The sequence below is a fragment of the Hyperoodon ampullatus genome (genome assembly GCF_949752795.1).
Source record: "Hyperoodon ampullatus genome assembly, chromosome: 2".
Classification (NCBI taxonomy): Eukaryota; Metazoa; Chordata; class Mammalia; order Artiodactyla; family Ziphiidae; genus Hyperoodon; species Hyperoodon ampullatus.
This window is the reverse complement of record NC_136915.1, coordinates 73,533,778-73,677,956: the sequence shown is the minus strand read 5'-3', so window position 1 is coordinate 73,677,956 and position 144,179 is coordinate 73,533,778. Positions and strand designations below refer to the sequence as shown.

The 144,179-nt window shown below is 36.2% G+C and overlaps 1 pseudogene across 1 annotated transcript; it reads right to left on the bottom strand.

The window, feature by feature from the left end:
- Positions 1-57,438: 57,438 nt before the first annotated feature.
- On the bottom strand, positions 57,439-57,795 carry LOC307069912 (elongin-B-like; annotated as a pseudogene). Its single transcript has one exon. The product of its transcript is annotated as an elongin-B-like (transcript).
- Positions 57,796-144,179: the final 86,384 nt, after the last annotated feature.

Here is a 144,179-nt window from a genome sequence, read left to right as displayed (position 1 = left end):
TCTCCAGCAATATGGTAGGACAAACTGATCTGAACAGACCCCCTCACCCAAAAAAGGTATAAATGCTTGACATTTAATAAAAGGTGATTTTAACTATATTACCAATTTCAAAAGGAAGCAAAAGAAATTTCCATAAATCAGAATGAAAGAGAAAAAGGAAAGCTAGGGTGGTTAAGTCTTACACTGCAGGGATCCATCAGGGTTTCAGACTAGATGTTGACCATCTGGGTGGGAGCTAATGTTCTAAAGCTCATGTAGAGACAAGACACATGTCCGTGGGCTGCATGAGGTGTGAGATAGGACCACACTCTCTGCAGAAGGCCCAGGGGCTCAATGTTTTCTCATCCTCAAAGATCCGATATATACCCACTCACTGATCTATAGAAATATCTATCAAACTTTCCACTTGAGTCAGGCTCCATGTGGAAAAATAAAAACTGCAGACCTGCTCCAGGTCAAGATGTGAGATAACTGTGAACACTACCTAAGCGATGTGGAAATATTAAGCAGAGAAAGGAAAACAAGAAGTTCTTCAGTGGACAATAGACAACCCTGAGGCTTCCAACAGAAGAATAGTCCATCATGTTGTGTAAGAAAATATTAACAATCTAGGGTGTATGAATACCTCAAATTTTAAAAAAAATTTAAAATTACACTGAAGATGAATTCCAAGTTAAAAATGAAAAGTCGTATCATAAAATAAACCACCATGGGGGAAAGTCAGAAGAAGCAGTTTTTCCATGAAGTGAAAGAAACTTAAGTTTCAAAGCTCCTTAGTTGCATAAACCTCTTCAAAGTTTGTGGAAGAAGTCTTGGTAATATGTTCTCATGGCTATATTTGTCTTCATAAAATTTTATAGTAAGACTTCTTGGGAACTCCCTGGTGGTCCAGTGGTTGGGACTCCACACTTCCACTGCAGGGGGCACAGGTTTGATCCCTGGTTGGGGAACTAAGATCCTGCAAGCAGTGTGGCCAAAAAAATAAAATAAAAATAAAGTATTATTTCTTAAGGGCAATCAGTTTATACTATTGTCTATTTTCCCTTCAACTTCCCTGTCATCATGGTTCCTCTTGTGTTGAATGGTGGTAGAGTGACCTTGAATACTTTTCATATTCACCTAAGAGAAGCTTACTTTTACTGGGATATCATCATGTGGTTCCCAGTCACATTCTTGTCTAGGTGAGTTATTACTAACTGACTCAATGTAAGAATGGCTTCCAGACATACTCCTATGGCCCACTGGACCAACTCACTTCTTGTTGTGACTTTAAGGTGCTGGAACAGAGCTTGTATTGCAGGGTTTGTCTTTCTGTGCAAGCAGGCACTACAAGTATGTGGGTAGCAGAAGAGAAAAGGGGGTTGTGGGGCAAAGTGTTAACAATTGACAAGACTGAGTTCATTGTACTATTCTTGCAACATATTCTAGGAAATAAAAATACAAACTTAGGAAAAGATACAAACTTGGGAAATACAGAATGAAAAAGAAAAAATTTATAATTTGTTGTTTATCATTTTTAAAAAATATTCACTTTGATATCTAAATTTGTATTAGTAATTTTGTATTTTTAACTTATAGAAGGCCTTAAAAATTGTACAAATGTCAAGCCCCACCAAACCTAGATCAACCACTGGTCAGAACAAATAAAAAGATTTTAAAGCCAAAGAAATAGAAATAACCCCTTACATACCCAAGAAAAAAAGAATAATTTGAAGGATATAAAATAGGCATGTTTAACATGATTAAAGATACTTTTAAGAAAATTAAATTTTAAAGAGAAAATATACTATATGAAAAGCTATAAGATATGTTGTGAAAAAAGCAAGCAGACATTCTGAAAATAAAATATACTCATGGACATTAAAAAGCAAATGGTCAGGTATACAGACACCTTTGAATATAAAATTAATTAACAAAAAAAGTAAATATTAGAATATAACTCAGAAACTAACACAGAGAAATGAAGAGGTAAAAAGTTTGGACAGAATATCAAGATACGTATATCATTGAATGAAAGGTCAAAATATGTATTTAATAAAGTTCCAGAAGAGGATAATAAAGAAAATGAAGAGACAGGCTATTCAAAGAAGGAATAGTTAAGGATTTTTTAGAATTGAAAATGAGTCTTCAAATTGAAGATGCACACTGAATCAATGAAAAGCCAGATATATCATGCTAAAATAGCAGAAGCTCATGAACACAGAGACTATAATAAAAATTACTAGAGAGATGGGCTTACCTGGTGGCTCAGTGGTTGAGAATCTGCCTGCTAATGCAGGGGACATGGGTTCGAGCCCTGGTCTGGGAGGATCCCACATGCCACGGAGCAACTAGGCCCGTGAGCCACAAGTACTGAGCCTGCGAGTCTGGAGCCTGTGCTCTCCAACAAGAGAGGTGACGATAGTGAGAGGCCCGCATACTGCGATGAAGAGTAGCCCCCGCTTGCCACAACTAGAGAAAGCCCTTGCACAGAAATGAAGACCCAACACAGCAAAAATAAATTAATTAATTAATAAAAAAATTAAAAAAAATTACTATAGAGAAAAATGGTTTATCTCCAAAATAATAAGAATTAGACTGATGGCAGACTTCCCATCAGCAATAATACATGCCACATGACAGACAGAGTAAATGAACCAAGACCATAGAATTCTATAAAGAAATCTTTAAATTGAGAGCAAATGAAGATTTTGGCAAGAAAAAAATACTAATTTTCTTTTACTCTTCACAGGCCCTTAATGAAAAACTACTCTAGAAGAAATATGTTGCATACAAGAAATAATGATGAGCATTAAAAAGCGTATACATATTAGTGAATCTAAATAAACACTGTATAAATACATAATCATAATTAACATTTTGGGAAAGGTATAACAGAAGGTGGAAATAAATTGTTAATATATGAAGAAGAGCTCTTTTACTATTTATAAGGATAGAGAGATTCATTTAGTTTTCATTAACCTAGGTAAAATGCTAATTTTAAAAGTAAAAATTAAATAATGAATTTAAAACCTCAAAGCAAATAGAAGAAAAATTGAGGTGAGTGGTTAAGAGAATTTTATTTTCCTAGTAGAAGACAGGAAAGGAGGGGGAAAAAAGGAAAAAAAATAAATAGAAAATACAAATTAAAATGACAGCAATACTTCTAAATATATCAAGAACTACAACAATAGAAATGATTGTATATATCTATCTAAAAAATAGGGATTCTATAATTGGATGAACAAAATCCCATTATCAAACTGAATACAATTTATAAGAAACACATAAAATGTAGAATACAGAAATGTTGACTAGCTTCTTAGATAGCCTCATCCAGCAGAGGGTAGGCAGCAGAAGCAAGAAGAACTACAATCCTGCAGCCTGTGGAACAAAAACCACCTTCGCAGAAAGATAGATGAGATGAAAAGGCAGAGGGCTATGTACTAGATGAAGGAACAAGATAAAACCCCAGAAAAACAACTAAATGAAGTGGAGATAAGCAACCTTCCATAAAAACAATTCAGAATAATGATAGTGAAGATGATCCAGGACCTCGGAAAAAAAATGGAGGCAAAGATCAAGAAAATGCAAGAAATGTTTAACAAACACCTAGAAGAATTAAAGAACAAACAAACAGAGATGAACAATGCAATAACTGAAAGGAAAACTACACTAGAAGGAATCAATAGCAGAATAACTGAGGCAGAAGAATGGAAAAATGACCTGGAAGACAGAATGGTGGAATTCACTGCTGCAGAGCAGAATAAAGAAAAAAGAATGAAAAGAAATGAAGACAGCTTAAGAGACCTCTGGGACAACATTAAATGCAACAACATTCATATTATAGGGGTCCCAGAGGGGAAGAGAGAGAGAAAGGACCTGAGAAAATATTTGAAGAGATTATAGTCAAAAACTTCTCTAACATGGGAAAGGAAATAGCCACCCAAGTCCAGGAAGTGCAGAGAGTCCCATACAGGATAAACCCAAAGAGAAACACACCAAGACACATAGTAATCAAATTGGCAAAAATTAAAGACAAAGAAAAATTATTGAAAGCAGCAAGGGAAAAATGACAAATAACATACAAGGGAACTCCTATAAGGTTAACAGATGATTTCTCAGAAGAAACTCTACAAACCAGAATGAAGTGACATGACATATTTAAAGTGATGAAATGGAAGAAGCTACAACCAAGATTACTCTACCCAGCAAGGATCTCATTCAGATTTGATGGAGAAATCAAAAGCTTTACAAACAAGCAAAAGCTGAGAGAATTCAGCACCACCAAACCAGCTCTACAACAAATGCTAAAGGAACTTCTCTAAGTGGGAAACACAAAAGAAGAAAAGGACCTACAAAAACAAATCCAAAACATTAAGAAAATGGCCATAGGAACATACATCTCGGATAATTACCTTAAACGTGAATGGATTAAATGCTTCAACCAAAAGACACAGGCTTGCTGAATGGAAACAGAAACAAGACCCATATATATGCTGTCTACAAGAGACCCACTTCAGACCTAGGGACACATACAGACTGAAAGTGAGGGTATGGAAAAAGACATTCCATGAAAATGGAAATCAAAAGAAAGCTGGAGTAGCAATACTCATATTAGATAAAATATATTTTTAAATAAAGAATGTGCAAGAGACAAGGAAGGACACTACATAATCACCAAGGGATCAATCCAAGAAGAAGATATAACAATTATAAATATATATGCACTCAACATAGGAGCACCTCAACACATAAGGCAACTGCTAACAGCTATAAAACAGGTAATCGACAGTAACACAATAATAGTGGAGGAATTTGACACCTCACTTACACCAATGGACAGATCATCCAGGCAGAAAATTAATAAGGGAACACAAGCTTTAAATGACACAACAGACTAGATAGATTTAATTGATATTTATAGGACATTGCATCCAAAAACAGTAAGTTACACTTCCTTCTCAAGTGTGCATGGAACATTCTCCAGGATAGATCATATCCTGGGTCAGAAATCAAGCCTCAGTAAATTTAAGAAAATTGAAATCATCTCAAGCCTCTTTTCTGACCACAACGCTATGAGATTAGAAACCAATAACAGGGGAAAAAAATAAAAAAAACACAAACACATGGAGGCTAACCAATACATTACTAAATAAACAAGAGATCACTGAAGAAAGCAAAGAGGAAATAAAAAAATACCTAGAGACAAATGACAATGAAAACATGACAATTCAACACCTATGGGATGCAGCAAAAGTAGTTCTAAGATGGAAGTTTATAGTTATGCAAGCCTACCTCAAGAAACAAGAAAAATCTCAAATTAACAATCTAACCTTACACCTAAAGGAACTAGAGAAAGAAGAACAAACAAAACCCAAAGTAAGCAGAAGGAGAGAAATCATAAAGATCAGAGCAGAAATAAATGAAATAGAAACAAAGAAAACAATAGCAAAAGTCAGTAAAATTAAAAGCTGTTTCTTTGAGAAGATAAACAAAATTGATAAACCATTAGCCAGACTCATCAAGAAAAAGAGGCAGAGGAGTCAAATCAATAAAATTAGAAATGAAAAAGGACTAGTTACAACAGACACCACAGAAATACAAAGCATCCTAAGAGCCTACTGCAAGCACCTCTGTGCCAATAAAATGGACAACTTGGAAGAAATGGACAAATTCTTAGAAAGGTATCACCTTCTAAGTTTGAACCAGGAAGAAATAGAAAATATGAACAGACCAATCACAAGTAATGAAATTGAAACTGCGATTAAAAATCATCCAACAAACAAAATTGCAGGACCAGATGGCTTCACAGGTGAATTCTATCAAACAATTAGAGAAGAGTTAACACCCATCCTTCTCAAATTCTTCCAAAAAATTGCAGAGGAAGGAACACTCCCAAACTCATTCTATGAGGCCACTATCATCTTGATACCAAAACCAGACAAAGATACTACAAAAAAAGAAAATTAAAGACCAATATCACTGATGAATATAGACGTAAAAATCTTCAACAAAATGCTAGCAAACAGAATCCACCAGCACATTAAAAGGATCATGAGCAAGTGGGATTTATCCCAGGGATGCACGGATTCTTCTATATATGCAAATCAATCAATGTGATATACCATATTAACAAATTGAAGAAGAAAAACCATATGATCATTGCAATAGATGCAGAAAAAACTTTTGACATAATTCAACACCAATTTATGATAAAAACTCTCCAGAAAGTAAGCATGGAGGGAACCTACCACAACATAATAAATGCCATATATGACAAACCCACAGCAGACATCATTCTCAATGGTGAAAAACTGAGAGCTCTTCCTCTAAGATCAGGAACAAGACAAGGATGTCCACTCTCACCACTATTATTCAACATAGTGTTGTAAGTTGTAGCCACGGCAATCAGAGAGGAAAAAGAAATAAAAGGAATATAAATTGGAAAAGAAGAAGTAAAACTGTCACTGTTTGCAGATGACATGATACTATACACAGAGAATCCTATAGACATCACCAGAAAACTACTAGAGCTAATAAATGAATTTGGTAAAGTTGCAGGATACAAAATTAATGTGCAGAAATCTCTTGCATTCATATACACTAATGTTGAAAAATCTGAAATACAAATTAAGGAAACACTCCCATTTACCATTGCAACAAAAATCATAAAATACCTAGGAATAAACCTACCTAGGGAGACAAAAGTCCTGTATGCAGAAAACTATAAGACACTGATGAAAGAAATTAAAGATGATACAAACAGATGGAGAGATATACCATGTTCTTGGATTGCAAGAATCAATATTGTGAAAATGACTATACTACCCAAAGCAACCAATCTACAGATTCAATGCAATCCCTATCAAACTACCAGTGGCATTTTTTACAGAACTAGAACAAAAAATCTTAAAATTTTATGGAGACAGAAAAGACCCTGAATAGCCAAAGAGGTTTTGAGGGGAAAAAACAGAGCTGAAGAAATCAGACTCTCTGACTTCAGACTATACTACAAAGCTACAGTAATGAAGACAATATGGTACTGGCACAAAAACAGAAATATAGATCAATGGAACAGGATAGAAATCCCAGAGATAAACTGACACACCTATGGTCAACTAATCAAAGGAGGCAATGATATACAAGGGAGAAAAGACAGTCTCTTCAATAAGTAATGCTGAGAAAACTGGACAGCTATATGTAAAAGAATGAAGTTAGAACATTCCCTAACACCATACAAAAAGATAAACTCAAAATGGATTAGAGACCTAAATGTAAGACTGGACACTATAAAACTCTTAGAGGAAACATAGGAAGAACACTCTTTGACATAAATCCAGCAAGATCTTTTTTGATCCACCTCCTAGAGTAATGGAAATAAAAACAAAAATAAACAAATGGGACCTAATGAAACTTAAAAGTTTTTTCACAGCAAAGGAAACTACAAACAAGACAAAAAGACAACCTTCAGAATGGGAGAAAATATTTGCAAATGAATCAATGGACAATTAATCTCCAATATATATAAACAGCTCATGCAGCTGAATATTAAAAAACAAACAACTCAATCCAAAAATGGGCAGAAGTCCTAAACAGACATTTCTTGAAAGAAGACATACAGATGGCCAAGAAGCACATGAAAAGCTGCTCAACATCACTAATTATTAGAGAAATGCAAATCAAAACTACAATGAGATATCACCTCACACCAGTTAAATGGGCATTATCAGAAAATCTATAAACAACAAATGCTGTAGAGGGTGTGGAGAAAAAGGAACCCTCTTGCAGTGTTGGTGGGAATGTAAATTGATACAGTCACTATGGAGAACAGTATGACAGTTCCTTTAAAAACTAAAAAATAGAGTTACCATATGACCCAGCAATCTCACTACTTGGCATATACCCAGAGAAAACCATAATTCAAAAAGACACATGCACCCCAATGTTCATTGCAGCACTATTTACAATAGCCAGATCATGGAAGCAACCTAAATGCTCATCAACAGACAAATGGATAAAGAAGATTTGGTACATATATACAATGGAATATTACTCAGCCATAAAAAGAAACGAAATTAGGTCATTTGTAGAGACGTGGATGGATCTAGAGACTGTCATACAGAGTGAAGTAAGTCAGAAAGAGAAAAACAAATATCGTATATTAACACATATATGTGGAACCTAGAAAAATGGTACAGATGAACCAGTTTGCAGGGCAGAAATTGAGACACAGATATAAAGAACAGAAGTATGGACATCAAGGGGGTAAAGTGGCATGGGGGAGAGGGGAGTGGTGTGAGACAAATTGGGAGATTGGGATGGACATATATACACTAATATGTACAAAATGGGTAACTAATAAGAACCTGCTGTATAAAAAAATAAATAAAATAAAATTCAAAAATTCAAAAAAAAAAAAAGAAATGTTGACAGTAAAGGAATGAATAAAACATGAGTCAAATAATAATTGAAAGGAAGGTTACATAGTAACATATATTAAACTAATAAATAGTAAATTAACAGTATAGTGGGAAAATGACAGAATGATATAGTAGTTATGACCTTGCCTCTCAATATATAAATTAAAAATTTATCAGAATTACAAGGAAATTTTTAAGTATACATTATCATAATTGGACATTTTAACACATCTCTTTCCTGAGATATCAATTTGGTCAAATATTATTAAGAATAGAAATTTGAACAGAATAAATAATCAACATGCTTGATAGATAGGCATATACCTCCATACCTGTAATTTAGATAATGTTTATTTTTTTCAAAGTACCATTTACAAACATGAACAATTTTTATAAATGTTTCTTTGAAAAAATGTGTATATATGAACATATAAAATGTATTTCATTGAACTTATACTTTTGAAAATAATTGACAAACAATTCAAGAGAAAAATTAGTAAAAGATATTACCAGGCAGTTTTAAGGAGACAATGTCTCTGGTCAATAAGCATGTGAAAAGCTGTTCATTCATTAGAAAGGTGCAAATTTAAATAAGGTGAAATTCCCTGTCCATCAGGTTGGCAAAAATTTTATTACTATCCAATTTGCTGGTGAGCAAAAAAAAGAACTGGGAAATTTATATAATATCAAGAGGGAATACTGGAGCAAACTCTTTGAAAGAAATTGTTAATATCTATAAGAGCTGAAAATATTCAATGGCTTAGTGACTCTGACTTATAAACTCTAGAAAAGTGTATTTTATATATATATATATATATATATATATATATATGTGTGTGTGTGTGTGTGTGTGTGTGTGTGTGTGAAAATATATAGATATATATCTAGAATATATATATATATATATATATATTCACATTGCAAATCAGAACATACACATGCATACTCATGCACATAACTGAAATAATTTCACAATATAATACATACACTTTTACATGCTTATTTGATAGAATTGTATTCTCTTCTACTCTATTCTATTCTATTCCATTCCATTCCATTCTATCTCATGCATTTTACTCTCCACTTTACTTCAATCCAATCCATCCCATTCTGGTCACAAGCCATTCAGTTGATTTTAAAATACCAATTGATCATGTCCCTTAATTAGAAAATAATCCTGTTAGAAAAATTCCCACACATGCTTAGAATCACCCAAAGGTATCTGCAATAATGAAACGTGTGATCAGTCTAAATGTTATTAAGTCAAAGAATGGATAGATAAATAATTATACAATCATACAGAGGAATTCTCTGGAGCAGCTGGACTCCTAATTTACCTGAGACAGTCCCTATTTCCTCCTATTATCTCTTTATCCCACCTGGTTGGTTCTCCGTTCCACTTTCAAATGTGTCAAAGTTTGGAATGATAAAGTCAGGGCCAGCTTCATGGGCATGTTACGAGAACAGTCACCGAAGGTGCCACTTTCAGATGGGCTGCATTCTTGGAGCTTAATGCTGTGCAATGACTGTCTTGAAATTCTTAATTATATTACCCTTGAATTAGTATTTTCGAAATGGAGTTGAGGTAACAATGGGATATGTGTGGAGTAGAGAGGTTTAGAGACTTGGATCCTATATGGTCCTACCTCATGCCCCCTCCTCACCTTCCTGGGCATAACTTGGCTCCCTGTTTCTCTACCTGCTGGTGTCATAGGTCCCACCTGGCCCCCTACTCTCTGCTACTGTTCATTATTTAAAAATTTTTATACAATTTTTAAAGGTTATACTCCATTTTCAGTTATTACCCAATATTGGCTATATTCTCCATGTTGTACAATACATCCTTGATCCTATCATATACCCAATAGTTTGCACCTCCCACTCCCTCACCCCTATATTGTCCACCATCCTCACTAGTAACTCTATATCTGGGAGTTTGCTTCTTTTTGTTGTTGTTGTAGTCGTTAGTTTGCTGTATTTTTAGATTCCACTTATAAGTGTGTAAGTGATATCATACAGTATTTGTTTTTGTCTGACTTGTTTCACTTAGCATAATGCCCTCCAAGTCCATCCATGTTGCTGCAAATGGCAAAATTTTGTTATTTGTGTTCTTTTTTGAAGATAGCCATTCTGACATGTGTGAGGTGATAGCTCACTGTGGTTTTGATTTGCATTTCCCTGATGATTAGCTATGCTGAGCATTTTTTTTTTTTATGTGCTTGTTGGCCATCTGAAGATGCTCAACCTGCCACTGTCCATTAACTGCTGCCACACTCTATCTGAGGTCCAGGGATGGTTGGGGTCAGCTGAGTGCTCCGTGATGTTCTGGGCTGGGATATGGCACAGCACAACTCCTGAGCTTCTTGTCCAACCCTGATCCATGTAGGAGCACAAAGGCTGAAACCCTGTAGGAGTTGCCTGTGGGTTGCGGCATCAGGCCTATGAGAAGGAGAGATGCCTGAGAAGGGAAATAACTCCATTCCTGAAGAAAAACAGCATTAAATAGCAAATATAATACACCATGGCAGATAAGAAAAAAAAAATGTAGAAGAAAGACCAATTTTACATTTTAGTATCCTTTATGGCCCCTCCCTTCTTTTTTCCCCACTTTTTGAATAAGGTCCCAACAGATTCTGTAACTAGGCCTGGGTAAATTATATGATCACCCTAATAATATTTTATTCTTTCACAGATCAGTGAGAAGCCATTAAACTGTTTTCATCAAGGAATGGCATGATCAGATTTACATCCTAGAAGGTTGACCCTTTAACTTCCCTTCCTGCTGTGAGTTCTAGTGTCTGTCAACCCCACCTGAATGCTGTATGCTAATACAATCACGCTTAAGTATTGGTTTTCAATTATTATGTACATATTGTAATTGTATTATAAACTTGAATCACTAGAAGTCAAAAAGGGAAAGAAAAAGAGCAATCTTCTGCCACTTGTCCTGTCTTCTTCCTAATCTGTGTCCACCCCCCTCAGGTGTTTCTCTCCACCTCTGATTGTCATCCATTTGAGCCCTTCTTGTGTGGGTGAAGGATCCTCTTGCAGCACTGCACGTGGCACACTTAATGTACATTCAGGTGATTACTTTTGTTGATTAGTTTTGTCAACTCCTCTCATCCTTTCAGCAAATTTAGTTGGATCACCTTGAGGGTACTTCAGTTTTAATTTAAATACATTTTTTAACTTGCTTGTACCCTTTGACAGCAGCTATCATTCAATTTGCTCCATAAGATATTCTGCATGTTTATTCTCCTCTTTTTTTTCCCCTAAGATATATTGAGTTCAAAAAGAAAATCATAAAATAGGACTGAAAGGTGGCTTCCCGAGGTTATTACATGCCTTCCCTCTTCAGAAGGACTGCAAGGAAACCACCTCTGAGGAAGGAAGTCTTATACTATTTCCAGAGATTTCTGGAGAAAGGCAAATTCACAGGCTCCCTCCATACTCCTTTCAGGGTTAAGAGGCCTGTCAGGGAATTTTTCTTATATCTAAACTAAATCTAGCTTAATGTTCCATTTAGGGCAGGCAAAGTACACAGCGTTCATTTAATAGCCGAACTAAGGCTTTCTTTTTGCTCTGACATGCCCCAAGGTGTTTTAGGACGGTGGTTGGATATGTCAGAGAGAAAATAGGTTCTATGTTATTTGGTCTGAATTTCCATTAGGTTCCTATTTGTCTGGACAAACAGGCAGGAGTGCCCATCTTTAAATAATGAGCTCGGAGTTACCTGGGGAATTACTTACCAATGAGTGTTACCTTCAGGATGAGAAAAAATAGCTAATAAAATCATTCCTGAGGGTTATAAAACCTCAGTGTGTAGTATGTGCAGCTTCAGCCTGGATAAATCATGCCTCTCTAGTCTATTTGGAATTTTTGAAAGAGTTAACAAAATAGTGAAGTGTAGAGAAGTAGTAGGTATTAAATATTTAGACATTCAAAAGGCTTTTGATCAGGCACCTACCCAGAGCCATTTAGGATCCATTTCAGCCTTATGTAGGGCCCAAGAGGTGAGAAGTAAAATGTTTTCTTTTAAAAACTTGGAGTTAAAAAAAATGGATAACAATGAAAATGAAAAGTAGGAATAAATGATGCTATTAGCCTGAAGGGAGGTTAACAAGAAAGTGACCCAGGGAATGGTACTGGAACTGAATTTCTTATATATGTTAACAAAAATCAATCAGGAAAGTCTTCTGAATAATGAGGTTGCAAAATATGTGTGTAACAGTGAATTATTAGCTTAATCAGGAATAGGGAACAATTTGAGGAACTCCAGAAGAACCCAACAAAAAATAGGTAGTAAAATATCTTTTGTCAGATAAAATTGAGCCAAAACAAGAGAATGGCACTTCATGTTATAAAGAATAACTTAAGCTACTGATGCACTCTGGTGGATTTTGAATTAACTATAACCGTCATTATGAATAACAGTCATTATGAATATCTCAGTAAACGTATCTGCTCACAGCAGAAAGACTAGGAAAAGTCTACAGAAGTGCAAGTGAAATGATTAGCTGCATGCGAGGAATGATGGAAAAGGCCAGGATTATTTCATTTGGCAAGGAGAGAAAGAGGAAATTTGCTAGAAGAGGGTAAAAAGTGAAATGTTAAAAGAAAAAGTCTAGTTGAGTACTCTTCCTCACTCTTTCTTGTAATACTAAGCATTCAAGTGAATTTAGATAACACAAAGTCTAAATGAGAAGGAGGGAAAATGCTTATGTAATTCATAGTTAACATTAACAGCTCCCTGCATGGAATGTCATTGAGCCAGATGCCAACTACTGAGCAATGTATCACCTGGGTTACACATTCACAGGGGTGAGCTGGGATTAAACTTTCTCCATGAGATCCTATTAGAGACGGTGTGTGAATGTGTATTCTAAGTGGCTTTTCAGTCGCTCTCATATTTGAATTAATTTATGTCTGTCTCTCTCATTAGGCTATGTATTCCTAGAAAGCAGGGATTTTTGTCTTTCACACCCTTGTGTCCTTCCCCCTTTCCTCTTTGGTGTCTAGAAATATGCTTTCCTTCTGCGGGGCACTCAGTAGGTACTTACGTGTGGCTTGGGGGAGTGGGAGAGTTGTAAAACAGAAGCTATGATTTTCTTCCTAGAGTCTACCTTGCCCACACCACTCCTACCAAATGTCTATTTAACTCCAACTACACCCATCCAGCAGCAAGGAAAGTTGAAGAGAAGACCTCAGAGAAAGGAAAGGAAGCAGGGAAGAAGGGTTGGGAGGTTTTAATCATTATTAACAAACTATCATGTACCAGGAACTCTGTTATGCATTTTGTCGTGTCTTTTTACCAATACCTTAAAAAGCAGTTATTTTAGACACTAGTCACCATTGTTTGGCAGAGGAAATGTTTCTAAATTCCTTCCCTGCTCTGCCCCTGGCCCACTCCTGAGAATACAAAAGGGATCAAGGAGCTGAGCTTTACTGTATTTCTTGGAAGTTCTCTACCTGAGAAAAACATAATATAGAACCAATAGGATGTGTAACACAGAATATGTATATATACAAAGTAGAATATATATATATATGTATATATACATATGTGTGTGTGTACGTGTATATATATATATAGAGAGAGACAGAATGAGAGTGAGACAGAGAGAGAGGGAGAGAGGGAAAGATTTTAAGGAATTGGCACATGTGGAGGTGGCTGGAGAGGAGACCCAGGAAAGAGTTGCAGTTTGAAACCAAAGACCATCTGCTGGCAGAATTCCCTCTTCCTCCAGGGAAGTCAGTCTTTTTTTTTTTTTTTTTTTTCCAGTAAGGCTTTTTGGATGGGCCCACCCACATTTTAGAGAGTAGTCTGCTTTACTCAAAGACTACTGATTTAAATGTTGGTCTCATCTGAAAAAAGAATACCTTCACAGAAACACCTAGAATAATGTTTGACCAAATATCTGTTTAAATTGACATGCAAAATTGCCCATCACAGTATGGCTATCATACCCAGTCATTGGTGCGGAGCAGCTGACAGGAGGTGTGGCCTGAGCATGAAGGCAGTAGGGGATAGAGGCAGTGCAGCAGCAGCTGGGCCCCCCATCAGTTATGGTCTCTGCAGCAGATCTGAGCAGCTTCACACACACTAAAGCAGTGATCAAGGCAGCACCAGAAGAGCTGTCTAGTATGTAACTATAAGCAGGTGCCACAGATTTGAACATAAGCAACAGACAGGCAAATGAGACCAAGAGAGCACATCTGAGACAAGAGCCAAACAAGTAGCCATGAATGAGGCAAAACCCTGGAGCCGAAAGGAGAGTAGAAAATCAAGGAGTGGCAGGATGAGCAAAAACCATTGTAAAACAGGCATCATGCAAGGTATTTCAAATGTAGAGTCTCATCTACTCTCTAAAATGTAATTAAGCATAAATTAATATCATTATGAAAAGAAGGCACTGAAGCTCAGAGAGACTATGTAACTTGGACAAATTCATCTGGCTATCAGTAAAGAAGCCAGATTTAGAATTTCTCTTCCTGACCTTAAATCTCATCTCTTTCTACTCTATGATACTAACTTTCTTATCTGTCTCAGGACCATGAGAACTAACTATTGAGTGAAGAACCAGGAAAGGGGCAGCAGAAGCAAAGCATCTTTCGTATGAAGCAAACCATCTGCCTCAGCTGAAAAGCATCTTAATATATTTCCTACTGAAGCAACTTCCAGTCCCCAGGGAAAGTCCAGGCTCAGGTCTACATGTGAAAGAAAGAAAGTAGTAGATTCAGTCAGGGGAAACAGTGGGTATGAGGGCAGAGGCATGAGCTGATCCCAACACATCTTTGTGAAATGGGAATGAACTATCAGAAACAGAAGGCAGTTTGCCTTTGAAAGTCTGTCACATTCACAGTGAGGGTGATAAAAGACTTTGCTTCCTTGCCTTTTAGGTGACTTCAATATGGCCAGACTTTGAAATCTAATACTGTACTGAATTTTGTATTGAATGTGGTGGTGCAATATTGAACTATAAAAGAAGGGGCTGGAACAGTACTTTTCAAATACTTGCTGCTCAGAATCTCTCTGCCCTTTTCCCACTTACAGGTATGATCTTATCTATTGATATATTCTGTCTGAAAGGACCCTCTGTCTATTCTATCAGGTTGCCCTATTTTTCATTGCGTAATAGGCTGCATTTTGAAAATGAACAGCCCAAACAACTTCGATATGTTGCTATTACAGTGCTGTTCTTTTGAAGAAATTCTTCACTTGGCATTTGCACTTTAATCAGACTTCAGGCTGCTGCGACAGCAGCGCCCTTCCATTGCCAGACCCTACCACGACCCAGGCACTGGTTCCTTTGTACATCTCAATGATTTCTGTCATCCTTCACACCTTGAGTGTCCCTCCTCTATCTTGAGCTGGTAGGGCGCAGCTGGAGGCTTTCTTCTGACTTCTTTCCAACCATGCCCTTTGCTACCACTCTGCAGCAATCAGCAGATGCACTGGGTGGCTGCCTTTATTCTTCTCCTTGTTCTGATCTGCCCACCTTTCCTCTCGATGCCCACTTGAAGTGCTCCTGTATCACATGTGCAGGTCCTCATGGGCACTAAATCTAAAGTGAACATGACAGAAGGAGCTATTGGGCAGCCAAGAATCTGTGAAAAGCTATTTGTGTTCCCAGAGCAGGTGCTGAAGAGTCAGCCCGCTTGTGTAAACACCTAGCACTGAGATGGTGGTATTTTAGCTGCATTTTGGAGAATTGCTAAATGAGACTAGTCTGGGGACAGAATGTAATTGTACAGCTATGAGGAGCATCAACAAGCTACAGTCCAAATTATAAAAGAAACAAAGGGAATGATATTGTGCATTGAGTGTCTCCTTGGCTGTGATGGTTGATGACAGAGACCGAGGCTCCCAGCACCCTGAATAATTAAGGACGATGCTGGCAAAATGAGCACTCAGTTAGTGCATAATTAATGGAAGTGAATTTAAAAGCAAGGGAAACTGTAGTTCTTAACCTACTTGTGCAGGACATGTTGTAGAGTTTTAGATGGTTGGGTGAAAATTAAGAACCCTCCCTGCAGAGACATGCACACACAAAAACTTACATTATTTTAAGTGGTCCTGTTACCCACCTAAGTTGCTGCCATGGTCCTCATTTGAGATTTTCACATACTCGAGATTCTAAAGTAAAAAAAAAAAAAAAAAATCAGAAGAAGAACAATGGAGTATCAACAACCAGGGTTACATCCTCTGTGGCAAAAGGTTGATCATCTGACATTTAGATACAACCCCGACATTTACTGTTTATGTGCAAACATTCCTTAACCTCCCTAAAGTTCATCTGCAAAATAAGGATGAAGCATGATTTTTCTTCTCTATGCTCTTGTGACATTTAACGTGATAATTTATGTGAAATAGTTTATGCAACCTTTCTACAGAGCATAGTATCAATGTTATTATTATTGAGGAAATCTAAGCTGGTTAGTTTATTTTTTTGTTTGCTTGTTTCTTCCTTCTCATCTTCCTTTTCTTCTCCTTTTTCTTCTGCTTCTTGCTTGATATTTGGTAAAGAAAAAAAAATGTTGTTAGTATTTTAGTGGTTGTACTGTATCCATGAAGTGTCACCAGCAGCAAAAATACTCAGATGTCCCATTAACATCTAGGGGATTGTAGCAGTATGTGTTCCTTAGGTAACATTGTTTGAACAAAAAGCTTGGTGTCAGAGCTTTCAAGACTGAGATTTGAATACTGCTTCCATTTATTTTAGGAAGGTGGCACAAACTCTTGTACAACTGTACTTACTAAAGTTTACCTATTCGGAAAATGGGGGTAATAACCTAACAGGATTATTTGCAAATTCAAGAGACACTGTACTTAATATGTTGAAAATTGTAAATCACTCTGCAAGAACTAGTGACCATTAGAAAATAAAGATGAGGGACTGCCAGTCCCACTGTGCCTTTGCTGCCTGGATACCGTGAGGCTGAAATGAGCATTTATTTTGTCTGCTCACCCCTTTAATGGAGTCTGAATTGCTCTTCAGATTCCACATTGACCACCATGTGTGGGAATGAGAACTCTTACATTCTCTTCTGTCAGGCACAGTGGCTGGTCTGGGTTGGGTTAATCAGAGACTGCCTAAAATTTTCCAAGTTAGAATTTATGGAACAGGAGCTTTTCCTCTCAAGAAGCCAAGCTAGAAAATTGTTAGTCTGGAGCTTTAAGTGGCCATAGTTCAGCCTCAGGTGGAAAGCTGTTTTGAGAGAATGAAGCCAACATACAGCAAGAAGCATAGAGAATAGGACACAGGGAATCCGGAAGTGATTTAAACCCTAAAGTCCCAGAATTTGCCCCAACCCCTGCTTTCTCAAGGCTTGGTTGTTCTAATGTTTCTTTAATTCTGTAATATGTTTCCCTTATCTCATTTTCTAAAGGTACTTTGAGGTGGGTTTCTATCACTGGTACACAGTAAAATGCTGACTGACACAGATCCTGCAGGTGCCTTTAGAGAAGGGAGGGAGGACAACTGTCAAAATGATGTCTCCACACACCTAAAGAAAAATAAAATCCCTGCATCCCCACACTGGCTCTAGCCCAACCAAATTCAAGTTTTGTTGCCCATGAAAGCAATATGATTGGTATCATTTGCCTAGGAAGCCAAGAAAATGTTTCTTCACAATTTACAGAATAACCTGTTCCTAAGTCCAGAGCTTGTGTGGGAAAACCCTGGGCTCCTTGCACATTCACTGTGCCTCTTGAAGCCATAATATCTTTAAGAAGGCCAGTGGAGAGAAATGAAATGAATAGAGCAATTTGGGTTGACTGGAGAGCAGACAAGTGCAAGGAAGAGACAACAGCAGGAAAGAAAAGATTTCTGAGCGAGAGTAGCCTGCTACTGTAGGCTGCTCTTTTAGCTCATGGAACCCAATAACAATTTTCCCCAAGTTTCTTACTTCCTGCCAATTGAGTCCTATAATTACACGTGTAGGGAGGTCTGAATTACTTTGCTTGTCAAAGAGGAGTGTTGTTTATAAGCCGAGAGCTAACATACTACTTTGTCCTCAAGTCAAGAGAAGATGGATCTATCTGAATACAAATAAGGGAATACCTAAAAACTCCCAGTTAATGTCAAGATAATCTGGAATTTTTAATTTCTCCAAATTCTGATCATAATGTTTTGTTTTAGGCCTCACAAGAATTAATCCTGTCACACTTTAAAATTTGAACTGTGACAAGGCAATATTTCAGTTAAAAAACATCAGTCTTGAAAACCAAAACAGTAATGTAAACCTACTACAGAATGTGTCACCCTTAAAACACAACAGATACAGAGACTAGGAATAAATATAAAAATGAGCTTGATCATTTTCCCTAAAGCTTGGGAACTTTCTCAACATGCCACAGAGTATACTACTATTTTATTTCTCAGGGCTATTTAGTAAAAATCTTCTGTAAGAATTCCTAAAAGTGGTGGTCTTTCATCTCCTCCATCAGTACCCGCTCCTGATGCGTACCCTTTTCTGTTGATACTTTTTTGTTAACCATTGTATTTGTGTTTTCTATATTTGATATTCCAGAACTTTCTCCATGCTTTATAAGGAAGTTGCCTAGTCTAAGGGTTTTTGTTTGTTTGTTTCTGTCTCTAGGTATTTAAAAAATCGTTTTGTTATGTTAGTCCCTTCTTAGTTTCAAAGATGTCTGAAATTAAATACATTTGTAGAAATGGTTGTTAACTCCTTACTGTTGAACTCATTTTTCCTAGATACTATTGAATATATGTCTGGAATTAATCTTTAAGGTAATTAATTTTATCATTTGCACATGTCATACCTCATATCTTCACATACTCATTTAAAAAAAACCTTATATTTTAATACTTAATTTTTAACTTTATTTTATAGAAAGTTATTTTTTCCTTTAATTAATTCAAAAGAAACATTTTCTAATTTTCTACTAATATTTATATATACACTTTCCTGGTAACCCTATTCTACTAAACATAGATTTATAAATGTCAGAACAAACAACTCCTTATATGTGTCATTTAATAGATTTTTATTTTCTACTTCAATTTTCCCTAGATCCACTCAATTTTCTTTAAACAATTAGATATTAAACTTTATCCTTCAAACTACATTGATCTAAATGTGATTCATGTTGTCAATTGAGTTTTTAAAAATTTATCAGCCTGTATTCACACATAATTCAAGACGTGTGTAGTTTCCTAGTCTTCTGCCCTTTTGCCCTGCATAATGTATAGTAAATCCATAAGTACACATAGCATATGTCAGAGTGAATTACTGAACTAAAAATTTAATATATGATCTGAAGAAAATACTACATTTTCACAGAAGGCAAACCATGAATCTCTTTGGGGCAATTCAATTTGACTCCTAGACTCTTATTTCAAGTATTTTTTCAAAGCATGCTGTTCTATATTTTTTACTTATAAACATATATTATTTTGAAGTTAATAAAAGTAAAAGTATTATATAAATGTTAAAGAAGGCCTTCATTTTTCTGCAGAAACTTTAAAATGTACTGGTGTGCAAATGTATGACAGCTAGTAGAGTGCTTATATTGGCTAGTATTTCATTTGCTTTGATGTTTTCCAAATCTTTCTCCCACAATATACTTTTTTTTATATCAATAATACACAAGCACATACCTAAATTAAAATAAAATGGAAGCATGTAAGAAAAAAGTGAATATTCCCTTTTATTCATTATGGCCCCATCTAACACATGTACACACATGTACATACACACCATTATACTGTGTTTAGTAGTTTGATTTTTTTTTTGTTTTTTGTTTAGATTCCACCTATAAGTGATACCATACACTACTGGTCTATCTCTCTTATTTCAGTTAATGTAATATCCTCCAGGTTCATTCATGTTGTCACAAAAGGCAGAATCTCCTTTTATTAATGGCCGAATAATATTCCATTGTGTATGTGTCTCTGTGTGTGTGTATTACACTTGCTCTATCCATTCATCCATTGATGGGCACTTAAGATTTTTCTATATCTTGTCTATTGTGGATAATGCAGCAGTGAACATGGGAGAGCAAGTATTACTTTGAGATACTGATTTCGTTTCCTTCAGATATACACCCAGAAGTGGAACTGCTGGATCATATGGTAGTTTGATTTAAAATTTTTTGAGAGACCTCCATACTGTTTTCCATCATAGCTATACCAATTTACATTCCACTAACAGTCCACAAAGGTTTACTTTTCTCTACATCCTTACCAACACTATCTCTTGTCATTTTGATAGTAGCCATCCTAACAGGTGTGAGGTGATATCTCATTGCGGTTTTAATTTGAATTTCCTTGATTATTAATGATGTTGAGAACCTTTTTGTGAATCTGTTGGCCATTTGTATATCTTCTATGGTAAAATGTCCAGTCAGTTCCCTTTACATTTTTTAATCTGGTTATTTGGGGTTTTGCTATTGAGTTGTTAGCTTATATATTTTAGTTATTAATCACTCATCAGATATATGGTTTATAAATATTTTCTTCATTCCATAGATTGCCTTTTCATTGTGTTGATTGTTTCTTTCGCTGTGCAGAAGCTTTTTAGTTTGATGTAGTCTAACTTGTTTTTGTTGTTGTTGTTGCTTATGCTTTTGGTGTCATATCCAAAAAATCATGGCCAAGATCAATGTCAAGGAGTTGTTTCCATATGTTTTCTTCTAGAAGTTTTATAGTTTCAGGTTCTACATTTAAGTCTTTAATTTTTTTCAAGTTAAATTTTGTGAGTGGTGTAGGATAAGCATACAATTTTATTATTTTACATGTGGATACCCCAGCACCATTTTCCAAGCTATCTACTGAAGAGACTATCCTTTCCTCAGAGTGTTTTCTTGGCTACCTTGTCAAATATTAGTTGACCATATATATGTGAGTTTATTTCTAGGCTCCCTGTTCTGTTCCATTAATCAATATATGTCTTTTTTTATCCTTTTTATTTCTGTGGCACATCTGTTGTAATATCTCCTCTTCTATTTCTGACATATTTGGGGCTTCTCTGTTTTGTTATCTTAATTAGTTTACCTAAAGTTTTTTCAATTCTGTTTATCTTTTCTAGCTCTTAGTTTTGTTGATCTTTTCTATTGTTTTTCTAGTCTATTTCATTTATTTCTAGTCTGATCTTGCTATTTCCTTTCTTCGGCTACCTTTGGACTTTGTTCTTTTTTTAGTTACTTGAGGTATAAAGTTAAGATATTTGTGATTTTTTTCCCTTAATGTAGGCATTTATCACTATAAATTTCCCTCCTAGACCTGCTTTTGCTACCTCCAAAAAGTTTCAGTATGTTGCATTTCCATTTTCATTTATCTCAAGATATTTTTTGATGTCCCATTTTATTTCTTATTTGATGCACTGACTGTTCAAGAATGTGTTTTTAATTTCCACATATTTGTGAATTTTCTAGATTTCTTCTATTATTGATTTCTAGTTTCACACAATTGTGGTCGTAAAAAATACTTAACATGAATTCAAACTTCTTAAACTTGTTAAAACAAGTTTTAACAAGTTTTTTTTTGTGTGCGACATAATATATGATCTATCCTGAAGAATGCTGCAGTGCACTGGAAAAGAATGTATAGTCTACTGCTGTTGGATGGAATGTTCTAAATATATCTATTAAGTCCAATGGTCTAAAGTTTTATTGAAATCTAATATTTCCTTGTTGATTTTCTGTCTGATGATCTATTGATTGTTGAAAGTAGAGTACAGAAGTCCCCAACTATAATTGCATTGCTGTCTATTTCTGCCTTCACATCCATTAATATTTGCTTAATATAGTTAGGTGCTCTTATGTTGGATGTGTAAATATATATATGTGTGTGTATATATATATATATATATATATATATATATACACACATATATATATATATACACACACATATATTTATTCATTTATAATAGTTATATCCTCTTGGTAGATTGACATCTTTGTTGTTTGTCTCCTGTTACAGTTTTTGACTTAAAGTCTATTGTGTTTGATGCACAAATATAGCTTCTCCTGCTCTCTTTTGGTTTCTATTTTCTGGGAATATATTTTTTCCATTCTTTCACTTTCAGTCTATGTGTGCCCTTAAAGCTGAAGTAAGTCTCTTGTAGGAAGCATATAAATGGGTGTTGCTTTTATCCATTCATCCACTCTATGCCTTTTGATTGGAGGATTTAATTAATTTAAATTAATTTAAATTAATTATTGATTGGTAAGGACTTGCTATTGCTATCTTGTAAATTGTTTTCTGGCTTTTTTTTTTTTTTGTAACTTTTTGTACCTTTCTTCCTCTTTTGCTGTGTTCCTTTGTGATTTGATGATTTTTCATAGTGGTGGAGGGTTCTGTGCCTGAGACACAGAGGAACATGGAACAGACACAGAGCCAGTGTCTGGAACACAGGCACATATGGAGAAGCTGTGGCTCTGGGTCTGAAGCATGAACAGGACTGAGGGAAGCTGACAGCCCTCATCCCAGCAGCTTTATCTGAGTTTGGGGGTCTCAGCAGCATCTCCCTTCCCAGAGTTCTGTGTTAGTGATTAGTGTTGGTTTCCTCAATGAAAAAAGTTGCTGCTGACAAACACTACAAGGTCCTCTGCTGTGAAAGCTGTGGAAATTCTGTGGTGGTCATGGGGATTATTGATATCTTCAGTGGAAAGGGTTGCCAGGGTCCTCTACAGAGCAAGCCACTGGGAAAAATGATGGTACCCACCATGTTGCTGATTCAAACAGTCCCCACTCTTCTTTGTTCTTAGCTGTTTCCAGATATTTCCACTGAGCTGATCTCCCTAGCAATCATTTCTGTGCAGTTATTCTCCTTTTTTTGCTCCACTGTTCTGCTATGTTTTTTTTTTTGTTGTTTGTTTTGTTTTGTTTTGTTTTGCAGTACGCAGGCCTCTCACTGCTGTGGCCTCTCCCGTTGTGGAGCACAGGCTCCAGATATGCAGGCTCAGTTGCCATGGCTCATGGGCCCAGCCACTCTGCGGCATGTGGGATCACCCCAGACTGGTGCACGAACCCGTGTCCCCTGCATCGGCAGGTGGACTCTCAACCACCGTGCCACCAGGGAAGCCCTGCTATGGGTTTTTAATTAGACTCTGGGGCCTTCTCAGGGTTCTGTTCAGTCATACATAGCTGATTAATTATTGTCTTCATTGGGGGAGGAAGGCTAGTATCTCCTACTCACCATCTTGCCAACATCACCACTAAAATTTGTTGTTTTAAACCATCAAGTTTGTGGCAGCAAATAGAAAATAAATGCAAATTGTTTAGTAAATATGAGTGATGGAGACTTATCAGTCCAGGGAGACTCCTGGATTATCTAGGTGGGCCCAATCTAAACACATAAATCCTTAAAAGCAGAAAACCTTTTCTGGCTATGGTCAGGGATGAAGACATGACCACAGAAGAATGATTAGTGAAATGCAATAGTGTTGATTTTAAAGGTGGAGGAAGTGGGCTATAAGCCAAGGATTATGTATTCCCTGTAGAAGCTGGAAAATGTAAGGAAATGGATTCTCCCCTGGAGTCCCTAGAAAGGAACACAATCCTGCTGACATCTTGATTTTAGCTTGCTGCAATATCCACATATTTCACAATAATCAAAATAGATTACAGGCATATCGCACCAATGTAAGAGTGAGGAGTCTAAGCATGCCCAGACCAACATACCTCCTATGTCAAAGACTTAGGTTGGCCTAAGGCTGACAAACTTAAGGGGATTTTATCCCCACCCTTCTCCCCACCTCAAACAATCAAATATCCAAGTTTTTTAAAAAGTCTGATGGACACTTTTCTTATGGTATCTTATTTTTATTTATTTTATTTTTTTTCTAGCCATGCCACACAGCTTGCAGGATCTTAGTTCTCCAACCAGGGATGGAACCTGGTCCCCCAACTGAGAGCACCAAGTCCTAACCACTGGACTGCCAGGGAATTCCCTTCCTATGGTATCTTAGAAAAATCATTATATGATCTAAAAAGTGGTACAATATCATTTGTTCATTCAACAAATGTTTATTGACCTTTACTAGCTGTCAAGTACTATAGTAATCACTGTAGATACAATTATGAATATAACAGTGACTGCTCTCAAGAAACTCTTAGGATTGAGTAAGTGATTAGTAAATAAATAAAAAGTTTCATTATGGAATGAAGGGGGTATCATAATAAGGATAATCTCATGGAGCAATGAGATAAAACAGAAGGGGCTCCTAGTCCAGGTTTTGATGAGAAATTCTTTCCTAAAAAATTATAGGAACATTAAGAAATAGTAAGAATGATACTTCCAAGCTGAGAAATGAATGATGAGTAAAATTATATTTAGAGAAGAGTAAGCCCTAATATTTTAATTTTTTTCTGGTCAAAGCAGAGAATAAAAAGAAGACAGCAAAAAGAAAAAAAAAAGTAATAAGGGGCCAGTTTTTGCAGAATTTTGTAAGCCACACTTAGGAATATGGGGACCACATATGTATTTTAAAAGGAGCAGTAACATAATTATATATGCATTTTTAAAATATTTCACAGAGAATTGGTTAATGCAGGATGTAACAAGAAATCAAAATACCAGTTAAGAATTCAGCAAGGTAGCAGGACACATACAGAAATCTGTTGTAACAACAAAATATGAGAAAGAGAAAGTGAAACAACAATCCCTTTTTAAATTACATCAAAGAAACCTCAAACAGTTAACAATAAATCTGACTAAGGAGGTGAAAGACTTATATGCTGAGATCTATAAAACATTGATAAAGGAAATTGAAGATGATTTAAAGAAATGGAAAGATATTCCATACTCTTGGATTACAAGAATTAATATTGTTAAAATGGCCATACTACCCAAAGCAATCTACAGATTTAATAAAATTCCTATCAAATTACCCATGAAATTTTTCACAGAACCAGAACAGATAATCCTAAAACTTATATGGAACCATAAAAGACAGAGAATTGCTAAAGTAATCCTGAGGAAAAAGGACAAAGCTGGAGGCATGACCCTCCCAGACTTCAGACAATACGGAAGTAACAGTATTCAAAATAGTATGGTGTTGGCACAAAAACAGACATATGGATAAATGGAACAGAATAGTGAGCCCAGAAGTAAACCCACACACCTATAGTCAATTAATCTTCAACAAAGGAGGCAAGAATATACAGTGGAGAAAATAATTTCTTCAATATGTGGCATTAGGAAAACTGGACATCCATATGTAAATGAATGAAGTTAGAATACTCCCTCACACCATACACAAAAATAAACTCAAAATGGCTTAAAGACTTAAATATAAGACATGACACCATAAAACTCCTAGAAGACAACATAGGCAAAGCATCTCTGACATAAGTTGTAGCAATGTTTTCTTAGGTTAGTCTTCCAACGCAATAAAAATAAAAGCAAAAATAAACAAATGAGACCTAATTAAATTTATAAGCATTTGCACAACAAAGGAAACAGCAAAGAAAATTAAAAGATGACCTATGGACTGAAATAAAATACTTACAAATGATGCAACTGACAAGGTCTTAATTTCCAAAATATACAAACAGCTCATACAACTCAACAACAAAAAAACAAACAACTCAATCAGAAAAAAATGGGCAGAAGACCTAAATAGACATTTCCCCAAAGAAGACATACAGTTGGCCAACAGGCACATGAAAAGATGTTCAACATTGCTAATTATTAGAGAAATGCAAATCAAAACTACAATGAGGTATTACCTCACACTAGTCAGAATGGAAATCATTAAAAAGTCTACAAATGATAAATTCTTGAGAGGATGTGGAGAAAAAGAAACCCTCCTACACTATTGGTGGGAATGTAAATTGGTGCAGCCACTATGGAAAACAGCATGGAGGTTTCTCAAAAAACTAAAAATAGAGCTACCATATGTTCCAGCAATGCTACTCCTGGACATATATCCTGAGAAAACTCTAATTTGAAAAGATACATGCACCCCAATGTGCATAGCAGCACTATTTACAATAGCCAAGATATGGAAGCAACCTAAATGTCCATGGACAGGCAAATGGATAAAGAAGATATATATAGGAATACTACTCATCCATAAAAAAGAATTAAATAATGCCTCTTGCAGCAATATGGATGGACCTAGATATTATCATGCTAAGTGAAGTAAGTCAGATAGAGAAAGATAAATACCAACTGATGTCACTTATATGTGGAATCTGATATGTGAAATGTGATACAAATGAACTTATTTACAAAACAGAAACAGACTCATAGACGTAGAAAACACACTTATGATTACCAATGGGGAATGGCAGTAGGGGAGGGATAAATTAGGAGTTTGGGGTTAGCAGATACAAACTACTATATATAAAACAGATAAAAAATGAGGTCCTACTGTATAGCACAGGGAACTATATTCAATATCTTGTAATAAACCATAATGAAAAAGAATATAAAAAAGAATATATATATAACTGAATATAAAAAAGAATATATATATATATAACTGAATCACTTTGCTGTATACCAAAATCTAACACATTTTAAATCAACTATAATTCAATAAATTATTTTTAAAATAAAGAATACAAGTTAAGATATATTACAATAATATTTGGAAGAGATAATGACATGACCTTGGAAAATTACAGAGATAAAAAGAGATGAGGGGCTTCCCTGGTGGCACAGTGGTTGGAAGTCTGCCTGTCGATGCAGGGTATGTGGGTTCGTACCCTGGTCCAGGAAGGTCCCACATGCCATGGAGTGGCTGGGCCCGTGAGCCATGGCCACTGAGCCTGCGCGTCCAGAGCCTGTGCTCCACAGCGGGAGGGGCCACAGTGGTGAGAGACCCACGTACCGCAAAAAAAAAAAAAAAAAAAAAAAAAAAAAGAGATGAATAATTTTGAAAGATATTCAAAAGTTATAATGAATAGCACTTGGTGATTATTTTGGTTACCTATGGGCAAACTATCCCAAAATTTAGTGGTATAAAACAATAGTAAAAATTATTTTTATTACTCATACATTTATGGGTCAAGAATGCATCCATTTTTAAGAAAAGACTGCCCATTTTTGCTTCAGATGGTGTCAACAGGGATGGCTTAACCAAGGTCAGAAAGTTCATGATACTCTTATTCAGTGTCTGAGGTCATGGTGCTGGCTGTCGGCTGGGAACCTGGTTCTCCTGCCTGTGACCTCTCTACCTCTCTGTACATGGTCTCTGATCACTCAATAATCCAGCTCAAGATTCTTTACATTGTGATGTGCTTCAAAGAGACTAAAAATGGAAGATGTGAGCCCTTTTAAGGTCTAAGCTGAGAAGGCTCACAGTGCCACATCTACCACATTCTCTTCATCAGACAGGTTGCAGAGCTGACTAAAATTCAGGGAAGGGGAAGTAGACTTCAACCCCTTGATAGACAAATAACAAAGTCACATTTTAAAAGGGCATGTGAGTGGGAAATAGAGGGGAATCAAGGCATCAAAGGCATTACTTAAATGAAGGGATGAAGTTATCATTAGTGGTATGGAGAAAGTAACAGGAGGGAGACCAATTTGAGGGGAACAGAACACGGTAGATTTTGAATATATAGGTATACATATGTATATAGATATCTAAGAGATACCAAGATAAGATTATAAATCAAATAATTGTATTACTATTTTTTGATGTTCTAAGTACTTTGCAAGTGGTTAACTAATTATCATGACAACACTATGGAAAGAAGGTTTGTTATTACTTTTATTATCCTCATTTTGCACATGGAGGTCAAGTTACGTGCCCAAGTTCACACAGCTATTAAGGGACAGAAGCAGATTAAAGCCCAAGTAGTCCGGCTCCACATTTCTTAGCTGAACTACTTTTCTCTGCTAATTTTCAGTTAGATAGATAAACTTGTTTTTCTAGAGCTCAAGAAAAATATTAGATGATTTGGATACTTATAATATTTCAATGTTTAAATCAGAAATGAGTGAAATTAAAAATTTTAAAAATTAACCTAGGGAAATATATATAGGGCTAAAGGATATAACCCTTTTCTTATTATCTTATATGTTTTCAGACATAATAGCAGGAATGATATGAACCTCTGATCTTACAGCAGAAACATTCATACAACACACACTTTCTGGTGACCTATTTAATTGTCCCTGGAAATAAATAGACAGTAATTAAGTGAACATGCTATTGTGACTCAATTTTGTGAAGTTTTATGTTATTGCAGATACAAAGTCCAGAGATGCCAGTTATAAGATTTTTTTTGCTAACTTTTGTCATTTAGTGTGCCATTTACACAATAGTGAGTGTTTAAAGAGTTTACTGTCTTTTAAACTCCTGTGATATTGTGAAATAATAAAAAACATATATTTGGCTTTGTCCCTGGTTCCTGCACAGAATTCCTAAAATCCTTGGAATTTCTTAGAGGGCTGAGAGAAGCATCTTTTGTTATTCATAATAAGCCCCCTTTCAATCATACCTGAGTTTATGTTAATAAGGTAAACCATGGCTGATGGAGGCCGGTTGCCAGCGAGCCAACCAACCTTTAACTCCAGCCCCAGACCTCCAGGGAGGGAAAAGGAGCAGAAGATTAAGCTCAATTACAATGGCCAAAATGTAATCAACCATGCCTATATAACGGAACTTCCATAAAACTCTAAACAGTGGGGTTCTTAGAGTTTCTGATTGCTCAACACATAGAGGTGCTGGGAGCATGACAGATCCAGAGAAAGCATGGAAGCTTCACACCCCCTCCTCCACACCTTGCCCTATGCATCTCTTCCATCTGGCTGTTTCTGAGTTGTATATTTTCATAATAAACTGGTAACCTGGTAATAAACTGTTTTCCTGAGATGTCTAGCCTTTCTAGCAAAATATCAAACCTGATGAGGGGGTCGTGGGAACCCCCAATTGATAGTTCATTAGTCAGAAGTACAGGTGACAACCTGAGACTTGCGATTAGCGTTTGTAGTGTGGGTCAGGGACTGCTTTGTGGGACTGAGCCCTTAACCTGTAAGGTCTGCACTAACTCCGGGAAGTTAGTGTCAGAACTGAGTTAAATTGTGGCACACCCAGTGTGTGTCCACTGAGAATTGGAAAACTACTTGGTGTGGAAGAATCCATAGTCCTGGTGGCAGAAGTGAAGAGAATGCAGAGAAAAAGAGGGTATTTTAACTCCACACAACATGACAGAACATTCTGGGAACAATGACTGCTATCAGATGTCCCTGAGTATTGCTAAGGCATTTTCAAAGTGCAGAAATCTTTGCTTTTAGTTTAAATTTGGCTCATTCCTGGAAACCTGATTTTGATTCCAATCCAAAATTCCCTTGATACTTGTATAGTACATTCCCATAAAGAGGATGGGGGTGAACTTTATCAAAAAGAATTTTACTGGCTTAGACCAGGGAAAAATACCCAATGAACCTATCAGTTTGTTCTTTTTGAAAATGATTTCAGCTTATTATATCAACTCTGTAAAACTGAATTCCTAAATCTCAATGATATCTCTATAGCAATTATTTTTTTTAATCAATGAGTTTACAAAACACTTCAATAACAATTCCTTTTATAAGTCACTTCTCAAAATCTGAGCAAGCATTTTTAGACAGCTCAGGTTCTGTGAATCATTCTGAAAAACTTAAATTAGAACATGATGATGGTGGCACCAGAGTGTGAGCCAGACAGTTGAATCTGTCCTAAGGTCAAAAACTAAATCTTTAACCCCAGGCAGCTGTCACTCAGGTTCATTATTTTGTCAGAGAAGAAGTAGGGCTCAGTGTAGCATCATATCTCTTATCACAATTTGTGGGTGGAGGAGAGACCGTTGAAAATGAATAACAAAGCAAAAAACAAATTTATATTATAGTACCCACCCTTTTGCCTGTGAATTGGCAGAATTGTATTTATATGCAGAAAGAAGCATTCCTTAACGTATTGCTAGTCTAGATCTGACAGTCAGGAAATAGTTTAGTGTTAACATCCGCTGGAATAGAGCCCAAAACTTCCTGCTTACTCACAGTTGCTGTTCATGCCTGCAATATCCAGCAGAGAAATCCTTGTGTTCAACCTTCACAGTGAGTGTGGCCCAGACTAGGGCCACATGGCAAGCATTCCTAGGCTTGGTAACCTGCTGACTAAGAGTTTTCCTATGGAAAGAGAATTTCCCACTAGTTCCTGCTGCCTCCCTTTTAGCATTACTCTAATTTCTAACCCTAAACTGGGGTATAAGAGCAATCCAGAGAGGATCTAAACAAACTAAGCTCATTCTCATTCCAGGCTTTTGAACATGCTACTTTTTTACCTAGGATACACTTTCTTCTTCTATATTCAGAAAATTGCTATTATCTCTTTAAGTCTCAACTTAAGCATCACTTTATCTACAGAGATTTCAGTAGTAACCTGCTCATTTAGGCAGGAACCACTTTCATGTGTTTCTGTTATATTTTATATTTTTCCTGATTTTTTTTAGCTAGAAAAATTTACTTATACATACTCACAGAAGGGTAAGGAAGATTATAACAAATTGATCTGCAGCTAAGAATTAATTAATATTAACTTTAATTCTTCTGTGTGGAGTCCAGAAGAATTAAATCTCTATCCCTAGTCCTATTTGCCTCTGGCCTTGACCTAAGATAACTACTCTCATGAGTTTAATTTCAACACTTCAAATCCACTCCTAATTTTTGCACACACATACATACAAAAATTTCACTGAAAATAATATACCATTGCATTGTATATGTTGTACATTTAGAGAAATATACCATTTGTGTTGCAAACAACATGTTTTTGTAATATATCCATGTCAATAGTTATGGATGTAACTCATTCTTTTAAATTACTGTGGCTTATTACATAATTCTTCTCTTGTATTTCACACGTGTATACTGAATTTATTGACTGTTTATTTCTCAGAAAACTTCATGAGATTATGAACTTTGATCACTGTTGTTTCTCTCATTGCATAGCATAGTGCTTGCTATTCTACTGGCAAATAGTAGAATACTGATTGAAGTTTGCTCTTACATTTACCTTGAAATGAGTTTTGTGTATATATTTGAAAATCTGATTATTCAATGGCCTCCTCTTTCTTCTACTAAAGTTTGTAGAGTAATTCAAAGAAGATATTGATGAGGTTTTGTCGATTTAGATCTTTGGTCTTAACTTAGTGGGATTTTTGAGAGCCTTATTAGTATCATATACTGCTGGGCAACTAGTAAGTTATGGCAAGCTGTCTGAAAATGCATGCTGAATGCAGGAGAGCTCCTGCCCAGCGGGCAGGCCTAACTGGCATGACACACTACTTCTGCTTTCTCTCCAAACTTCAATTTTATCAATAAGACAGTGGGAGGTGATAATACTTCACCTCCAGGATTAAAATGTAATAACTCATGTAGAGCCATTATGTAGTGTCTGGTACACCCTGTGAATACAATGAACATTGGCAGTTATACAGATTACAAACTGTTAAGAGTCTCTACACTCTAGAATGCTGAGCAATGCTATATATAAACATCTTCTGTGGGATAATCTCATTATGCTTTTTTGGAGAGACTTTAGAAACTCACTTTTACAATCACAAACAATACTCACTCTGCCTTTCCTATAAAGAAGAAGATACAAGGAGGCGAGGCATTAGATTTAGTCAGACCAGAGTCCAAATACTGCTAACTGGTTAGTTGGGTACTTGGGCTAAGCTATTTCACCTCCCTGAACTTCAGTTTTTCAATCGCAGGTTCTATCAGGGTGTGTCAGACTTCCTTCGCAGTCTAACATCATGACCTTCCCTGTCCCCAGCCTATGAAGGAGGAATCCTGATAAGAAAGCAAAGACAAAATAAAAATCACAAAGCACACACTGTGAAAAGGCTGAGGTAAGTTCTTATGAGATAATTAAAGTCATTTTAATAGATCTAAACAACATTTTCTTTCTTTCCACCTGTATAGTTGTTGCGTCTTGTGTGGCAAAGTCAGCAGGGAGGATTTGGGATCCCTCTTCACCCATGTATCAAAAATAGGAACTAGATAGAAGTTAAATAAAGAATGCATGGAGCAGAATCTTCAAGAACCTTATTTGGTTCAGCCCCCATAAAGGCAGTATGCTGAGCACAGATATGGGGCAGATAGACAAGCTATAGGTAAAATGTGTGTCTCTGCTTATAGTAAACTTTGTCCATAGAGCCTTTGGGAACCAAGTAATAGTAGACAGTTGGTGGCTGGATCAAGACTTGGGGTCCAGGTATTCACCATTAAATTTTCCAGAGACCTCATATTGGTACCAACATCACAGAGATGTTATGGGATCTAAATGGAATGACATATAGAAAAGATTTTGCTTATTCTCTTCTTCCTACAAGTTTTCACTCTTAAGGATCTTGATAGGAGCAAATTCTAAGTAAAATGTTAAAATCAGCAGTGTTGTATTTGGCATTCTCCTTTCTACTTCTCCGTCACCTGATATGTCCTCTTCTCACTGTCCATTTTTGCAGATTCTTTGTCTAGCTAATCACAGGAGTTGGGTTTCTCCTTTGTTTCACCTTTGTAAATATGAAACTTTACCCAGCCTATGAGTAATCATGGATCTCATTGCCCTCAAGCCAATAATATTTAGCAATGTTCTTACCATTCAACCAACTAATCATCATGCCTTATCCAAGAACTCACCCTATGCAATTATGATTGAGTATAGACTCTTTAAGAAAGAATTTACTTCATCATTCACTCACTCAGAACTAGCTATTATGAAAAACAAACATCTATTAATAAGATGTTTTCTCACAGCTATTTCATTTTAAGGGAGGACTACTGAAGATTAAACAGGATTCCAAGCAATTAATTTCTATGTGGAATTTCAAGTATGGGAGCAATAAAGGTGTCTAGGTTATAGAAATTGCTCAAGATATAATTGCTGACTGATTGAATGAATGGAAACATGAATGCATGAATTAGAGGTATTTTGTAAAGGGATGACTTAATAGAATTTCTCAAACAATTGGACAACGTACCCCTGGAGTTGATTGCTATTTCAGAAACCAAAAACCCTCACCTACCTTCTACCTATCCTTGTTTCCAGGAATGTTCATGGGAGATCTGGCAGTGCAACACATCCCAGGGTGGTAAAGGAGAATGAGTCACTGACCTTGAGTGATAACTGGAATGCAACCTGCAGACTGGAGTACACCTACTTTTTAAAATGTTTATTCTTACAAAGATCCTGAGCATTTATGGCTTTAAGGCAGGAATTCTCTCAGGCTTAAGACTTAAATTAAAACCATACAGAATCAGCTTCAATAAGGGGTTCTGTTTCTCAAATTTTTTGACTACCACTTAGAAAGATAACACAGTACTGGGAGGTTACTTTTTTTGATCAGTCTCAACATTTTTCCAGCTATTCTCAACTCCCCTTCAAAAGACTCTCCCACTAGAATTACATGGATATTGTGCACCTAAGGTGAAAACAATGTTTGGAACAACAAAATATTGATTTCCCATTGTGTAACTTCCATTTATTTTAAACCAAAATGCAAGAAGGGGAAAGAGTTGGTAAGAGAGGACACTGATCTAACCCTTTCCAGTGATCCTTAAAAACTTCACACATTTCCAGTGTTGAATTCTGTTGACAGATACTTCTTTCAGTCACATTTTGGCTTTATACATCTCTTCAAATCTGGTTTTAAAAAAAAGTCTAAAATCTTTCTTAAAGTTTGGCTCCTCTAGCTCAGAGTGATTCTAAAATTGATATAGAGAATATTAAACCTTAGCTGTTTGCCCAATGCAGTGTAATTCATCATAGTTGGTTTAACTCTTAGGACTTACTCCAAAATAGCCTCTAAAAGTATTGGCTCCTCCATCAATGCATGAAAAATGCAGCTCTCTACCATCTTCAGAAACATGTACTTTGTTTTTGCAATCCTGTTATTATTCCAGCCTAAGAGTAATTTCAAATCCTCTTGAGCAATGTTCTACCATTTGTATATTCTATTATCTTGCTAAACATTTCCTAAACTGCTTTTCTCTTCATCCCCAAAGATCAGAAGCATTTTACCAAGATATTTTTCTCAGTTAACATTATTTTATAAAACTACAGTAAATACATTTAACCATTGGTTATTTTGTTGTCTTCATCTCTGTCTCATTTACTTGAGCAACTGTTGAAGTCTTTGGCATTTGATTCCTTTAGATCAGGAGGTTTATGGGGTATTTTTCTCAGGTTTTATCATTTTTATCACCTAACAAGTTAATCACTCTCCTCATTATCAGCTTCTAGATAATTTTTTATCCATGCATTTGTTAATTCTCTCATTTAAAGTCTCACTTAAAAATGCAAAAAACAACAAAAGCAAACATAAAAAAAACTTACTTTGTGCTACCAGACTATTCTAAGCACTATATATATATATATATATATATATATATATATATATATATATATATATGTATATATATATATAATTGCATCTATGTTTCACAGTAAGTTTATAAGGTTGGTTCCACTATCTTCATTTTACTGATAGAACTGAGGCTCAGAGAAATTAGTTTAACTTACCCAAATTTACACAGATAAATAGTACAAGCAGAATTGCAACAACTAAGCTTTGCTTTCAAAGCCTGAGTTTTAGTCACCATACTATTCTATATTTATCAGTGAATCACTATTTTGAGACATGGTGCTAGCTGGAAGGAGAGAAAAGTAAATTTAAAAAACCCCAAAACTTCCTTCACAAAGCTTTCAGTAGACAGCAATAGAAGAAAAAAAAATCTATATACACCAAAAACTGTAATACCTGGTATAAATACGACACAAATTTGGGAAAGATAAAACCCCTTCAAATGGAGGTTGAAAAGTTCCTGATGATTGAGGATGGTAGGTCAAATGAAACTTTTCATAAAAAGGGATAAAGAAAACATAGGGTAAATTTATTGGTTCACATAACTGCACTGTCCAAGAGTAGATCAGATGCCCAATAAGCTTGATTGTGTGTTTAAATGGTATGACTAGACCTCACTTTTTTTCTCCTTCTACTTCTTAGACTTATGTCTTCACTATTGGTCCCATTCCCCTCTATGGTTCCAAAGCTTTGAGGCAACATACTTCCTGGTTTATGCCCAGTAAGGGAAAATCTGCTTCCTCAATAATTCACTCAAAATGTATGGAATTTATATTGGTCATGATAAGCCTGACTTGAGTCATCTGTCTATCTCCTAAATCAATCATTGTTGCCCAAGGGAGAAGGTATGTTATTTGGCTTAATTTAATTAAGGATTACCTCTGGGTTCTGGATGGGGTCAGCTGGAGGCACAAAGCACACAGCATGGAAAATCAGGATATTATCACAAAAGGGAAGAAAGTAATATCAATCACTAAGGATTAGCGACTTAAGATATCATGATTCATGTATGTTTTGTACTAAACAGAAAAAATTATATTTAATAATTTAAAATTGTGAAGTGGTACTCTCAAAACTCATTTATTGATATGTTTTCCACTGAGTTGATATGAATTGATTCTTTATAAATTAACAATCCACCATCATGAAAACGTGCCTCATTTTCTTCTGAGCTTTTCTTGTCTTGTTATTCCCCTCAAGGGAACTATGTCCCCTAGCTAAAGAGCACAGCTTAAACTTATTCTCAGGATGCCTTTCCTGGACTTAAACTCATTCTCAGGATGCCTTTCCTGACTACGCTGTCCTATCGTGCTGCCTTTGCCAAATTCTGATACTATTCTCTGCAGTTCACTCACATTTAGTATCACTGCTTGTAGTTATTTGTCTTTGTGTATATGGGTTGTCTCTTCAATCTGATGAAAATCTTCCTGAAGTCTGTACCTGACAATCCAGGCTAGTTGTGTATTAAAAATAAAGGACATTTATAATTGAAGTTACAAACACTGTTCATTGTTGGTAATGCTTCTAAAATTGGTCAGGTGGCAGAAGACCTAGAAAGGCCTTGAAGTAATTACATTGTAAAATGAGAAAAATATATATCTGATTTTATACAACTAGAAATATTATTGTATGATACATTAGTTATCATCCTAGAATTTATTCAGATGATAATGAAAAGCAACAAAGATATAAAAAATCTTTTGAGAGGGAAAATATAAAAATTTATTAGTGTATACATGTTGATGCTTTTCTGTTATATTTTGCCTTACTTTGTTTTTTGGTGAAGTGTGGGAAATACAAGCCTTTTAAAATATTAGCGATATAAGTCCTTGATTCAGCTCACAAGGCCTTGGAGTTCTATGGGGTCACAGTGTGGAACCCTCTGTCACAGTGGCAAAATGTTGTTCATTCTTACATCAACCTGTGAGATAGGTAATGACTACATGTGTTATTGATTACAATGGAGTTCAGACTGCCTCAGTTACACTATTCAAAGCATGGTCTCAAAATCTCAAATCAGGGAGACCTTCAAGATGGCAGAGGACTAAGATGTGGAGATCACCTTCCTCCCCACAAATACATCAGAAATACATCTACATGTGGAACAACTCTTACAGAACACCTACTGAATGATGTCAGAAGACCTCAGACTTCCCCAAAGGCAAGAAACTCCCCACGTACCTGGCTAGGGCAAAAGAAAAAAGAAAAAAACAGCGACAAAAGAATAGAGATGGGACCTGCACCTCTGGGAGGGAGCTGTGAAGGGGGAAAATTTCAACACACTAGGAAGTCCCGTCACTGGTGGGGACGGGGGGTGGGCGGGGTTGAAGCTTTGGAGTTATGGAAGAGAGAGCAGCAACAGGGATGCGGAGGGCAAAGCAGAGATATTCCTGCACAGAGGATCGGTTCCGACCAGCACTCACCAGCCTGAGAGGTTTGTCTGTTTGCCCGCTGGGGCAGGCAGGTGTGGGCTGGGAGCTGAGGCTCGGGCTTCAGAGGTCAGATCCCAGGAAGAGGACTGGGGTTGCCTGCGTGAACACAGCCTGAAGGGGACTAGTGGGCCACAGCTAGCCAGGAGGGAGTCTGGGAAAAATTCTGGAGCTGCCTAAGAGGCAAGAGACAATTGTTTCAGGGTGTACGAGGAGAAGGGATTCACAGCACTGCTAAACAAGCTCTAGAGACTGGCGTGAGCCACCCACTATCAGTGCAGACATCAGAGACTGGCATGAAATACTAAGGCTGCTGCTGCAGCCACCAAGAAGCCTGTGTACAAGCACAGGTCACTATCCACACCTCCCCTCCTGGGAGCCTGTGCAGCCCACCACTGCCAGGGTTCCATGATCTAGGAAAACTTCACCAGGAGAACACACAGTATGCCTCAGGCTGTTGTAACGTCACACCAGCCTCTGCAGGCTCGCCCTGCTTTCTGTACCCCTCCCTCCCCCCCTTCCTGAGTGAGCCAGAGTCCTCTAATCAGCTGCTACTTTAACCCTGACCTTTCTGAGTTAAGAACAGACACCCTCACGTGACCTACATGCAGAGGCGGGGCCAGATCCAAAGCTGAACCTCAGGAGCTGTGCGAACAAAGAACAGAAAGGGAAATTTCTCCCAGCAGACTCAGGAGCAGTGGATTAAATGTCCACAATCAACTTGATGTACCCAGCATCTCTGGAATATCGGAATAGACAATAAATCATCCCAAAATTGAGGTGGTTGACTTTGAGAGGAACTGTAGACCTGGGGTTTGCTTTCTGCATCTAATTTGTTTCTGGTCTTATGTTTGTCTTACTTTAGTATTTAGAGTTTATTATCATTGGTAGATTTGTTTATTGATTTGGTTGCTCTCTTCCCTTTTTTTATATTTAGATATATATTTTTTTTTCCTTTTTCTCTTTTTGTGAATGTGTAGGTATATACTTCTTTGTGTGATTTTCTCTATATAGCTTTACTTTTACCATTTGTCCTAGGGTCCTGTCAGCCTATTTCTTTTTTGGTTTGGTGGCTCTCTTCTTTCTTTCTTATCTTTTTTAAATTACTTTTTAATTTTTTATTTTTAATAATTATTTTTAATTTTAATAACTTTATTTTATTTATTTAGTTTTCATTCTTTCTTTCTTTCTCTCTTACTTTCTCTCTTTCTTCCTTTCTCCTTTTTGTTCTGAGCAGTGTGGCTGACAGGTCTTCATGCTCTGGCCAGGTGTCAGGCCTGTGCCTCAGGGGCAGACCAGAGACCTCCAAATTCCATGTAATATCAAACGGCAAAAGCTCTCCCAGAGATCTCCATCTCAATGCTAAGACCCAGCTCCACTCAACGACCAGAAAGCTACAGTGCTGGACACCCTATGCCAAACAACTAGCAAGACAGGAACATAACCCCACCCATTAACAGAGATGCTGCCTAAAATCGTAATAAGGTCACAGACACCCCAAAACACACTACTGGATGCAGTCCTGCCACCAGAGAGATAAGATGCAGCCTCATCCACCAGAACACAGGGACAAGTCCCCTCCACCAAGAAGCCTACACAACCCACTGAACAACCCTTACCCACTGGGGGCAGACTCTGAAAACAATGGGAACTACAAACCAGCAGCCTGTGAAAAGGAGACCCCAAACACAGTAAGTTAAGCAAAATGAGAAGACAGAGAAACACACAGCAGATGAAGGAGCAAGGTAAAATACCACCAGACTTAACAAATGAAGAGGAAATAGGCAGTCTACTTGTAAAAGAATTCAGACTAATAATAGTAAAGATGATTCAAAATCTTGGAAATAGAATGGAGAAAACACAACAAACATTCAACAAGGACATAGAAGAACTAAAGAGCAAACAAAAAATGATGAATAACACAATAAATGAAATTAAAAATCTCTAGACTGAATTAATAGAAGAATAACTGAGGCAGAAGAACGGATAAGTGACATGAAAGATAAAAGAGTGGAAATAACTACCACAGAGCAGAATAAAGAAAAAAAGAATGAAACAAATTGAGGACAGTCTCAGAAACCTCTGGGACATTAAACACACCAACATTTGAATTATGGGAGTCCCAGAAGAAGAAGGGAAAAAAAAAAGGGAATGAGAAAATATTTGAAGAGCTTATAGTTGAAAACTTCCCTAATATGAGAAAGGAAATAGTTAATCAAGTCTAGGAAGCACAGAGAGTCCCATACAGGAAAAGTCCAAGGAGAAACCCAGCAAGACACATATTAATCAAATTATCAAAAATTAAATACAAAGGAAAAATTTTAAAAGCAGCAAGGAGAAAAAAAAAAACAAAATACAAGGGAATCCCCTTAATGTTAACAGCTGATCTTTCAGCAGAAACTCTGCAAGCCAGAAGGGAGTGGCAGGACATATTTAAAGTGATGAAAGGGAAAAACCTATAACCAAGATTGATCTACCCAGGAAGGATCTCATTCAAATTTGATGGAGAAATTACAAGCTTTACAGACAAGCAAAAGCTAAGAGAATTCAGCACCACCAAACCAGCTTTACAAGAAATGCTAAAGGAACTCCTCTAGGCAGGAAACACAAGAGAAGGAAAGGACCTACAATAACAAACCCAAAACAATTAAGAAAATGGTAATAAGAACATACATATCAATAATTACCTTAAATGTAAATGGATTAAATGCTCCAACCAAAAGACATAGACCGGCTGAATGGATCCCAAAACATGACTGGTAAATATGCTATCTAGAAGAGACCCACTTCAGACCTAGGGACACATATGACCTGAGAGTGAGGGAAGAGAAAAAGATATTCCATGCAAATGGAAATCAAAACAAAGCTGGAGTAACAATTCTCATATCAGACAAAATAGACTTTAAAATAAAGACTATTAGAAGAGACAAAGAAGGACACTACATAATGATCAAGGTATCAATCCAAGAAGAAGATATAACAATTGTAAATACTTATGCACCCAACATAGGAGCACCTCAATACATAAGGCAAATACTAACAGCCATAAAAGGAGAAATCAACAGTAACACAATCACAGTAGGGGACTCTAAGACCCCACTTCTACCAATGGACAGATCATCCAAAATGAAAATAAATAAGGAAACACAAGCTTTAAAGGACACATTAGGCAAGACAGACTTAATTGATATTTATAAGACATTCCATCCAAAAACAACAGAATAAACTTTCTTCTCAAGTGCTCATGGAATATTCTCCAGGATAGATCATATCTTGGGTCACAAATCAAGCCTTGGTAAATTTAAGAAAATTGAAAATGTATCAAGTATCTTTTCCGACCACAGTGCTATGAGACCAGATATCAAATACAGGAAAAAATCTTTAAAAAAATACAAAAACATGGAGACTAAACAATACACTACTAAATAACCAAAACATCACTGAAGAAATCAAAGGGGACATCAAAAAAATACCTAGAAACAAATGACAACAAAAACACAATTATCCAAATGCTATGGGATGCAGCAAAAGCAAAAGCTTTCAACAAAATTCAACACCAATTTATGACAAAAACCCTCCTAAAAGTAAGCATAACAGTAAGTTACCTCAACATAATGAAGGCCATATATGTCAAACTCACAGCCAACACTGTACTCAATGGTGAAAAACTGAAACCATTCCTCTAAGATCAGGAACAAGACAAGGTTGTCCACTCTCACCACTATTATTCAACATAGATTTGGAAGTTTTAGCCATGGCAATCAGAGAAAAAAAAAAGAAATAAAAGGAATCCAAATCGGAAAAGAAGAACTAAAGCAGTCACTGTTTTCAGATGACATGACACTATACATAGAGAATCCTAAAGATGCTACCAGGAAACTACTAGAGCTAATCAATTACATTGGTAAAGAGCAGGATACAAATTTAATGCACAGAAATGTTTTGCATTCTTATACACTAATGATGAAAAATCTGAAAGAAAAATTAAGGAAACACTCCCATTTACCACTGCAATAAAAAGAATAAAATACCTAGGAATAAACCTACCTAGGGAGACTAAAGACCTGTATGCAGAAAACTATAAGTCACTGATGAAAGAAATTAAAGACAATAAAAACAAATGGAGAGATATACCATGTTCTTGGATTGGAAGAATCAACATTGTGAAAATCATTATATTAAACAAAGAAATCTACAGATTCAATGCAATCCCTATAAAACTACTAATGGCATTTTTCACAGAACTAGGGCAAAAAATTTCACAATTTGTACGGAAACACAAAAGACCCCAAATAGCCAGAGCAATCTTGAGAAAGAAAAATGGAGCTGGAGGAATCAGTTTCCTGGACTTCGGACTATACTACAAAGCTACAATAATCAACACCGTATGGTACTGGCACAAAAACAGAAATATAGATCAATGGAACAGGATAGAAAGCCCAGATATAAACCCACGCTCATATAGTCACCTTATCTTTGATAAAGGAGGCAAGAATATACAATAGAGAAAAGACAGCCTCTTCAATAAGTAGTGCTGGGAAAACTGGACAGCTACATGTAAAAGAATGAAATTAGAACACTCCCTAACACCATACACAAAAGTAAACTCAAAATGGATTAAAGACCTAAATTTAAGGCCAGACACTATAAAAGTCTTTGAGGAAAACATAGGCAGAACAGTCTATGACATAAATAACATCAAGATCCTTTTTGACCCACCTCCTAGAGTAGTGGAAATAAAAACAAAAGTAAACAAATGAGACCTAATGGAACTTAAAAGATTTGCACAGCAAAAGAAATCATAAGCAAGACGAAAAGACAACCTTCAGAATGGGAGAAAATATTTGCAAATGAAGCAACTGACAAAGGATTAATCTCCAAAATTTACAAGCAGCTCATGCAGCTCAATATCAAAAAAACAAACAACCCAATCAATAAATGGGCAGAATACCTAAATAGACATTTCTCCAAAGAAGATATACAGATTCCCAACAAGCATATGAAAGGATGCTCAACATCACTAATCATTAGAGAAATGCAAATCAAAACTACATTGAGATATCACCTCACACCAGTCAGAATGACTATCATCAAAAAATCTACAAACAATAAATGCTGGAGAGGGTGTGGAGAAAAGGGAACCCTCTTTCACTGTTGGTGGGAATGTAAATTGATACATCCTCTATGGAGAACTGTTTGGAGATTCCTTAAAAAACTAAAAATAGAACTACCATACAACCCAGCAATCCCACTACTGGGCATATACCCTGAGAAAACCACAATTCAAAAAGAGTCATGTACCACAATATTCATTGCAGCACTATTTACAATAGCCAGGACATGGAAGCAACCTAAGTGTCCATTGATAGATGAATGGATAAAGATGTGGCACATATGTACAATGGACTATTACTCAGCCATAAAAAGAATCAAAATTGAGTTATCTGTGGTGAGGTGGATGGGCCTAGAGTCTTTCATACAGAGTGAAATAAGTCAGAAAGAGACAAACAAATACCATATGCTAACAAATATATATGGAATCTAAAAAAAAAAAACAAATCGTTCTGACGAACCTAGGGGCAGGACAGGAATAAAGACACAGATGTAGAGAATGGAATTGAGGACACGGGCAGGGCAAAGGGGAAGCTGGGATGAAGTGATAGAGTGCATTGACATATATACACTACCAAATGTAAAATAGATGGGTAGTGGGAAGCAGCTGCATAGCACAAGGAGATCAGCTCAGTGCTTTGTGACCACCTAGAGGGGTGGGATAGAGAGAATGGGAGGGAGACACAAGAGGGAGGAGATATGGGGATATATGTATACATATAGCTGTTTCACTTTGTTATAAAGCAGAAACTAACACACCATTGTAAAGCAATTATACTCCAATAAATATGTTAAAAAAATTTTCAAATCAATTCCAAAGCCAATGCTTTGAAAACCCAGTACATTTAATCTTATATTCCTATTTTTCTAGAACACTAAAGAAGCATATACATAGGTTAAAAATGTTGTAAACATTTTCAATGCTGTTGATATCTACCTAGACACTTTCATCTTCAGTAAACAATAAAAGGGGATAAGAGAAGGCACAAACATTTATTTAGCCCTAGTTATGTGCCAGGTACTTTGTATGACTTAATTTATACATTCATTTATTCATTCCTTACCAAATGCTTGTTTTGAGAGCTGGCACATAACAATACAAACTGACAAAAAAAAAAGCGTACTGTTGTAATCAGCAATAATAGACCTACTCCCTACATTCATGAAGGATATATATTCTAGTGGGGCAGTCAGATACTCACCAAATTCATAATTCCAAACAGTGTTGGGGAGGAATAAAATGTGATTTTATCCTCAACAATCATAAGGTAGCATGATGTCCCCTGTTCATAAGTGAGGAGGTTAAGGAACTTTTCCAAATCTATAAGGTTAGCAGAGGTCAGCAGGGCTGCCAAGAATAGCTGGGCAATGTCATCCTGCATCTCTCCCGGTGTGGGGGGCTGGGAGGGACCTTGAGTCAGAGATGGGATTCGGTCCTTAATTTGTCCATATTACCCCAGTTACTGTAGGTGTTCAGTATAACCATATCTGAAATGTGTCAATTTGTTCATTAAAAGCATTGTATATGAAAGGTGAGGTGTGTGGGACAGCATCTAAGCAACACCCTGAGATATAATTACCCATTCAATTAATAAGAAGATGTCTGGGTATCCGGTATCTATTTTTTTAAAAAGTGAAAAAGATGTTTCCTGACCTTACAGAGTTTCTATAGACCAGGAAAATAAATGGACATGTGATTGACCATTATGATACAATAAATTTAGATGGCATTTTATTGTTAGTAAAGGATTTTTATTTGCCTCTCCTAGCAGTCATATTAGCTATGGGATGGACATTTAGCAAGGTAACCAGAATTCTTGGATTAAAAAGTTTGAATTTTCTACTTTGGGTAAGGGTCAACCACTGGCAATTTGGGGACATAGGAGTGCTGTGTGCTACACAAAATTTAGGATCGTTACTCTAGGAGTGTAAAGACACTTGAAGGAAACTCCTTGTCTTGGGAAATACAATTAAAAGGCCTTTACAACAGATCAATTTAAGGTAATAAGTTCTTAGATTACAGGGATGAAAATTTTAAAAAAGGGTAATAAATTCTTAGATTACAGTGATGAAAATAAAAAAAAAAGGGGGGGGGATAAATTCAGAAAAACATGTACTATTTAGAAGGAACATCAAAGTCTCTTCTTGTTTTCCTGCAGTTACAGTTTTGTGTGGCAAGTACACTTAGTAAATCTTCCTTACATTTTCACTGAAATACAAATCTTACATAGCTCCTTTCTCAGCTCGTTTTAATTAGTATCAGAATAGGAGAATGGGTATCTCAGGCTGTTAGTAATTTGATATAGAACTTTTCACCTCCAGGTCAATGGTAAGTGAAACACATTTACATATTTTTAAGTGGATTTATTGCTCTTGAAGGGAGCCCAGTTGTAATCCTTCACACCAGAACAGTTATTGCCAGAAAGCCCCCAGGCATTGAAACATTGATCAGGAAGTAACAGGGAGAAAGGGTTCAGTTTCAAGTGCTCTTCAGTGTGTGGTTTGCCTTACAAGATCTTCTTAAATTATTTTAATTAATCCTAATTATAATTCTATTTTTAAAGACTGATATCTATCTGATAACAAATTGGATATGGACCAATAAGCTGGGCTTATTTTAATTTAGAATATGAGCTATCCAGTTACTCAAAGATAATTATCCATATCAGAAAAAGCAAGGAATTTACTATAGAGCTCATTTTGAGGTAGGGAATAAAGGAATGAGTAATAGAAACTGTATTACAAATTTTAGTAATAGGAATATGGCTTTTACAATTAGAAAGCAGTAGTGCTGGGTACATTGGTCTTAGCATCAAGGGAATTAGAAGTTACTTTTTCTGGATGTGTGTGCCCACTTAACACCCTAGAAATGTCCATAATGGATTCAGCCTTGTCTGATTTCCCCAGCCTCCAAGGCAACACATCCATGGTAACAACTACGCATCATTATAGCTTCTCAAATATGAAAAAAATAACAATTTCTTAACTCCCTTTAACCTAAGCTCTTAGTAGAAAATGTAAAAAAAAAAAAAAAAAAGTTCTATCATCATTGTATATATGCTCTGTCAGGAATATTATTAGCAGAGGAGCAAATAATAATAAATAATGCACAATACATTTGTTTTAGCTTGAAGTACACTGAATGAAAGACTTTAGAAAGAGCTCACATGAAGGTTATTTATTGAGGACATACTCACGAGGATCATGAGCTGAGAAACAGTGGAGTGAAACAAGGAAGAAGAAAGAGCAAAAATGAATGGTTAGATCACCACCATGGGCAAATGGTGTTCCATCCTGCCAGATTTTCTAAGGGGACCAATAAAATATGTCTCAGAATTGTTCCCTTGGAACGGGAGGTGGTTTTATTCATTCGCTCTTTTTCTCCAGTTGTTAAGTGTGACTTCATGGGCAGGAATTTCCCTACATCACCCAGTTGCGTGTGTATGACTGGCACAAGGGAACAATCATGCTGCCGCATCAGGCAAGTCTCATGGGGTCTAAATAAAACACTGTAGGTTCTCCTGTGTGAGTCTGGTCAGAACCTAAGTGCAACTGAATGGTGCAGCAGACACTGGAGGAAAAGATGAGGCTGAGAGAATGTGAAGTGTTCAGGGTGGGATGTCTAACTGCCTAGCATACTCTGCCCTTATGGTACTCAATACCCAGTGCCTCCTCAAGGAGGTGCACCTTCTTTGAGGGAATGAACTTGAAAAGAAGATAATCTTAAGAAATCTTTTAAGATGCATCCTATTAGAATTACTATACAGAGTGGACAGATTAGGTAGAGATAAATATATAGGCTTTGGAATGAGATAAATTGTAGTTTGAACACTGTCTCAAATTTGTATTCATTGTATGGCATTTGTCAACTTATTTAGAGTTTCCTCATTAATCTGGTGGGGAGGGGAGGTAAAATAGTCACAATCACATCCAACAATGCTGAATATTAAATGAGATTATATATGTGTACCACCTAGTTCATTGTCTTAAAAACGTACCATATCAAAAAAAAATTATTAGCTCTTGAACAAGGTAAAAATTGACAATCTCCCTGTTATCTTACTTCCACCTATTTTCATGCATCAAATGATGTCATGAAGCATAACACATCTTAATATGACTTGAGGATTCCTAAGGTAGGAATAAGTTTTCATAGTACTAAAAACTGAAAAATAAGCGTGCTATATGTTGTCTGAAATCTTCTATCAGAGTTTAAAATAGAAATTGGTTTAAGCTTCTTTTTCAATTCACAAAGTTTCTTGCAACTCTAACTTATAAGAGGCCAGGGCTTCCCTGGTGGTGCAGTGGTTGAGAGTCCGCCTGCCGATGCAGGGGACACAGGTTCGTGCCCCGGTCCTGGAAGATCCCACATGCCGCAGAGCAGCTAGGCCCGTGAGCCATGGCTGCTGAGCCTGGGTGTCCGGAGCCTGTGCTCTGCAAAGGGAGAGGCCACAACAGTGAGAGGCCCGCGTACCACAAAAAAAAAAAAAAAAAAAAGAGGCCAGCAGATGATTTGGTGTACCAGTTGTTAAATTATTTTTTTAAAAATTTAAGACAAAAACTGATGTTTGGCTGAGATGTTTCTTGAAACTTCAGTGACCCTGAATGCACAGTCTTTACAAGCGAATAATTCCCTGGAGCTCCATAGGAGCCCTTGAGATCTTAACCTACACAACAGAACAGCAGGATCAGGCAAGTCGCTGTACTGAGACACCACTTGGGGCCAGATTTTAATAGCTGACAACTCATAATGGATTGACGAAAGCAAAACATCATTAACTTGAATCTACAAAGTCGACATTTCCATATGCAAATAGGAACTAGCACATATGTGCCTGTGTACAAGTCTCATTGCTTGTTTAGTTGTCTGTATGTCCTTTAGGTGGCTTGCTTTTGTCTTTAAGATCCCAGTGGACAAGAACCACGTCTGGTGACCCACTCTGCAGAACAACAGCAGGTGCTCAGATTGGGCCTCACTAAGTGTTTTTTACGGTAATGATTATGGTGTTGTTGATTTTCTCTCTCTCAAGAGAATTTAAGATCTGCAGTGTAATGTCGGCACCCAAAGTGAAAGGATAGTCATGAATAATAGGTTTGAGAGATTCTTACAAAAGATGTGTCCATTGCAAGCTAGGAAATTCTTATTTATGTTTCTTGAGAATGATGGGGCTGTGGCATTTTACTTTTTAGTCTAAATTTGCTTGGTTCAGTGTTACAAAAATTATAGTGACTCTGGCTCGTGAGGAAATGATTTAACCTCTCTGAGCATTAAGTTCTTCTTCAGTAATTGTAACCTATCTTACAGACTTGTTGTGTGGCTCAGATAAGATCAAACAAGACGACATGAAGTGCTATAAAAGCTTAAGCTACTGTTATCAACAAAAATGTATCCTTTGAGGTTGGGCTTACATGACTTGGGGAAATAGCCAATTATGCCATATCCTTTATGAAAAATGTGATCTTGGACATGTTGTTCTGCAAGCCTGTATGAACACAATCAGGAGGCTCAGCAGCCTCTTAAGATTCTTTACTCTCTCCTTTTTCCCATTTTCCCCAGAGAGCTGGCCTTTCTTGGTTTGTCTTTCCTTTTCTGTTGTGTATACAAATGCTGTGTGTTAAGATCAAGGAGGTGGACACCTGTTTTGCTTCTCCGAGTTCTATCACTCACTCTCATAAAGATTTTGCTTTGGGCATTGCAGCTGGCATTCCTCTCCTTTCTTTGCCTGCTACCAAAGAGCTCCACAGGAAAGAATAATGAAGGCTTAAACTCTTCAATTCTGCTTCCTCTCTACCTCACATCCTCCTGTTACCAAAGGGGAAACACATGTTTTTCAAATTCAATATTTTGCTGATGAAAATTTTGTTCAATTTCACAGCTTGACTTCAGAATTTTCCCAAGTGATGGTAAATTCCATTCCCTTGCCAACAAGGAAATAATCTACAAGCATGTTTGGAAGGAAAACTTAGAAATTGCCCTCAAGCTTTAGTATCAGATAAATATAAGAAAAATATGTGTTATGCCAGCCTCTCCATCATTCAAAATACTAACTTGTTTAATGATTGTAAATTTGGGGAAAATATTTAACCTAGGTCAATGGTATTTATTAAGTTACAAAAATGTGAACTTTGAAGCACAGATATTTATAGCAGAGGTAACATTTAGACACTGAATAGACAAAGGAGTGAAGCTTGAAGGTGGCTGGGATTGAATGCATTTTTGTTGAGTCAATTTTGGTTGAAAAGAGGGCTCAATTAGATTTTCTTCCTGTCATGTGTTATATTATTTTGCTTAAAATAATGTTTTTAATAACTTATCTTTCCTTGTGAAAATGTGTTTCTCTTATTCCTATTATTTACTTGAGAGTTACTTAAACCACTATAATTCCAACTTCCTTTTTCTTTCCTTAGTTCACCACAGCCCAGATAAAGCCCATGCTATAGGTCACTTTCATTAAAGGTGTTATAAAAATAAATGGCTTGTAACAGGTAGGGAAAACGTGAACCAGGAGGAGTGGTCCAGAATCTTATTTCCCAGCAGTGCCACAGGAAGCCTTCATGTTCTTTGGGGTTTTATTTCTGTGTTCAGTTCATGCCAAGTAAAACCCCCTGCCTGGGTGTCAAGGGCTAGTACTGAAAGCTACAAAAGGCAAGAGAGACCTTTTTCCCTGAAAGGGGTTTTGGAAGTGAGCTAGTTTATTTAATCCCCAGGCAAACCTGAAGTCAGCCTAATCAGAATGAGAGAAACAGCTTCCTACATGTGAGCTAGGACTGTGAGAAATTGTTTTTCAGGGTGGTTTATAGCCAAAACCCTTCAAGGGTGTGGAAGAGCTTTCCAACCAGGGGCACAAATATTCAAGGAGAGGTTGTTTGTTTTATGGTTATTTTTATCCCACAATAAACAGCTTAAATTTGCAGACTATACTTTTTGACTATAAAGTGGGTCATTTCTCAAGATGCTGGTGCTTTCCCACAACAGATGGAATAAATAGGAGAGAATGTTGAGAATACACCACTGAAATTCTGATTTATTCAATCATTAACAAAAAGAAGAGCAATTTCAATGGTAATAGAATGAAAACCCAACTGTTTCTGCTTTCCTTCTGAAAACATATTTTCTACGGAGAATGCTGCACTTAGGCAAACACCTATTCAAACCTCAATGATGTATAATGCTAACTTCAAGCAGCATGGTTTTGTGGGTTCAGTAATTTGTAATACCTATGTAACTAGGGATCAAATATTAACTTTCAATAATATAAGCAGTATCTGTAGTACAAATACTGAAAAAGCACATTATCTTTCAAGAAAGATGTGTATATAGATATAGATATAGATACACACACACATATATATGTATATATGTTGACACTCTGTACTTGGCTTTCAGTGCTTCTCAAGGCAGTTGCTTTGCAGCATATTAGAGGAAACAGTCCATGCATAACCTTTGGGGACTAGGTACTAAGTAGACAACCAATTAGTTTAGTGTCTCTTTCTCAGAAGATAATTAGGAAAGAGGGAAACAAAAGCCATTTAAAGTGCAACAATCCTTAAAATAATCTTAGCGAGAGGTTACTTCCAGGTTGGAAGCCACACTAAGTGCTTCCTGGGAAAATTGTTTGAAAACATTAAAAGTAAATAAAACATGGTAATAGGTTTATAAGAAAGACAGAAAACCAAAAATAAAAAGTCCGTGATACACATACATGCATGCACACTCACAGGATATGTAAGAAGGTAGAACATTTCCATGTATTTTAATTGTATATCACAATAAGTCTGTGGGATATAAGGATTTCAATACGTGCTTGCTTACAACTTTCTAAGAAATTGAAGTTCTTCTGTGATTAGTCCTTGATCTGGGTGGATCTAACAGCATTTATTTAATGTAGAGCCAGAAACCCAAGGTTGGAGACTGGCTCTGTTATTATTCTGTGGTGCGACCTTGGCTAAATCATTCATTTTACCACTTGGGGTCTCCTTTTTGAAATTTGGTAAATGGACTTCTAAATGATCTGTAAGTGTCCTTCTCATTCTAAAATCTTACCATCTTAAGATTTTGTTTATTTGTCTTCAATTATTACCTTCCTTACTTTAAGCCTATTATTAATTTAAAAATCAACAGAAAATTATGTTTATGTCATACAACCACCTATATTTTCTAAAGAGATATATGTTTGTGAGGGCAACCCTTCATTTTTGTCTTTTATTATCTTTAGTTTCTATCAGATGAAAAGTTCTCCAGTAGCAAGATGGTAGTTACAATCTATTCAGCTTAGAATAAAACTTCATTAAATCATTTTAGAGGAGACCCATTTAATAGATTCACTTAACCCTTACTTATCCCTCTCTTTCCCCTTTTATGTCAACCCTCACTCAATTCTTAAAATCTTATAGAGAATGGACCTTCCAGGGAGACTTCACAGGAGTTTTGAGAAAGCTATGTATATAAACACAGTCTGGTTAAACATTTTAAATCTACATATTCTGAAAGTTGATGTAGCTTCTCCTGCCCTAACAATGTGAGCAGAACGCAACAATATTATTGCTTAAACCAGCAAGATCTTTTAAAACGTGCTGCCTGTTTCCTTTTTCAATCCACCCAATAGATGCTGTTGTTTATGAACCTCTTTCACTCTCTGTGCACACAGTTTCATGACTATCTCCTGGGGCAGGTACGTGTTTCATGGGGGTTTGTTTACAATGATGGGTTTGATTGTAAAAGCCCTGTATTATGAATAAACCAATGACTGAAATGGAGTGGAACCTTGATTTATTTGGGTAGGACTGTTTTCCAACTCCGTAAATCATATTTTGGTGTTCATTTACCTCTGCATTCTTTTTGAGCCACCGGCACTGAGGCTGACGAATGGGAATCAAATGAGGTGTGCTAAGTGCTTCTGCTGAAGGGTTTCATCTCCCCACATGCTGGGGTGTGATTTATCTCTGTAATACATTATGCAACTTATTTTCGTTTACTTATTTTATTTAGTGTTGTCACAAATAATATCAATTGGTCATTGACTGTGAACCCTAAACAGTAGTAAATTAATGAAATAAGCTACATATACAGAACTCATCTGTCACCAATTTGATTAGAGCCACTTTGGTTGCACCAAGCCATTTACTATAGATGAACCTCATTTATTAAACAAGCAGGTCCATGAGTTCTGTGTAAATTGTTATGCATAGTATTTGCAGTGGTTTTGATGAAACACTAAGGCTGAGTTTTCTATTTCAATCACTAAGAGTGTTTTATGCTTGTGAAATAGGTATTTTCAGACATCCTGTGACTTCAGCCTAAATAGCTCTACCTGAAGTAGGTGCCTATTTATGGAAGTGTGTGGCCTTTCTTTTTGTTTTGGGGGAGACAATAGGAGCAGGGGTGGGGCACAGGGCTTTTTTAGGGGAAGGGCTTCTGGGAAAAGGTGTCCCAAGAGGAGTGATTAAAGTTTTATCACAACACAGAGAAGACTATCACAGTTTCTGCCGCAGCATTCCAATATTCTTCTGCTGAGCTAGCATAAGAATTTCAGACCACAGGAATGCAGAATTCCAAATGGTCAATTTACCTTGGAATTTGGAAAGGTAAGTTTCACAAAAGAATGTCTTCATAAAAAACAATCTGAATAATTTAAATAGACAATGTCAATGTTCCTTTGTAGTGGCTTAAAAAATGTAAGGAGGCCAAACATATCCCAGAAAAAGCACTGAGAGGTAGGGAAAAGCTGTAAATCAAAAACAGGGGAAACGTAAGTGAGTTCAGTATGAAACAAGGTGACAGCCTCTGGGCACCAAGGAAACTGCCACAAAAACAGGAGAAGGGATGAGGGGTATAACTGAGGGGATCATATATCCAGAGCTGACTTGGAGTAGGAGGGGTTGATTGTACAACTTCAGTGAAGGGCAGACGAACAAAGTAGAGAAAGAAAAAAGTCATGGTGGATGAGGTAAGAACATTCCTAAGAAGTATCTGTATGAGACTAAAGCAGAATAAAAATTGAAAACATTTGGAAGAGGTTGTCTTTTTCCAGAACATAAATGAAGGTGGGTGATGGTGATGTAATGCAGAGTCATCCTACATGTCTTTGCTAAGGACATATGCCCTCCTCATGAATCCACATGATGAGATCTACTGCAGTCAAGATCTGATTAAAGAGCTGTGAGACAATCATGGCAATGCTAAGTGTTAAAGTTAAAAGCATATTCAGTATCCTTGTTTTACTGAAGAATTTGATGCATGCCAGCACCTCCAACCCTCAGATGTTTTCAAAGAAATTTAGAACCCTACAATACTAGAACTTACAAACTGGAAATGAGGGAATTTAGATATTTCAGTCCCACAGATTTTGTGAATGGCGTTTCCCAGGAGTGATTGTTTATATATATTTTTTCATATATAGTTATTAATTGAAATCTAATTCACTGGTAAAAATTCATTAATTTAAATAAAAACTAGAAAGTCCATTGAAATAATCTCCTTTTTATAGGGAACGTATCAGGGAAGGAAGGGGAAGGGAGGGAGAGGGAAGGAAGAAAGGCAGTGGATTTATGTATAAATATTATTATTACTGAGTTATTTTTATAGTACATTGTACAACATAAGAATACAATGCAACATTCAGTTTGAGGAAAAAGGAAATGGAAAATATTAGATAAAATATGTCTAGGGCAGTACGCCCCAAAGTGAGTGTCTGACAAAATGATTTCTGTGTCAAAAATGTTTGAGAAACCACTGCAATGATATATATTTCTTCAATAGTCACAGTGGATATAGTAGAGGTTCTGAGGAGTGCCACAGTATAAAAAAGTTGTCTGAGTTTGTTTCAACTCACATTTCAAAAATACATTTGACTAGGATAACTTTGTTTCCTTTAATACCTGTTAAGAGCCAATGGAACTAGTGTTCCATATTTTGGGAAATGCTGCTCTCAGTATTTCTGCAGAACTCACCTACGAAGTCTAACTCTTTTAGAGATTATGCACAGGAAAATGTGTCCAAGGGTAGACTTACCTACAATAAAAGCAAAGTTTTATAAAGGGAATTCTTAACTCTGAAATATTCACAAATGACAGATGAGAGAATGAAAATCTCATTTGGGGAGTTCCCAACTCCAAATATGCTCTATTTTTCCCATAACTGAACTTGAAGTTACAAACTCAGCCTTTAGAATGCAGTAGCATCAAAACAAAACAAAACAAAACAAAAACCTTGCAGGTAGTATGCTCACACTTAACAACATTCTATTTCCCGTTTTTGAAGCTGTGGACATGACTGAAACCCACTTATGAAAACGTAATTCCTGTTCAACAACTTTCTTTGTTATCTGAATTCCACACCCTTTATTCCAATCACACTGCTTAAATCTCTCACTCTAAAATTAGCAATTACTCCCTTCTGATTATTTCTCAGACTCAACTCCCTCGGTGTCTCAGAGGCATTTGATAGTGCTGTTCATTATCTTCTTGAATGCATTCTGCTCCAGGTCCTCTGTGCCACATCATTCTTATTCTCCTCCCACCTATCAGATTACTCTCTTTATCACTGTTTCCTGATCCAGTGATTTCACTGCTCCTCTCATGTCACAAAGCCCAAGTTCTAATCAGACATTTATTTTCCTTCATGTTCATTCCTTTAGAGTCCACACCTAGTCTCTATTTACTAATGACCCTATTGCTCTATGTAGCAACATTATTTTTTTCATGTTTAAAATATACGTGTTTCTAGTGCTTTGTATGCATTTGCCTTCCACTTGTCATGACATTTTACATATTAAGCATCAACCATTTGTTAATTTCTTAGAATATGCCACTACCCTGGCAGGCACTATAGATGCAATATTGCTTGAACTTCAAGAAACTCATGATTTAACGTGAGTTAAACATAAAATTTAAATAAGTTGTATACTACAAGTTCAAGATGTTTAAGTTGTTATGGAAAGAGAAAAGGAGTCCAGAGAAGCATGGGACAATATTAGAAAAGGCTTAAAATGAGAGGCAACATTTGAGATGGCTCTTGAAAGATAAGTTGAAGGTCATATGAGGCATAATAGAAAGAGAAATGCTATTCCAGGCAATAAATATTCATAACTTATTTAAAGAAATGGCAAGAACTTTGGTGTGCCTGTGAGGTGGGGCCAGGGTTTATGTAACTTGTTTGGGTTTGGAAGGGTTGTTAGGAGATGAGACTGGAAGGATATTGAGCATGGTTTACTATGGATCTTGAATGACTTGATAAGGAGTTTGGACTTGACACTGAAGGTGGGATAGATGATCAGAATTTGAGCATCCAAGGCATAATTAGGTCTACATCCAAGAATGGTCATGCTGGTAAGAAAGAGGATGGAAAATAAAGGATGGGATGAAGGACATGAATATTGTCTCCCACCAAAGCTTTCCTTATTCTGATCTCTTTACTTAATTCCAGTCCTCCTGTGTGACATTATGACATTTTACTACACACACACACATACACACACACACACACACACACACACACACAATTAGCAGTAACTACTTCTTTCTTATGACATCAAAATTAACTCTTCTGCCTGACTTTCAGTGTCTACTATATACTGAATGTTTGTGCCCCCAAAAATTCATATGTTGAAACCTAATCCCCAAAGTGATGATATTTGGAGGTGGGGCCTTTAGGAGGTGATTAGGTCATAAGGGTGGAGCCCTCATGAATGGGATTAGTGTCCTTATTAAAGAGACCCAGAGAGCTCCCTCACGTCTCCCACCATTTGAGGACACAGCAAGAAGATGGCAATCTTTGAGCCAGGAAGAATCCTCACCAGATACTGAATCTGCTGCCACCTTCATCTTGGACTTCCATATTCCAGAATTGTGGGAAAATAAATTTCTGTTTATAAGGCACCTCATCTGTGATATTGTTGAAGCAGCCTAAATGGGCTAAAACAGTATCCTTCATGTTTCCTCAAGGACATGTTATCCTGCAATGCAAGTATAGTCCTCTTCCAAAAGCCCAACAATTTTTTTTCATCAACACCACCCTCACCTTTGTCATAGTCATTCTAGCTGAACTCTGTTCTTCTTTGCTGCTCCTCTCCCACTGAGAGATCTTCTTCATGGATTCAGATCAAGCCTATTCAATTACAAATTCAAACCCTCTCTTCTCCCACGAAGCTTTACCTGGAGACTTTCTTGCATCTTGCCCTTGCTCTCACTGGTATTTTTCTTTTTTCAAGTGCTTTGGTATATCCTGGATCTCACAATTCTTGCATTATCTTCATTACTTTTACAGTTAAGTCTAATTTCAGGTAACATTTTTGTTTCTTGAGGATCAGGACTATGTACCTACTATACTCCTGAGTTTTTCAGTTTTTAATGAACAAATTACAAATGATCAACATCCTAAAGTAAATCTACAATACTCCTGTAAGAATGTTGTTGCAATGTTGGTTTCAATGCAAAAATCTGCAATAAGTAAAACAATGTCTAAATTTATTGAGCATATATTATATGCAAAACACTAGCATATATTATATGCTTGGTGTATTTATGTGTAATATTCATAATACCACTAGGTGTGTACTATTATTGTTATTATTATTAATATAATAATCATAACCACCATATCCATATAAACTGAGAGATATTTTAAAGAATTGCTCAAGGTCACTGATTCATCCATCCAAGCAATACATTTTTATTGAGTTTTTATAATGTCCCAGGCATGGTTCTTAGCACCTAGGAAGTAACAGTGGACAAAACAAAGTTCTGTCCTAGAAGCAGGGAATTTTTCTTGGGGAAATAGACCATGAAAATTTTAAACATTTTAATAAAACAATTTAACAAAGGGTCTTATAACAATGTTTGGTAGAGTGATACATGCTATAAAAATAAATCAGGGCAAGAGCATGCAATGCAATTCATAGGAAATCATGAAGCCAGCATAGAAAGGTAGGTTGTCAGACTCTAGATTCTCTGTAATAAATCCCCTATTATCGTTAGCCTCAGGTTCAACTTCATTACTGGTATTTGAGCCCTGCAGTAATCTCTCCTCACACGTATATTCTAATGAAACTCAGGTCTCATCAACATCAAATCTATGTTCTAATCAGAGAAATACACTTATCTTCAAAAATGTACTCACCATGGCTCTTGTGTTTGGCTCATGCTATTCTCTTAGTGTATGCACACACTTACACACACATACATACTTGCACCCACACAGAGTCTTTTTTTACTTGAACTCAGATTCAACTTATTCTGTAAAACCTTTTTTGTCTATTAAAAGAAGAGTTGCATCTTCAATTTTGTTGGCAATTTCCATTATATGTACTGTTATTCTAGGCAATTTATAAATAATGAAAAGAGAACAATATGTAATTTTTCAAACACTGAAGAAATATAACTTTGGATCTAGCTTTTTGTAGCATCTGCATTGACAGTGATTTTAAAAATTAGGGTATAAAATCTGAAAAAAATTCTTTGAAGTATTGAATATTCGATTAAGATAAAACATTGAGGACAAATACAGATTTGATCTGCATGGTGTTAATTTAACAGCATTAAATTCAAGATAACCCTTAGACCCTTGTGTATTATTATTTAAATTTTATATCCTCCAATTCCCCAAAATGAAGAAATAAATTAAAATCGTTCTTTATGTCATTTCAACCATTAAATGTTTTAATACATTTAAAAATGATGACTCAGTCATAATGAAGAAAATGGTTTTTTCTAAAGAAAATGAAGTGAGTGTATTCATAGCTAAATGGGAAAAAAACATGTTTGAGAAAAAGCAAAATGCTGAGAATTCATTTAACATTTGCAGCATCTCAATCTAATCCTCCAGTGACTTTGCCAATAATATTTACTCTGAACAGCCACACAGGGAAAGAACAGGCTTCTCAATATAAAATAGTATTCATTCTGCTTTTTTATATTTCTAACAATAATAAAGGGTCAGAAACAGGGCTTAGCTGAAATGTTGATTGATATTCCTACTTTCCAACACTTTTCCAACTTTAAAATATCATTTGAAGTACAATTTGTATATTTTTGTAAACAGCAGAGCTATTGTATACTGTACTCAGTAACAACTAGTATGTGTTGTTAAACCTGGCATTGGTTTTTTTTTTTTGGACACCCAAATCTCTTTTATTGGGGGGGTCAGTTGGTGGGGGGCTCTCACTGCAGATCTTGTTCATTAGCGCTGCTTCCTAAGTCCTGCGGCTTCATCACAACCGGCAGCTCGGGTGGGCTGGAGAAGGGCTTGATGCTAAGGGCCTCAGAGGCTTCATCTGCCCTGAAGGCTAGCCCCACAGTGGCTGGGGCCTGAGGTCGTGCTGTCTGTCTGGTGAAGCCACACTCTCCCAATGTCTCCCCGTGTTCCAGAAGCTGGTCGTCCTTGTACAGCTACTGCTTGTCTGGTGGCCACTTGAGGATGCCCTCAATGATGCGCTTCAGCTCAAACAAGGTGTTCGAGTCCTTGGCGTCCGTGAAGATGGTGGTCTTGTGGCGTCGGACCATGAGGATCACGTACATCACAGTGGCTGCCTCTCCCCCAAGTCTGGCAGATTTAACCAGAAAAAGAAACACAAATTACAGTTAGTAGTTAAAGACTTTAAGTGGCTGCTATTACAGATATAATACTAATTTGTTAGGGCTGCCCTAACAAAGTACTGCAAACTGAAATTTATTGACCAACAGTTCTGGTGACTAGATGTTCGAAATCAATGTGTTGGTAGAGTTGGTTCCTTCTGAGGTCTGTGAGGGAAGACTCTGTTCCAGGCCTTTTGCCTTACCGTGTAGATCACCATCTTGTGTCCACATGGTGTTTTCCCTGGGTATATGTTTATCTCCAAATTTCCCTTTATCTTTGATAAGAACCTGCCTTAATGGGCCTCATCTTAATTTGATTGCCTCTTTAGAGGCTCTCTCTCCAAATAAGATCACATTTGGACATATTGGGATTCAGGATTTCAAAATATAAATTTTGAGGGGACACAATTCACCACATAACAGGCACTTTCCTCAATTTTATTTGAAACATTATTTACTATTTTATTTGTTTATTGCCTAAAATATATAGATTATAAAATAGGTATTTGGAATAGTATGTGGATGGTTTTTCAAAATTACATAGATTTATCCAAGTTGGAAAGGAATAACTTAAATTGCCTCTGTTTTCAAATGGCATGATTTTATATAGAGAAAATCCTAAAGACTCCACCAAAAAAAAAAAAAAACCTGTTAGAAATAATAAATGAATTTGATAATGTTGCAGAATACAAAATCAGTATACAAAAATCAACTGCATTTTGATACACTAACAATAAACTCTCCAAAAAAAATTAAGAAAAAAATCACATTTACAATAACATCAAAAATTTATAGAAAGAAAGTGTTGAAAAATGGTTGCCAGGGCCTGGGAGGTGAGAGAAATGGAGAGATGTTGGTCAAAGGGTACAAACTTTCAGTTATAAGATAAATAGGTTCTGCCTCAACATAATAAAGGCCATATATGACAAACCCACAGCAAACATCATTCTCAATGGTGAAAAACTGAAAACATTTTCTCTAAGATCAGGAACAAGACAAGGGTGTCCACTCTCACCACTCTTATTCAACATAGTTTTGGAAGTCCTAGCCATGGCAATCAGGGAAGAAAAGGAAATAAGAGGAATACAAATCTGAAAAGAAGAAGTAAAACTGTCATTGTTTGCAGATGACATGATACTATCCATAGAGACTCCTAAAAATGCCACCAGAAAACTACTAGAGCTAATCAATGAATTTGATAAAGTTACAGGATACAAAATTAAGGCAGAGAAATCTCTTGCATTCTTATACACTAATGATGAAAAATCTGAAAGAGAAGTTAAGGAAACACTCCCATTTACCACTGAACAAAAAAGAATAAAATACCTAGGAATAAACCTGCCTAAGGAGACTAAAGACCTGTATGAAGAAAACTATAAGACACTGATGAAAGAAATTAAAGATGATATAAACAGATGGAGAGATATACCATGTTCTTGGATTGGAAAAATCAGTATTGTGAAAATGACTATACTACCCAAAGCAATCTACAGATTCAATGCAATCCCTATCAAATTACCAATGGCATTTTTTACAGAACTAGAACAAAAAATCTTAAAATTTGTATGGAGACACAAAAGACCCTGAATAGCCAAAGTAGTCTTCAGGGGAAAAAAAACAGAGCTGGAGGCATCAGACTCCCTGACTTCAGACTATACTACAAAGCTACAGTAATGAAGACAATATGGTACTGGCACAAAAACAGAAATATAGATCAATGGAACAGGATAGAAAGCCCAGAGATAAACCCATTCACCTATGGTCAACTAATCTATGCCAAAGGAGGCAAGGATATGCAATGGAGAAAAGACAGTCTCTTCAATAAGTGGTGCTGGGAAAACTGGACAGCTACATGTAAAAGAATGAAATTAGAACACTCCCTAACACCATACACAAAAATAAACTCAAAATGGATTAGAGACCTAAATGTAAGCCCTGACACTATAAAACTCTTAGAGGAAAACATAGGAAGAACACTCTTTGACATAAATCACAGCAAGATCTTTTTAGACCCACCTCCTAGAGTAATGGAAATAAAAACAAAAATAAACAAATGGGACCTAATCGAACTTAAAAGCTTTTGCAAAGGAAAGGAAACTACAAACAAGATGAAAAGACAGCCCTCAGAATGGGAGAAAATATTTGCAAATGAATCAACAGACAAAGGATTAATCTCTAAAATATATAAACAGCTCATGCAGCTCAATAGTAAGAAAACAAGCAACCCAATCAAAAGATGGGCAGAAGATCTAAATAGACATTTCTCCAAAGAAGACATACAGATAGCCAAAAAACATATGAAAAGCTGCTCAACATCACTAATTATTAGAGAAATGCAAATCAAAACTACAGTGAGGTATCACCTCACACCAATTATAATCGGCATCATCAGAAAATCTACAAACAACAAATGCTGTAGAGGGTGTGGAGAAAAGGGAACCCTCTTGCACTGTTGGTGAAAATGTAAATTGATACAGCCACTAGGGAGAACAGTACGGAGGTTCCTTAAAAAAATAAAAATAGAATTACCATATGACCCAGCAATCCCACTACTGGACAAATACCCAGAGAAAACCATAATTAAAAAAGACACATGCACCCCAATGTTCATTGCAGCACTACTTACAATAGCCAGGTATTGGAAGCAACCTAAGTGCCCATCGACAGATGAATGGATAAAGAAGATGTGGTACATATATACAATGGAATATTACTCAGCCATAAAAAGGAAAGAAATTGGGTCAATTTTAGAGATGTGGATGGATCTAGAGACTGTCATACAGAGTGAAGTAAGTCAGAAATAGAAAAACAAATATTGTATATTAACGCATATATGTGGAACTTAGAAAAATGGTTCAGATGAACCCATTTGCAGGGCAGAAATAGAGACACAGATGTAGAAAACAAACGTATGGACACCAAGGGGGTGGAGTGGCGGGTGGCGGGTGATGGTGTGATGAATTGGGAGATAGGGATTGACATATATACACTAATATGTATAAAATGGATAACTAATAAAAAACTGCTGTATCAAAAATAAATAAAATTCAAAAACAAAACAAAGATAAATAGGTTCTGGAGATCTAATGTACAGCATGATAACTAGAGTTAACAATTGTATATTGTATACTTGAAAGTTGCTAAGATAGTAAACCTTATGTGTTCTCACTACTCACACACACAAAAAGGTAACTATGTGAAGCAATTTATGTAACTAATCAGATTGTGGTAATCATTTCAGTGATATACACATATACTAAATTATTACATTGTACAACTTTAAAAAAATTACATCGTACAACATAAATATATGCAATTTTCTTTGTCAATCATACCTCAATAAAACTGAAAAATAAGAAATAAATACAAAGAAAAAATGTAAAAAATCTGAAAAAAGATATAGATTTAAAATAATAAATGAAATACTTAAAGTTAGATTCTGTAGTTTCTTTTAATTTTGAAACATTTAAAGTTCAAATGAACTGGAAACTGAAAAGTGACTAAGCACTGCTATTCAGGTTCATAGGCTAAGTGGACACCTGTCTATGATGTGAGATGCATTTGAACTACTAGGAATTGCTCATACCTCCAATATATGTACACTGCCAGTGTCTGACTATTATCTGATGTTCCAACAAAAGATTGTCTCACACTGAAATGCCATATTTCAGAAAGTAGAGGCAGATGAAGCCAATCATCAATCACAAAAATTGTTTTGAAAATAACTTAAGATTTCTTCCAACCAATGGTTGTTCACCATCCAAAAACACAAAGTGCTGTTGCTCTTCTCACCAGGCATCGCTATCATATGTCTAGGGTTCTCTACACTGTCAGCTTTAAGTCCAAAATACTAATATTTTGCCTGAACTGCTAAAATGGAGTCTTAACTGAATATTTACCTTAATTCCCCTTTTCAGCAAATATATGTAGGGCTTCTACCATGTACCAAGCACTGTCATAGATGCTTGAGTACATTTTTGAGGGGAAAGCCTCCCTGTCTTTGTGGAGTTTATGTAGAGGAATTTGGAAATGTGTCTTTTCTTGTCTCCCTGAAATTTGTTACCCACACAACATCCAGAGTGATCATTTTAAAGAGAACTCTGAGCTTGTCACTACTTACTTAAAACATTTTCATACTTTCCAATTGCTCTTGATTAAACCTCAATACCTTGATGTAGCCTTCCAGGCCCTGTGTAATCTGGTTCCTATTGATTTTGTCATCTCATTCCACGCTGTTCTCCACCTCACCCACTCTGTCCCAGGCACATTGGCCCTCTAGCTAATGGTGACAATAACCAAATCTCTCCCATCTCAGAGCATTCACACATTTGTTTCTTCTTTCAGGAGCTATCTTGCCCCTCATGTGTCCACTTAGAGTGCTACCTTTATGTCTCAGCAGGCACACCACTTCTTCATGGGTATTTCCCTAACCCACCAAATTTAAGTCCAGTATCGCTATAATACCTACTTAAAACTTCTCACTTATAACAATTGTAAATAATTATATATAGAATGTCTATCTCTCTAATCAGATTGAATTCAATTAGGACAAAGATCATGTAGGTTTACAATTGTCTTCCTATTCTTAGCACAGTACTGGATAGATGAGAAGTACTCAATAAATATTTATTGAGTGTAAGAGGAATGAGGTAGAAGAGAAAAGAGAAAGACTATCTTGACTGTTGGAAAGGCCTACATTACACTGGAATGAGCTTAAATTAGAATGGACACTAATTTAAGGGTAGAGGTTTAGCTCTGGGCAGAAAACTTCAGAGAAAACAACTTATTTTAGCCAACATTTTCCAAGTACATTCAGTGGTGTACCATCCCCATAAAACGCTTCTCAAAAACATGATAGCATGGTTAAAGAACTTTGCCCAATATTTTCTGCCTCTACAGATTCACACTGCCTATCATGAGCTCCTATTAAGAGCTCCAAGAACACTCCTAGTAAAGAAATCTGTTTAACAAATCCCTCTCTTCCTTTAGAATAACTAGTAACATGCAGGGACACTTGCTGAAAAATACTGTTCTGAGATATAACACACCTCCTCCACTCCCTTATCGTTTCCCTTACAAGTAAAGGCATTTAGATGGAAAATCTCATTCTGCATTTTTCCTTGTCTCAAAAGAGAGTCTTGGATTTAGAAGTTTGGTTTTTACCAATTGACTGAAAACTAATGTATAACATCAGTAGTTTTATCCCCCTCTTTACAGTATAGGATTTATGTAATTTTGGGATAATTGATGTATCAATACATATGGATTTATAATATGATATAAGTAGCCACATACTTTCCACCTAGAATTCTTTTAGCCTAATAGTATCAAATATTTTTGCATGCAAATTCCCAGTATTTGTGTATTTATAATATTATAATATACCACTATATAATTTAAATGTACCACTATTCTTACATATAATTTATTTTATAAAACATACCCCAAAATAAAAGATTTAAATGCTGACATAAAATAAATATAATGAAAGTTCTTAATATTGTTTCTACTATTTCATGAATCATTTTGCGTATTCCCTGGATTGCATGCATCCACCTTATCTTAGATGTAACTTTTATAAACTATGACTGGTTTGGAGCTCACCAGGGGATAATGAGGCTTCGGATTGTTGTTTAAGAATAAGTGACAAAAGAAAAAAAGAATAAGTGACAATATGTTTGAGGAGTTACACGCTTCATTTACCCTGTAAATGACTCAGCTGCTATTTACTGGATGTGGCTTGTTTAGGAGGGTAGAAGGAACTAAATTTGGAGGCTTTGGAGAAGATATTGGGATGTAGACAAAGGATATATCTTTATAAAATTTGTGTCAGGATTGAGATGTTGCATAATTTACATCACACGTACCAGACTGAGCCGTCTGTACCTTGGTCTGGGATCCCAAGAGGGCACAGTTACAAAGGCACATGTTTCTCCTAGATGACCAAACTACAAAGGCCACGTGATTACTTGGGCATGGATCTATCAGGGACTCAACGTGCAGAAAGTGGGGGTTATGAAAAATTGATTCTAGCCTTTTGCCTATTGACTTTTAGTCAAGGAAAATCCCAAAGATTGATTTTAAAGTTAGTCAATATGGAGAACCCTAACAACACTAACAACATATAATATGACAATACTTGTCATATTATATAATCAAATAAGTTTGATCCTCTATCCTGGTAGAGACTACATTTAAAGAAGCCCTTAGAGGGGATTTATCACATATTTATACAACGTTATGAGTTTGGAAACTCCTTGAGGTCCACAGTTATTCATCTTTAGAGAAAAGCATTATGGTCACCTAAATGAGAAGTAGTATTGTTGAATGATTAGGAATACTGGCCTTGAAGGGAGATGGGTCTGGTACCATCTTCCACTTTAAACAACTTAAAGGCAATATCACCAGGGACAAGATATTTGATCTCTCTGAACTACCATAAAATGTAAATAACTATAGTCCCACAAATCCTACCTTGAATTAAAACACTTAACAGAATGGTGCTATAATTAGCACTTAGTAAAAGGTAGTAATAGTTCTCCTTCTTCTTCTTCTTCTTCTTCTTCTTCTTCTTCTTTACTTTCATGAAAGAAGTGAGAATGAATCTGTGATCCAAAGTGTTTTCCAGGTATGTCACTGAATCCTAAATTTGCTCTTTCCATTTCATGTAGATGCACTTGACTACATTAAACCTAGTGACCATATGTCAGCTGACAACTTTGATTAAGGAATCTTCAGTGTGTACTTGACTTAATCTTTAGTTCAAGTGGAAAATCTGGTAGTAAGGCTTTCTCTCCTCTGAGGTTCTGTCAAACACTGTGATCCATAGAGACAGAATGGGAAATTAAGCCAAAGAAACACACCATAAGCAAAAATTCTGTGGAATTGAACCCAAAATCAATCATGAAAGGACTGCAGAAAAATTACTAATCAACACTGCAAAGGCAAATGATTCCTGCATCCTGTACTGGATGAAGCTGAGAGTGAAATAACCTCCACAAATTATCTCTTAAGGACAATGAGTTACAAATAACACACCCATCAACCTTGATTTTTGAATGATATTCTAGAACAACTTTTGAGTTCTAACACATTTGGAATGATTGTCAAAGTTCTCCACTAAAGACTGGGTTAAAAATTAATCAGCAATAAGTTTTATGGACTTTATATGTTGCATTAGTCTAATTAGCTAGTAACTCTGCAGGGGTAAGGGTTGAAATTAGAGTTGTTAGATGAAATAAATTGAAAATAGAAATGATCAGTTCTTCCTTTTCCTCAAAGAAAACATAGGTCTTTAAAAAGTAATTTTTTTTTTCTTTTACAAAAAGGGACATGGGTCCATAATCTAATAGGTTAAAGTAGACTCACTGATTGCTCTCTAAGGATCTGGAACAGTCCACGAAGCAGGCACAGAATGGAACAGGAATAGCTTCGGCAGAGAACTGATATTCCCATTCATGCTCTGTGGAATTACAAATGACTGGGCTTTCCAATGTGATGCATTTCCTCCTACACATCTGCAAAGAATTGTGCAATATGTTTCAGAAAACACTGTGATTTATTTTCAAGGTCTAGGAGATCTCAGCTTTCTTAACTCTTTACTATCCTGGAATAATCAAGACTAAGCAGGTTTTGTGAAGAAATTATTTTCATAAATTATTTTCTTAACATAAAAGTAATGTTAATGGAGAACATATGTAAAGTTTTAAACTTCTGCAAACCAACACAACTTCCCATGCATGTAGCAAAGATTGACCACCATCAGACACCTTTGTTTTTTGGACCAGTTAAAAAGTACAGCACACTCACCTTGCACCACTAGAACCTGGTCATTTTTATTAGGGTAAGCATTGGATTCATTATCCTAACACCCTCAAGGCAAAATTCTAATGACCACTGGATCATAAGAAGATGGATGTCATAGGAGAGCCATTTAACTTGATTCCAAACATAAAGTTATTTATAAAAAAAGACACAATTGAATTTTTTTTGCACAAATGCTATAAAATATTTTTATTAAAGTAAAAACAGTGATAGGAAAAATAGAAAAGGAGAGAAAATATCCAAAAACAGCCAAACATATTTAACAGAGATGAAACCCATTCTATTTCCCTGGGGTGAAAATGTGTGGTTTAACATATGAGAAGGGTATTTCACTTGGTGTATGTTACCCATCATAGCAGCACCAGCAGGGACAGCTACAGAAAACGGTCCATTAGTTTTTCCATAATAAACTCTTTTTTCACTGGCACACTCTTGGGATTCTTTGACATTATTTCAGTGTAGCTATTGGTGGATGGCTTCAATAATTGGAACTCTCACAACCTGAAATTAACATTTTCATGACACTATAGTATATGTTAAATATTGCAAAACTTGGTTTTAAGGGCATCCTCTCCAATATATGTGATTCCAAAAGGCAAAGTTGTAAATGCAAAATGCTCTTTATATTTCTGCATTTTAGATTTTCACTTGTTTCTCAAATTAGCATGTCAAGACACCCATTCAATATAACTTTATCATGCTCAAGGAAGGGCAAAAGAATGAGAGTTAACAGCTCCCAGTTGGAGTCTCCAGTGTGTCTAACTTATACCTAAGGCAATAGCCTCCACACAAGGGAGTTCTCTGAAAATACGTGCCCTATAATGTACAGGCACAAATAAGAATTAGATGGAAGTCTTCACTGAGGTAAAAAAAAAAAAAAATCAACACTTAGTTGTGCCAAGTGTCAGGAAGAAGATATGGTCCTTATGCTAAAAAGAAATCAAAATCTAATATAGAAGCTAGAATTTAGGCAGCATAGTGAAGTAAGTTCAATCAGAAAAATATACAACCATTTAAGGCAGAACACAGGAGAAATGTGATTTGTGCATGCCAAAGCCCTCCTTGGAAAATTTTCTTACAGCTACAAAGGGTATTAGACTTCATCTGACTTTATGTCCTTTCTAAATGTTATGGATAAGACTAAAACCTAAAGAGATAACATGATTCATGCAGGGACCCACAGCTCATTTACCTCACAGCTCCAAATTCCAAATCTAATATTTCACTGACTACAGCAAACACCTCTTTGGGAAATACATGATAGTGTGTCCCTAATTCATAAGGCCAATTTGCACATTATTACTTTCTTCTCAAAGACTACAATAAACTGGGGAGGGTGTGGCCTGAGGGATGACAATTAATTTCTTACTTACTTTATCCTTCAATTGTGCTATTTAATAAAGGAATCATCACTGAGAGACCAGGAACTTAGAAACAAAGTTGAACTAAATGTCTAAGAGAATAGGCAAAAAAGAAAAATAGTCAGTGTATTAGGTCCATGGAATAAGAGGTGATGATTTCAGCATTAAAAAAAAAGTATCTTAATAACTCTTACAGAATGGGTAAGATTTCTTGAGGAAAAAGAAAAAAATAATAATCATGAAAATCCAGTCAGCTTAAATGATGTCATTAAAGAAATATTTATTGAACATTTATTATGTTCCATGCACAATATTGGACACTAGATGTTGCACAAGAGATGTCAAAGTTCCTGTTTTTAGAATGGTATTAGTTTAGTTTAATTGAATAACCACATGAATAATTCAACACAAGTCAAGTACTCTGTGATAAGAACATGGTACCATGAGGGGTTATGACAAAGGATTCTGACATAGTCTGGGAGGTCAAAGAAGTTTTACTGTACAAATTCATACTTAAGTGAGATAAAGGATAAATGAGAATTAACTAGGTTAAATTGATGAGGCAAAGGAAGTCATGTCTAGACAGGTAAGGGGAGAGAACTGTGAGATTGGTCTGTGATCCAGAGACCATATTAGTACATGTGAAAGACTGAGGTCTTTGTAGTAGATTAATTACACTAACAGCCCCAATCTATTGCACCTTCCTAAATTCATGCCCTTCTACTGCCTCCCACAATGACTCCAAGCTTGCCCTGTGGCTTGCTTTGGCCAACAGAACAGTAGCAAACTGGACCCAAGCAGAGTCTTGAAATAGCACTTGCACCTTGCTCTTTGCTGTCCCTCCATCATGAGAACATGTTTGCGCTAGCTTGCTGAATGAGGAAATGTGGCACAGAGCTGAGTTGCCCAGTTGTCTCTGCTGAGGGCAACTCAGACCACCCAACCATCAGCCAGACACTTGGGAGAACCCAGCCAAGATAAGCAAAGCAGCCTGGCTGATTTGTAACTAGTGAATGAATCCTGCTAAGTCCTGCTTGTATCAATAGAGCTCCTTGGATGCACCCAAAAGGACTACCCAATCGATCCACAGATTTGTGAGCTAAATAAATATTTAATGTTTTAAGCCACTAGTATTTGTGATTGCTAGGTGGCATAAATATAGCTATAGATAACTGATATAGTGTTAAATGTGGAAAATGGATAGGCAGTGGTATATAGTGTGCTTGAGAGTGGAATGATTTTCAGGCTATCGCAATAAGACATAATAGCAGTTTGGACTAAGTGATAGTGAGGATGAAAACAAGGCTAGAGAATCAGGGCAATTTGGATTAATTCTCTAGAAAATGGTGAATGATTAAAGGCTTTTAAGCAGGCAGATAGTGACAGGAACAGAGTTCTACTAATTTAGGAAAATTAAATTGGCCGTGTTTTCATGAACAGGTTACAGCAGGAGAGTAGCAGCAAAGAATACAAGATCAAAATATTGAACAACAACAACAACAAAAAAGGTTAAATGCAAGGGGGGTATCTCTTCACAACCTGATATTTAATGAAGAGCCTCAGACAATGAAACCATTCTGAGGCCCATATTCAAGAATAGATTCTCAATCTTTCTAGATGTTAGTAGCTTAATTAAAGGTCTTTTTGACAGCTCAAACTCAGTTAGTTGGTGACTTGAAAGTAAAATGGAATCTATGGATTTAAACATGATAAATTAGTTCCAAGACTGTTTTGCATTAAGTGGTCTAGTGGATAAGAAATTAATATAAAGATATAAACAGTTTAAAGGGCATGAGATTCATTTTAATGTCCATTTCCACATTGTTGGCAAAGGCTCTCTATAGATTAAAAACCTAATATGGACAACAGGTTAATCCTTTCTGACTTTTCAAAATTTTCTCAACTTCATCATCATTACCATAATAGGAATCTTATTCTATAATACATAGAGATACATTATAGTCTCTCAGTGAATGTTTAGTCACTCCATAATATTCATGGTGTAATATGGAATAGAAAATGCTGAGGAGAGTAAGCCATAGATTTTAATCTTATCTCTGTTTGAAGCCAACTCCTCCCCTTTGCATAAATCCTATTTCTTCTTGCTTATTTAAGGACATCATTCCAGGAATTCCTTGAACAGCATCACTCCAGCAATTCTTCCCTCTTCCTCCTACATAGATATTTTTCTCTCTTTCTGCTGTATAGTTGAAATCAGTGTATATACGTACAATTAAAGAAATTCTCTTGTTTCATCTTCCTTGTCACTTTTTATCCATCGCTTTGTTGTATTTATTGAAAAACTCTGAGGGAGTTATCTATTCTTGTCATTTCTAATTCTCTCCTTCCATATTCCTTCAAACCCAAACAAGTTGGGTGTTTTCCTCCATCACTCCATCAAAATGTTCTCATCATGTGTACCACTGATGTCCACATTGGTAAATCCAGTGGCCACTATCAGCAGCATACCCACTTCCTTGATATATTTTCCTCACTGTATTTCATACCACCCACTCCCTTGATTTTTGTTCTTCTTCACTGGTTTCTTTTCTCAACCTTGTTTATTGGATTCTTTTCTACTCCCCAAACTCTTAATGTTGGAGCACCCCGCAGCTTTGTCCATGGACTTCTCTTCACTGTCTCTGTTCACATCTTTGATGATCCCACCCAATCACATGGATTTTAATATAACCCATATGGCAACTGCTCACAAATTTATATCTCTAGCCCAGGCGTCTATCCCAAATAGCACATTTATATCTCTGTCTACTTAACTGTCCACTTGAATATCTAATGGACATCTCAAAATTAGATTTTGCCCTAAAATAAACACTAGACTACACCGCCTGCAACCTTTTACATATCAATTGGTGGAAACTTCATCCATCTAATCGCTCAGGGGAAAAAAAAAAAAATATATATATATATATATATATATATATATATCCTTGACTCTTTTCTTTTTTCGTACTTTGCATCCATCTTATCAGTAAATTCTGATATATAGCCAGAATCTCATCACTTCTCTTCATCCACACTTATACCATCCTGGTGTGGGCTACCACGATCTATTACTTGAATTACTGTGATGTCCTCTTAATTGGTTTCCACTTTCTTCTTCTGACAGTCTATTCTTAACATGGCAACCAGAGTAATGCTTTTAATGTTAATACAAATCTTATCATTCCTGTATTCAAAACTGTGCAATATCTTCATAGTCATGCAGAATAAGAGCCAAAATTCTTTGAATATTAAATATCCCCTACCTCTGTACTTGAATGTAGTTATCCCACTAAATTTATCTCCTAATATTCTCCTCCCTACCCCAAGTACAGCTATGACATCTCCTTACTTTTTCTTAAACATGATGGAAACATTCTCACCTTAAAGGATTTTCTCTAACTGGGTTCTCTGCTTATAACACTCTCCCTCCAGATGTATGCATCTCTAATTCTCTACCTTTAAATTTCTGCTCAAATGTCACCTTCTCAATGATGCTACCCTAACCTCAGTTTTTAATATGGATGTCTAACTCCCTTCACCAAACCCTGGTACTCTTGATTTCCTTTGCCCTATTCTATTTTTCCCCATAACACTTATTACCTAAGAACACATTAAATAATTTACTTATTTATTGTATTAATTGTTTATTTTCTGTCTCCTTCCTCTTGAACATAATAACTGTGAGCTCAGAAATCCTTGTTCCATTCAATAAAATATTCCCAAGAATAAATAGAGGCTAACACACACACACACACACACACACACACACACACTAAATAATTATGTATTGAATGAACAAAATGATATTCTCCACCCTGCAACTAAACCTTGTGTTTGTATTATGAATTGTTTCTGTGATTACAATTAATGCCTTTTCTGTTGGCTTATATATCAGAATAAGTTTTTAATGTGAATAAAGGCATCCTTGTCTCACTATTCTCCCTTTTATAACTTAATCATCTACCATTACTGTTACTTTGCATGCAATGTGGAGGCCCTGCTCTCACCGAATATAAAATACAGGAATAACTGACCGTACCAAGTGACTTGTTGGATGTGGGGAGTGTGCAATGACAAATAGGAGTCAAAATCCTATGAGACAGAAAGACCAGAAATCTAGCTGAGTGATTTATTCAGAATTACACAGTAAATTAGCAACAGAAATGGAATAATATGGGATTTCTACTTTCTGATGAAGGTTATATCCACTAGAACTTACCCCTTACAGTCTAGCTCAAAGTTCCATACATTAATGGCTTGCTTCCATCAGGATGAGACAACTGATGCTACAAGTTCTAGATGATATGTTCTTCTCATCCCAGGTCCATGTTGGATAGTCCCCATAGTTTAAGCCTCACCATCCCCTTTCTCTCTCTCATTATATTCAAACTGAGGAAGCATAGTGTTTGAGTCCATGTATTTTCTGGCATAGCATTATGGCAATTACCTTGGTGTTTGAGTATGTGCATGTATATGTACATGTAATGGAGAAAATTCAAAATAATCAGAGATGGTGAGGGATTGTCTATGGTAAAAAATGAAAAATTTCATGCTGACACTGGCAAAAAGCACACTTCAACTCTGCTGTTCTACCATTCTTCTTATATCTATCACATATGAGTGCAAATCCTTATATGTTATTTACATTCTCCCTACATTTTGTTCAAGAGTTTTTCTGTGCTTAGATAGTGAAATCTCACAGAGCCTAACCAGCTAGATTGCAGAATATTCCATCTTTCCATGATCTGACTCCTGTTTCACATCTAGACATAGTATTGATTGTTGTCGATACAAAATTATGAGAAGAGAAACAGAATAAAGGCAAATAAGTGAATGAATAAACAAGTACGATTAAGAACTGAGAAATTCTCTTAATTAAACAATACCAAATAAATTGTAGCTAATGCAGTATATCCAAATGGTGGAAAGAAGTTTCCCTTTCTTACAGTAGCTTATTTTCAATATTTTAGTACAGGTTTCCCCCACTATCCAAAAGTAGAGCATTCCTATGAAATCTTTTGTAAGCCAAAATGGCCATAAGGCAAAGAAGCAATTACATTTTTTTCATAAAAATGGAAATCCTCTTAGGATTTCTTTCTGTTTGTGAAAATAGGTAGGTCTTTAGTAAGGTTGAAGTGGTGTAAAGCAAACTTTTGAAAAGCAGGGGATACCTGTATTGAACATTTTGATGACTTTTAAACTCTGATCCACTCTCATGTTCAATGAAGTTAACTGCCCAGGTATACTTATTTTATGTAGAATATTGGATTCTGTTGAGGTTTAGCTAACTATTTACTTCAAAGGATGATTTTTGTAGGAACGGTATTTGAAACTCCTTCACTTCAACGATTCTAAATTTCCTACCACATATATCCAAAGGATGTGGTTCCTTATGTTCACAACTTCTCAAGGACCATGTTATTTCTTTTCTTTAACCACTTTCCAGTAAATTATCTATGATTTTGTAGAATAATATCACTCTTGATCCAAATAAATACAAAACATTCTGATAGTGATAATGGTCATTATATTAGATTCTCAAATTCACTTTGATAGTATTGCCCTAACAAGCCACATAGTAGCTCTGATGAGTTCTATAGCATAGGAATATTGAAATTGAAAATTTTTGATGAAGTCTGCACCAGCAGATTAGTAAGAGGCTACCTCTCTCCTCCTGAATTGTGTTTTGTTGCTAGAAAACCTGAGTGGGTGGACTTGAGAGAACTTAAATAGAAAGTGAGTTTATTCTTCACTTTTTCATTGACTAAGCCTGTGATTAAAGTGAGGCCTCAGTGTTATTTCTCTTTTTTTTTCCATTTGTCTATCTTGAAAGTGGTTATAGTGGTATTTTTCAATAACTGTTTGTGGTCAGAGAACAAGTAAATAAATAATAATAACCCTTTTAAAATACAATGCCATAAAAGTAGAGTAATTAAAAATTTCATTTTTCTTCCCAGATTGGAAGCTTATTTAAGTACTGTTCTATATGGGAAGAATTCTGCTAAAGACAATCCATTTACCTGAATGCTCTCTCCAACATTAACACCATTCCAGGTGTGGTTTTGTTTATTCTTTTTGGTCTAGCAAGCCAAAGACGTGTTCTTAATTTTTTTTAAGTGTAGGTTTCTAGGCACAGATAACATATCTGGCATTTTGACAAATTGCTTAGCTCTAAAATGCATACTTTTATTTTTATTTTTTGATATATGCCCTTTACTCCATGTCAGTATTTCAAATATTCACTCAAGGAAACATCCCAGTCACAGGTTGAATGATTTTGAGAGTGTTTATGACCACTATGAGTTCAACTCAAAGACCATAGCATTGGAATTGTGTTCTCAATATGTATTTACTAGAGTTACATCATCTGTACTTTCTTTCCCAGAATGAAAATAAACTAGTGCTCACCTGTATATATATATTCAGGGAGTAAGGCTTGGATATGGCCCTAATTAAACCCTACATAAATCAACCAATCATATTCAATTGAGAGATATTTATGTCCACAGATCCTTAAGTGGGTAGAAGATCACAGAACGTTTGGAATGTATTTCTGATCCAATTGAAGATTTCAATCCATCAAAGTGTAGAGGATGAAGAGGATGAAAACAACAGCCTATACTGTGTGCCAGATATAGTTCTAAGCTTTATAAAATTTACATATTTAATCTCCACAATCACTCTTGAGGGTATCCCCATTTTATAGTGAAGGAAACTGAGGTGCACAGATATTAAATAAGTTACCCAGGTTCACACAGCCAATAAGTGACAGATCCGGGATTTGAACCTAGGCAGACTGATTTCCAAGCTGTGCTCGTAACATTAAGCTACACTGTAGCAAAGATCAGTAGCAGAAGAGCGATCAGAAGACTACCATACGTTTAAACCAAAGAAAAGATTTCAGTGAAGGAGAAATAAAGATAAAAAGCATGGATATCTGATGACAGGTTCCATGAGTGGGTTAGGGAATGTGTTTGTAGGCACAGTGGAGGACGTCAATCAATATAAAGGGCAAAATTGAGGAAGTAAGAATGATTTTGGAGCAAGCCTTACTACATGCAATGGGACAGAATCTAGATGAAATTTAAGGAGAGAACTAGAAGAGGCCCTGACTCCCACTCAAAAACATTTCTAGGTAAAGTGAAGGAAAATGTAGGGGTTCTGCATTAAATACATTTCCTGTGAAAAAGGGAGAAGTGAAATAATCTGCTGTGAGTGAAAGGATAAAGATATTGGGAAGCATGCTATTTGGATGCTACACAGAAAGAAGAAGAAAATGGTAATCAACTGCAAATATGAAGCAGAATAACCTACCTCTATAATAAGATCATTTTTTAAATATATCCAGAATACATTGTTTTTAGACTTTGTGTTCCCTATTATTATTAACATTTAGCTACTTAATTAATATTTAGATATTCCATTAATATTGTCCTTCAATATTTAGAAAATTTTTTGGGAATCTGGCATGCAAAATAACTGGGGTTGTTTGAGTTTCAGTGCCCACCACCCTATGTAGGCCACATGTCAGGACTATGGCACCCAGTGCCAGATGTCTCTCCATCAACAACAGAAAAAAAACATCCACAGAGAGTTAGCAGGACATTGAGGGCACTGTCCAGGCCATTTGAGAAATAATTTAGGAAAATAAAGCTCTTCTTCTAGAGAATCAAAGAAATGGAAGTACTGCTAAAGGTCTTCTGGTCCAAGTGCTTGATATGAGAGCTTTCAGAATCTCCAGCAGATGTGACAGAGAAGTTTTGACTGTCTTTACTGAGACTAATTCTTCCAATGGAATTCTTTTCCTTCTCTCTCCAGGAAGAAAGGCTCTGTAGTTGAGACAGCTAGTTAGGGAAATATAATTCCTTCTTTCTTTCTCTAAAACCATGATTTTGAAACTCAGCTATACAACAAGTATCTCTCTGTTCTTCAGAATACAAAGAATCTTTTGCCAAGTTTTCAAGACCCTAAAGTTTTGCCCCACACTATATAGCCTATTTTTATTTTTCTCCATTGTACAGTCAGGCTAATATTACTCTATTCTACATAAAAATAGGCAGATTGTTATTCTGTCCTAGTGGCTATTTTGGGTTTCTATTGCTGTATAAGAAATCCTTCCAAAACGTACTGGCTTTAAAACAACACTTTTATTTTTTATTCACAAGATTCTGTGGATAGGAATTCAGGAAGGATTCAGTTGGAATGTTTTTGGCTTCACCTGGTTTCATTAGAGGTCACTCATTTAATAGTTATCTTTCAATATTATAAAGAATACAGTGTTTATAATGGCTTTATTGCATTATTTTTATAAAGGTATAATTCTATTTAACTAGTTCCCTATTGATGGATATTTAGCTTGTCTCTAATTTTTTTACCATGCCAACATTGCCATAATTAATGCTCTTTGTGGCCTTAAATGGGTGGGTCTCTTTGGACAAAGCTCTACAAGAATTGCTGAATAAATTCATATAAATTTTAGTACAAAATAAATAAACCAACAAATAAAAGGTAATTCACTCAGGACCACCTTAGGAGAATGACCGCTTTTCCATCTCTTCTCCATTTCCATTCTGATAGTGAACTGTATCACTGTTATTTTCATTTGCATTTCCTTGAGTATTAGTGAGGTTGAGCACTTTTTTTATGTTTAATGATCATTTGTAGTTTTTTCTTCTTAATTTTCTCTTCATACCATTTTCCCATTTTTATTGGGATTTTTTATTTTACATCTGTAAGCAGTGGGTACAGCATAGATATTATGCCTGATGACTCTAGTGATTTTCCCCAAAGAAATTCTCTTTTAAATTTATTTGTAATGTATATTTCACATAAAGAAAATGTTTTAAAATGTTTGAGATAAATTTTTTTTCTTTTCTTTTACTACTTCTGGTTTTTGTTTCGTGTGCCTCAATATTATCAAAATATTTACTTATATTGTGTTTTAGTGGTTTTGCTGCTTTATGCTTTATATAAATATTACATCTATCTGGATTTGTGTGTGTGTGTGTGTGTGTGTGTGTATGCTGTCTGAACTCTACTCTGTAATGCAATTACTTTGTCTCTTCCTCCACAAATGTAAACTAAATAAATAAACTAATATAACCTGCTTTAATTTTTCTAGCTATATGTATGTTTTGTTTTGTTTTATTTCAATATCTGTGACACAAGTTTTTTGTATTATTGTCAACATTTCTGGCTATTCTTGCAAATACATTCTTCTAAATGACAGTTAGAAAAATATGTTTACAGTTGTGTCAAACAGTATCATGTAACTTTTTATTGAGTTAAGTTTAAAAATTAAGTTGGGAAAAATAAAAAAATATATATAACATTGAATCCCCTCACCAAGATGCATATTATAATTGTTTTATTTTACATTTATATAAATATTCTGTTATAGTCCTAAGTTTCATGGAGTTATTTTATATAGTTATTTTCTTTTTACACTGCAATAAAATTTTTCCTATTATATTTTCCTATTATCTTTTCTTTCTTGCTTGCTATTAGTAGTATATAAGAAAGATATCAATTTTTTACAATACCAAAAATTTTCTACAATATTAAATGTTTACATTAACCAAATATTGGATCATTTAAATGTCTTAAGTAATTGTTTCTTTCAGCTTGTCATTTGATTAACAAATTTTCTAGGTAAATATTTATATTATGTTCAAATAATGATCTTTCAGAATCTGCCTTTAAATTAAGGATATATTCACTTGTTATTGCTTCAGTGTTTATTACATTGGTTAGATCCTCTTAAATAATGTTAAATAACTTTTAAGTAATTTGAAACTTATAAAAATGTATTTCTTAAAAACACTTAAAGCTGCACACCTGCAACTAACACAACATTGTAAATCAACTATACTCCAATAAAAAAATTATAAAAACAGTTAAATTCCCTTGATGTTATTGAGTTTATGATGTGGTACCAGGCACTGTAATAATTACTATTATGTGGAATAAAAGTTAAGACAAGCTGGTCACTTCTTATGTAAAGCTTGTACTTCCAATGTCTAATGTACCTGGCAGTAGTTCAGGAAATTATAAGACTGAGGGAAAGATCATTGACTTTGATTATTGAAAAATAAATGATTCCATTTGAGATTGGGGTTTACAATTTTTTTGTTTTGATTTTGATTATTTTGTGTTTGTCTTTCTTGGATGAAAAGAAATGTTTTAAAGAAAAATAGAGGAAAGATGGAATAGTAGTCAAGGCAAAAGCTGAAACTGATAAAGAAGCCACAGATAGAACATGAATGGATGTGTGATAACCAAATAATAAGTAAAAGTGGAGAAAAATACATGTGTAACTTGAAGGAATGGGCCATGTCTCTCTTATTTTACTATATAATTCTAGCAGTTGGTAGTATGACCAGCACATAGAAGTGCTTAATAAATTTGTTGAATGAATGAATGAGGAATCAGTGCAAATCTGTGGACTACTTGCCCATCTTCAACCTAAATGGCAGGTTTGTCCACCTCCAGATAATTTCCACAGGTGCATTAAGGTCTAGCTTTAACATCCTCACTCCCAATCCCAGTGAATACATCAGTCAGCAGCCTCATCTCCATAACTGAGAGCTCTAACCCACTTTTTAGGGCCGCCTCTGGTAGGAGGAGAGAGATCTTGGACAAGTTAAGAAAGATAATTATTCAGGTAAACTGAATAACTTCTTGGTGTTCCAGGCTGTCCTTCTCTTACTGAGTCCTTTCAAAGAAACTGGAAAAGTGAGGAAGTATGCTATTTGATGATGAGGGAGATTTCAGATTATCTACTGTTGGTTCAAAGTTGCTTTCATAATAATATGATACTGTAAATAAATAGAAATGAAATGAATCCATCATCCAGTACCTTTTCTCTGAAACAAGACTGCAGAACTTTTCACATGAGAAATCTGAGTAAAGAAAGTTACTATCTATATTACACCACAGGAGAAAGTTTTTAGTCAAGACCTAAAGAAATTTGAGCATCTTAGCTCTGCATTGAAAAGCACATCTCTAAGCCTCAGTAGCCTTGGTAATGCCTAAATACAGACTTTTTGACCAGGAAGGTTTGCAGCCAGAAATGCACTGATGATTCAACCAAACTTTAGGGTACTCGTTTCAAATGTCACAGTATTATACTTCCACATAAGAAGAGATGTAACATCAAAAAATATTAATTGGGCTTCCCTGGTGGCGCAGTGGTTGAGAGTCCGCCTGCCGATGCAGGGGACACGGGTTTGTGCCCCGGTCCTAGAGGATCCCACATGCCGCGGAGCGGCTGGGCCTGAGAGCCATGGTCGTTGAGCCTGAGCGTCCGGAGCCTGTGCTCCGTAACGGGAGAGGCCAGAACAGTGAGAGGCCCGTGTACGGCAAAAAAAAAAAAAAAAAAAAAAAAAAAAAAAATTAATTACTACAAAAAGTTCTGAAAAACTAAAACAAAATCCTGTGGCAACAAAAACTGTATAAGGAGATTTCACATGTTCTGATTTACTCATAGTTGTGGGCTTCCTTAATGTTTTTCATATGGTGCATTAGTTCAAATATCACAGATTACTGAAATGCATATTACTGATTAAGTAAACTTCTGTATAAATCTTTTTTGGGGGGTCTAACTTTTGTGCTGAATTTTGTCATATATTGGAGATGGGAAAACTAGGTTCTACACTTGGCCCTGATTAGCTCAGTGTCTATTGAATGTGTTATCCATGTAGCCTAATTTCTCTAGGACTTAAATATGAAATGAACCAGTTTATCTCTAAAGCTGATCTTAACAGACATTTCTCAGCTAGGTAAGGCCAAGTGGGAGTGGGCTTTAATGTGGTTGAATTTTGAAGACTGAACTTAGCAGAAGGTAATTGAACTCATCGTGCTAAATCCAATAAATGTAAGCAATTTAACCAGAAAATTCAAATTAAAGGGAAGAATGCAGTAGGGCATAGACTGAGGTAGAAATTTGGTTAGGAAAAAACGTAAGACATTCTTCTTGGGCCAGGAAATCTTGTGGTTTAATGTCACTGTACTTAACACGTCAATCCTGGACACTCTGAGTGACTTCATTTGGGCATGTGCTTGAGGATTGAGTGGGAGAGAATTGTAGATAAAAATGCTATATCAATCTTAAAAAATCTGATATCACCCTCTACCAGAACTATCATGCCTGGCTGTCAAACCCACAATTCTCAGCAACATCTGGAAAGATTCCATATCCCAGGTTATATTAGCTGGGTTTGGCTGGGCCAAATAAGCTTACCACCTGCTCTATGGTGGACTGTATGTAGTGAGGTAATTGCAACAGGCTAGGAAGAGACCCTGTGTAATGGATACCCACTGTTTTTATCTATATGACCAGGTGACAACAAAACAACCCTAAAATTGACTCCCCAGCTGATCCTGTTTCCTTGGCCATATCCATTGTTTGAATAATTGATAGAATCCGTTTGAAACTCTGCTACAGGATAATTCCTGGGAAGTTCTGAATCAGCTACGCTAGGGTGATCTGGTTGTGTTCTGTCAATGTGGTCACCATCCTCACTTCAAATTCTGTGGCAAAACTGTTGAATGTGAAAAACTCAAGTACGGGGGAAAGACTATTGGCATGTGATTTAGATTGGGCTGTTTATTATGCCTGCAGGTTTCTGGGAGACCAGAAGATTAAATTCTCACTTAGAATCTCCACAAAAGATATCCCAGTCACCCTGGGGAAAGGTCTGTACTTCACTTTCACACTTACACACTTGGGAGATAGTAAAGGGGAGATGGAGGAAACAAAGCCAGAAATGAAAGGGCAAGGGTTCAATATATGTAAATGTTTCTACATAAGTTGATAAAAAACACATGACTCTGAATGACTTCCAAAATTCTTGAATCCTATAAGACACTCAAAAAAAAAAATGAATGATCTGAACACCATCTGTTTGTCCTTTTGGTGCATGTGGTAATGGTCACTTATCTGACTACCTGTGGATATGGAAATGTATTTGAAATAATGAAGGACCCTCTGCTCTATTATAATGACAACTACCAGTGACATTTGTAACCTTAGCAGCAGGTTAGAAACTATTTATGTCCACTCCCATTAAGAATTTTACCTTTTTTGACACATCCATTTGATTCTGTTTGAAAGAGAAAATCATTAGTCTGACCTAAAACCACAAATGAAGACCAACTTCTCTCACATAATTTGCATATGCTTAACTATTCATGAGCTCCCTGCTGAGCATCAAAGGTGGTTATCAATCTACCTACACCCCAAACTTCTATAGAACACTCATTTTCTGTTAAAGCATGCTCAATTCCCTATGAAATAAAACGAGATGAGAAGCATACTAGGCAGTACTTACTTTTCCTTGGGGAACATTTTGGCATTTTTTGCAATGAATACAGTTTATCCATTCATTCAACAGATGTTTATTAAGTAGCTACAATCTGCTGAATACCTAGTCTAATTTTGGAACATGTTTAGATGTTAGTTAGAGTAGTGTATTAAAATCAGTCTTATTTACCATTATCTATTCTTTCACCAGCATTCACAATCACTCCCTCCTCTTACCATAATTCAATCTGTCATTTGTTGATAGATGGGATAGATGACAAAATTTGGCAAAATACAAAACATGGAATATCTCTTATTTGAAGCATGTGTACTAGTAGAATGTTGGGTCTATAGCTTACACTAACAGTGCTTGAATATGTACTTATCTTTTCAATTTTTATATTTATTTCAACTTTACATGGTTTGAGTTTTCATCTGATCAAAACAAAAGCAGCAGTTAATACTGCTGTATTTAGTATCATTTCAGTGCCTACAACGGTGAGGCAGTAATCTTGAGGAAATTACTGCTGTTGAAAGTAAATAAGTTATTCATTGTTTTGTTGAAGGAGTTACACTTTCAATATGCAATGTCTTATGCTTTGTTTATTTTATATTTTTTGATGCAAATGACTTGCCATCTTAATGGGAGTACATCAGAAACAGTGTTAGAAACTTTGTCCAAGCTACAAAGGCTCAGCATTTTTTCTGAAATTAGATGGGTCAAATAGCAAGAAGATTGTTTAGAAAGTACAGAATAGCATCAGAGAGATTTTGGAAAAGATAATGTTACTTCTGACCACTAATAACTTCTGAAATCTTTAGTTCACAGCAAGAAAAATACCTTAGAAACAAAACAAAAATATGTTTATTGATGCCTCTTTCAATTAGTCTTTGTTTTTTAGTATAAAATATAGAGTGTATTTGGTTTTTATTTCAAAAATGCCTAAAACCTATTGAATTCCAGCTGATACTGCTGAAGGCAATTTTTAAGATTTTCCATTGTATGATGAAAATTGTATTTACCTTACTTTGCATCTTATTTCTGTGCTGTATAATTATCAAATAAACTATTTAGGAGTTATGTGGAGAAAGAGAAGGGGGAAAAACCTTAAACTGCCTTCCTGGGGTTTTGTTTGTTTTTCTTTCTCTCTTTCTTCTTAAAGAGTTTATAAAATGGGCAAGTCTAGGGAAACTTTCTAATCTGTGGATGGTGGTTCCAAGCTGTGCCTATACAGTTTTATGACTGCTTAGTTCCAAAATGTATAAACACATTACACTTCTACATAGCAAAATGCCCAGGAGAAGGCAATGTAAAAGAAATGAAGCAGAAAAAAATATATAGCACCATTTTCTTTTTTTGCATTTAATTTAAAATTGATATAAAGTGATTTCAGCTTTGAGGAGCTAGTGAATGCTTTCCACTTTCTGATTTGTCACTTTATCTCAGCTGCCCTTGGCCAACAAACCAACCCTATGCAACTTCTGAGGAAGTCCTTTCAAGCAGGTATTGAAAGAATATACAGTCTCTCCTCTGAGAGTCAGCAGCTGAAGTTCTTATTATTTATTTTGAAGCTAAATGATTTTTGATTTGAAGCGTGTGTGTGTGCACGTGTGTGTGCACACACGTGTGTGTGTGTGTGAGTGATTCTTCATAGCTTATCTTTGCTATGCAAACCAACTTTTCAACAGGACCTGTAAAGTTCAGCCCTCTGTCAACAAGATGCTTGCTGCATCAGCTTCGGAACAAAATGTCTGGAGGTCAAATTGTCTTAACATATCCTACACTTTAGTATGTTGTATGCATAAGCAGTTGTATGCAACTGAAAGAAAATTCTATATTTGAGAGTTTTGGTGGGGGCTAAAAAGCACAATTTTAGGTTGGAATTTCACTATTCTGTGTTGATTAATATAAAATACATGAGGAAAAACTCAGGAATGCTTTTGACACATAGTACTGTTCAACTAACGTAAGTTAGATTTGAATCTGAATGTTATAAGGCCTCAATGTATTCCATGCTTTTGAAAAAAATAGCAAAGTATATTCCTCCTTGTGTAGAGGAAAGGCGTGTACATCTTGTCCAAACCAGAGAGGTTAGCCTAACAAAAATTTTACTTTGACACCAACTCTCCTGAGAATGTGGCCATAAGAAGAACAGCAAACAATCCAGACTTTGTTCGTGAATATGCCAGGGGCTCAGAGACATGTGGTGATTGCCCTTCTTCCTCTTGCACAGCACAAACAAAATTCTAGAAAGGGTAGTTGTCTGTCCCATTTTCTACCATTTACTCTTTAAGTCAATCTGCTCACAGAGTGGCTTTTTATTTCACTCCCCATGGAAATTGTTCATTCCAAAATCAACCTGGAGGTCAGTGACCAGTAAAAAGATCAGCTTTCATGACTCATTTTTTGAGATCAATTTGATACATCATCTTCTCTTTGAAACAGACCTTAAACTCTGTAGCTGATTCAGTTCCTTTCTCCTTTTTGTTCTCATAACAAATTGTTTATAACTCTGTTATTATGGTCACCCTGATATGTTGTAATATATCTGTGTACAAAGTGGCTGCTCTAACCAGACTTTAAGCTCCTTAAAAGAAGAAATATTACTTATTCATTTTTGTAACACTAACATATAGAAGATATACTGACCATATTGTAAAGGCACAATAAATACTTATTGAATGAGTGAATAATGGAAAGATCTCTGACTAGTCTGAGAATAGCCTTGTTGTGTTCTAATATAATATAGTATGCTCTATTATTTACATCAGGACAAGGAATCAAAAGACAATGATTTTTAGGCATGGCTTTCTCTTACTAGCATACAATCTTCCTGGAATACCATTTTTTGCTATTTTAAACCTCTGCTCAATTACGCATGTAACTAACATTAAACATCTGTGAACAGGAGTCTTTAATGACTCCTTTTAGTCTATAAAATCAAGTCAAAACTTCTTGCGATTGCTAGCATTTTTAACATGCTTTATTTTCCCAGTACATTCAACAAAAACTCATTTATTATATAGAAGATAGTGGTCTCTGACATCTTTGAAGTATCATTAGTTTACTGAATGATTCAAAGGTGTGAAAGGAAGGAAGAAAGCAAGGAAGTGAGGGAGGGAGGCAGGAAGGAAGGAAGGAAGGAAACATTTCTAAATGTATTTCTCTTTCTTTATCAGAATAGGGGAAGTATTTCAAAATATAAATTCAGATTGATTTGATATTTAATGGCATTTATGTTTAAATTGTTTGATTGTCAAAAACACCAAAATATAAATTAAAAGCAGAATGTCAAACTGGAAAATAATTATAACAATAATTCAGGTAAAAGGTTATTTCCTTAAGGGAAAAAACCTCACTTCGAATTAAATTTTTCAATATGCAAACACCACACACACACACACACACACACACACAGAAATTTGAATGGCTAGAAACCAATTTAATTGATAATGTGATATTGCTTTATCTATAACATGATGTTATTTTTCACATAAAAACATGGATAAATTTGGTTTTAATCTTTAATTTTTTTTCTTTTGTTTTAGTTTTTACTTATAATAATCAGGGTGGTCTTGCATAAGTTGAAAGAAGCCTTCTCACAAACTGATAGGGAGTTTAGTTAGTACAAATTTTCAAATCTGAAAAAAATTCTTCAAACTATTTTACTCAGAAACTCAAATTCTCTACATTATGCCACTGAAATTAATCAAATAACAAACAAACACACAGTAAATTCTCAGGTCACATCTTTGAAAAAACAATGCAATAAAATAAACAATTTTCAAAACTATAAACCTCATATACACACTCACACAAGCATGATGCATATGCACACACCCAACAACCATTTTGAGAACTTTGAAAAAAGATTCCCAAGCAAATATTTCCTTAAATTACTACTGGGTTAAACAGGACATCAAAATGACAAAGTTAGAGAGAATGCTTAGACAGTAATGACAAGTAACACTACATATTAAACTTATTTGTACATTTCTGATTCAGGAGGAAGCTTCTACTTTAAGATGGCAGACTGACCATGTATATTATTTTCTTCCTTCCAAAGCTTCCTTTGAAATGATAATAAACAAATAACACAGTTTAAATCAAAATGACCAGAGAAATTGGGGGTGGGGTGCGAAGGGGATAATCAATAAGGCTTAAGAGAGTTTATCAAATTTCTGGAATGTGGAAAGCAAGTGCAGGAGGAGTAAACAAGGAACAGGCCAGAGAAAACTTCCATCAAGAGTGTGAAGATGAGCAGCCATTTTCTGCTCATAACCAAGGATAGACTTAGACATTGGATATAACAGATACAAAGGAAGGTGAGGAAGAGCCATGGGGTTCCATCGAACTACAAGTTATGGCTGCTACCAGGACACGTTGGACTTCTTTGTATCCAGAGACTCACAGAAGAGAAAAGGAGTCACTGCTAAGACAGGAATAACTGACGTCATTTCCACAGTGGGTGCAGGAAGGATATCTCCTGTGCCCCCTTGCATCACTGTAACTGCGATGGGCATGTGCAGCCCCACCACAGTCTGAGGGGTATGATTGTCAAATTCTATGAACTGAATGTTTGTGCTCCCCCAAAATTCATACATGAAACCTAATTCCCAATATGATGGTCTTTAAAGGTGGGTCCTTTGGGAGCTAATTACACCCCTCATGAATGAGATTAGTGACCTTATAAGAAGAGACCAGAGAACTAGCTTTCTTTCCACCACGTGAAAATACAAGAAGTCAGCTGTCTGCAACCTGGAAGAAGGCTCTCATCAGACAGAACCTGACCGTGCTAAAACCCTGATCTCTGACTTCCAGCCTCTAGAGCTGTGAGAAATAAGTATTATTGTCTAAGCCACTCAGTCAATGGCAATTTGTTATAGTAGTACAAACTAAAACAGCAGTCTATGGCTCAGACCCCACAGGACTGAAGGTTTGGGTCACACCTTGAAGTAAGCCACTAGGACCTCCAGAGGTGATAGATGAAAATGAGGATTCCACAATTTGGAATGGATAGTGAAAGAGGAAGAAGATGAGTGGCAGTGGTAGTCTTGAGACCAACTGCACAACGGAGACCAAGTTAATCTCACTAACTTCATCATTTTTTTTTTTTTTGCTCCTCAGGAGGAAAAGTCCACAGGATCCATGGACGACCTGCTTCCCACCCAGCAGATCTGTGAGACACATAGGAAGGAACATGGTGACAAGGAAAAGGCATGGCTCCCATCTCCTACTGCAGGAAGCATAACTGATTTATTTCCTCAGCTGCTGCACTTGTGGATCCACCATTGTGTTTGTATTAGTGCCACACTATCCACAGGCTGCTTTCCACCTAGTGAGTGAGCACAGCGAGGGTTTCAATCCAAACTCAATTTATAAGATGCAAGACTTCTTTAAGGTGTATCTTTTGTTTAAGAACATTCCAGTGGCATGGCCAAAGCTTTCTCAAAACTGCACAGCCATCTGAGACTGCTTCCCCTGCCCTCTTTCCTTCTCCTCCATTGCAGGCTTCAGATCTGTCTTACTGTCTGAAGACCCCCCCCCCCTACTTTGTGCGCCTCCCTTCACTTTTTCCTTCAGAAGTGTTCCCCTAGAAAATCTCTTATATGTCTATTTCTGCCCTGGCATCTGCTTCTCAGAGGACTCAAGCCAAAATTGTTCCAAATTCAATGAAAAAAAAGTTACAGAATGATAAGAAGATATTAACATTAAAATATTTTTAGGAAAAAAATAAGTTGATATTTTAAAATTGTAGTTTAATGCTGAAAAATATGACAGAAAAGATGGTAAACATAGAGGATTGATCCAAAATGACCAATATCAGACAAGGAAGAATCTAGAAAGTGAACAGAGCAGAGAAAAAAAATGGAAAAGAATTTCTGAGCATTGATAAGAAACTCACAATTAAATTAAAAAATGTCCTGCTACCTTAATGAAAAGTGACCCATGTATAGTCAGGTACATTGAAGTTTTAGAACAATAAATATAAATACAAGGTTCTAAAGCTTTCACATGACAGAACATGTCTACAGTGTGAACATGAATCAAATGGTAATGGAATTCTCAACAACAGTAGTAGATCCTTAAAAAACAAGAAGGAATGAATTCAGAATTCTGACAGATAATAATATTCAGCCTGAAATTCTAAGCGTAGCCAACTTATTAATCAGGTGTGAAGATACTAACAGATAGCATTCATTGTGGCAGGAAGTATATGAATGGTTCATTTAATCTTTAACAATTCTATAAATAGATACTATTAACATACCCACTTTGCAGATGAAGAAACTGAAGCAAAGCAAGGTTCATGTACTTACTCAAAGACACAGACCTAGTAAGTAGCAGAGTCATAATTCAAATGAAAATAATTGAAACTGACATCAATACTTGGAACTATATTGCATCTCAGTACAAACAAACTGTGGATTATAGCCTACACTATATATGTATTTTAGGTGTGCACAGTCAGAAAATGTATGGTCTAGGCACATTTAAGAGGAGTTTTTCAAGATATCCAGAAAAAAATGTAGGTAAACATAAGACAAAACAGAACTGTGGTAGACAGAACAATCTCCACCACATCACTTCAAACATGTCCATGCCTTAATTCCAGGAAACTCTAAATATGTTACCTTATATGGACTGGCAAAAGGAATTCTATAGGCATAATTAAGTTAAGGATTTCACAAAGGGGAGACTATCCAGGTGAGTCCAATGTAATTACAAGCTTGCAGCAGGCAGTCAGGAGAGAGGAAGAGTTTGGGAGATGTTATGCTGCTGAATTTGGAGATGGAAGAGGAGGCCATGATCCAAGGACTGTAAGTGACCACTAAAAGCTGGAAAAGACAAGGAAACAGATTCTCCCTTAGAGCCTCCAGAATAAATTAAGTCCTGCTGCTGATCCGTTTTAGAATTCTAACCTCCAGAAATATAAGATAATAAATTGCGTTACTTTAAGCCCCTAAATGTTTTGGTAATTTGTTACAGTGGCAGTAGGAATCTAATAATAATAAGACCAAGACTGACAGAAATATGAGGTCTGAGGAAGAAGAAGACTCATCTCAGAAAGTAGTTAAACCTTGAAGCCCAAGAAGATAGCTTTGCAGAAAGCATAGAAGAAACCATTTTGGATAGGAAGAATTAGACACAGGGATTTGTACGGAGGATGTGATTTGGAGAAAAAAAAGAAAAAAAGATATTGTGGTCTTATTGGAAAAAATATCTGAGAATTAATGTAAGAAAGAAATAGCATGAATAAATAAAAATGATTAGAAAGTCCTGGAAAAAAATATCAAGTAAAGGAAATGCAGTCATATACACAGCTTGCCTTGACAGAGAACAATACCCACATCATCAAAATCTAAATACCTTTCATTGATTTAACTAAAAATAGTAATATAATTACACTGGAAAGGTGAGGGAATGAGAGGTAAGGTTTTATTCAAATGATAAATCAACATCTGCCATTAGATAGATAATAGACAATATCTAAAATTAGTAAATCAATAAAGAACAGTACACATATTCAGAGACATAGGAGTAATCACAAAAACAAAGAGCTAAAAGAATGCTCTTGGGCCTGGGAAGTGGGGTGGGAATGGTGGAGAGGATATACAATTTTTGTTACTATATTGGTATTATTTTATATTGCATTGGTATTATTTTATTTTTAACTACATAGAAAATTAATATAATGCAACTCTTTAAATTATAAAAAAGAAAAATAAGTAAAAATATAAAATTAAAAGATATATAAGTGATATATAACTGTGATTGTAAGCACAGAAGCAAAGAAACCACAAAAATGAGATCAACAATGTGATTCTTTAAAATGTTTGCATTTTTTGAAAAGACCAAAAAATAAAGTTAGAAAGAAATGGCAACAGAGAAAATATATTTGCAACAAATGTGACAAAGAATATTTATCCTTTATGTATAAAGAATACTCTGCAGATCAATAAGACAAGTTCAAATATTCCTATGAAAACAATGGCAAAGAACATGAAAAAGTCACAGAAGAATTAGGAAGGATTTATAAACATAAAAATAGGTTTAATGTCTGTAATAGTCAAATATATGTTTATTAAAGCAAAAAGTAGGGTTTTTTTCACTTATAATACTTATAATGATAAAATTGATTGAGAGCAGGAATTTAGTGATTTGAGAATTCTTATGAATGACATGAGAAGAATTTTAACAAGCTGTATTCAGAAAATACAGCTTTTCTGAAAGCAATTTAGCAATATATATACAATCTTGAAAGTGTTCTACCCTTTGAACTAGTAATTCCACTTCTAGAAATCTGTTCTGAGAGAATAATAGTCAGTAGAGTCAGAGAGTTATGTACTGAAACACATAGTTGTTTATAACGATGAAAATTGTAAATAATTTAAGTGTTCAACATTAGGAGACTATTTTAAGAAATTATGACCAAATGTATTGATACATAAAAAAGAATGAAAATATTCCAGCTATTAATTCTGTTGTGTATGATGTTAGTATTTTAACTGCGTGCTTTTCCTTATTTTTCTACAATGGATTTTCTTGTACATATGCATGAATATGTATAAATATGTATCAATCAATGAGAAACTGGCAAATGAACAGAAGTATAATATAAAGAGGATTTGTTTTATTTCCCGGGACTTATGATTTTTGTGTTGGAATTCTTAGAGGACGGTAATTTCTCTACCAAAGTAACTGGTGACCTAAAGAAAAGAAATAGCCTCTTAGCCAAGCACAAACTTCAGAAGAGTATACTTCTTCAGTACTTGATTTTTTCCTGTGATTCCATCACCTACCAGCTTCTGCCTTCACTCACTTCCCTATCTAATCTGTTCCCTACTGTCACTAACTTCAAATTTCTTACTAATGACTTCAATTTACTCTTCGTCCTTCTACCATATTCACCAAGGCACTCTCCAAACATGGATGTATAAAACTATTTACTCTACCTCTTTCCTTCTCTTGGGACACTGAAAATATTCAGAGAAATGTATGAAAAATGATTAAGTACTTTTCAAATTTACATTTAACCCATCTTCTCAAGTGAAAAGATATGACTCTTCCTTCCCTTGACTTGCTCTCTTTCTCTCTCTCTCCCATATCCCCACCCGTCCTGTCCCAAATCTTCTCTCTTTCCTTTCCAGCTGCAAGGAGAATGTCGTGCCCCGTTCACATCCTATAAGGTCCCAGCTGTGAAGGCTGCAGAACTAAGGTGAGAGGCAAGCGTTCAGGAATGGCAAGGCTGGGCATAGGACCTGCTAACAGGGCTGCAAACTGCTCCTCGGGGAGAAATCTGGTGGTTTAGTTACCAGTGTGCAAACAGACAGGGGCCGCTAATATTTCACCAAGAGGCAGTGTACCAGCATGAACTAACTCAGGAGGAAGATTCTCTAGGTTTAAATCAAGATTCTGCCACTTATTAGCCCTGTGACTCTGTCATAATTACTTAACCCCTAGGACCTCCGTTTCCTCCTGTGTAAAACGGGGCTTGTGTGACTCATATCGTTATTAACACAGGAAATCTGTATGAGGATCAAAAGTACAATTCAAATAATTTATTATAATGCCCTACACAGTAAATACTCAATAAAATTAGTAGCTATCATTAATTATGTTCTTATCATTACCTGTCTGATCTGGTGGAGCTTCTATAACCAGATTCATATGGTCACACAGAAGGTATTTACATAGTCCTTATGTTTTCCCTCTGATTTGAAGCCAGAATTCAATGAAACAGCCAGGGTACAGCAGAGGTAAATATAGCTCTTGGAGTCTTAATGTACTACTAGCTTGACTGAGATAAATCTAGGTGAGCCTGCTAATTTCGGAGAGATTGTGAGAGTTTGTAATGAGGCAACTAGCACAGAGTGGACCATCACAGAAAGCTTTCCTGAGAAGAAACTTTTAAGGTTTGAGTGGGAACTGGCAGATGAAAATGGAGAAAGGAAGAAGAAATGGCAGTTGCAAAGGCACTGTGTGGAAAGGAGTCCAGCACAAACAGAGAAATCAAAGCCTGTGGAGTTAGTGTATAGTGAGCATAGGAATAAGAAGCTCAGGATGAGACTGAAGAGAATGACAAAAACCAAATCATTCAGACCCTGTAAAGGGAGTCATAGCAAGGCCTGGAGAGTATGAAAGTGAAGGGAAAACACAATTCTTCTAAGATGACTTCTGCATCCCCTTTTACTTCAAATTCCTATTGATTCTCATAAAGAGCCATCCCTTGTGGCCAAGCCAACCCTGGCCAGTATTGGAAATGAAGCTGACACACACACACACACACACACATGCCACATATGCGAAAAAGTACAGATCTTCAGAGGAGATTTGGAACAGACAAATTAGAATAAATGAACAGCTTCCTTGTCATCCCATGTTGACAGTTATCCCCCCATGGTACTCAGTGACACAGAAATTAAGACATATAAGCTCTTGCTTATAATACCTGAGGAGTTGAGGAGTGTGACTGAAGCCCAGAGGAGCTGCCAGTTTAATGGGACATAAAGATGTAAAAGAGGTCAGGAAATGTGGAGTTGCAGAGATGCATCTTATGGCTCCAGGAAATCTACATGAGTAAATTAAGTAAATTTACTTCACCAGTTGCTTCAGACAAAAGCAAGATAAAACATAGCCACAGTTATCATATGACCCTTTCACAGGAAGCATGCATACCCTGAGGATCCTGAGAAATGGGCTATTGATTGAGAGACTTACCTGTTGGATTAGAAACTTATGAGAAGACTCAGTAGAACCTGAAAGGTTTAGGGACACTACACACATGAAACACTTTGAATCACTTCCCATCATCCTACACCAAACCTAGCTTGATAACCAGGCTTAATATGAAGGTACATACATAGTAGGGTCTAAATCTGATTTAGGTTTAAGATTGTGACAAAAGCAAAGTGACTAATAGCGATGGTACTAAAAGGAACAAGGATGACTCAAATAATTGCTGTTGCATTGGTCATATTAATTTACTTAATAAATATTTATTGAGCATTCCCTATGTGTCAGACTCTTTTCTAAAGCACTGGGTAAAAGAGCAGTGAATAAAACAAAAATCTTTTTTGACATTTCTTCTAGTTGGAAATGGTAATGCTGCTTCATGGTGAGGCTTTGATGTTCGATTATGGCTGTTATAATAAGCAGCCAAGTAAGTTTCTGTTTAATAATTTGTGTGGTCAGAGGGACCTCAAGGCTGTGTCATCTGCATGCCATCACACACATACGGTGAGATGAACTCTGCTCTGACAAATGCATTAGACTGGCCTGATCAATCAGCAGACAATTCAGTCTACACTGTTTATCTCAGCCTCCAGAATAAACCTCGCTGTGTGAACTGTATTCATGGAAAGAAATTTCTTCACATTTTTAGAGTATATGAAAATAGTAAGCTGTGAGAATCAAATAATAACTGAGCTTTGGTTTACACTTGCTTTAAAATAGGTGCAACGAAGCCTCCAAATTTCTCTGTTTTTCCAACTATTGAGTATGTAATTGGCATAGATAGGCTTGGTAACTCCAAGAATTACCAAATAACCCTAGAGATTATTTCCTATTATATTTGGACAAAGCAAGTGAAAACTATTGGAACTTTCCCACCTACTATTTTTTTTTTAAAAGAAGGATTGTTGTAATAACTTGCAATGAGTTTCTGTGTTCATTAAGACTTTGTTAGAGATAAGTGGGTTTTTGTTAAATTACACAGTTTGACAAGTTGAAAAGATAAGGTGAGACATAGATAATGACTGTTAATTAATAAGTAGTTAATAAATCATTGAATAGCTTGCTATTTATACTACTTAATCAGCAAACTTTCATTGACAACTTACTGTGTTTCAGGCTCTTGCCCTCATAGAATTTATAACCTAGACTAGGATTAAAAAATAATTACAAAAATATAAATACATTTATAAATTATATTAAATATTGTGAATCAAAGTTTAGGGTAATTAAAAATATATATAAAAGGGATAAGAAGTGCCACTTATTGGGATGTAGAAGTCTAGAAAATTGCTAGAATTGAGAAGGTCATGAATTCAGTTTTAGACATATTAAGAAGAAGATGCATATGAGACTTCCAACAAAAGAGATGTTACATTGAAATTTGAAGGTATAGCTTACAAGCTGTGTGTTTTGCTTTTTTTTTTCCCAAAGAGAAAATTGATATATCACAGTAACTAGAAAACAATTAATATAATAAAAGAATCTTTAAAATAACAGGGAAACAATGTTAAATGTGTGCTAATTTGGCCTGGAATTAGTGGAATAGAAACAATAAAAGCCATGACTCTGCTCCATGCATTCCAAGTTGGCAAAATGCCTTTCAAAGGGACTGTTTCTTCGAAGTTGTTCTGGTTCTACAGATCAACATAGTGTGTTTGGCAAACAAAATTTATGTACACTTTTTCAGGCAAAAAACACAAAGATAAATATTGAAGGATATTTATTTGACACTGCTTTATCACCACCACTCTGCTCTCCTACAAACAAAGTATTACCCCCAAGGCCATAGATTTCTCTTAGAAATTGCCCACATGTCTTGGCACAAAAAGATCAACTTTTGAAAGTGGGGGTGGAGTGGGAGTACACCTAGCACGTCGTCCTGGGGAAATCAACAATAAGCCCTCTGATCGAGTCAGAGTTAAGTGGCCCGAACTAAGGGTGGAGGCTGAGAAATGAAAAGCAAAACATATTAGCAAAACGACAGAAATCAGAGTGTTTTCTGAATTTCCACCAATTTGGTCGAAAGCCAACTTCTAAAATACGAGCTCTTCAGTAAGCAGGTTTTGTACCAGCTCTGTAATGGAAAGCTTAAAAGGTCAATTACTAATCTGAATTTCTCTGGGGAATAGGGCAAATGCTTCCTAGACCATGAAAAATTTTAAGGTAACTGCTCACACTTTCAACTGTGATGAGGTCGTGAAAACCAACATCAAAACCTCAGCACTGAGGTTGTGGAAGAAGTTTGACAGCCCTGGAGTTCAAAGACTGATGTGTTTTCTTCCACTGCCTATATATATTAAAACTAAGTAAAAATCTTGAAAGTGAAACACCCTGTGATTAGAATCATTCAACATATAAACTTTTTTGAGAAAGACAAGGGAGGAAAAAGATTCAACCATTACTTTTTTCTGTTGATGTTGAAGGCAAGTATATTACTTTTTGGTATAATTTAATTGCAAACTATTAAATTTGTTTAAAATATGAAGGAAAGAAAAATAAAAAGAAAGGAAAGAATGGAGGGATGGAAGGAAGGAAGGGAGAGGAGAGGGAAAAAATATCTTAAAATAAAATCATTAAAATCCTAAAACTGCAAGGAGCCTGAGAAGTGTTCTAAGCCAATCTGGTCACAAGTTTGGTAATCTCTTCTTTGCCTCTAACTACTGTTTCCCCATCTTCTTGATCAATCATAGTGAAAGGAAACCTGGTCCATTCTCTTCTTAGACACACCTAATTTATTCTTCAGTTTTTCCTTATATTGGATTTTAATCTGCATTCTAATAACTTTTACTCATGGGTTCTTGTTCCATCCTCTAGATTTACCAAGCTATGCCCACTTCCTTTTTTCTCATGAAAGACCTACAGTACATGGAGCCCTACAGTCTCAGACACCCAGCACTCTGATCCATGAGGATGCCCAGTCTTAGCAGGAGCACAGCAAGCAGAAACAGACCATCCTTCAGAGGAAATGCAGCTTCGGGAGCAGGCTATGACATCACTGTGATTAGAGAAAATGTTGTAGCTGGACCCCTGTGTTGCTGAGCATTTGTTAAACATTAAACAGTGAAGCCCATCTCCACAGGGACACTAGAAAAACTGCAAATGGGGTCAGACTTGCCCAAGGGAGCCTGAGGCAGAAGTATTCTGACATGAACAGAAAGGACTGATGTCTCTGATGTAGTTAGTAAGGCAGTTCTTACATTGCAGTTTGGTTCAGTAACACTGGAATGATTTGATTCTACTGAAGCAAAAGCAGAAAGTCTGTTCACAAAGGCATTGTTTTGTCCCATGCAGGGAGACCACAGGGAACTAAAGAATTCATGAAGGAGAATAGAAGATGGTGAACACAGTGGAGCACCCTGCTCTGGGAAGACTAACAGGAAGTTCCACAGTGGCTCCAATGCAGGGACCCTCAAGATGATAGATGAGCCCTGCGTAGGGAGAGGGATCACAGTAAACTGAGTGAACTCAAAGCTCAGTCAGGAAGGAAACCAAGACTGAAGAGAGTGTGCTCCTTATAGAAAAGGGATCATATTTTTTTCTTCAAAATTTCAATTACAGATTTTCCGCAGACACAACTGAAATTGTGACACAGGAAACAGGGCACAAAAAGCAAAGATTTGAAATGTGGTAACTAACAGATTTAGAATAAAATTTCTTTGTTTTTATAGTGAAATTCTCCACATTCAAACCCACTGGATAAAGAAGAGGGAACAAAATACCTGAGAAATTAACCTTAGATAAAAAAGCAAAAACTACCAGAGAACAAGTCAAATAGGACTAAACACACTAGAGGCAAGTTACGTCTAATGGAAATAAGTCAGTGAGTTGCAGGTCCTCTGACCATTACGACAATCCTGATGACTTGTCCATAACCTTAGTGAAAGGAATGGATAGGAATTGTTTGGATCCAAACATCAGGTCTGAAATAGCCTCACTAATGTTGGGATAACATTAATAGTAGGAAAAGCTGTAATATTTTCTATAACTGTATGATTACAAATGAAATGTTTGAATTAGGAGAGAGAAATTTGCAAGTGATTCCAAACAAGAAAAAAAAATCTTTGCATTCATAATACTGTCTTAGAGAAAAAGGTAGTAGCTGGTTTTTATGTTACTAAATTAGGCAACATTATTCTTAGAAATTACATCTTTTGGGTGGTTTCTCAACTCACAGTGAACTCTCTTAATGACCCATTTACCTTCTGAAAAAAGCTCTTGATTATTTATATTTGTCCCCAAGTTAGAGCAATCGTATTTTCCATAGAAGTTATGCAGAATGAATTCTAGCTCAGTCTGGGCCTGTGTTTTGAATAGGGTGATATAATCTCAGGCATCTGCAATGTGGTCTGAAAAGCAGAAGAAAAGCCTGCAGTGGAAGAAGTCTGCAATGGAAATACAAAGAGGCAAATATGAGGTGCACACAATCCTTTCTAGTTTATGGTTCCAATTTTGCTTCATAATTCCAAATTTCTTTAGGACTGAGGGCTAACATACACCTTCCAGTATTTTTCATGAGGTACCTCTATATACATCTCTCTTTTGCTTTAACTAATTTAGTTATTTTTATTTGTTTGTTGTTGTTGATAACCAGAGTCCTACATACTATAGGATAGAACAGTGGTCCTGTTTTGAGCAAGATTTTCCACATACTTAAGTTCAGACATAAAATCATGTTTTTCACTGATGCTTCCTGCAGTCAATCTGAACAGCCTAGCATAAGCCCAGGTAGGGCAAGCCCCTCAGAGAAGGCTTCTGGCAGAACTGAACATGTTGATTCAATTCACTTTAGCAAACATACCCATACATGAGGCACCTGCCATGTGTTTGAACACTGATCTGGATTCTGGGAAACATACTCATACATGAGGCACCTGCCATGTGTTTGAACACTGATCTGGGTGCTGGGATTTCACTGGGGGACAAGATGCAGTCCTAACTCACAAGGAAACTGTAAAGTCTATGGAGAAGGCTAAAGCGGAAATTTCAGTGCAATGTTGTAAGTCCTAAAATAGGAGTAAACCTGGATGATATGAGAGCAGAGAGAAGGGACATCTATGCCAGTCTTTATGGACCCAGAAAGGGTTTCCAAGTGGCATGAGGCATAAGGCAATATCCAAAAGATAAGCCAGAGTAAAAAGTTAGCGTAAGGGGAGCAGATTCCTTGGTCAAAAGTCAAGCTTGTTACAAGACTTATAGGCAAGAGTTAGCATGAGAACTCCCCTTCGCTATGGCTGGTACCTAAAATTCAGAGTAGGAACTGGTGAGAAATAAAGTGAAAAAAGAGCAAGGTCCAGATCCAAAGTGAGTACCTTGGATTTGATGCTAAAGGAAATGGAAAATATTTGATGGATTCTATGCAGGGGAGTTACACGATCAAAAGTGTTTTAGGAAGATCATACTCTCCTAAACGGTTTGGAGGATGACAAGCCTTCAAAGAGACCTGGAGAAGTAAATTATTTCAGTGATCCATGCCAAACATAACACCCAAGATTAACAGAGTAAGTGTAAGTATTGAGAAAATGAAAAAAATATAGTGAGCTAATGACCAAAGCATTCAACTGGGAGAGCGTATCCCAAAAATCTGAGCTAAAGAGGTTCAGGTCACTTCTTTCCACCATCCTAAAACAAAATGCATTGATGGCAAATATAACCACATCAGAATATTTCAAGAATTGCTTTTTGTTCCAGAAGAAAACTTGAAGTCTTGGTAATTTTTATAGTTATCCTAGCCTCAAAGGGCTCCAAGACTGATTTGAAAACTTTACTTAACCATTTTACTGCCACATAAGTTACAAAGCCTGGGGCTGGCCATAAAGATGTTAATTTAATGAATATTCATAATCAATAAATATTCATTAAACAACATTTCTGTTCCAGGCATGCTGTTGCTCCTGGCAGGTCCCGCCTGCATGGCAGAGTGCACTTGTTAAATGAGTGTTGCTTATTGCAGAAACACGTTATGGGATTTCATGAAAGAAGCTGAATTCATCTACAATACATACGGATATGTAGAGACAAGTTTGAACAAATTCTGTACAAAAGAAAAAAAAACTTTTCCTCTTTTGTACAATGCTTGTGTTTCACACGTCAAATGTGTGGCCAAATATGGGAAATTCTATGGGGAAAACCAAGTAGACTACAAAGGGTTTTATTTCTATCTCTATATGCTAGGTAAGTACAAAGGCAGTGGTCCCTAACCAGCTCGATGACTGCCTGATAGGTGATAGTTTTTAAATGCAAATGGACAGTTATGAGCATAAACACTCAAAAATTTTTTTTCATTGGATGATGGCTTCTGAGAAAATAATCCATTCAATGTTAGATGAAGTTGCTATGATGCTGTATACATTTCAATTGGAGGATGTGTGTTCTGATAAGATAAATTATTTTTCTGAAAAATGGAAACCACTACTCACAAGTGTTTCTTATTAAGAAACCAGAAGAATTCTGCATGACCACCACTCAAAGAATCTTCACATGTTCTTACACACTGATAATAATTTACGAAACCTACTGGATATTGACAGTAAACAGATAAATACTACTACACAGTGTTAACTGGTTCAGAATCTGTGTAAAGAATCAAATATTCAACACTTTTCTACATATTTAAGATGCTGCAAGACCGTTGTTTTCTGTTGCTTCCATATATTGCCTCGGGGAAACAATTCTGCTCTGTTGTGTTCCAAAGTATGATAAGCTTTTAATTAGTATATAGTAAAATTATTCTTCTTTCAGATACCTCACATTTTTCCAAGCCTCAATAACCGCAGGTATTACCCTAATTGGTGGGCAGTTAAGCAAATAGGAAAACTCCAGGTGTTCTGCCACCATGCAACTAATTCGATGAAAAAGAAGGTTCACCTGGCAAAGAGCATCTTAAGTATAGAGCTTCAGTCTCTTTGAAAGAGTAAGACAAGCTAAGAAGCTATGGAAGACTCAGAGCTTTATGGGAAATTCAATGAGTTTTATTTGTTGTTGTTCTCGCCTTTTTTTTTTTTAATTTATTTATTTATTTTTTATTAGTTTCTGCTTTATAACAAAGTGAATCAGTCATACATACACATCTGTTCCCACATCCCTTCCCTATTGCGTCTCCCTCCCTCCCACCCTCCCTATCCCACCCCTCCAGGCGGTCACAAAGCACCGAGCTGATCTCCCTGTGCTCTGCGGCTGCTTCCCACTATCTATCCACCCCACGTTTGGTAGTGTATATATGTCCATGCCTCTCTCTCACTTTGTCACAGCTTACCCTTCACCCTCCCCATATCCTCAAGTCCGTTCTCAAGTAGATCTGTGTCTTTATTCCCGTTTTACCCCTAGGTTCTTTATGACATTTTTTTTTAAATTCCATATATATGTGTTAGCATACGGTATTTGTCTTTCTCTTTCTGACTTACTTCACTCTGTATGACAGACTCTAGGTCTATCCACCTCATTACAAATAGCTCAGTTTCGTTCCTTTTTATGGCTGAGTAATATTCCATTGTATATATGTGCCACATCTTCTTTATCCATTCATCCGATGATGGACACTTAGGTTGTTTCCAGCTCTGGGCTATTGTGAATAGAGCTGCAATGAACATTTTGGTACATGTCTCCTTTTGAATTATGGTCTTCTCAGGGTATATGCCTAGTAGTGGGATTGCTGGGTCATATGGTAGTTCTATTTTTAGTTTTTTAAGGAACCTCCATACTGTTCTCCATAGTGGCTGTACCAATTCACATTCCCACCAGCAGTGCAAGAGTGTTCCCTTTTCTCCACACCCTCTCCAGCATTTATTGTTTCTAGATTTCTTGATGATGGCCATTCTGACTGGTGTGAGGTGATATCTCATTGTAGTTTTGATTTGCATTTCTCTAATGATTAATGATGTTGAGCATTCTTTCATGTGTTTGTTGGCAGTCTGTATATCTTCTTTGGAGAAATGCCTATTTAAGTCTTCTGCCCATTTTTGGATTGGGTTGTTTGTTTTTTTGCTATTGAGCTGCATGAGCTGTTTATAAATTTTGGAGATTAATCCTTTGTCAGTTGCTTCATTTGCAAATATTTTCTCCCATTCTGAGGGTTGTCTTTTGGTCTTGTTTATGGTTTCCTTTGCTGTGCAAAAGCTTTGAAGTTTCATTAGGTCCCATTTGTTTATCTTTGTTTTTAGTTCCATTTCTCTAGGAGGTGGGTCCAAAAGGATCTTGCTGTGATTTATGTCATAGAGTGTTCTACCTATGTTTTCCTCTAAGAGTTTGATAGTTTCTGGCCTTACATTTAGGTCTTTAATCCATTTTGAGCTTATTTTTCTGTATGGTGTTAGGGAATGATCTAATCTCATACTTTTACATGTCCCTGTCCAGTTTTCCCAGCACCACTTATTGAAGAGGCTGTCCTTTCTCCACTGTACATTCCTGCCTCCTTTATCAAAGATAAGTTGGCCATATGTGCGTGGGTTTATCTCTGGGCTTTCTATCCTGATCCACTGATCTATCTTTCTGTTTTTATGCCAGTACCACACTGTCTTAATTACTGTAGCTTTGTAGTATAGTCTGAAGTCAGGGAGCCTGATTCCTCCAGCTCCATTTTTCGTTCTTAAGATTGCTTTGGCTATTCGGGGTCTTTTGTGTTTCCATACAAATTTTGAAATTTTTTGTTCTAGTTCTGTGAAAAATGCCAGTGGTAGTTTGATAGGGATTGCATTGAATCTGTATATTGCTTTGGGTAGTAGAGTCATTTTCACAATATTGATTCTTCCAATCCAGGAGCATGGTATATCTCTCCATCTATTTGTATCCTCTTTAATTTCTTTCATCAGTGTCTTATAATTTTCTGCATACAGGTCTTTTGTCTCCTTAGGTAGGTTTATTCCTAGATATTTTATTCTTTTTGTTGCAATGGTAAATGGGAGTGTTTTCTTGATTTCATTTTCAGATTTTTCATCATTAGTGTACAGGAATGCCAGAGATTTCTGTGCATTAATTTTGTATCCTGCTACTTTACCAAATTCATTGATTAGCTCTAGTAGTTTTCTGGTAGCATCTTTAGGATTCTCTATGTATAGTATCATGTCATCTGCAAACAGTGACAGCTTTACTTCTTCTTTTCCAATTTGGATTCCTTTTATTTCCTTGTCTTCTCTGATTGCTGTGGCTAAAATTTCCAAAACTAGGTTGAATAGGAGTGGTGAGAGTGGGCAGCCTTGTCTTGCTCCTGATCTTAGTGGAAATGGTTTCAGTTTTTCACCATTGAGGACAATGTTGGCTGTGGGTTTGTCATATATGGCCTTTATTATGTTGAGGAAAGTTCCCTCTATGCCTACTTTCTGCAGGGTTTTTATCATAAATAGGTGTTGAATTTTGTCGAAAGCTTTCTCTGCATCTATTGAGATGATCATATGGTTTTACTCCTTCAACTTGTTAATATGGTGTATCACATTGATTGATTTGCGTATATTGAAGAATCCTTGCATTCCTGGAATAAACCCCACTTGATCATGGTGTATGATCCTTTTAATGTGTTGTTGGATTCTGTTTGCTAGTATTTTGTTGAGGATTTTTGCATCTATGTTCATCAGTGATATTGGCCTGTAGTTTTCTTTCTTTGTGACATCCTTGTCTGGTTTTGGTATCAAGGTGATGGTGGCCTCGTAGAATGAGTTTGGGAGTGTTCCTTCCTCTGATATTGTTTGGAAGAGTTTGAGAAGGATGGGTGTTAGCTCTTCTCTAAATGTTTGATAGAATTCGCCTGTGAAGCCATCTGGTCCTGGGCTTTTGTTTGATGGAAGATTTTTAATCACAGTTTCAATTTCAGTGCTTGTGATTGGTCTATTCATATTTTCTATTTCTTCCTGTGTCAGTCTTGGTAGGTTGTGCATTTCTAAGAATTTGTCCATTTCTTCCAGGTTGTCCATTTTATTGGCATAGAGTTGCTTGTAGTAATCTCTCATGATCTTTTGTATTTCTGCAGTGTCAGTTGTTACTTCTCCTTTTTCATTTCAATTCTGTTGATTTGAGTCTTCTCCCTTCTTTTCTTGATGAGTCTGGCTAATGGTTTGTCAATTTTGTTTATCTTCTCAAAGAACCAGCTTTTAGTTTGGTTGATCTTTGCTATTGTTTCCTTCATTTCTTTTTCATTTATTTCTGATCTGATCTTTATGATTTCTTTCCTTCTGCTAACTTTGGGGGTTTTTTGTTCTTCTTTCTCTAATTGATTTAGGTGCAGGGTAAGGTTGTTTACTCGAAATGTTTCCTGTTTCTTAAGGTGGGATTGTATCGCTATAAACTTCCCCCTTAGAACTGCTTTTGCTGTGTCCCATAGGTTTTGGGTCGTCGTGTCTCCATTGTCATTTGTTTCTAGGTATTTTTTAATTTCCTCTTTGATTTCTTCTGTGATCACTTCGTTATTGAGTAGAGTATTGTTTAGCCTCCATGTGTTTGTATTTTTTACAGATCTTTTCCTGTAATTGATGTCTAGTCTCATCGCATTGTGGTCGGAAAAGATACTTGATACAATTTCAATTTTCTTAAATTTACCAAGGCTTGATTTGTGACCCAAGATATGATCTATCCTGGAGAATGTTCCATGAGCACTTGAGAAAAATGTGTATTCTGTTGTTTTTGGATGGAATGTCCTATAAATATCAACTAAGTCCATCTTGTTTAATGTATCATTTAAAGCTTGTGTTTCCTTATTTATTTTCATTTTGGATGATCTGTCCATTGGTGAAAGTGGGGTGTTAAAGTCCCCTACTATGATTGTGTTACTGTCGATTTCCCCTTTTATGGCTGTTAGTATTTGCCTTATGTACTGAGGTGCTCCTATGTTGGGTGCATAAATATTTACAATTGTTATATCTTCTTCTTGGATCGATCCCTTTATCGTTATGTAGTGTCCTTCTTTGTCTCTTCTAATAGTCTTTATTTTAAAGTCTATTTTGTCTGATATAAGAATTGCTACTCCAGCTTTCTTTTGATTTCCATTTGCATGGAATATCTTTTTCCATCCCCTTACTTTCAATCTGTATGTGTCTCTAGGTCTGAAGTGGGTCTCTTGTAGACAGCATATGTATGGGTCTTGTTTTTGTATCCATTCAGCCACTCTGTGTCTTTTGGTGGGAGCATTTAGTCCATTTACATTTAAGGTAATTATTGATATGTATGTTTCTATTCCCATTTCCTTAATTGCTTTGGGTTCGTTATTGTAGGTATATTCCTTCTGTTGTGTTTCTTGCCTAGAGAAGTTCCTTTAGCATTTGTTGTAAAGCTGGTTTGGTGGTGCTGAACTCTCTCAGCTTTTGCTTGTCTGTAAATGTTTTAATTTCTCCATCAAATCTGAATGAGATCCTTGCTGGGTAGAGTAATCTTGGTTGCAGGTTTCTCTCCTTCATCACTTTAATTATGTCCTGCCACTCCCTTCTGGCTTGTAGAGTTTCTGCTGAGAGATCAGCTGTTATCCTGATGGGGATTCCCTTGTGTGTTATTTGTTGTTTTTCCCTTGCTGCTTTTAATATGATTTCTTTGTGTTTAATTTTTGACAGTTTGATTAATATGTGTCTTGGCGTATTTCTCCTTGGATTTATTCTGTATGGGACTCTCTGTGCCTCCTGGACTTGATTAACTATTTCCTTTCCCATATTAGGGAAGTTTTCAACTATAATCTCTTCAAATATTTTCTCAGTCCCTTTCTTTTTCTCTTCTTCTTCTGGAACCCCTATAATTCGAATGTTGGTGCGTTTATTGTTGTCCCAGAGGTCTCTGAGACTGTCCTCTATTCTTTTCATTCTTTTTTCTTTATTTTGCTCTGCATCAGTTATTTCCACTATTTTATCTTCCACCTCACTTATCCGTTCTTCTGCCTCAGTTATTCTGCTATTGATCCCATCTAGAGTATTTTTCATTTCATTTATTGGGTTTTTAATCGATGCTTGATTCATCTTTAGTTCTTCTAGGTCCTCGTTAACTGTTTCTTGCATTTTGTCTATCCTATTTCCAAGATTTTGGATCATCTTTACTATCATTATTCTGAATTCTTTTTCAGGTAGACTGCCTATTACCTCTTCATTTGTTAGGTCTGGTAGGTTTTTATCTTGCTCCTTCACCTGCTGCTGCTGTGTGTTTTTCTGCTTTCTCATTTTGCTTATGTTACTGTGTTTGGGGTCTCCTTTTTGCAGGCTGCAGATTCGTAGTTCCCGTTGTTTTTGGTATCTGTCCCCCGTGGCTAAGGTTGTTTCAGTAGGTTGTGTAGGCTTCCTGGTGGGGGGGACTAATGCCTGTGTTCTGGTGGTTGAGGCTCGATCTTGTCTTTCTGGTGGATAGGTCCACGTCTGGTGGTGTGTTTTGGGGTGCCTGTAGCCTTATTATGTTTTTAGGTAGCCTCTCTGCTAATGGGTGGGGTTGTGTTCCTGCCTTGCTAGTTGCTTGGCATAGGGTGACCAGCACTGTAGCTTGCTGGTCGTTGACTGAAGCTGGGTGCTGGTGTTGAGATGGAGATCCCTGGGAGATTTTCGCTGCTTGATATTATGTGGAGCTGGGACGTCTCTTGTGGACCCGTGTCCTGAGGTTGGCTCTCCCACTTCAGAGGCACAGCACTGACTCCTGGCTGCAGCACCAAGAGCCTTTCATCCACCCGGCTCAGAATAACAGTGAGAAAAAGTAGAGAGAAAGAATTAGTAGAAGAAAGAAAGAGAGAGGGAAAGAAAGGAAGAAGGGAAGAAAGGAAGGAAGGAAGGAAGAAAGAAAGAAAGGAGGGGGGAGGGAGGAAGAATGGAAAGAAAGAAGGAAAGAAAAGAGGGAGGGAGGGAGGAATGAAAGCAAAAGGAAGAGTGAATGGAAGAAGGGAGGGAGGGAGGGAGGAAGGAAAGAAAGAAAGAAAGACAGGAGGGAGGGAGGGAGGAAGGAAAGAAAAAGAAAGTGGAAAGAAGAAGGGTGGGAGGGAGGAAAGAAAAAGAAAGAAGGAAAGGAGGAGCGGAGGGAGGGAGGGAGGAAGGGAAGGTAGGAAAAAAAGAAAGAGCAGGTAAAGTAAAATAGAATAAAGTATGAAATATAGTAGCGTTATTAAAATTAAAAAGTAATTATTGAAAAAAAAAAAAACATGGACCGATAGAACCCTGGGACATATGGTGGAAGCAAAGCTATACAGAGAGAATCTTACACAGAAGATTACACATACACATTCACAAAAAGAGAGCAGGGGGAAAAATCAAAAATCTTGCTCTTCAAGTCCACCTCCTCGATTTGGGATAATTCGTTGTAAAAAGAGGAAAAGGGCGAGAAGTCTGAAATCTTGCTAAGTCCACCTCCTTAATTTGGGATAATTCGTTGTAAAAAGGGGGGAAAGTCTTAAATCTTGTCCTCAAAGTCCACTTCCTCAATTTGGGATGATTCGCTGTCCATTCATACACTCCACAGACGCAGGGCACATCAAATGGACCGTGGAGCTTTAATCCACTGCCTCCGAGGCTGCCCAGACAGATTTCCCTGTCTCTGCTCTCACAACTCCCGGGTCTCAGCCTTGGACCTGGCCCCGCCTCTCCGCATAGGTCGCCGGAGGGCGTCCGTTCTTCGCTCAGGCAGGACGGGTTTAAAGGAGCCGCTGATTCGGGGGCTCTGGCTCACTCAGGCAGAGGGGAGGGAGGGGAATGCCCTCTCCTCGCGCACCAGGCAACAAAAGGGAAAAAAGTCTCTTGCCTCTCCGGTAGCTCCAGACCCTTTCCCCGGACTCCCTCCGGGCTAGCACTAACCCCTTCAGGCTCTCTTCCTGCCGCCAGCCCCAGACCTCTCCCTGCGCTCCGACTGAAAGCCGATACCCGAGCCTCAGCTCCCAGCCCCGCCCGCCCTGGCGGCCGAGCAGACAAGTCTCTCGGGCTGGTGTGTGCCTGAGGGCACCGATCCTCTGTGCCAAAATCTCTCTGCTTTGCCCTCCTCACCCCTGTTGCTGTGCTCTCCTCCGCTACTCCGAAGCTTTCCCCCTCCGCCACCTGCAGTCTCCGCCCGCGAAGGGGCTTGTAGTGTGTAGAAACCTTCCCTCCTTCACGGCTCCCTCCCACTGGTGCAGGTCCCGTCCATATCCTATTGTCTCTGTTTATTCTTTTTTTCTTTTGACCTACCCAGGTATGTGGGGAGTTTCTTGCCTTTTGGGGGGTCTGAGGTCTTCTGTCAGCGTTCAGTAGGTGTTCTGTTGGAGTTGTTCCACGTGTAGATGAATTTCTGATGTATCTGTGGGGAGGAAGGTGATCTCCGCGTCTTACTCTTCCGCCATCTTCCCAAAACCCAATCGTTCTCGCCTTTCTTGTTCATGTTGACTTTCATCATTTTGTAGTTTCTCTCATTAAAATCCCCTTCACATATTCTCAGCAACCTTCATTCCAAGAAAAATCTTTGCCTGTAGAAGCAGTTTGTCCAATTCTCACAATTTGAACTTTCTTTTTTTTTTTTTTTCATCATATCGTGGAACTTTGACTAATACTCACACATTTTGGATAAAGTACTAAGGTCCATGGTTCTATAAAGATGGCATATACTGCCATCTGTCTTGACAGTCTTTGAATAGAAAATGTGAGAGGTGAAAGGTTGGTGAGAAGGGCTTATTGCCTCAAGCACACAGATGGAATAAGATGCCTCAGCAAGAGCACATTCTCAAAGGAAAAATGATATCCTTGTTATTTTTCAATCTTTGCTTTCTGAGTGAACCTTCTCTTAGGAGCCCTTATATCACATGATTTTCCTTTTAAAAAGGATGATACAGAAACCAAAGGACTCTCATAACCAAAGTAACTGCCTGTCAAAACCAGGTCACTAATTAGCCAAATTTAATTTTTCATATACTCAACAACTCTCTCACTATTGGACACTTTCTATTTCTCCAAAGGAGGCTCTAATGGTCATCCTATCACATAAGCAATTTTAATTGCATCTTGTGGCATGCCATTAGTTTTATCAGTGAGTTGCTTAAGCTTGCTTATGAATAATAATTGTAAAATACAATAAATTTTAAAATACAAATTATATTTGTATTTTAATTTTAAATTATAAGAAAAGTGAAATCAAATACTTTTCTAGGAGACCAATTTTAACCCAAGTTGAGCTTTGTCTATAAATTTAATTTTCTTTAGTCTGAGAATGAAATGCTACAATGGAAAATTTTCATCTAAACTGGCTCTTTGTGACACCATGACTTACAAAATTGTAGTTTAGGGAAGTGTAATGAATTATCTGAAAACTATATATTGCTACTAATGTCTTTGTTACTATGATGGCTTTGTCTAATTACAAAGGTACTTTTATCCTAGATCTTGATGATTTAGCAAAATACAGAGAATTTCTTTCTCCTCATTTGCAGAAAGATAACATTTCCAAGGGCATTTCAAGAAAAAAATAAGTTCAAAAATAAAGATGTGACTATCAGTCCTGTCTTGCAGTAGAACTTGCTAGTCACCATAAGTACTGCATTCCATGTAACAAGGCCATTTCTTTGAAACACTGCATGAATATTGTCTTCTGGAGCAATGCAACAGGGTGGAAAGGATGAAGGTATTGTGTTTTCATATTCAAATCCTGTGCAGCTTACCTCAAACTTTACCCAATTTGAAATGGTACTAGAGAATTAAATATGATAATATTTTCATTAAAGTAGATATATTCCTTCAGTTGATTAAATATCCTAAGAAACTCTTTTGCAAACATGCTTCTTAAACTCATCTAAAGAAAAACTCCTCTCCACCATTACTGCTCTTCCCCAGTCTTTCTTCTCAAATAAAATAGACATTCTTGCCACCTTGACTTTATTCCAGATGTGTCTCTTCCCACGGTTTGCTCTCCATTTATCTAAGCGAGAAGTTACAAACTCAAAAGTGTGAAATGGCAGCTTGTAAAACCCTAAGGTGTCAATAAGGCTGGGGAAAGGGCGTCAGATTTTTTGATCATTTGGGCTCTCAACTCAGAACAAAACCAAACAAAATAACAACAGCAACAAACCTTACCAACACCATGTGTCCTTTAGCTTATTTTTATCCCATGAGGAGCCAGCCAGTTACCCCTGTTCTAAATCCTACTGTTCAAAGCATGTTAACTCTTGAGGTGCTGCAGTAGATGAAGCCAAAGAGCTGAAGCAAGGCTCAAAAATAAAAAGATATGTTCAGCTCTCCTGATTCTGATATATGTGGCTTGGAGAACCAAAGACATGGAATAGAATGATGTCCGAGTTTGTACCCTGAGGGACACTGTCTCTTATTAACATCTTTCAACAGATCATATCTCCTACCTGGGGTTGTTTGGAAACACCATTTTCAAAGCCAAATAACTTTTAATTGCTATCGTTACCAGGTTACTGATAAAACATATGACAGCTATCAGCCAATCATGTTTATCATATATTTAATGGGAAGGCTTATCAGCCACAGAGGAAACTTAATTAATTAGGTATTCTCCATTGTAAAATAATACACAAACATTCAGGTCACATTTATATGAAATAAGCAGCATGAGTCATAGTACAGTAATATACTGGTTATGTGACTGGAGAAACTGAGACTAAGCAATTAAAAATGACTCATTCCAGTGCTTCCCTGGTGGCGCAGTGGTTGAGAGTCCGCCTGCCGATGCAGGGGACACTGGTTCGTGCCCCGGTCTGGGAAGATCCCACATGCCACGGAACAGCTGGGCTCGTGAGCCATGGCCGCTGAGCCTGCGCGTCCGGAGCCTGCGCTCGTCAACGGGAGAGGCCGCAACAGTGAGAGGCCCGCATACAGCAAAAAAAAAAAAAAAAGAAAGAAAGAAAGAAAGAAATGACTCATTCGAGGACACAGAAATAATCCAGGACAGAACTCGAAGAGAATTTGGATTTTCCTGCCCCTTGTGCTGATTTTCAGAAAACTCTTCCATTACCATTGAGGGACAACAATAGCAACCAAAGGCCCTTTAGAAATGTAAGTGCTTTGCATACAGATTTAAATTCACAGAAATGGAATTTAAAAGCAGCTGTTAGTCAAGTAGAGATAGCGGACTGCTAACTAAACCAATAATCTAGTTCGTTTTCTAATCTCCATTCTCTAACTAAAGGAATAGGGGCATCCATAAGCACCATCAAGCCTGGCAATTTTTTTTTTTAGCCAGATATATTTTGGAAAAATGAAGTGTGTATGTCACTTTGCAAAACAGCATGACTCTGTTAGTCTTTGCTCGCTTTATCCTGAGCCAAAAAAAATGCAGATCTGATAGCATCTGTTTCCACTACCCATGCTATCCCAATCATCAAAAAGGCATAAGGTTGGGAAGGAAGTTCTGAAAGCTTTCACATGCCTGTTTCTTACCAAGAAAATCACTTCTTCCATGCATTCATTCTGCTTCCCTTCCTTGCGTCTGACTCACTTGTTCAACTGGGAGATAAGTTAGGAGGAAGTCAAGGGGAAAGGATCAAGGGTTAAGAGTTCTATTAAGTTCCATGATTACAAAAAAAAAAAAAAATGTCAAGTGTTTTCAAATGGAAGTTAAACAGAATGATCTTTAAAAATAGAGATGGTGTTCCCTGGTGTCCTAGTGGTTAGGATTCCGTGCTTTCACTGCCATGGCCGGGATTCAATCCCTGGTTAGGAACTGAGATCCCCACAACCTGCGCATCGGGACCAAAAATAATATGTTTTAAATAAAAGTACTTGAAAAAGAGAGAGAGAGAGAGAGAAAGAAACAGAAACAATCATCCTCAGATCCTGTGAAAATTTTATTAGCACATATTAGACTAGGCAAAAGAAGTTTAACTTTACTGGAATGTTCAGGAGGCAGATCAAAATGTCTTAAAATACAGAATAATGGGGAAAAATGGAAAAAAAACCATTTACTACCTCAATTTCCTTTTGGAAAAAGGAAATGGAAAACTTAGGATTTCTAAAAGCAAATGCCTACAGTGGCATTCTCTTCCTTGCTGTTACTTTCTATTTTATTTTTCTTTAACTAAGTGCAAGAATAACTCACCAATAAAGACTGGGAAAATGTGAATTAATTTAGAGAAAAGAAAAAAATTGTGTAACATTGTTAAACCAATGTGTTCAGCCTTATACCATATGTAACTCAATATATGTGGCAAGGAGATGGACAGAAGATCAATCTTCTTGTTGTGTGTGACCCTGAAGGATCTCGACATTCTTAACCCATTAGCAACACTAAAAGATATAAAGAAATATTTTGAACATTGGATTATCATAGACAGTGCTTTGCAAAGCTCGTTAATAGGAAAATAATCACAGTGATATAAAGATGTTTTGTGACATATTTTATTTACATTTCAGAAAGAAATATAAAGAAATGAATATGCATTGATATAATTTCAACTCTTTATTATTCTATTTATAAATATCAATAAATTCATATAAAGACCACATTAAACCTAAAAATGTATTTATATCACTATGATTTTTTCCTATTAATAAGCTTGGGAAACACTTTCCATGATAATTCAATGTTCAAAACGTTCCTCTATATAACTAAACATGGGCAGCGGGTTAAGGTCGGTGGATTTCTCAAGGTTATGCACACTGAGTACTTGTGTCTCACTCTCTTTATAAACTAGGATTAGAGTTATTCATACATATTCAGGTCTGATCCCCCAACTTTTACACATCTTTCACTTAAAACGTTCAGTGCCACATTTTTGATATTGGAGAATAGCCTGATCTAATCTACATGATTTTGCTTCATACTTATTATTCACAGCTCTTTCTCTTTTCATCTGAACTTTAGTAATAAAAGTCTAGTTATATGAGCCAATAACTATGTGGCATTAAGCCATCAGTCTAGCCTTATATGTTTTGACTCAATAACAGGCAATCAATGATTTCCCAGAACAATTAACAGAGGTTTTCACAAGGGATCAAAGGAAACTGTGCTATTATAGTCTTTGGAGAAGTTAACACACATCAATCTCCCAAATAATACACATTCCTATTACTAAGCTCTCACAAACTGTACATACAACTATCACTATCTTCTGTTTACATGGTCATAAATCCTAAGTATTTACCCACAGATTTTAAGTGCATTCATTATCAAACTAAAGAGTAACTATGTAGAAAGTTTTTTGGGGTAACCTATCTAAAGTATATATTCATGCATGGCATTAAGCACATTGTGTTGGGGTTTTTAGAATATTTGCTAAAATTTAATAAAATAAATATGTTTCATAAATGTGACAGTTTACCAAGTCACTGTTTACTTAATTGCTTATTGAGATAAAAGTAAGTTTAATCATAGAGTAGCGTACATAAATGGAACATTGAGTTTGGATATATGTATCCCATGTGCCAGCCCATAAGAACACATTTCAAAGATAGTCTAATGCAATTGGGAAAAAGAGAGCCTTATTACACTATCTTGCCCAGGTGCTCAAAGAAACCAGACTCGTTCTGACTATTCATTTGCTCTTATGCATTGGGAACACAGATCACTTAAATGCATCGTAGTATAAATATGCAAGCTAAACTACTCTTCATTAAGAAATTTCAAAGCTATTTTTTAAGTGGAATTTTTGTTGTCTATGTTAGCAAAGTAACGTAGAGGCAATCATTTAAACAATTCATGCCAAAAGAACATATCATTTTGTAAAAGATAGCTGCTTAAAAGGAAATTTGTTTCATTTTTTACCTAAATTAGAATAATTATTTCAGTTCATTCCATAAATATAAAAGAGATGGAAAAGTTGCTTCAGGGTGTGACCAAAGCAAAATTTCTGTATATCTGTGAGTCACTTAATGTTTCCTGAAACATTAACATTTTGGAAATAAATAGATTTAGTTATAATTATTTAACTGATTTTTTAAAGTATTTGTTAGCTGTTTAGACAGATATTTACAAAGTAAAATTTTATTGTTTTTTCAAAGCATGAACTTTTAAAAAGAGAACAAAGAAACAGAGAAACAAACTTTGGGCAGAATTGTATTCTTTTTAAAAATGGCTCAAAAGAGAAAAGACATTGGGATTTCTTGTACTTGATTCTGATTCCAACTAGGTATCTTACTTGGCTGTATGATGTTAGCAAATCTTTTAACCTCTCTGGGTCTGTTTTAGTGAGCAAGATTATTATGAAGAATTGGAATAATATTTGTGACAGGCCTAGTACAATATCTCTCATCAAATAGAAACCCCAAAAGAAGTAATTATCTTTTTAATATTTTATTATTATTTATTTAATTTACATAAGTTTTAACTTAAGTTGAACTACCACTTGAGTTGTAGACTAAGGTTTTGAATATAAAATTGAAATAATTCGTGGTTTGTTAAGGTCACACATGGACATGAACAAAAAAAAATGTAAATACATGGAGTGCTATTTTTGTGCTTCACATCATTTTCAGATCCAGAGTTTTAATTGTCTACCTGTAGTCGCAGGGTGCTTATATCCTGCGGGTATGACCTAGAGAATCACAACTTTCTTATTTCCTGACTTCCCTATATCTGCATCTGTAATCAAGTGACATAAAGAGTTTACGATTACAATTTAAAGAAGATAGCTTATGCAAGCCAATGTTCCACTGTTAGAGATTATGTGTTCCAGTTTTACTGCGTGTTCCACCAAAATGTCATCTCAAACTTAGTGTCCCTTGAGCCCTGGTGAAGTAATTAAAGGGGTCCCTGGGTCCTATTATGTTGACTTGGTTTACCTCACTTCTACTTCATGTCAGAAATTTTACTGTTTGAGTGGTGGCAGCAAATTTTTTGAAAAAATACAAGACCACCTAGAAATTATACTAAGCTTTAGCATGAGCCATTATCATGATCACTATAGTTTTTAAGTTAATGATGTAGACAATTAAAGGAAACACTATTAGAATGAAAATGGTGTAGGTGGAATAGAATCAGGGATGTTTTAGCTGATCGGAGTACAATTTATAAGTACTTAATTTTGCCATTTCATTGTTGTGATTTTATAAAATTTTTCTCCTAAAACTATCAGAACTTTTAAAACAAATTAAGAAATTATTATTAAAATGTTAGACAAATAAAAATTTCCTTTATTGTTTTCAAAGAATTTTACCAGCCTTTCTAAGGAAGAATTCCATATAGTACAGAAGTAAAGAGCTTGTGCTTTGGGGTCAGAGTAACATGAGTAGAAGACCCAGGTCTGCCACTTGCTAGGTATCAAATCTTGGGGAAATCATTTAACCTTGGGAATCGCAGTTTCAGCATCCAGACTATAACATAACAATATTATCAGCTTCATTAAATCAGTTGAAGATTAAATTAGATAATGAATAAAGTACTCTAAAGTGTTGGCATATAGAAAACACTATAAATATTAATTATCATTATTAATAGAATTTTCCACTACTAGCTATAAATATGTTTCATTTGACCAAGATAAATTTTATAGACAACACATTTTACTATACTTTTTTTTTAGGTAAAGTTATATCTTATCAATGGGATTTGGAGACAATTGTTGCAAAATGAGGATTAAACAGAAGATATGATGTGTGTGTCTAAATTCTCTATTGAAGAATGAAAACACATATGTTCAACAGCACATTATGGCTCAGTGAGATGTCCCTGCCATGACAGGAAATGAACTTCTCAATGTAAAAACAAATAGATGTGATACAGCCATAACTGCCAGATCATAATTCTTTCTCTCTTAAATTGCTTAGTTGTCTGCTTCTCTCCCTAACACACAGTGAAATATACATTGCCAACATTCCCTTTATCACTTGAAAATTAAAGAAAAAAATAAGGTCCATGCAAAATCAAGTAGTTCTAAAGCAAAACAATAAAGGGGGGGGGCTAACTAACACATACTCATTGTTTTTCTTTAAACTTTACTAAAATGACAGACTTTGAAATTACTTAAGGATGTGAGTGTCTTTCTGTGTGTCTAGTACAATGATGTAGTAGTCTCAAAGACAGCATGCAATGTGGCAGTTGCTATGGTAACAAGATGTTTTTCATTGAAGAGCAGTAAAAAATTTGTGGCATATAAATAACATATGTACAGTATATTGTCTTTGAGTGAACGACCTTTGCTCCCGGACCTTAAGAACATGTTTTCTTCTTTTCTGAAATTCTTGTCTATTTTTGATGTGCATATGTATCCAATAGACTGGTGATCAAACTGCCCTCTTTGAAGCTACACAGGATACAGATCTGTGGTGAGGAAAGAAAAGGTGGCTCAATATTGTATATGTGGTTAAAAGGAGTTGATGGGTTGGAAATTAAAGCACTTGAATTAGGTGCTGTGCTGAAAATATTTCATACTTTCCAAACCCACTTTGCAATGAAAACTTGTAGTAGACTTATATTTTCTTATAATTTGATAGGAGAACTACTATATATAGCAATTAATTATTTATACCCCCAAAAATAGTATAGCTGTAGGCAGAGTTAGAAATCTCTATGTTCAGAGAATAAGTACTGTTAAAGAGAGAAGGATACTGCATTTTAAAGCACCAAGACGGGTGGCCTAGATTTATCCCTGTCCTGCTCCTTGGGCAAGTCATTTGACTGTCTTATCTGTAAATTGGAGATAGGGCTAACCTAACTGTCGCAAAGAATAGGGAAAGGATCAAAGTAACAAGAGCAGATGAGACTGCTATGCAAAAGGTAAAGCATTGTTCTTTTAAAGGATTATGAAAAGAAATACTTGGTAATTCAAATTTTGGAAATAGTTTGTCTCACTTGGCTTTAAAATGACAGACAAGGGCTAAAGGCAGTTCAACTATTTTTTTAATTTTATCGTCAACTAGTCAATGTTACTCAGCTCATAACTATTGACCTTTCAGATTATAATATATGAATGTGCTAGTTTTATAAATGAGTTGACTTATGTATTCAATAGTATGGCAGATATTCTGAATGCTTCTAAGATAATTATAATTGGAGATTAAAATTATATGCATTTATGTATATATATGTATATATGTGTGTATATAATCTATTCAGCTGTATGTACAATAGATATTATATATGAATTACATACAATGCATATGTATAAGTATGATGTATCCATATGCATATATACATATATATAAAGAGTGAGAGATGGTACATATATTAGACATCTAGATATTTTACATGTAGGATACAGAGATATAATGGGTATGTATATATAGATACTATATATGTGTATACACACACATGCATACATACATGCATATATGTATTTAATTACTAATTGGACACACGAAGAAAGATTTAAAGAAACAAAGAACAGTGTAAGAGCAGAACATTTAGAAGGGCACTTGTTTGGCCATTGAGTTTCTGCCAAATTCTAGAAAACTTGCAATTCTGTATCAACACTTGCATGGAGAACAGGGAGGAAGAGGAAATAAACCTTAGGGTGAAAAGTCTAGTAGGAAATCCACTATTAGATGGATCCATGAAACACTAGATTTAGTGTATAAGTGAACAAGAAATAAAGTCAAACTTGAATGTATGAGTACACAATGAGACTATAAATGATGACACCATAGATTTGAAAATGAGCCAAGGACATTCTAAAATTAAAAGAAAATCAAGGCTTCCATGGTGGCGCAGTGGTTGAGAGTCCGCCTGCTGATGCAGGCGACATGGGTTTGTGCCCCTGTCTGTGAAGATCCCACATGCCGCGGAGCAGCAGGGCCCGTGAGCCGTGGCCTCTGAGCCTGCGCGTCCGGAGTCAGTGCTCCTCAACGGGAGAGGTCACAACAGTGAGAGGCCCGCATACCGCAAAAAAAAAAAAAAAATCAATAATAATGCTATGACTTTTATTCATCCCTTAATTGGAAGTCTTAGAAAGCACAATAAGATATTAAGAAAGAGATAAAATATAAATACTATAAAGGAAAAACAAAACATTCACAGTTAATATGATAGTCAACATAGAAATTCCAGAAGAATCTACATATCAATTATTAAAATTAATGAGTGTTTAGCAAAGCTGCTCAATACAAAATCAAGGTATAAATATTGATATATTAAATTGTAGTCAACAGCAGAAATATAATAGGCAATATGTTTCAAATATAGAATATTCCATTTAAATAACATAAAACAGTTCAATTGCCTAGAAATACATTCAACAAAAAAGTGCAAGATTTTGATGTAAATAAGTATATATCATACTGAAATACATGTTTTAAATTTAATTCAATTGAATTATATCCAACGTTTATGATTGGAAGACCCAATACCATAAAAAATATAAACTTTCCCTAAGTTCAAAGCAATTTCAGCCAAAATACTAAAACAAAATTTTTATGGAATTTAATGAGGTGAATTTAAAATTTGCATAGAAGACTAAATGACCAAGGTTACTTTAGATAATTCCAAGAAAGAAGAACAGGTAGATAGAATGAAGATAGAAGAAACATAGATATTAAGATTTATTGTAAAGCTAAGATATTAAGATGGCATAGTGACAAACTGCTAAACAAATACTCAAATGGAACAGACTAGAGAACTTAGAACAGGCCTGTGCATATATGAAAACTTGATTTATAACAATGCAGACATTATAGATCACAGTGGAAAGAATATGGTTTTTTAATTTATTTTTTAATGAATTATAGTGAGATAATTCATTACCCATAAAAAAAGAAATTGGACCCATAACTCATATATGAACAAAAATTAGTACTAGGTAGATTAGAGATTTAAATGTGAATAGCAAACTATAAAAATGTTAAAAGACAAGCTGAGGAAACATTTATTATACATATAGTGTACAGAGAATTAATATCTATAAGTCATTAAGAAAAAGAGAAACAACACTGTAGAAAATCAGGTAAAAGAATGAACAGGCATTTCACAGAAGGAAAATACAACAGATTCTCAATCATAGGAAAATATGTTCCACCTGGTAAGTAATCAGAGAAATTGAAATGTAAATCATCCTGATATCTTTTCACAGGTATCATACTGGGAAAAAAATTGAAATTTAGACAATATTGATATTGGCTAGAGTGTGGGTTAACAGAAATTTGTATCTATCTGTGGGATGTATGTAATTGTACAACAATGTGGCATCACCTACTCAAGCTGGACATTTGCATATTCTCTTCATCAGCATATTTTCTGTTATGTACCCTATAGAAATATTTATTTCTCAAAATTCATGGGGATATTTTTCTATGTTTATAGTGGCATTGCTTAACATAACAAAAATCTTAGAATTAGTCAGAATGTCCTGCAAGAATAAAATAGATATATACATTTAGAATAGTCATAAAATGCAATATTGTATACCAGTAAAAAATTAGATTTCAGCTACATACATCAACAAAGATTAAAGAAAAAAATGAGCCAAACAAGTTGCAGAAAAATATACACTGTGCTTCCATTTATATACATTTCAACCCAAACAAAACAAACTAAATCCTATATTATCTAGTGTTCAATACATCTGTAATAAAAAAAAAGAAAAAAAAAAGAGGATGATTAAGATCATATTCAGAACATAGGATAAATTTGCAGGACAAAAAGGAATTATACTGAGGGATTCTAAATGGCTACTTACATTCCATTTCTTTTACTATAAAGTGGCTAAATGAACATTCATCTTATTATTCTCTTAACTGTAAAACACACATGTTTTACATGCTTTCATATATATATTTCATAATAAAGAATAACAAGATGTCATTCGTTAATTAGTTTACTCCTACATAGTCAGTGAATGCCTATAATCTGCCATTGTACAGATATTAAATTGAATAGATAAGTTCTCTCTCTTCAAAGAGCTAAATACTTAGTATGTGTTATAGATAAGCACACTAGAAATAACAATACAGTATTATCACATTGTTCCATGCTAGATTTGTTCACAGAGAAAAGAAAGGTAAATTGGTCTGGGGTTTGGGGCTTGGTGGGTTCAGAGAAGACATCTTATAGATGTGACAGCTCAGTTGAGAGTTGAAACATTCATGAGAAAGTGTTAGCCAAGAGAACAGTCCCAAAAGTGCATTCCAGGAAAAGCCAAAAGTATGTGAGGAGGCAGACATTCTAAAGAGAGCAGGCTTTTTAAAGAACTGAATGAAGCTGATAATTTGATGGCAATTACTATGATTACCTTAGCCCTTTGGAAGGAAAAAAAATATATTAGATTCTCAGGGGGGTTGGGGTGTGAAAAATTGAGACTTAGAAAACTTTCAGAATCTAGCCCTCCTCAGGAGTGGTGTACTCTTGTTGATCTAACACTTGAACAGAAAGCTATCAAAGGGAATCAAAAGTTGTATACAGGGGTTTCCCTGGTGGTGCAGTGGTTGAGAGTCTGACTGCCGATGCAGGCGACATGGGTTCATGCCCCAGTCCGGAAGGATCCTACGTGCCGTGGAGCGGCTGGGCCCATGAGCCATGGCCGCTGAGCCTGCACGTCCGGATCCTGTGATCCACAACGGGAGAGGCCATAACAGTGAGAGGCCCGCCTACCGCAAAAAGAAAAAAAAAAAGTTCTATACATTTTTTTACCTTGATGTCATACCAAGGGAGTGTTTCTGGCCACTGGAAAGTTGATTAGGTAGGAAATATTTTTTTTAAATTAAAACTGGTTAAACTCCTTGAAGAGATGAAAAGACATACAAAATTCTCTTCTACTTCTATCTTTTTGGAGAAGAAGAATTACCCAATAAAAGAGGAAGTTATATGAAAGAAAAACAGCAGTTTGCAGGTTCAGAGAAGGCCAATAAGAATAGAAGTAGGGGGCTTCCCTGGTGGCGCAGTGGTTGAGAGTCCGCCTGCCGATGCAGGGGACACGGGTTCGTGCCCCGGTCTGGGAAGATCCCACATGTCGCGGAGCGGCTGGGCCCGTGAGCCATGGCCGCTGAGCCTGCGTGTCCGGAGCCTGTGCTCCGCAACGGGAGAGGCCACAACAGTGAGAGGCCCGCGTACCACAAAAAAACAAAAAAAAAACCAAACAAAAAAAAAGAATAGAAGTAGGTTCGTAAGGAAGGCAAGATAAAGATACTAGTCTTTTAGGCATCACATTTTAAGAAAGACCAACAAACCTTAAAACATCCAATTCAAAGGGTGGTGATTAGAATATTGACCATTCTAAAATGAGAGGGGGAAGCTTACAAAAACTGAAGTGGTACGGTCTCTATTACTTAGTAGGAACTAGACAGCTAATAGGCGAAAGTGATAGAGTGGTGATGTCAGACCCAGTAAATATTACAATCTTTTTCAAACCAGAGATATTTTTGAGCATTGTTTTTCATGTTTCTTTCCATAGTTTTATGGTATCCATTCATAACAGAGTATATGCATAATAAAGAATTTTATATAATTTAATTATTGAAATAAATAAATTGTTATTTATAGAATTTTGTAGAAATAGGTAGAAATCAAGCAAGTGAACATAGTTTATCTCTTATCTCACATGACATTTACAATTTGAATAATAATATATAATGAGACATAAAAAACCTTTCGAGAAATTCTAATAACAATTTGAAAATTAAATTGCTATAAAGGCTATAGAGTAATTTGAGTTTTGCTACTGGAACTAGAAAGATAGTCCAGATCATTGCTGTCCTTCTTCCTTAGACCTAGCAGTAACTTTTCCAAACTGTAAAAATGTTGTACGAGGACATGCAAAGCCTGTTGCTCAGGATTCCAGGAAATTACAGAAAAAAAAAAAGTAAAAATATAAAGTCTCCGTGCAAATTATTTGTGATGATTACTGGAAACACCACATTCACATGCATCAGCTGACAAGACCCTACAAATGATACTTGTGATGTAAAGGCCTTAACAACAGCAAATTGCATTAAAAAACCTCAATTCCTCTGAGTCTCTAGAAGACTTCAGATAGTTCAAAAATCAGTTTCTGAAAGAGTGTGCAAATTTAGCATATCACAGTGCAAAGATCATGACCTACAAACCCAGATGCCCTGAAGCCAAATATGTTTTTGCTTTCCTCTACAGGAACCAAGAATCATTCAACTCATTCATGTCCTGAATGAATTCAAGCTATAAAATGAAAATTTATTAGTGATTTCCAAGCCCAGATGGTATATTTCCTACTTCCTTCTTTGTCTTCAGATTAAGCTGTGTTGATTTATGTTTTCTCTAAATTTTTATGTAAATTTGCTTTATTAAAAGGTCTTCTCCTAAAATTTGTTTTTGAAAACCATTGGACAAGATTATCTTTATGATCCTATACAGCTCTAAATTCAGTGAGAGCATATACCATGCCTGTCTTTCTCATCTCCTATTCCCAAGTCTCAGCAGTGTCTAGCAGTGTTTAAGAAATATTGCTGTATAGATGAATGAATAGATAAAATGTATATGAATACAATTCATAGTGTGATGGTTAAATCCAGCAAGGGATATAAGAAGTATTACCAAGAAGTATCTTTTAAATTTGTTCATTCATTTACCAAATGAGTATTCAGCAACAATTGTTTTCAGGTACCATTTTACACAGTTGGAATTCATCAGTGAACAAAAAAGAAAAGAACAGATGATAAAAAACAGACATAAATAAATACATAGCTTGTTAGAAGGTGATGACTGCTCTAGAAATAAAAGGGTAAAGTATGGGACTGGGTAAAAGGGTTCAGGAGGACCCAGGTTGTGGAGGTGGCAAGTTGTAATGATAGGTAGGGTGGTCTTGGATGACATCACAGAGAAAGTAACTTATGACCAAAGAATAGAAGATGGTGATCAAATTAACGATGCAGAACACCTGTGGAAATAAATTCTAGGAAGAAGAAATAACTAGTTCAAAGCCTCTAAGACAGAAAAGCACACATTATACTCAAGGAACAGGAGAGAGACTCATGTTTGTAGATGGAAGTGAGGAAGTAGGGGATAGTGGAAGATGAGATTGTCCTAGTTGGCTCAGGCTGCCATAACAAAATAACATAGACTGAGTTGCTTATATGTATTTTCTCACAGTCTGGAGGCTGGAAGTCCAAGATCACAGTCCAGGAGAGGTGGTTACTGGTGAGAGTTCTCTTCCCAGCTTATAGATGGTTGTGTTCTCACATGGTCTTTCCTCAGTGTGTGCATGTATAGTAAAAGAAAGAGAGATCTCTCTTCCTCTTCTTATAAGGCCACCAGTCCTAAGACCTCACCCTTATAAACTCATTTTGCCTGACATATCTCCTAAAGCCTTATCTCTATCTCCAAATACAGTCACATTGAGGATTAGTGTTTCAATATATGAATTTGGAGGGGACGTAATTCAGTCCATAGTAGAGATCAACAAGGTAAAATTGGGAGCAGATCACATAGGGCCTGGTAGACCATTGTAAAGACTTGGACTGGTAATCTCTGAAATTCTCCACGCAAGGGAGTTTTATGATTCTATGTCCTATCAGCCAATAGAATTGTTTTCTTCCCATTATTTTTGGCTTTTTGTTCAGGACTGAAATGGCAAGAGAAAAAAGCTAAGAAGATACTCAACTTGAGTCTCGAATGTCTGCTCTGAATACTGGTTTTGAATATAATTGGAATACTTTGCTTGAATTTATTAATTGAATTCTATATCACAAATCTTGGAATTAAAGTCCCTTTAATTTAACATGCAAATCTATGCAGAAACATGCAAAGCAGGATTCACAAAGCAGCTGAAACATTTCTTCAGCCTTTACTATAGGAGTCAAAGAATGGAGATGGAAGGCAGGGAACATGAATTATTTAAGAAGAATTTTGGTATGACAGTATGCCAAATTCTATTTTGGATGTATACTGGTAAACTAACTACTTAAGCCAAAAGTGGGGTGAGACACTATTTAATGTAATTATAAAAATTCCTATTGCATGCTTATAAAGTATACTAATGGTCTAATAGATAATGTACAAAGATGTCTAATCGACACTAAGGATCAACTATTCAGCACATATGTGCCAGGACTTTTTGGCAGAGTATCCTTCCATTTAACCAGAAAGTAGCCTATCCAGTAAAATAATATAATTTGATCTTTGTTCAATGTCACTAAAAAAAAAAAAAATGCAGTTATGGAACATAAAGTTATGCATTAGTATTATCATCAGAGCTGAGCTAATTGTAAAAATTTTATAAACTTGTATTATTTTCAATCTTAATAATAATTATTATTATTGTTATTATTACCATCATTACCACTATTAACAGTGACTCACATTGTTTTATTCCAAAACCAAGTTTCTTTATGTGACTGAGTATAGAACATTCTACCCAATGCAAAGCTATGAGAAGGAGAAAAGGAAGAAATTGCATTTATTTGTATATTAGTTCAAGCAGGACCTAAAACATCAGTTGTCTAAATCTTCTCATTTTACAAATGAGGAAAGAGACTCAGAGAGGTTAAATAGTGAAATGTGAAATTAAGATGATTTGCTTGCACACAGATTTAATGGCTTTATCCCTAGCTACCCATTCAGCTTCAAATCTAGTCAAACAAATAAATGAATAATAATTTTGTTAAATGATTTCTGAATCATAGGACTGACTAAAATGTATTCTCTGATGTAAGCTCTACCAATCAAGTGGAGATTTCAACCCTAGATAAGAGAAATAACATTTTCTCAAGATGGTGAGACTACAAAATTTCTATCATTTTGTGTGTTAGGACTGCCAACTATTTTATTAGTGTGTGCTTTTTATTTAACTCATCCAGGAAAAGCCGAACAGCTTTCCATCCTGTTTCAGACACATCCCCCAAACCAGTTTTTAAACCCTAAAGGGAGAAAAACATCCAAATAAAAAAATAGTATCTATGCATAGATTTCTCTAAATGAAGAATTTCACACAAGGTAGATCTGTGTTCTTTATCTACATCAAACCATATTACCAAAAGAATACCTCAAGAACAAAGAAAGAAGGGCATAAAAGACCTTTGTTATGACTCCATGTACCCAAGGATCATTGCTCTATTGCAATCCGTCTTGTGGTTATACTCATAAGATGATGACTTCTATAACACTGTCATGAATTATAACCCTGAAAGTAATATGAAGCAGAGAAACCAGCGAAGCTGACCCAACCAAGATAGATGTAAAATTAGCAGTGGACTAGAGATAACTTTATGCTAGTTGCTAAGGGCAATGTACAACTGATGGATAATGTAATAACACACATTAAGTCACAGTTATACAAAATAAGTTCACAACATCATTAATATTCGTAGCAGCAGGAGTACCAAGATGACTGAGGTAAGCAAAGGTGTTGATGATGACTATACCTTAGGGAAAGGCCTAACCACTTAATGACCTCATAGGATTTTTAACAGGAGCGGGGAAAAAGACACTGCAGTTTCTGCTTCATTTGTCCTTGCTTTTAACTTAAATCACCCCTGGAACTCTGTTTCTTTCCACTGCTGTCACATTTTGCATGTCCCTCTTATTGAAGGTAAGGAATGTATATCTATTTTTATAATCTTATGGACATAGCTTCTCATGTCAGCAAGTCCCCTAATTTCAACTGTGTCCCAAATGCTCTGCCCCACATATGGACTGCTCCTTTGGCTTAGTTATGTTTTTCACCTTTATTTCTTTTTTATTTCATTTCCTTGTCAGAAATGTTGACAACAAATTTCCATTAACCAAATTCCTGCCTGCTATTCCAATATAGAATGGTGGGGAGGAGGAGAAGAAAAGAAAGGAGAGGTTTGAGGAGATTGTGCATATATGAAGGCTATCTCTAGGCAAAATCATGAAGGCAAAAATAGTCTGGCGGGCTTCTCTGGTGGCGCAGTGGTTGAGAATCTGCCTGTTAATGCAGGGGACACGGGTTCGAGCCCTGATCTGGGAGGATGCCACATGCCGCGGAGCAACTAGGCCCGTGAGCCACAAGTACTGAGCCTGCACGTCTGGAGCCTGTGCTCCGCAACAAGAGAGGCCGCGATAGTGAGAGGCCCGTGCACCGCGATGAAGAGTGGCCCACGCTTGCCATAACTAGAGAAAGCCCTCGCACAGAAACGAACACCTAACACAGCAAAAAATAATTAATTAATTAATAAAATCTCCTACCCCCAACATCTTCTTTAAAAAAAAAAAAAAAAAAAGTCTGGCAACCACCATTCCTTTAAAGTCTTTGTTCCCAGGTTACCAGCGATGTATTTACCACAGCATGCTAAATCTAGACCTTTCCTTGTCCCTCTTCCTCATGAATGCCCTCACCATTATCCTTTTAGGAGCCAGTTGTCTTAATAATTTGATAACTGCTGCTAATCAACATATCCTTCTGATAGAAAATACCTTGACTAGAAGGAGTGAATGAACCAGAGCAAATGTAGACCTCATGTCAGATCCTGGAATATGGAGCAGAGACAGTTTGAAGACAGGATATCATAGTTTCCTTAAATAATACTCTCTAGTGGTCAGCAGCTCTGTGTCCTTCAGAGCGGACTCAACCTATATGAAATCATGGGTCCAAAGAATGTTAGAATTCTCAAGAACCTTAGTTAGAGATTATCTAGTCAACCACTCTTGCTTTGCATTTGAGAATTTAGTTAGCTTGTCCAAAGTCAGACCATAGCGATTATAACTACAGTGATCCTGGAGTGTTCTCAATGAGTAATAACCTTTGAGACCTGTCCATGAAAAACATGGACTCTGGACTCAGGTTGTCTGGTTTTCAGTCCTGTTTCCAGCACTTACTAAGGTTCCCTGACTTTGGGCAAGTTATTAACCTCCCCATACCTCTTTCCTCATCTGCAAAATTGTATTAATAAAATTATCTACTTCATTGGGCCAGTAGGATGACTATAAGGATTTAATAAAGTAATAAATGTAAAGCACTTATAATAGTCTGGAACATCATAAGGCCTCAATTAATTATACCATTATTAAATGAGTGGCAGAAAATCAACAGTGATGGTCAATACTTCCAAAGCGCTCTCTTCTTATCTCTTTTTATCTTTCCCCTAAAATTTCTCCACCCCCTCTTTCTCTCCAAATTCATTACTCTCTTCCAAGAACACTTCATCAAGGCCAAGATATAATTTTGTTCACTGTAGAAAATCCAATTCCTAAAGCACTGCCAGACACATAGTAGGTACTATAAATACTTACAGAATAAACGTATACTAGATATGAAACCTGCATTATCTCCAATAAGAGAGGTTTCTGTGGTTTTGAAAATTTTCAGAAAGGGCAATGTGTGTATCTTTTATCAAACCTGTGTTTTAACTATATATTCCTAAGATATTTTTGGAATTCTGCCTTTCCTTCTATCATCCCCAATGGCTGTGGCTAAGTCAGCTTTACACTTCCCAAAAAACTGGGACATAAACTTCTCTGTGGCTATGGTATACTGGAAGGCATGGTGATGCTCCTTGATCACAGCACAAAGCACTGTGCTTTGTCATCTGCAGAAGCTAATACTTTTGATGAATTGAGTTAAAAATCATTGAAAGTTTAAAGATTAGGATTGGAATCTCAAGTTTACTATTAATCACCTGTGTGACCTTGGACAACTCATAGACTCTCTGGGGCTTAATTTAAATCTCTGTAAAAATGAAAAGATAGATTTAAGTGATTTATTTCTAAGGTCTCTTTCAGTTCTAAAGACCCTAGGCTCTATAAGTAGGAAATACTACTGCTTTGTAACTAACAAACTTAACACACTTGAATCCCACTTTAACAGTATTTACTCTGAAATCTACAGACCTTCATGCTTTTTCCATAATAATTTTGGAGGGACCACATTGCTGTATCCTAAGAGACCATGGCTTCCATTCATTTTCACATTAGTCTTCCATTTAAACTAATTGCAAGTCCTAAAAATGCACCCCACATTAACAAGGCTTGAGAAGTGAGGAGAAACATTGCAAAGAAGGTATTTCTGACATGATTTCATACTCAGGAACACTGTGGTTTTGTGGTTTATATCAATTTAACACATCTTATTGAATATTAAGGACGAGTTTGTTTATTGGGAATGCTATGCATGAAGTAAGGGCCTACTTAGCCAATTCCTTCATTCTTCTTTATTACTTCCCTGTTTCACTCTGTTCCAGTTAAATGCTTAGTGTGATTTAGAGGAAACTCGCTGCATAGTCTCTCTGAATCTCAGTTTCTTTATCTATAAATGCTTAACCAATAATGACGTCTTTTTATTGATTTGTTGTCAAGAGAAAACATAACTGCAAATTTACTGTGTAAAAGCTATTCTATAAAATTGTAAGTATATTATGAATTTGAGTACTTCATTATTCTCTCAATTTTTCTTTTGTGTTAATCAATGCTCCTCCAACCAAAATCCAGTATTTTTAAAAAAGGGATCATGTTATTTAATGTAGCAAACCAAGCATTGAAAGAAGTGGCAGAAAACCTAGTATCAATCTGAATTGACAAGTAGTCACCCTAATGTGTAGCCCATAACCTTAAATTAGTCATTAGTTTTCTGAGACTTGTCTTTTTTTTTTTTTTTTTTTCTTTTTCAACCTGTAAATCAGAGTATAGTTCTGTCCGGTGTAATGGTCACAATGATGACACAGGGAAAATATTTTTAGTTGTGAATTTATTTTCTAATGAAGTACTTCTTATTCTGTAGACCTCATTGCCTAGTTCGAGGTACATGTTAAGCACTAAATAAGAACTTGGAAATATAGACTATTAGAAGGGGAAAGGACCTTGGGGATTGACTATTCTCATTTCCACATTCTTTCAGGTAAAGATACCTCTTGATAGATCAATTTAAAGTTTCCAGAATCAAACTGAAACATAGATGTTAGTATATTGACTAACAGTGTACTTTGTTCTCCCAGGGATGTCCAGGATTCTGGATTCATTCGTGATGATACAGGAGTGGATGGAGTGATTCACTTGTGTTCCCTAAGCCACAATAAAAATAAAATAATATTGCACTGACCTGCAACAATTTCTGTATATAAAATAAGAAATCTCTATTTAAAAAATGATGAAAGACATAATGGCACTAATACAACTCATGGGAGGAAAATAAATGAGCAAAAATGTTGTCACATAATAGAAATCTCTATGATCTACAGTAGATCATAATGAAACAATCTATCGAATCAGTTTGGCCACTGATTCTCTGATCGCTAATATGAGTGTCACTGTAAATTAATTTCATCATATTTTATAAATTTCAGTCTTAGTACTGTTCAAACCCTGAACCTGACTTTGTCTAAAATAACTGCCCCTCCAGTATGAATAATGTCTCTAATCAGTCTGTTAATGGAGGCTCCTCAGACTTTCAGTTCCAGCCAATTACTTATAGGGAAGTTGGTGCACTGCCTTGCCTAAGACAGCATAACAGGGCTGGGGCAGATAATTTAAATCTATATCTTTTTAAACCAGCTGCTTCATTAAGAGGTAACCCAGTAACTGATATTTTTAATTTAACATTCTTTTCTGGAGATCTCCCATCAAATGGGATGTGTGCCAGAGTAATACTCTCATAAGGAAGAAGTAAAGCAAGCTTGAAACAGTTTAGTGGGGAAATAAAAGAAATTGATCTAGGGTTATTTTTCACAATCTAAATGATTCACTTGGTAGTTGCTTAATACTAAATCTAAATTCACAGGCTTTGAAAGAGGAGTGATTAAAAGATTGTAAAAGGAGATGTGAGGGCTATGGAAATTCAAGTCAGACGCATAATGGATGGGGTGGGGAATGGCCAAAAACAGGACACTTTCTGAAAGTTAGAAAGATAATGAGAAATCAGAAAATATTTCTGTATATGAGATTATCATCTGTTTTTTAGATGACTCATATATTAAAAGTACTTTGGGACCACATTACGCTATGAGTCCAGCATAGTGCTAGACTCCACAACTGATCCAGGTGGAGATAAACCTGAGGAAGAAGAAACAGTTAATACAAAATGGGATTCTTTAATGTGCTCAGATACACATAAGCAGAATAAGTACAATCATAGTTCAGAGAGAAAAAATAAAGCACAGTGTGGGCAGGATTTCAAATTGTTTTTGCTTACATGTTGGCTAAATTATTTTTCATCAAGTTTAACTGGTTGCGTAGAATACAATTTTTGGTATACTGTAAGAATTAATATTTATTAAATAAAACAACAGTATAATTTTGTAAAAAGTATCTAAAAAAAACCTAAGCATCATAGCAATCTGATACCAAACAAATCCATCTTAAAATTTATGTAAGCAATGTTTCCCGTAAATCAGAAATTTTATATTATTTTTTCACCTCTTGGATTCATATTTCTATTTCAATTACATATAAAATCATACCTTAATGTAACATATTTTATGCTTGTCTTTTCTGTCACAGAAATATAAATTGAATTTGAAATTTTAATTTCCTCTGACTAACTTTGACTTAATATTACACTATCTCTCTGACTTAATATTATACATTGATAAAAACAATATTTTGATAGCTATTTATTAAGTATAAAAAGCAAACTTTATTACAAATAATTTCTTAATAAAGTGAGTGACAGTCATTTTTAATTAGTTCATGTGTTATAAAAGAATACAACTTTTTAGTAAAATGTTAATGGAATCATTAACAATTCTATTCCTATTTTTTATTTGCTTTAAAAATGTATTTGTTGAGAAATTTTTTTTCTGTATATAAGGAAATATGAATAGAAGTCTAGTAGTAGAAACACTATACAATTCTTTGAACATTTTCTAAAGTACATATCAAAAATGACATTGTGGTCTATCATAATTTTTAATGATCTATCAACTGACAACTCAATTAGGTCTTTCTTCCCTTTTGTTGAATACCACAAATGATTCAATAAATGCATGTTATCCAGTCATTAGAATATTTTACTTTCTCTGTTTCAAGAAAGGGTTTACTATTCCATATTCCTAGAATTGTCTTTATTTGATGAAAAAATCAACTTGGAAAGACCGTCTTTCAAACTTTAGTTCCTATCTAAGTCAGCTGATTTTGTAGAACAATCCATTTTTCACTAGAAACAGAGGACAGGTGGGTTTTTCATTTTCAGTGAAAGATTGAAGAATTTACATTTTCACTATTCTACATTAAAATAAATTTGAATTAAGACATCTAAACACATTCCAAAATATTCCAATTTTAATTCTACATTTTTTCATTAATAGAAATATATATATATATATATATATATATATATATATATATATATATATATATATGACAGAAACAAGACATAATGTTCCAATTCTCTACATATAATTTCACAAATATTTTCATAGCATAGATCATGGATATTCATGTTCACAAAGGGCAATAATAATAGGAGAGTGCCAAAATGGCAGATTAACTAAATATATCCAACTTTGGAATATATGACTTAATCATTAAAATGACTACACTACTAATACTCTACATTTACAGAATGCTCACAATCTTTAAAGCATTTTTCCATCAGTATTAGTCCAGATCCCGTCAGGAAACAGAAACTACTCTTAATCTTTCCAGTAAGGGAATTCAGTACAGTGAATTGGGTATATAGCTAACAGGAGAACTGAGAAGTCATATAAGCGATGATAAGGCAACTAAGATGTGCAAAGCTGGAAGTTGCTACCCCTAAGTCTAGAAGGACAACAGGAGGAGGTGGTAATACGAGAGCTCAGAAGAATGACCATATGGCAAGAATGCAAACCCAGTGGGAACTGTCCTGCCAGTGTTTGGACCATGGAACAAATGGCTGGCTTGTGCAGGTTGGAACTAAGAAGGACACCCAGCTAGACATGCTACCTAAAGAAGTGGAAATGGAGGAGCAATACCCAGGAAAGCCTGGGTAACTCACATCATTGAATTTTCTAAAACTGCTTCCCATTGGCTGAAACTATGCAAATGTCAGAAAGCAAGAGAGCATGGAATTGGCCATTTCCTGCAATACAGAATAGCAAGTAAAGAGCAGAGAGTGGATGGAAAGCAAACAGGTAATTGGCGAGCACAGTATCCATCATTTGATTCTCACAACCATTTTTAGAGATAGACAAAACATAGCACAAGTGTTCTTTTGTCTTTCTTTCTTTCTTTCTTTCTTTCTTTCTTTCTTTCTTTCTTTCAAGATAAGGCCACTGGCTTTTAGAAAGTTCAAGCTGCTAAGAAGAGTCGAATCTGATCCATGAACCCAGGCCTTTTATTCTAGGAATCTTTCAGAATTTGATGCACCATTTTAATCTTTCAGATCTAGGTTTATGGGGGAAATAGGCCTTGTGAATATTTGGGTTTGAAATAAGGAAAGGTGACTGCATGAATAAGCCTAGTGGTTGTCAGTTTACAATATTGAGATTATTTGTGCTGCTTACAAACCAATAACCTAACTATAAAATTAGTAATTAAGTGTTAAAGAACCTCTGGCCAGACTATTGTTTGTCTTATGTAAAAAAAATTTAAATAAATAAAAATAATAAAAATAATAGACAGAAACCTTTTAAGTAGAGCTAGGAGATCAGAAGGAGGAGCTCTCATGAGAAAATAGCAGAGCCCAATAGGAAGAAGAAAGACCCCTCTTTTTTTCTGGCATGAACTCAGCCAATAAAAAGACATGAAATTTTTGTTTACCATAGCCCTCTCAACTTCCTTTTCCCTTCTGTAAAACAGTTCTCCTTCCCTTGCCATGCAAGACTTTCATGTGGTTCGCCATGGCTGCAGACCTTGAATTGCAATTGTCTGCTATATGAATAAACCCATCTTTTCTGAAGAAATATCTGGCAGTCTATTTGTTTTAGGTCAATATTTTGGTGACCCATACAGGAACCAGAGAAGATCCTAGAAGGCTATAGGGCTGGTGAGCAAACAGGTGCAGTACCCATTGTCACTCACTGCTGCTCTTGCCAATCCTGGAGTTAGAAGGTATGTCTTTCTCCTGGATCCAAGCCCTCTTGGCCATTGAAACTCTCAAGGACCTATTTAAAAGTTTTGTCTTTCAGGTTAAGGCCTTATTTTGTAGGCAAGTACTCATTTGGCACTTTGCTCTGATTTTGAAATCAGACTATTTCAGTTGAAGCTGACCAGCCTTCTGCCAATTTCTTCAAGAGCAAGGGCTCCTTCACTAAAACTGTGCCAGTTCAGGTGATGACCCATTCCTTTGTAATAGGGACTATCCTCTGGAAACTGGTGAAAAAGCCTTTAGTCTGGCTCCTCCAGGACGAAGCTGTTTCCTTAGAATTGCCTGGTATTTTCTTGCAAGCTATTTGAGTTGAGCTGTATAAGTTGTTTGAGCTCTTTGAAAATCGTTCTTTTACTCTGGAGAAAAACCTCTGAGAAATGGGATTCCAGGTATCTAAATATTTTGAGGACTCCTCTCCTACAGAGACTCCAGCCAATATTATGTTTAAAAAACAGCATCTCTCCTTATGCACATTTCTAACTAAATCAATCTACCTGACCAAAGGCAATTTATAATAGTAATGGCCATTATGAGAAAATTTGAAATCCCCAAACTTAATTTTCTTAAAACCAAATTGGATTACAATAGCTCAAAATTGTCCAGAACTGAGTGATATGCCTATTTTGATTGGTATTTTGAGGCTTTTAAACATTATCAGTTGCCTAAAATTGTGTCTTTGCAAATAAGACTTAAAGATTAACTGAAGCAAACAAACAATTAAAGAAAGATAAGATAGCTTCCAAAGCCTCAGGATCTTCTTCCTTGGCTTCTTTGTTTCAGGCTCTGCCTCTGGTGCCATCTTGGCTCTTTGTGGCCAAATTCTGCCTTTTTTTTTTTTTTTTTGACACCATCTTTCTTCTTCCCTTCTATGCTGCTTATGTCTCCTCTATACCTTCAATTCCCCCATACTAATTTTCTCTTGCCCAACTTCTCCTTTTCTCTGAAATTCTGCACACTCCATTTCTCTGAACTTGTCAGAACTTGTCCCTTTAAAATTAAGCCTTCTTATTGGATCCAGAGACTAAATCCTTAATTTCTAATATTCCCTAGACTAAACCTGAACTGCAAGCTATAGTCAAAGATTTTCCCAAAGTATGTAAAGATTCTCACAGATTTCCTGAGGAATTTAATATAGTCATTCAAACTTATCAACCTAGTTTTTCTGAATTATATCAGCTAGTTCACTTGCTAGTCAGTGAAGACCAGGCCCAGCATTGGATGAAACCCACTAATTGGAAAAGTCCTGAAATGTTTCTAGAGTTATAATCAGGAGACCAGCCCACTAACTTATATGAACAAGCTTGAACAATCGCTAAGCAACTTCACTGAGCAAACCTTAGGGCTTTTTCAAAGTCTATTAATTGAAGCAAAATTCAGGCTTGCACACAAAAAAATCTGATAAACATTGTTCTTGACTATCACAATTGACCTTAGGTTATTTTTTCTAATCTGGTCTTCCTTCAAATATTGGTTCACCCAGGTAGCTTTTAAATCTATGTTTATTAATGAGCTAACCTGGAACATTTTCCCTCTATAAAAAGGACCAGGATGGAATGGGAAATTATGTCCACTCCAGATTCAATTAATCTGGCAAACAAGCTCTCTCACCCCTAGATGAGTCTCCTCAAAGGAAGACCACCAAAATTCTAAATTTTCAACTGCAGCAAATGAAGGCTCCTAAACAAAAGTCAAACCTCCTAGTTTCTGCTACTATTGAAAAGAGCCAGGACATTGGAAAAGATATTATTACAAATTGAAGTGCTTTAGGCACCTTTAGCTCTCTAACCAGGCTTTCCAACATCCTGCCAATTCTCAGAGATTGAGCTGAGGAGCTACAGGGCTCTTCCCAATCTATTCTCTTGTTTGGCTTGGAGAAACAATTTTCCAAATTGGGAATGAATCCCTTCCAATCCTAACTGACACCAGAGACACACTCTGATTGCTCAACCTCACTACTATAAAACTGCCTTGGGGGCTTCCCTGGTGGCGCAGTGGTTGAGAGTCCACCTGCCAATGCAGGGGACACAGGTTCGTGCCCCAGTCCGGGAAGATCCCACATGCCGCAGAGCGGCTGGGCCCGTGAGCCATGGCCACTGAGCCTGTGTGTCCAGAGCCTGTGCTCTGCAATGGGAGTGGCCACAACAGTGAGAGGCCCACATACTGCAAAAACAAAACAAAACAAACAAAAACAAAAAACAAACTAAAAAAAACTGCCATGGAGTAGTAAAACAGCTCAAATAGTGGGGATCTCTAATGAACCCTGTCTCTGAACCCATTCCCTTTTGTTTAGACACTTTGAGAGATACATACCCTTCTCTCTTTAATTTCTCTGCTCCTTGCCCGTTTATTAGACCAAGAGTTCTTAGAGAAGTATCATGCCAAAATTTCTCTCTCAAAAGGGGGAAATCATTCTAGAATTTGACAGTAGTCATCAAAGTAACCAACCAGGTGAATTAAATGACCCTTTGACATCTCTTATTTGTTCTGTCTCTGACAGTACTAGAGCTGATTCAACATTTGTCCCTGTTGAATCAGCTACCACATTTCTTGTGAGAAAAATCTCTAACTGATATTGTTAAATTTCACAGTGTACCTCCTATGAAGATTCAAATAGATCCTTCAAAACATCTTCCCAGAATTAGACAATATCCTATAAGTAAAGAAGCTCTTCAAGGAGTGTAAAGCTCATAATAGAAGCTCAAGGCCTCATTATCCCTTGTATTAGTCCCTCTAACCCTCTAAATTTACCAGTGAGAAAATCTAACAGCCGAGGGTAGAGGTTTGTCCAGAACCGCAGAGCAATAAACAACATTGTTATTCCTCAACACCCTGTTGTTCCTAATCCTAATACATTATTAACATCCATTCTCACTAGAAGCAAATTTTTCATTGTAATTTAATTATGCAGTGCATTTTTTAATATTTCAGTTGATGACAGTAGCCACTGTCTTTGGCTTCACATGGGAGCAAAAACAATTCACCTGGACAGTAATACCGTATGGTTTTACTAAGAGTCTTTCTTATTTCTTACAAATCCTGGATGTAGATCTGGATAATATATATTCACTAAAGGTTCTACTTTGTTGCAATATATGAATGATATGCTTCTTTGCTTTCTTTCTCATGCCTCCTATAGGAAGATGGCATTCACTTGCTGAATGCTTTAGTCTTAAAGGATATAAGGTCACCAAAGAAAAATTGCAGTTTGCCTAAAATTGCCTAAAATTGCCAAGTTTGATATTTATGGCATCTGATATCAGGACAAGGACTATACCTAGATCCAGATAGGCTTCATGGTGTCCTCAGTTTCCCCAAATCCAAAACTAAACACCAACAGTGAGGTTTACTCAGGGTAGTTTGTTGCCAAAATTTGATCCAAATTCCTCTCTTATGTCCAAAAATCTTACCAGTTTTATGGTAAGAACTGGACAGCATAACTTTCAAGGCATTAAAGGAGAGTTTGATGAACCCACCTGCCCTTTGACATCACAACTATTAGATTCCCATTTTTTGTATATGAAAAGGAATAAAATGCCCTTGGACCACAATTGACCCATATGGTATTATAGCCAGCAACTGGACCCTGTAGCATGGGAATGTCCCCCTTGCCTTAAACCCATTATGGCCACTGTCCTTTTGGTTAAGACTGCTGAGAAAATCATTTTGGGATCCCCTTTAACTATTTGTCCATCTCATATGGTAGAAGCCCTCCTGAATTCTTATCACATTCAACTCTTCTCAACATTTTGCCTCACCTCTTATGAAGTCTTTTTGTTAAATGCTCCTCACATAACTCTTTTATGTTGTAATAACCTTAACCCTGCTACTCTTCTCTCCTTGATCACTGATATAGTCCCTCACAACTGCTTAATGCTTATGGACCACCTCCTGACACCTCTTGACGATCTGCAGGAAATTCCTTTGAATAATGCTGACTGCTGACTTCTCATGTTTCAGTAAATGTTCTTATTTAAAAGGTAAAGATGGCAAATATTGTTCTGGGCATTCTCTTGCAATTCCTTTTGACATTGTTGAGCAGCATCTTTGTTTATGGCCGCTTGAGCCCAGCAGGCTGAATTATACACTCTTACATGGGCTTGTACTTTAGCCAAGGAAAAACTGCCAATAATTTTACTGATAGTAGATGTGCTTTGGGGGTAGTTCATGATTTATTGAGCAACTATTAAGATTCTGGGGCATTGTAAACTTGACTTGAAGCTAAGGGAAATCACTATGCTGATATTTCCACAAGGAATGCTACCTTTAAAGGGACCGACAGCAGCCAAGCCTCTGTCATGATCCAAAGGAATATTTCCCCAAATGATAACTTAGAAAAGCTGGATCGAGAATCCAAATAGTTGGCCTCAGAAAAGAAAAACAAGATTGGAAATTAAAGAATTGTTCATTTAATAAGAAGAGAAAGCTTTGGTTTGGACCAAATAACAACCCAGTTCTAACAGAGACTCCAAAATTCCCACTCCTCACCACTGTGCATGCATTAAATCATTGGGGTACTGACAAAACAATAGCATTCATGAATCAACATTGGTGGGGAAACATTAACAAGACCACAAAAAGTGTCTCCTTCACTTGACCCACATGCCCAATGTACAATCCAGGGAAGCCTGTTCGTACTGCTCCCAGACCTTTTAAACTGCCTAAGGGGCTATTCCAGGTTTGACAAATGGATTTCATACAACTTCCTCTATCTCATGGATATAAATATGTTTTAGTCATGGTCTGGAAGTTTTCACACTGGACTGAAGCCTTCTCTTCTGGACAGGCTATTGTCTCTTCTGTGCCTAAGTCCTTTTGGAAATGATTATCTCTATTCAGGGTAACTCCTCTCAAACTTCATACTGATCAAAGAACACATTTTACTAACCGGGTATTTCAAGAAGTCTGTGCTGTTTGGTCAGCTTTACAACACTTCCACTGCATTACCATTCTCAATCTTCTGGTTTAAAAGAATGCACCGAGGACATTATTAAGACTTAGTTGACAAAATTTGTAGAGACTTTCCAAATAGCTTGGCCAAAAGCATTGCTGTTTGTCAAAATCTCAGAACCACCCCTTTTGGAATTCATAAACTTTTACCTTTTCAGATAGTCACAAGATGCCCAATACACTTGGCTCCTGCTTCTTTTGACCCACAACAGAGAAAAGGAGAGATACTCCAGTATATAAAGACTTAATTGTTTATATTAAAGGTAAACATGTTTTGGTAGAGCAATCTTTTCCCAGTGCACTCTCAGAGATGATGACTTTAAGCATCATACCTTGCAATGTGGAGATATTGTCTATTGGAAAAGAAACCTCCAGAAGAATTTTCTTCAAGATCTCTGGAGAGTCCACTATTAGATACCACTAATCATCCTCTGTGCTGCAAAACTCCAAGAAATAGACTCTTGGATAAATGTGACACACCTAAAGGGAGCACTGAACCCTGAATAGACCTGCACATCTTCTGGTGACCTGAAAGTAAAGCTTTCCCAAAACTGAAGCAGATGACATCTGTTGAGATAGCTTTCCCAAGATATTCAGACCAGGCCTATTGAAAATTTATCACCAAACCTTTGATGATGACATAATGATTCAGATGATCTCCATTGTCTATGATATTGAGAACATATGGACTTTAGATTAAAAAAATGCCTGAGAATTTTCCTTTTTACCCCTTCTTGTTACTTGAATGTGACCTCAGTAGGTTTCCAATCTGTGCACACTTTCTCTGACATGAGACACTACACTCAGGAAAGATCCTTCTTTACACTGAGGAACAAAAAGCCACTGAATCTAGAAAATCTGACTTTTGATCAGTGATGCTTTTAGAGAAAAGTCTTGATCAAAAGGGGGAAATGTAAAAGACTTAATGAACAAAAGACTCAGTTAAATAGTTAGGAGACCAAAAAGGGGAGCTCTAATGTCCTCTGAAGGTAGCAGATCCCCCAAAGGAGAAAGACTGCTCTTATTTCCTGGCAAGGACTCAACCAATGAAAAGCCTTAGACCCTCTTAACCACAGTCCTCTCAACTTCCTTTTCCCCTCTATAAAAGTATTCTCCTTCTCTTGCCCTGCAGGGACTTTCATGTGACTCACCCTGAATTGCAATTCTCTGCTTTTCCCAAATAAACCCATCTTTCCTGGAGAAATACCCAGAAGTTTGTTTGTCTTAGGTCAAGACTTCTCAGCAGAGAAAGAAAAAGCCAGATTCACTAATGACAATACTTAATACTTATACCCTTGTAACTAAGCTATAGCCACAATACCATATTCTCATGGATATCCTCTGAAATAATATAAAGACAGTTTACCATGGAGATAGATTAGGAATTGTTTCTTTTATAGTCTCTGCTGTATCTCTTCTCTCTGCAGGATAATATGGCCGTCTAGAAAAGAAAAAATAATATCAACTGTAAGTATTCCTAAACAGAACTTATGTGTCCCTGAAATTGAGTGCATGTTTGTGTGTATTATGGTTGTGTTTTCATTGTTGATCTTCAATAACTATTGCATTATTAGGAGGCACAGCAAAGATTCTACATTGGATGACTCTTTTGTCTTTATCAAACATTTTATTCTGACCTGAACTTGGAAATTATGAATCCTCCTCCAGAGAAGAAAAAGAAGAAAGAAAGAAAGAAAGAAAGAAAGAAAGAAAGAAAGAAAGAAAGAAAGAAAGAAAGAAAGAAAGAAAGAAGAAAGAAAGAAAGAAGGAAAGAAAAAAGAGAGAGAGAGAGAAAGAAAGGAAGAAAGAAAGAAAGAAAGAAAGAAAGAAAAGAAGGAAGGAAGGAAAGAAAGAAAGAAAGAAAGAAAGGAAGGAAGGAAGGAAGAAAAAGAAAAATGGCACACACTTGTTAGCCATTCCCTCCAAAACTGGCTCCCCATGCTACAGATCCTTGTGAATTTTATACTACAAAAAACGATTCTCAGCTCTGGACTCCCAGGAGTTGTTTAAGGCCGATATCCATATGATTTAACATCTTGCCAGGCAGAACCCTCTCAACTAGGGGAAGCAGGAAGAAATATCTCTGATATTCAGAGTATTTGTCTGAAACACATTCAATGCTATTTACCGTCAACACTCAAGAGGTGACACTCAGAGAATGATGAGGTTGTGGAGAGGGTAAGACAAACATTGTCACAATTAATTATAATTATTTGCCCAAGGTTTTGAGGATAGAATCCATTGTTGGGAGAGTCTGACTCCCAGAGAAGGCAATTAATACAACATTTTTCCTATGGTATATCAGACAATGCAGTTTTTGAAGTCTAGGGAAAGTTTATGAGACTGAAACCTCTTATGAGCCTAAAACCTGTGAACAGAGAAGAGAATTCTGAGATATGCCTAGACAATTTCTTGCAAAGTCATCCAAGAATGATTGGTAATGTCATCGTCAAGGATAACAGCATCTACCCGAAGAACAGAAGGGTGCAAAATTATGAAACTTTTGTTTTCCTTTTTAATTAGCAGTATTACTTGGGGCTCCATATTTTTATTCATTTGCCATGAATGATGCTATGTTTTGTGGCTATTATAAGTCTGCAGCCAGATATTATTAAATGAGAAGAGTGACTATTCTCAGTTAAATTTATTTTGCATAGATCAAGCCAAATTTCTTTTGGTATTAGTTTTCTTGCAGCTAACAAATTACTATAAACTTTAATGGCTCAAAACAACATGAATTTATTGTTTCATAGTTTCTGTGGGTCAGGAGTCCAGGCATGGGTTAGCTGGGTCCTATGCTGAGGGTCCCACAGTTTGAATTCAAGTTATCAATCAGGCTGTGATCTCATCTGAGAATTGGGGTCCTCTTCCAAACTCTCAGGTTATTGATGGAATTCATTTTCCTGTGATTGTGTGGCTGAGGCCCTGCCTGCTTTCCCTGCTAGTTGTCTCTTGAGGACCACTCTCAGTTCCTAGAGGCTGCCCTTGGGTTCTTGCTTCCTGAAGCCCTCCTTCACAACATGGCTGTTTGTTTTCTTTTGGGTCAGCAGGAGAGACTCTCTCTGACACTTCACTTTTTGTTAAAGGGCTCATCTGATTTGGTCAAGCCCACCCAAGATAATATGCTTAATTAACTCCAAATCAACTGATAAATAGCCTAATATTGTGAGTGGTGTCTCATCATATTCACTGAGAGTGGTCCTGCTCACCCTCAAGGGGAGAAAATTATAGGAGGTATTACATCAGGGAGCATCTATCTTAGAGTCTATCTGAGAATTCTACCTAACATAATTTTCATGAATTCATTTTGCAAATTGTATACCTCCATATTGGTAAGAATAATTGTAAATAACTCAGAAGAACAGATATTCTAAGTAAATTTTTTTGCCAGATAATGTATCATAGTTACCATAAATTATGAATTTATCTAGATAAAGCTTGAGATTATTAAAAACAATCATAACAACATCTGAATATATTGATGCAGAAATATAATTGACAAATATGTAATGCATATTCTGGCTTAAACCAAACTTATGCAAGGTTGAATGCAAGGTATTAGCCACATATTTCCATTTTTTCTATGATTTGAGAGAGACTGTATTACTCATAATCACTTTTAAATATAAAATCTTAAACATAAGTATCAGCTGTATCACTATGAATACATAAGCAGTCACTACATGGTATTATTTAGTTTTAAGTATGCTTATCTAGGACAAATGGTAAATGTGTACATAGTTTTAACTTCAAAGAGTAAGGACAAAATAAGAAGTTTGACTCAGAGGGTCAAGTCCTTAGTCAAAGTGTGGTGCATACTACCTTAACACAGGCTCTGATTTGGTTTGAATGCATAAGCTTTTGTTCTCTTATTTGCAAATGCTTGCAACTGACAAAAAGAGCTAAAATGATAATTTTTAGATCATACTAGGATCTAAAAGAAATATTTTGCATTTCAGTGTCTTTTATGTTATTTTTCAAATTGCACTTATCAAAATGAGCAATATTTTTAACTAATAAGCCTTATGGAATAAAATGGAATAATGTCCTTCCTACGACTTGGAGATGTTGTCAGTCTAGCTCATTGTGGTAGAGCAATGTATGAAATATAGGCTTTACTATTTCATAGGCATCTTCTTAGGAAAAGCAAGAAGGAAGAAGTGATTATTAACTAAGTCTGTTCTTCAAAAAAAGAAAATGTAGCCAGTTTGCTGTTTTCAAACAAGCAAGGGCAATCAATTAGCATTTTTTCAACAAGCTAGTAGTGGACTTGGGAATTCAGGTATGTGAAAATTGTCCTGAACTGCCATGTAATTGCTTTCGGTAGTGTGGAATGGTGGGTGTTTCTGTGTGTATCTATACTTTATGGAATAATTAAAAACTCTACTCTGGTTTAATGTGCTATGCCTACTCATGGAGACCGATGAAAGAAGTTTTATGTAAAAGTTTGTTACTGTGGTTGTCGCTAAAATGCTACATGGTTGCTCTAAATTAATGATATTTAAACATTTCCCTCAGTAATTTGACTTCAAAATTGGAAAGAAGATACATTTTTGGAGTGTACTTTTTTATTCCTTTAAACTAAATACTCCTTATAATACAAAACAGCACTCACTGATCCATGCAGGCTTCCATTTATAATATTAATAGAAGACATGTTCCATGCTAATCCATCTCATTAATATTAAAGAAAGGACTCCAAGACTGGTGAGCACTTAATCATTTGCAATTAGCACCTAACTGTTAATTCTATAGAGGGCTCTTAAGGAGAGAAGCAGAAGTAGCTCCCTTTTGCTACATGTTAGCTAATTTAACTTAGAGTATTTAATTCTGGGAAAACTCAGTAATTAGAACAATTCATGTAGCTAGACAAGTCTAATTGATCAGTTAAAAATAAAAGAGTCCCCAATTGAGAACAACAACAAGATATACATTTTGGAAATGTCTATGACAGAGCCATTTTGCTAATTTATTTTATTAGGTTCTATGTACTTCTAGGCCAATGGATTTGGCATCTGAGCAGAGGTGAATAAACTTCCAGCTCAGGCTACCTCAACACAGATCCCCAGATCCAATTAGCAAAATGGACAGGTTGTCTGGTTTGGCTCCAACTAGAGCAGCTTGCTTCCTCGATGTCAACTCAACCTGAAAAAAAGAATGCCTGTGAGGTTCCTACTTTAAAAATAAAAAGAGTGTCAAGACACAGAATAAGAGCTCCATGTCAATGACTCAGAGCAAAACCAAGCTTCCCACTGTGGTGCAGCCTCTCTGCTTTCCTACTACATTTATCCTGCCATTTAATGGGCTCTCTCTCCTAGCTCTGAAATCTGCCTCTTTTATAGGGACAGATCCTATTATCAATCATTTGTTGAAAACTTCTTGGAAGAATCAAAGGCTTTGGGAGAACCTATTACAGAGCACCGAAGGGGACTTGACCACAGGATAGCCATGCTTTAAGAAAAAAAATCTGTTTGCATCATCTTATTGACCCAATTCTTCTTAAAGCTACTTCCAGCATCTTTTTTTTTTTTTTTTAATCAAAGAAAAGCTGAAGTTGACAGGATCCTTTAAAAGGCAATGGGATTCTATGAAATGTGCAGAGACTGGCTTGTCCATCTCTTCTGTTAGTGTCATTTACTCTATTAGTAATGATGGAGCACCCCCAGGACATACCACACCAAATGTTATCTGTGGCAACCTTTGGCACTAATTCCACTGCCAAGTCTAGCAAATTAACCAGATTTACCTAAGCACAATTCCAACAGTTTCTAATTACTGTGACAATCAAGGCATTTTTAATCTATCTCTTTATGTAACATTTTCCAAAATTCTCATCCTGCTATCTCACATCTTCCCTATACAGTTTTCTTATTTTGCAATGTGTTATGTCAGTTGCTCTTCTTCCTTTCTATGCATTTTGTTGTCATTATGGCTGTCCTCTTCCTAGTCTTAAACTTGACTCTGCCTCTATTCAGTTTGATAACTAGGCCATCTGCTACCTTTGCCAAATGTTAGACTCTTATTTTACAGCATCTTTCCAGATGTGTGTGGGCACTACAGCTGCATAGCCATTACAGATGGCATGGAGAAATCTGTTTTCAGCCTTCTGCCTTACAATATACCCTAATCTTCACCAGCTGTATTGAAGTGCCTTAGCCTTTAAGGATTTGGATGAAAGAACATGGGTAAAGCAACAAAAGTTATCACCATCAGATGCATACCTGACATAAGGCTCCCTCATGGCACAGGATAAACTAGAATCAGCACTCCAAATGAGCCCTGTTGAGAATTAAGTGCAGACACAGAAGAGTAGTATGTAGATGGTATATAAAAACAGACTCCATATACGGTAAAAAGCAGGAACCAGTTTTTAAGGTTCCAGGCTTACCTGGAGACACCCTGAGAAAGCTCACTCATTCCAAGGGTGGATTTAGAGAGTCCTTGTGAGATTTCATGATTAAAAGCAATATATACTGGGGGGTAAGAAGTACAGTCTAACAGATCATGACTTTGATTTTGTCTCTGCTACCCACTTGCCAGTTTACTTGTGCAAGATGCTAAATTTATCTGAGGGCATGTCCTCATATATAAGATTAGGATAATAATAATGTTTACATCACAGGGTTCTATGAGGATTATCTAACACCCTGCACTTAACACTGTGCCTGGAACAAGTGTTCATAAGTGACAAATATAAAAATTACTATTATTTTGGGTAAATATTTAGATAGGTGGCTTCTGGCATTTCTTTCCTTGACATATAGCAAGTCCAGAAATCTTCCCTCAAATATCCTTTGAAAAATAAAGACAGGGAACAGTTGTGTTCAAAAGGTCCTACTGTTGGCTGCATGCAAAATAAAAGGAAAAAGATATGTCAACTAAGTAAATAAGTAAGGAAAGACGCCATTAAGCTGGAGAGTAAGACTTGTCTTGGATTGGTCAGTATTGTGAACTCCAGGACGAAACCTCGGCATGTGAATAATTGCATAGGTTTTAATGTTTGTATGCTTACTGTCCCTCAAAAATTTCACTAGTCCATGATTAAGGTGTCTAGGTAGAAAAATGAATAAAATTAGGATGCCGTTTTTCTCTCTAATGCTTTATTCTATTTTTTTTTTTTTTTTTTTTTGCGGTATGCGGGCCTCCCACCACTGTGGCCTCTCCTGTTGCGGAGCACAGGCTCCAGATGCGCAGGCTCAGCGGCCATGGCTCACGGGCCCAGCCTCTCCGCGGCATGTGGGATCTTCCCAGACCCGGGCACGAACCCGTGTTCCCTGCATCGGCAGGCAGACTCTCAACCACTGCTCCACCAGGGAAGCCCTCTAATGATTTATACTTAACAAAGTTAGGCAATGAGAAAAGGCCATAGAAGCTGGGGTTTAATTCCAGTTTAACTGTTATTTGCTGTGGGATATGAAGCAAATTATGAAACTTCTCTAGACCTTAGTTTCTGCATCTGCAAAATGGGGGAAATAATGTGTATTTTGCGATAGTTATTGAAAAGATAAATAATTCTTTTAAAATGCCTAGCTAGTTTTCTGGCACACAATAGCACTTACTAAAGGATAAATATTATTACTACAAACGATATTTGTAATAACTCTATTAGATTTCTATTGCTGTGTAACAAATTACCACAAAACTTAGCAGCTTAAAAGAACGCCCATTAATTAGCTCACAATTCTGCAGTTCAGAAGTCCAGGCATGGAGTAGCTGGGTTTTCTGATCAGAGTCTTACAAAGCTAAAATAAAGTTGTCAGACGGGCTGTATTCTCATCTGGAGTGAATGTTATCTTCACAGCTCATGTGACTGAAGCAGAGTTCATTGCTACAGGACTAAGGTCTCTATTTTCTTGCTGGCCGTCAGCCTGGAGCCACTTCTATCTCATTCCTAATTTTCCTTGACATCTGCTCCCCTTCATCTTCAAAGCCAGCAATAGAGAGTCTCTGGTGCATTGAATCCCACTCACACTTGAAATGAATCTCTTTTGCCAAGAAGAGTCCCATCCCACTTAAATGCTCATCTGATTAGATCAGGCCCAGGGAGCACAATTTCTTTCTTGGTCAACTGATCTGGACCTTAATTACATCTGAAAAGTCCTTTAACATCAGCACATAGATTAGCTTTTGACTGACTATCTGGAAGAAGGTGTGTGTATATTAGGGGGCAAGAATCCTGAAGGATATCTTAAAATTTTACCTACCACAGTAATTTAGAGAGTAAAATATTATCCATGTTATTACTTTTGAGGAAACTAAGATTCTACAGGTTTAGTGGACTTGCCCAAGGACATCCAGCTGAGAAATATTTCTTAGTAAAATGTCTTTAGGGGACATTTGGCAATGTTTGGAGACATTTTTGATAGTCACAACTGGGGAGAAGCTGAAAAACTTTTAGCTGGCCCAAGTTAAAATTCTATTAATATACAAGAAAAAGAACAGACACTGGGGACCTGTGGCAGTCTTTGCCATGATCATTTATGCCAGGCAATTCACTGAGAATGCAGCTGGAATGTAATGGAAACAGTCTTCAGCCAGCATCTATATTTTACAAATATATGTCAATAAGAAGCTTTCAGTTTGATGCTGGATTTCTCAAAGTCAGCAATACTGACATGTTAGGCCAGATAATTTATCATTATGGTGCTTTCCTCTTCATGGTAGGATGTTTAGCATCATCCCTGGCACCTACCCACTAGATGTCAATACTGCTTCCACACTCTCCCCCCGTCCACTGACAAATCATGACAAACAAACCCTCAGTTGAGAACCACTGTTCTAATGAGAATGAGCAATTCTTCCTTCAACTCCTTTCCCTCTTCCTTTGGCTTGAAAGCAGACATGAATTCTGTAGCCAGAGTAGCCATCATGGACCACACTTTGGAAGCCAAACACTATGGATGCCGGAGCCAAGGCTGAGGGAACCTGGTCCCTGACACAATAACCTGGACTGCCTACATCTAAATTCTTGAAAATTATGGAAATAAACTTCTATTCTGTTTAAGCCACCATATTCCAATTTTCTTTGTTACTATAGCTGTTTTTTTATCCTAACTCATACACACTTCCTGGGAAAGTCACTTTTGCAGAGCCAGTAAGTGTCTCACATATTACTTTTACCTTAAAATCTTGTAGTTCTGTTTCCTTTTTGTTATCCAGCACATTATCCTTATGATATAGTCTGTCCCTAAAGAGGCAACTTACAATGAGAAGCTGTACTTGATTCTTCGGTAAATACATACTTTGTTTGACAACGTTCTAACAACCCAAATGGAGGTTTCTGTTGTAAACATTTGTTTCACAAGCAAACACATCCAAATTGAAATGTTTCTTTTCATTGTTGCAGTGGAATATCCATTTGCTTTCAGGCCATTAGGGACTGCTGAGTGCTTTTGTAAATGTTTCCACAGTCTGCTGGCCGCTCCAGACCCATCTCTCTCCCAC